The sequence below is a fragment of the Tiliqua scincoides genome, chromosome 4, assembly GCF_035046505.1.
Source record: "Tiliqua scincoides isolate rTilSci1 chromosome 4, rTilSci1.hap2, whole genome shotgun sequence".
Lineage (NCBI taxonomy): Eukaryota > Metazoa > Chordata > Lepidosauria > Squamata > Scincidae > Tiliqua > Tiliqua scincoides.
In genome coordinates this window covers 1499175-1640084 of record NC_089824.1, presented here as the reverse complement: position 1 = coordinate 1640084, position 140910 = coordinate 1499175, and the positions used below count along the sequence as shown (strand labels likewise).

Here is a 140910-nt window from a genome sequence, read left to right as displayed (position 1 = left end):
AAATCATGCAGGGGAAGGATAGAGTGGATAGAGAGATGCTCTTTGCACTCTCACATAATACCAGAACCAGGAGACATCCACTCAAATTGAGTGTTGAGAGAGTTAAGATAGACTAAAGAAAATCTTTACTCAGCGTGTGGTTGGTCTGTGGAACTCCTTGCCACAGGATGTGGTGACGGCATCTGGCCTGGACGCCTTTAAAAGGGGATTGGACAAGTTTCTGGAGGAAAAATCCATTACGGGTTACAAGCCATGATGTGTATGTGCAACCTCCTGATTTTAGAAATGGGCTGTGTCAGAATGCCAGATGCAAGGGAGGGCACCAGGATGAGGTCTCTTGTTATCTGGTGTGCTCCCTGGGGTATTTGGTGGGCTGCTGTGAGATACAGGAAGCTGAACTAGATGGGCCTATGGCCTGATCCAGTAGGGCTGTTCTTATGTTCTTAGATTTTACGCTCACAGATCTCACCACATTTAGTTTTCTCCTTGCTCCCAATATTTAAAGAACAACACAGATAACTATTGCTTAAGGACCGTATCACATTCCCTTTTCCAGCAGCCAAGTTGGAAACTGCTGTCCACTGGAAAGAAGACTCTTGTCCTCTGGTCATGACCTGGTTCTCCAGAATATGGAATTATTCATAGCCACAGCAGAAAAACTGACTCATGAGGCAAATTTGTCTCAAGGTGTTGGCAAGCCTGATTCAGTGTCTGCTGCTTGGTCACCTTTTCTGACCTGTGTCCACAAAGATCTGTTAGTGCCTCACCCTGCTAATTGTGATGTATCATTTTGGAAAGCTATATTTGAATAATTGTGCTGTTTTCTTGAATATTTATATATCAAATTTTTATACTGCCTGCAAGCAGCTCATGGTGGTGTACATCGTCCTTCTGCTCCTTTCATCCTCACACAGCCCTATGGGGTAGGTTAGGCTGAGAGAGTGACTAGCCCAAGGCCACCCAGGAAATTTCATGGCTGAGTGTGGATTTGAACCTGGCTCTTCCTGGTGTAAGTCCAACTCCCAAAGCACTGCATTAGTGCATTAACTGTAAGTAAATATTAAATAACTTCATTATGACTGACAGTACAGGTCCCCCATCTTTTCTTAAAACTTTGGTAGGTAATTATTCAGGACTAACAGACCCAAATTTTGGAATGTCAGTTTCATGGGATGATGAGCTCTTGTAACCTATTTGCAAAGCTATCTTGGAAAGCCTCCTAGTCAAATACCGCCCCCCCCCCACTCCTGAGGTTATTGCTGGGTCACCAGTTCCTGCTCTTTAGCAGCTCAGCTCCACATCTGGGGGAAAGATGACTTGGCTGCCAGTTGCAAAACAGGTGAGACCTTTTCCTGAGGGCAGAATGTGCAAGAGGGGAGGTGGCCCTTTCAGCCTAAGGTGTGTTCCCAGAGAAGTTGGAGTGGCTGACAGGTTGATATGATGCCCATTTCTGGCAGGACAAGGACTCTGTAAATCATTCCCACCCTTCTCATATTGGCTTTGGCTGTCCTTCTGCTTTTCCTCCTTGACTGTGCCCTCACAACAGATTCTTCTGCGGCTATATTTTGGGGGGTGGGGCAGGGTTCTTCCTTTGTCTGCCCATGAGAGGTTAGGGGGTGTTGTTTGCTGGGTAGAGCAGAGAGCTGGCTAGGAAGCTGGTTCCCACTTTCAACACTGACTTGCCACTGACTTGCAACACTGACTTTCACACTTGACTGTGCTGTAAAACTACCCCTGCCCCGTCCTCATCCCTGTTTCAGCTTCTCTTGTGAAGCACTTTAGCCCACTCCAATCACCCTCTCCTTGTATGTTGCCCCACCAGTCACTGGTGTGTGTGTGTGTGAGAGAGAGGAGGGGGGCGAAACACCTTGCACAGAATGTGATTGTTTCTGTACTCTCAAGCTCCAGTCTCACAGAGGATGAGAAGAGTCTGGCTGAGGATCAGAGCAAGGAGCTGCCCAGCTGCCCTGCTTCCCCATTGAACCAGCCAGTCACCCCTGAGATTGGAAGCCATGGGGCATGAAGGCAACAGCTCCCCTTCCTGGATAGGGGCTCCTGTGCCCTTCTGTCTGAGAGCAGGGCACCCCCCTGGATTCCACCTTCACCACTGCAGTCCCATGAGCAGAAAACCAAAACCCCCTCAAGAATGGCACTGGCACCCCTAGCTCCAGGCTGAGATATGTGCACAGGACGTTTGTAAACAGGACCAGCAGCAATGTTGAGGCCTGCTGGATGTAGCCTGAATTCTCTCTGCTCAGGGCAGCCCAGTGGCTACACAGCCTGATTGGACAGGTGTGCCCTGGACCCCTTGCAGAAAATGCTGGGTCTCAGTCCCGAATATTCTCTGCAATATTCCAAGAGATCCCAGGGGGAATCTTCTGGTTGGTGCCCTGAAGCAGTGGGCCCCACTTCAGGTCAGCAGCTGGGCCAGCCCTGCTTTGCCTGGCCTCTGCTTTGTGAAGAGAAGTGTGGGGGTGTGTGTGTTATGCCAGTGTAGCCCCTCCTGCTGTGCTGTCCCAGCCTCTCTGCCCCTCCCTCCCCAAGCAATCTGCACCCTGCTGGTTCTAATCTCCCAGATGGCTTGACTGACCCCTGACCTGGGGAGATATTTACACTACATACAGTAATCTGAATGGGGCCCAGCAGTCAACTGATCCTTGTGGCAGATAAGGCTCTTGGTGCTAGTGGCAGAGGAAGCCCTTATCGCCTTGGCAGGGCAGTCCAGTCCAGCCCAGCCCAGCCCAGCCCTTTCTCTCCCTGGCCCTCCTGCCTGCCATCCCCTGGCTCTGGAAACAGGCAGCAAAGTCCAGGAGCTGGGGGGGGGGGGCTCTTTCACTGATGAAAGTGGTGGGAGATGTGCAGGTGCCCCACAAACCTACTCACTTGCAACCCACCCAAAAGAGAACCAGAGTCTGACCATCCCAAGGTAGCCCTGCAGCCAGGTCATGGCACCAAGGACTCTGCTTCAGGGACAGGAGGAGGAGGAATAAGTGGGGTGTGTGGGAACAGGCAGAGGGTCTTTCTGCACCACTGGGACACTCTGACTAGTTCCTCTCACCTGGGACCCACAGAAAGGGTAAGAACATAAGAACAGCCCCACTGGATCAGGCCAAAGGCCCACCTAGTTCAGCTCCCTGTATCTCACAGCGGCCCACCAAATGCCCCAGGGGGCACACCAGATAACAAGAGACCTCATCCTGGTGTCCTCCCTTGCATCTGGCATTCTGACATAGCCCATTTCTAAAATCAGGAGGTTGCGCATACACATCATGGCTTGTAACCTGTAATGGGTTTTTCCTCCAGAAATTTGTCCAATCCCCTTTTAAAGGCATCCAGGCCAGATGCCATCACCACATCCTGTGGCAAGGAGTTCCACAGACCAACCGCACACTGAGTAAAGAAATATTTTCTTTTGTCTGTCCTAACCCTCCCAACACTCAATTTGAGTGGATGTCCCCTGGTTCTGGTGTTATGTGAGTGTAAAGAGCATCTCCCTATCCATCCCCTGCATAATTTTGTATGTCTCAATCATGTCCCCCCTCAGGCGTCTCTTTTCTAGGCTGAAGAGGCCCAAACACCGTAGCCTTTCCTTGTAAGGAATGTGCCCCAGCCCAGTAATCATCTTAGTCGCTCTCTTTTGCACCTTTTCCATTTCCACTATGTCATTTTTGAGATGTGGCGACCAGAACTGGACACAATAATCCAGGTGTGGCCTTACTATAGACTTGTACAAGGGTGTCCAAGGTAGAGCCAAGGCAGCTTGGATCCTGGGGGCTCTCCCTTGAGATGGAGGCCAGTGCCAAGACCTCCTGTGAGACTAGGCTCCAAGCTGCCTGCAACAAACAGGCAACTCAAAGGGCAGGGACCAGGACACCCCTAAGGGCAGGAAAGTTATGGTTTAGATAAGATAAGGGAAGAAAAGATAAGATGGCTTAGATAGATCCTTCTTGGTGGAAATCAGCCTTCTAGGGCTTCTAGTCCTGTGAAGCCTGGAGGTTCTGGACTGGAGAGCAGCAGGCATCTTTCATGAGGTCATGAACATAAGAACATAAGAACAGCCCCACTGGATCAGGCCATAGGCCCATCTAGTCCAGCTTCCTGTATCTCACAGCGGCCCACCAAATGCCCCAGGGAGCACACCAGGTAACAAGAGACCTGCAAGGCATTCTGGGAATTGTAGTTAAGAACATAAGAACAGCCCCACTGGATCAGGCCATAGGCCCATCTAGTCCAGCTTCCTGTATCTCACAGTGGCCCACCAAATGCCCCAGGGAGCACACCAGATAACAAGAGACCTGCAAGGCATTCTGGGAATTGTAGTTAAGAACATAAGAACAGCCCCACTGGATCAGGCAATAGACCCATCTAATCCAGCTTCCTGTATCTCACAGCGGCCCACCAAATGCCCCAGGGAGCACACCAGGTAACAAGAGACCTGCAAGGCCTCCTGGGAATTGTAGTTAAGAACATAAGAACAGCCCCACTGGATCAGGCCATAGGCCCATCTAGTCCAGCTTCCTGTATCTCACAGCGGCCCACCAAATGCCCCAGGGAGCACACCAGGTAACAAGAGACCTGCAAGGCCTCCTGGGAATTGTAGTTAAGAACATAAGAACAGCCCCACTGGATCAGACCATAGACCCACCCAGTCCAGTCTCCCGCATCCCGCAGCGGCCCACCAAATGCCCCAGGGAGCACACCAGGTAACAAGAGACCTCATTCTGGTCCCCTCCCTTGCAGCTGGCATTCTGACATAGCCCATTTCTAAAATCAGGAGGTTTTTCTAAACCTTTGCTCTGGATGTCCTGAAAGGCCCCCAGAGCAGTGATTAGAGCAAGGCCTGGGACCTGGGTTCAGGTTGGGGTATTTTGGGGAAGAATATTTACACACTCTCTATATAATGCACAAGGTTACAATAAATCCTCCTTCTGCTCCTGAATGGATAATTCAGGGGTGCTCTCCTGATGGAGCTGGAGCACCCCACAGCATGACAGAGCCTTCACTGGGCAACTTCTCTGGACATCCCACCTCCACAGCAGCAGAGCTCCCTTAGCATGGCTGACAGCCATTGGCTGTACCTCTCTCCCCCCCCCCTTCATACCTGGGACAGTTTGAGTTTCCGATCTGGAGAGGACTGGATGACCAGTGCAATCATTGCCAAATAGGTGTAGGGCGGCTTGGGGTGGCGGTTATATTTCTTCTTTGTTTTCCTGGCCCGCTTGCCAGATTCCTCGGCTGAAGACTCCTGGTCCTCAATGCCCCCATCAGTCTCCAAGGCCTCCAGATCTTCCTTGTCTTGGGGCAGAGTAGAGGCCAACAGGAGCCCTTCCTTGGACCTGACCTGCTCAGACCCAGGGTGTGAGCAGCCCACTTCGGACATGGCCAGAACCCAGGCTGATGGGCTCACACTTCTGAGCCCATCACTTGTCCCCTGGGAAGGGGAGGGGCAGGCCAGGTTCAGCAAGGGCTGAAGGAAGGAAGAGGATGGCTGGTCATTCATGCCTTTATCATGCTGATGCTGAACTGGCCCAGCTGGGGCCAGGAGGGCTGCTGGCACCAGGGTGTGGGAGGAGGGGCCAGAAAACAAGGATGGTGGGGGGGAGTTGGTGGTTGAGGAGCAAACAATTAACAACTGGCTGTTAATCTCTGGCAGGGAAGAGAAGAGCCACTCTGGGGGTGGGTGTGCCAAATGGGAGATCCTACAGGGCAGCTCCCTCCCGTTGCTCTCCAGTCTCTGAGGAAGGATAATAGGAAGACTTCCCTGGCCTGCCATGACAGGGATTGACATGGGTTTGCTGCTATGGAAGCCTTTTTTGTGGGGCCTGTTGACAGTCGCTGACCAAGATGTTTTAACTAATATTTTCAAGATGTATAATTTGGTGAAATAACAAAAGCATATTTTTCTAAGGTTTCAGAGTAAAAAATGTAGTTGGCATCATCTTTCCACCTCAGTCCTACTAGGACTAGGAAGTTCTGGGTTTGTTTGCTAGCAGAGTTCTGTACCCTGTTTTAAGAACATAAGAACAGCCCCACTGGATCAGGCCATAGGCCCATCTAGTCCAGCTTCCTGTATCTCACAGCGGCCCACCAAATGCCCCAGGGAGCACACCAGATAACAAGAGGCCTCATCCTGGTGCCCTTCCTTGCATCTGGCATTCTGACACAGCCCATTTCTAAAATCAGGAGGTTGAGCATACACATCATGGCTTGTAACCCGTAATGGATTTTTCCTCCAGAAACTTGTTCAATCCCCTTTTAAAGGCATCCAGGCCAGACACCATCACCACATCCTGTGGCAAGGAGTTCCACAGACCAACCACATGCTGAGTAAAGAAATATTTTCTTTTGTCTGTCTGTCTTAACTCTCTCAACACTTAATGTCCCCAGACAATAGTCAGACCAGCAAAAGGACTCTGGTGACAAATCACCTTCTGCCTTAGGCACAAACTCAGTACTGTCTGCCCCTCTAGCCCTGAGCAATCTGTATAGAGAAAGTCATGACAACTATATGAAGTCATGACAACTATAAGCAGCCTCTTGGATTTTACAGGTCGCCTATCTCTGCATGCAAGGGAGTGTCAGCAGGATACAGGGATCTTTTTGTCTTGTGTGCTCCCAGAGGTAACTGGTGGAGGATCATGCGATGCAGGAAGCTGGACTAATGGGCCTGATCCAGCAGGGCTCCTCTTATGTTCTTTGAAGGTTTATGGCCTCTTCTCCCATTCAGTACATGCTTATAGAGCATAAACAGACAGAACTTCAGTCTCACATGCCTTCCAGAAGGGGATGGGGACCAGGAGGGTGGGCCAGTTACTGCCTGAAAGGTCAGTTTTGAGGAGGACTGAGGAGGAAGGAAGGCAGAGAGGCAGCATCAGTCATCAGTGTGGCAGGCATTTGTTGATGCATCCTCCTGGTGTCCCCTGATGTGCTTTAAGATGAAGTAGACTGATGTGCAGACCTGGGAGGGAGTCTGTCTTGCTTCTCCATCACCGCTGCTTTTTGTCCTCCCCCCCAGTCAAATGCCCTGATCATTGGAACCTTTGCTCCTCCCCCTTGCTCTTCTTCCACCTTGGGGGACAGGAGACTGGCTATTGCTCAGCTACCCCAGGAAGAGTTCAAATTAGGTGGTGGCTAAGCCCCCCCCCCCATCCCTGCCTGAAGGATGCCTCTGCTGAGTTTTCTCTGCCTTCTCTGACAAAGGAGATTCCACAGGCTAATGCGGCTCAATCTACATGCCAAAAGCTTCAAACTCCTGTCTGGTCTGCAGGGGTCCAAGACAGAAACCATGCCCTGTGCTTGGCTGGCTGCACTGAATTCCAGGAAGGAGCATCACAGGGATGGAAATGGCACCCCTGCATTCTCCTGCCTAGGCCAGCCTCTCACTTGCATGTTGATGCATGCCAGGAAGCAGGGCTGGGGGGAAGCACACATTCAAGGCAGCCTTTCCTTCTTCTGCAAAGCATCTCCAGGATCACCCCAACCATCTCTGATTGACCCCTCCAGCTCCCCTCCTTTTCCACCTGCACCTCGCTTGATCCTATTCAAGATATGCCCCTCCTGTCTGAGACCTTTGCTCCTGCAGCTCTGTCAATGTTCAGACTGCTGGGTGGCTGGGAGGGGCATGGCCTCCTGAGGCTTTGTCCTCCCCCCTTACATAGGGCCTTGATTGACCTACAAATGGAAGTCAGGGGGGTGCAGCTTGTGGGTTTCATTAAGTGCTTGCTGCTTCTCCTTCTGTAATCTGAGGACAGAACTCGGAGTTTTTTTACCTTGTTCCTCCTCTTTCCAAAACAAAGCAGCTACGTGATCATGCATCTCTGACATCTGCAAACAGGTGGAAAGGGAGGACGGCTCAAAGAGTGGCTTCTTGAGAACAGGTGAAGCAGTGACATATTTGAATGAGGCATTAATAAATCAATCTGAGGTTGATACTGCGTGAGGAGGGATGGTAGGGAGAATGAGATGCGGGGGGGGGCAGAGCTGATGTGGACAAGAGACTGGTCAACTCAGCAGGTGCAATAGAAGGGAAGGAGGAACATAAGAACATAAGAACAGCCCCACTGGATCAGGCCAAAGGCCCATCTAGTCCAGCTTCCTGTATCTCACAGTGGCCCACCAAATGCCCTAGGGAGCACACAACCTGCGTCCTGGTGCCCTCCCCTGCCTCTGGCAATCGGAGGCAGCTTGCCTCTAAAACCAAGAGCTTGCACATACCTACTATGACTTGTAACCCGCAATGAACTTCATCTCCAGAAATTTGTCCAATCCCCTCTTAAAGGCATCCAGGCAAGATGCTATAACTATTACTTGTGGCAAAGAGTTCCACAAACTAATTACACATTGGGTAAAGAAATATTTTCTTCTGTCTGTCCTAACTCTCCCAACACTCAGCTTTCGTGGATGTCCCCTGGTTCTGGTGTTATGCGAGAGGGAAAAGAGCATCTCTCTATCCACTCTGTCCATCCCCTGCATGATTTTGTATGTCTCAACCATGTCCCCCACTCAGGCGCCTATTTTCTAGACTGAGCAGCCCAAACGCTGTAGCCTTTCCTCATAGGGAAGGTGCCCCAGCCCAGTAATCATTTTTGTTGCTCTCTCTTGCACCTTTTCCATCTCCACTATTATCCTTTTTGAGATGTGGCGACCAGAACTGGACACAATACTCCACGTGTGACCTTATCATCGATTTTACAATACTAGCCGTTTTGTTCTCAATACCCTTCCTAATGATCCCAAGCATTGAATTAGCCTTCTTTACTGCCACCGTGCATTGGGTTGACGCTTTCATCGAACTGTCCACCACCACCCCAAGATCTCTCACAGACAGCTCAGAACCCATCAGCCTATATGTGAAGTTTTGATTTTTTGCCCCAATGTGCATGACTTACACTTACTGACATCAAAACGCATCTGCCATTTTGCTGCCCATTCTGCCAGTCTGGAGAGATCCTTCTGGAGCTCTTCACAATTTCTTTTGGTCTTCACCACTCCGAAAAGTTTGGTGTCATCTGCAAACTTTGCAACCTCACTGATCACACCTGTCTCCAGGTCATTTATGAAGAGGTTGAAAAGCACCAGTCCCAGGACAGATCCTTGGGGCACACCGCTTTTCACCCCTCTCCATTATGAAAATTGCCCATTGACACCCACTCTCTGCTTCCTGGCCTCCAACCAGTTCTCAATCCACGAGAGGACCTGTCCTCCAATTCCCTGATTGTGGAGTTTTTTCAGTAGCCTTTGGTGAGGGACTGTGTCGAACGCCTTCTGAAAGTCCAGATATATAATGTCCATGGTTTCTCCCACATCCACATGCCTGTTGACCTTTTCAAAGAATTCTAAAAGGTTCGTGAGGCAAGACTTACCCTTCCAGAAGCCATGCTGACTCTCCCTCAGCAAGGCCTGTTCGCCTATGTGTTTTAAGATCTTATCTTAAAAAGAGGAGGGAGGAGAGAGAAGTGGGAGAGGCTGGCTTCAGCACTGGCATTGCAGCAGGGGGTGAGGAGTCATGTGGGAGGAGGCAGGGGGACAATACGTGGGGGGGGACAGCCCTAGCAAGAGGGCACAGATAGTGGAGTGTCACCAAGGATATCTGGAGTTGGGGAGGTCTGCAGCTCAGTCATATGCATGTCTACTCAGAAGTAAGTCTCAATGAGTTCAGTGGGACCTTCTCCTAGGAAAGTGTGCATAGGATTGTACCCATTTTGGCTGGGTAGACAGCAGGTATGAAGGAAAGGATGAGTTGATCCTGTATGGTATTGGTGCACTCCTGGTTTTCCTGTAAAGGCTGCCACTATATGAAGGCCTGAACAATGGACGCGTCTAGGACCGGAAAAGGGGCTGATGCTGCATTCCAGCTGTCTGGGCTGGACCTGGACTTGCCCACCAACTTCTTGGACTTGCACTCACATTGGATTGGGGGCCAAGATGTGAAAAAAGCAAAGTTGCTCACCGCCCTGTTTGCTGGAGAAAGAATCAAATGTTCCCGAGTGTAACTCACAGGACCACCCTGGCTTCTGGGGAAGGTGGATTTTGGCAGGTGGTGAAGCTGTTGATGGCATCCCCAGGTGCAGACTTCACACCCCAGTATGCCTGTGCTGTGGCAACACAATGCTGAGAGCCTGCATGTGGGGGATGCAGAAAGCAGACATCAAGTGTGTGATCTTGTGGGAGGTGCGCCAGCCCAGTAATCATTTTGGTTGCTCTCTTTTGCACCTTTCCCAGTTCCAGGATGCCATTTTTTAAAAGGACTTCAACTGTTGGCATGCAGAGGGGTCCCAAGCAGCTCAGCTCCACTGAAGATTCCACTCCTCTCCCCAGGAAGGCTGGGCTCCAGCTCCAGAGGCAGTCCTTGCTATTGTGGAAGGCCAGTGCAGCTGAGGGGATGACCCCTGACAGGCTTAACGTGGATGTGCCTGTATGTTTTGCAAATGCAGATATATGTGTAGCTTGCACTGAAGTGGGGACTGGGAGGGATATTGCTGTACAGCTACAAAACCTGAGGGGGCCGTCTGCTGCCCATTGTAGATCTTGGCTAATCATCCAACCTGTCCCTGCTGAGCCCAGACACCCTCAGGACATCCAGACTTCTGGCAGACAGAAGAGTGTCTGGGGTAGCAGGGTATATTTGATGAGAAAAGGAAAGAGGAGATGCTGCAGCCAAGGACTGTCACAGGATCAGGCCAGTCCAGCACTCTGAACACTCCAGAGGGCGGAAGGTGCTGTCAGTGTGAGTGACCCCCCTTTGAAGGCTCTGGGAAACATGCTGGAGAAACTGAACCAGCAGCTGGAAAGATGACTTGGCTGTGTGCAGCTGACCAGCAACTGGAGTTGGGCCTGGGAGATCTGAGTCCAGAACTTATTGTTGGGCCACCTTAGGCTGTTGACTCTCCCTCTGAAAAGGAGTCTGTGACCTGTCCAGCCAGATGAGGATGGTGTTCTGAGTAAAGGTGATCAAAGGCCTTCGCAAATTCAAGCCCCTTATGGGTCACCGGTGCTGACTTGAGTTAAGGTGGTCTGTCTCCCCCCTCACCAAGGGATCCTGGAGTGGGGGCCTCTCTCCATGGGGAGATTCACTAGGGCAGTGGTTCTCAAACTCTCTGGGAGAGTTTGAGCCGCAGTAAGTCCTTGTGGGGGCGGGGGAGGCAGCTGCGTGATCCCCAGGATCACGTCGCTAAGGGAGCAGCAGCCTTCCGGAGGTGTGGGGAGTCCTGCGTAACCGTCTGCAAGGCTCCTCGAAGCTTAGAAAGTGAAAGCGGATCGATCATGCTCTGCCTCTGCCAAACCGAAGTGGAGTGTGATTGCTCTGCTTTCACTTTCTAAGCTTCAGGGAGCCCTGCAGAGGGTTGCGTGGGGCTCCCCATACCCCCGGGAGGCTGCTGCAGGGACTGGTAAGTAAATGCCAGTCCCTGCAGCCCCCTTAGTGACGTGATCCTAGGGGTCGCATCCCTGCCTCCCCCATAAGGGGGCAGAGGCCAGGGCCCTCAGGCTGGGGCGTCACGAGGTCCTAGTTTGAGAAGCCCTGCACTAGGGAATCACACAGCGGGGTGCCCAGGCAGAGGTCTGCATCACAGCCAAACTTTATTTCAAGTCATGCCCTGGCCCGGCTGCGATGACGCCTCGCCTTTCCTTCTGAGGAGGCTGCTCGGTGGCCCTGATCAGGCACTCTCTGGTGCCTTCTCTCAGCCTGGCAAAACGGCCTCCACTGAGCAGACCGCTTTGACCTCCCTCCCGCCCAGTCTCAAGCTCCTTTCCATCAGGCCGAGGCAGCACCAAGCCGGCTGTGGAGCACATCCTGGGCACTCCTGCCAGTCGGCTTCCTCTTGTCTCTGCAGGCACTGACTGCGTCCTGTCCAGGGTCCCTGTGCCTTGCCCTTCTTGGGGACTACGTGACATCAGCTGCCTGTCTTGTGGCACAGAGTCAGCCCCCAAAGTCAAAGCCACTGAGTGACAGGCAGAGGCACCCCTGCTGCTGAGGGCTGCACTCCCTCACTCCAGTCCACGCTCCTCCTGCGGCCTGATAGCGGGCATGTCACTGGGGACAGGCTCCAGTGGCTGCTGCTTCTCTTCCGCCCCCTCCTGGAGATGGCCAGCATCCAGCGTTGCTTCCTGGCCGGCTGCGGGCTCCTAGGCCTCCTGCCTGTCACGGCTCCTCAGAGAGCTCCACTTCCTTGCCATGGCCTACGCTTGGCCCCTTTGAGGGCCTTTGGCCCCTCACACTAGTACAGTCCTCGCAGCCTGCCGATGAAGCTGGGCCGCTTCCCTGCCACCTCCCCCTCTTTTCTCCTGCCATGTTTCTGGTGGTCCTTGGGCACCGAGCTTGGCCTGGACTCTTCCTGCGGCTCCTCCTGGGCGTGGGATCTCCGGGCCTTGGAGCTGCTCTGTGGATGACCTCGCCTGGCGTCCCCATTATGCTTTGCTGCCTTGGCTCTCTTCTCTGACTCTCTCTGCCTGGCAGACTGAAACGCCCTCTCCCACTCCGCTCGCTTGGCCTCCCTCAGGGACCGTCGCTCGAAAGCCTCCACGATCCGGGGCACGCGGTTCTCTGCCTGTAACCGAACTGCGACCTCCTCTGCCGAGGGATCTGTTTCTTTCCTGCCAGCCGTTGACTTGGCTTGTCGATTCTGTCGCTCACAGAACAGGCAGGAGCACGTGGCGGGCGCTGTCCTCGAGTCATCGCAGGCAAGGATTCGTGCAGCAGGCTGTAGAGGAAAGGGAAGAAGCAGAAACCCTCAGGCACTTGTGGCTGCCACCCTCTCTGCCCCCATATGCCAGTGTTGAGACCTGAGAAGGTATTTTTTTCCCTGCTGACTGGCAAAGAGGCGCATTTCAAAGTGGCCCTTCTCTGATAGGAAATGTGGGGAGAGCAATGGGCCTCCCCTCACCACCCCCACAGAGCTTCCTTCTCCAGCAGCTTTGCAGGTGTTTCTTCTACATCCTTTCAAATGGTGGCCCCTTTTGGAACAGGCAACCATTGATTCACTGAGCCAAGGAAACTGCTTTGTGAAGTATTTTGTTGAAAAGTGGCATACAAATATTCATCAAACTGATAGTAATTATGTCAGGTGGCCAGCTGCTTGCCTGGGGTCCCAATCCCTATCCAAATTTCCAGTGCTGATGCAGCCCCAAGTTAAGGGAGCATTTGTTCCTTTACCTTGAGGGGGTCTCTGTGACTGCCCTCCCATTGCTGGATGCAGCAGGCATCCTGTTGGCAGAGCTGCATCAGTGCTGGAAAGTTGGATAGGGTTGGGGCCTGGGCCTCTGATTAGTGCAACAAAGGAAACGCAGCAGCTGAAGCTACAGAGAGAGGGAGTGCAACCCCTGCCCAGTTCCCTGGTCAAGAGGACCAGAACCTCAGTCCAGAAAGGGGTGGCCAGGGTTGGTGGCTCTGCAGGGCCCGCCAGTGCAATCAAATCCAGCTGGATCAAGGATGTTCACGTGGTTCAGACTCTGCACTCTCACAGCACTTCTCTAAGGAAGGTGGAAGGACAAACTAGTTGGTGCTTCCTGAAGAGAAATGAGCTTGTGCCGCTTATCTCAAAGTGCTGAGCCTGTTCCTGCTTCTGTCTCTTGGTGCCTGCAGCCAGCTCAGGTGTTATTTCATGGACTCCACTGTACCTTATCATGTACACAAGAAACACTCTGAAAAATATTTTGACTATTATTTGTATAATGTTTAGGAGAAAACAACCACTGGCCAAATGGATCATTTGGTAGTTTGGTAGCTGCCTGCAAAAAATAGGGAAGGATGCAGGAAGCTGTTTTTGAAAAAGAGGCTCTTCAGGGAAGGGCAGAAGGGAGTCCCTCAAGCAGCGCCTCCCAGCCTGTTTGGGACTACAGAGTGGCCACAAGGTCCCTATGCAGGCTTAGGGCCCAGCCCGGTCCAACTTTCTAGCACAGCTGCAGCTGCAATGTAGCTCACCTTCAAACAAGGGAAACAAACATTCCCTTACCTTGAGGCTTCACATATAGGCTAAAGCAGTGGTTCTCAAACTGGTGGTTCATGACCCACCAGTTCGTGTAACACTTCCCCCGGGAAGGGGAGGGAGGCAGCGACGATCCCCAGGATCAAGTTGCTAAGGAGGGCAAGGGAGGGTGCTTGTGCCTTACTTTGCATGATGCTGGGCTGCAGCAGGCTCGGATGCTCCAGATGCTTGGAACCTGCAAAAGAAGCGGGTGCAAAGCACTTCTGTTTTGCAGGAGGTGCTTTGCTCCCGCTTCTTTTGCAGGTTCCAAGCATTGGGGAGTGATGTGCAGGGCTGCCTGCACCTTCTGCAGCCCAGCATCATGCAAAGTAAGTCACAAGCACCCCCGTTGCCCCCCTTAGCAATGCGATCCTGGGGATCGCATCACTCCCCTAGCCCCTCCCACACAAGAACTTACTGAGGGCATAAAGCTCCCTCAAAGTTTGAGAAACCCTGGGCTGATGGGTTCTGAGCTGTCTGTGACAGATCAGGAGAGGGGGTGGTGGTGGACAGGTCGATGAAAGTGTTGACTCAATGTGTGGCGGCAGCGAAGAAGGCCAATTCTATGCTTGGGATCATTAGGAAGGGTATTGAGGCTGTAAAAGGTAATTCTGCTATAACTGCTCTTTCACAATGGAGAGAGGTGAAAAGCGGTGTGCCCCAAGGATCTGTCCTGGGACCGGTGCTTTTCAACCTCTTCATAAATGACCTGGAGACAGGGTTGAGCACTGAAGTGGCTAAGTTTGCAGATGACACCAAACTTTTCCGAGTGGTGAAGACCAGAAGTGATTGTGAGGAGCTCCAGAAGGATCTCTCCAGACTGGCAGAATGGGCAGCAAAATGGCAGGTGCGTTTCAATATAAGTAAGTGTAAAGTCATGCACATTGGGGCAAAAAATCAAAACTTTAGATATAGGCTGATGGGTTCTGAGCTGTCTGTGACAGAACAGGAGAGAGATCTTGGGGTGGTGATGGACAGGTCGATGAAAGTGTCGACCCAATGTGCGGCGGCAGTGAAGAAGGCCAATTCAATGCTTGGGATCATTAGGAAGGGTATTGAGAACAAAACGGCTAGTATTAAAATGCCGTTGTACAAATCTATGGTAAGGCCACACCTGGAGTATTGTGTCCAGTTCTGGTCGCCGCATCTCAAAAAAGACATAGTGGAAATGGAAAAGGTGCAAAAGAGAGCGACTAAGATGATGACGGGGCTGGGGCACCTTCCTTATGAGGAAAGGCTACGGCGTTTGGGCCTCTTCAGCCTAGAAAAGAGACGCCTGAGGGGGGACATGATTGAGACATACAAAATTATGCAGGGGATGGACAGAGTGAATAGGGAGATGCTCTTTACATTCTCACATAACACCAGAACCAGGGGACATCCACTAAAATTGAGTGTTGGGAGAGTTAGAACAGACAAAAGAAAATATTTCTTTACTCAGCGTGTGGTTGGTCTGTGGAACGCCTTGCCACAGGATGTGGTGATGGCGTCTAGCCTGGACGCCTTTAAAAGGGGATTGGACAACTTTCTGGAGGAAAAATCCATTACGGGTTACAAGCCATGATGTGTATGCGCAACCTCCTGATTTTGGAAATGGGCTATGTCAGAATGCCAATGCAAGGGAGGGCACCAGGATGTGGGTCTCTTGTTATCTGGTGTGCTCCCTGGGGCATTTGGTGGGCCGCTGTGAGATACAGGAAGCTGGACTAGATGGGCCTATGGCCTGATCCAGTGGGGCTGTTCTTATGTTCTTAACTACAATTCCCAGGAGGCCTTGCAGGTCTCTTGTTATCTGATGTGCTCCCTGGGGCATTTGGTGGGCCGCTGTGAGATACAGGAAGCTGGACTAGATGGGCCTATGGCCTGATCCAGTGGGGCTGTTCTTATGTTCTTAACTACAATTCCCAGAATGCCTTGCAGGTCTCTTGTTATCTGGTGTGCTCCCTGGGGCATTTGGTGGGCTGCTGTGAGATACAGGAAGCTGGACTAGATGGGCCTATGGCCTGATCCAGTAGGGCTGTTCTTATGTTCTTAACTACAATTCCCAGAATGCCTTGCAGGTCTCTTGTTATCTGGTGTGCTCCCTGGGGCATTTGGTGGGCTGCTGTGAGATACAGGAAGCTGGACTAGATGGGCCTATGGCCTGATCCAGTGGGGCTGTTCTTATGTTCTTAACTACAATTCCCAGAATGCCTTGCAGGTCTCTTATTATCTGGTGTGCTCCCTGGGGCATTTGGTGGGCCACTGTGAGATACAGGAAGCTGGACTAGATGGGCCTATGGCCTGATCCAGCGGGGCTGTTCTTATGTTCTTATGAGGAGGCCCCCCCGGTGACTCCCCCCCCCGGATGGCTTCAATCCAAATCCACAATCTCTTGCAAAGGGACTTAGTGGCCACCCTGGACGGTGAGCTGTTCCAGCAGTGGCCAGTCAACCAGTTTCAAGAGATCTGCAGAGGCAGAAGGACAGAGGCCAGCGTGTTTACAGCTCCATGGACAATTCCAGAGGTGAAAAACAACAGCTCTGCAGCTTGTGGGATGTACTCCTGCATGCAGGCAGGGAAATATTGAGGCAGATTACCACAAGGGCCACTTTCTAAGCTACATTTCTCTCCAGGTCACCCAGAGTGCAAAGGTACTTCTATAGTTGATGTTTGGTGTGTGGGGTGATTCAACAGGGCACTAGGAATCCAAACTTCAGCAATGCCATGCTCAAAAAGGGTTCTGTGAGGGCTTGTTGCTCTGCCCTTCGGTCCCTCCAGTGGACATAAATTGGTACTGAAATGGGTCACGAGGGAGCCGTTGGCGCCAGAAGCAAGAATGTTGCTTTAGGGTGGCCAACTCTGAGGGAAGCTATTCTTTTTTTCTTATCAGGATATCATACTGGGAATTCCTGGAGGCCCTGCTCAGATCTGCAGGATTGCTCTTGGTGGTCCCCCAGAGACTGGTGCATTGGCCAGGGCACAAGTGCGAGGACTGGCTGGCAACCCTGGCTGCTTCTGAAATCTGACAGTGGCCTGCCAGCCCTTCCACTGTCTGACAGCTGGGTTCTGCACCCCTGCGGCTGTCTTCTGGGGCTGCATTAAGAGGCGGGTCCTGCTGGATTTCATCCCAATGCTCAGCAATCAGGGCTTGTGTTGGGGGCTCACTGAGGACAGTGTTCCATGCCAGAGTTGAACTCTGGAAACTGCTTATTTCCTTTCTTGTTAGTTTATTCACTGAGTTTATCTACTTATGCATTGATTCTAGCCCAGCTCCAGGTATGTGCATGCTGTCCCCTCCCTTTTATTCTTCAAGGCAGTTTGGGCTGAGTCCAGCATGCACCAGGTCAACCAGGGAGCTTCATGCCTGAGACAAATTTGAATTCTGTTCTTCCTGCTCCTCATCCCAGACTCTGCTGGCCCCTGCTGCAGTCCCTGAAGGAAGAATAGATGTCAGTTGCCCTGAAAAAATGGAGTGCATTCACATGCCTCACCCCTGAGTAAACAGAGAGGGCACCTGCATGGTGGTCAAGACAGAGGGGGAGCATCCACATCTAGGTCAGAAAGACCTGCTTCCAGGCTCATACACAGGGCCAAGCCAAGCTATGAAATGTCCTAAGTTTTATTACAATACTGTGGGCACAATCCTAACCAGGTCTGCTCAGAAGTAAGTCTTATTTTGTTCAATGGGGCTTACTCTCAGGAAAGTGGTAAGGACTGCAGCCTGTATTTCTTAAAGGGTAGCTGTGGGGAGGGGAGTGGTTTGAGTGGTGCCCAAGCCCCCATACAAAATGCTGTTCCCTCCCCCCCAGCTTCTCAACCAGCAAAGTCCACATCACTTGGGGAATCAGTCAGGGAATTCACATATCCCCTTGCAGAGATGAGCCTCCATTGGGGTTGTGGCTCAAGCAAAGAGCACCTGCCTTGTCTGCAGGGAGTCTGCAACAGGGAGCGGGTCATGGACAAGTCCTTGCAGGAAGCCTGGAGAGCCCCTGTCTGCTCTACCTTTGATTCAGGACAGGGTAACCTTACCCCTGCCTCTCTTTCCTTGGCAAAGAGGGCCTACAGGTCCTGGGGGTCAGGCCAACATAGGGAGTGGCTGCCCTCCCTGCCTGGCCCCCAAACATGCCAGGAGGGCTCAGCTACAAGGTGCTGATTGTTTGTGTGTCTCCCACTCTTGAGCAAGTTTGTGCTCAGCCACGAAGCTACCTGAGTGACCTTGGGTCAGTCACAATCTCTCAGCCTTGCCTACCTCACAGGGTTGGTGTGAGGACAAAAAGAGGGGAGAAACTATGTATACCACCCTGAGCTCCTTGGAGGAAGGGGGGCATAAAAGTGAAAGATAAATCATCTCAAGGGTGACTCTAGCTGTTGTTGAGGCTTCAGGGGGCTCAATGGAGCAGCAATGGATTGAAGGATGAGTTCCAGGACACTCCTAAATGCTGTTGAAGACACTTTGGCTTCACTCTTGGGCAGACAGTGCAGTGCAACATGCCCAGTGCAGGGGGAGCAAAGTATGCTAGAATGTTCCTGGACTCTGTTTCCTAGAAAGGGCCCTGCCTATTCGTAGCATTCACCCCCCCCCCCACTACTTCAGTCCCTTACCCAGGACATCTCTCCCCTTATCTGTCGCTTAGAAGGGTAACCAATTCTTGCAAGGACTATCTGGGGGTACTCCCTATTGCTGATGATAGTCTACAGCCTGGGGCTTGCTATATGAGGAGGCTGCGACCCTTCCTGCTTTCTCTTCCCACCTGGTCATTGGCATTCTCTCCTCTGTGGGTCTTCCTTCCGCGTGTGGCCTCAGGAGGGGGTTCTGGACTCCCATCCCTATTCCAGGAACCCTTTTCTGTCGGATCCAGTGACCTGCGAGCGCCTTTGTGCTTCTGCGGCCTTGACCGGTCTGGAGGCTGTTCCACTGGGGTCTCCTCCAGCCACTGCTGCACTTTTGAAAGCTGGTCTGGCCTGTGGGATGAAGACCCAGTCCTCCTCTTCCTGCACGTGGTGCTCACACAGTCTCTGGCGCCTTCTTGCAGTGGAACCCAACAGCAGTTCCTGTAAACGGCCTCTTTGCCTGCGGGCAGGACCTGGTTGAATGCTTGGCAGGCCCTGCAGCTTTGTATGTGAGTGATCTGGCACTGGGGCAGGATCCTGGTTGAGTTGGTCACTGGGGTGGAGAGCCTGCTCTCTTCCTGTGTGTGTGGTGGGTCTTCTGGTGCCTCACCTTTGCCAGTGAGATGGTGCTCGAGTGTCATCGGGCATTGGCTGTAGCATGTGCCAGGGTTGAAATGGTCTCGAGAACCACCGCTGTGCCCCATTACATCACCTCTGGCTTGGGTGGTCTGGCTGTGATCCTGCCCCCTGCTGGTTTTGCCGGTTCCTGTGTGCTCTTTTTCAGCCCTTCTCTGGGACTTTTTGCGGTTGCTGGGCTCTTCTTGCAGGGATTCCATGTTCTCGTAGCAGTCAGACAACTGGGCAGCATCACCAGCCCACGTTCTGAGCTTCTCTGAGAAGAAGGTGTCCAGGGTTTCAGCAGCATTGCAGTGGAACACGGACGACCTCTCAATGCCAAGGCTGGGTGACGAGCGTACCTGTGAACACAACGGAGGCCGGTGCCCTCCAGGATCCTTGCCAGGTTTCCAGGCTGAATCTTTACAGCGCCTCTGGCGATCAGCGTAATCCTTCTTGGTGCTGGGGCTTGATTTTCTCAGAGTGCAGTCTCGGATGGATTTAGAGAGATCTAGAAAACAACAGACAGGCTCAGCAAAATAAAAGGCTCTTATGCATCAACTTCTCCTAGGGTTTGACGTGGGTGTCATGTCACCCATGAGGTGACAGCACCGATTTGGAACTGTTAAAGGTGAGAACCATCCCCTGGCATGGTGCATGGTCATGAATGGGTGGCCAATGAAGGTTGAACAGTGCCAAGATATTTATTCATAAGAATATAAGAAGAGCCCCACTGGATCAGGTCAAAGGCCTATCTAGTCCAGCTCCCTGTATTACACAGAGGCCCACCAGATACCTCAGGGAACACACAGGAGAACAAGAGACCTGCAACCTGTTGCCACTCCCTTGCATCTGGCCCTACTTCAAAAATCAGGAGGTTGCACATACCCATCATAGCTTGTAACCTATGATGGACTTTTCCACCAAAAATCTGTCCAGTCCCCTTTTAAAGGAATCTAGGCCAGGTGCCATTACCACATCCTAAGGCAAGGATTAATTACCCTCTGTTGTCTGTTGTCTGTTCTGACTCTCCTGACACTCAATTTTAGTGGATGTCCCTTAGTTCTGGTGTTGTGTGAGAGGGAAACATTCCTCATTCCATCCAGCCAGGTCCAGGCAGTTATATGTTTGACAAACTGACATTTCTAGATGCTGTCCAAATGCAGCCCCAGGGAAAGGGTGGAAAAGTAGTCCAGTCTGGGGGCACTAGTGCATGAATGGCTGCAGCCAGACCTCTTTTCACCAGGAAAAGGTGCAGCCAGCAATACCAGCCCAAGCTGGAAACAGACATTCTTCATCACCATTGCTACCCCAGCAGCTGTGGAGTCTTCAGACATGTGCTCCTCTCCCCCATGATGTGTAAACTATGCTGTAACTGGGCAGATGCATTCATTTCATATGAACATAAGAACAGCCCCACTGGATCAGGCCATAGGCCCATCTAGTCCAGCTTCCCGTATCTCACAGCGGCCCACCCAATGCCCCAGGGAGCACATAAGACAGCAAGAGACCTGCATCCTGGTGCCCTCCCTTGCATCTGGCATTCTGACATAGCCCATTTCTAAAATCAGGAGGTTGCGCATACACATCATGGCTTGTAACCCATAATGAATTCTTCCTCCAGAAACATGCCCCCCCTTTTAAAGGCATCCAGGTCAGATGCTGTCACCACATCCTGTGGCAAGGAGTTCCACAGACCAACCACACGCTGAGTAAAGAAATATTTTCTTTTGTCTGTCCTAACCCTCCCAACACTCAATTTTAGTGGATGTCCCCTGGTTCTGGTGTTATGTGAGAGTGTAAAGAGCATCTCTCTATCCACTTTATCCTTCCCATGCATAATTTTGTATGTCTCAATCATGTCCCCCCTCAGGCACCTCTTTTCTAGGCTGAAGAGGCCCAAACGCCGTAGCCTTTCCTCATAAGGAAGGTGCCCCAGCCCAGTAATCATCTTAGTCGCTCTCTTTTGCACCTTTTCCATTTCCACTACGTCCTTTTTGAGATGTGGCGACCAAAACTGGACACAATATTCCAGGTGTGGCCTTACCATCGATTTGTACAATGGCATTATAATATTAGCCATTTTGTTCTCAATACCTTTTCTAAAGATCCCAAGCATAAAATTGGCCTTCTTCACTGCTGCCGCATATTGGGTCGACACTTTCATCGACCTGTCCACCACTACCCCAAGATCTCTCTCCTGATCTGTCGCAGACAGCTCAGAACCCATTAGCCTATTTGTGAAGTTTTGATTTTTTGCCCCAATGTGCATGACTTTACACTTACTGACACTGAAGCGCATCTGCCATTTTGCTGCCCGTTCTGCCAGTCTGGAGAGATCCTTCTGGAGCTCCTCACAATCACTTCTGGTCTTCACCACTCGGAAAAGTTTGGTGTCGTCTGCAAACTTTGCCACCTCACTGCTCACCCCTGTCTCCAGGTCATTTATGAAAAGGTTGAAAAGCACAGGTCCCAGGACAGATCCTTGGGGCACACCGCTTTTCACTTCTCTCTATTGTGAAAATTGCCCATTGACACCCACTCTCCGTTTCCTGGTCTTCAACCAGGTCTCAATCCAGGAGAGGACCTGTCCTCTAATTCCCTGACTGTGGAGTTTTTTCAGTAGCCTATGGAGAGGGACCATGTCGAGCGCCTACTGAAAGTCCAGATATATAATGTCCATGGGTTCTCCCACATCCACATGCCTGTTGACTTTTTCAGAGAATTCTAAAAGGTTTGTGAGGCAAGACTTACCCTTACAGAAGCCAGGCTGATTCTCCCTCAGCAAGGCTTGTTCGTCTGTGTGTCTTGAGATTCTATCTTTGATGAGGCATTCCACCATCTTACCCGGTATAGATGTTAGGCTGACCAGCCTATAGTTTCCCAGGTCCCCCCTCTTTCCCTTTTTAAAGATCGGTGTGACATTTGCTATCCTCTAATCCAGGGGTGTCCAAAGGTTTAGGCCACATCATCTCTCTGACATTGTGTTGGGGGCCAGGGAAAAAAATAATTAATTTACATTTAAAATTTGAATAAATTTACATAAGTTTACATAAATGAATATATTAAAGATGAACTTTTATGAATAAATGAAGGTCTTGCAATAACTCAAGGCCTTTAAAAGTCCTTGCACAAAGCAAGACCAGCCTTTGCTGCTGCTACTGCATCACAGACATGAAACAGCAAGCAGTGGAGGGAGCCCTCATCCCACACAACTCACGTGAGAGGCCAAACAGTTGCCCTCATGCTGAGAGCAGTTGCATCAGGCCAGTATGGGCTCCAACAAATCACCGGAGGGCCAGAGGCTCATTGGAGACTGAGGGCTCCCTGAGGGCCACATTGAGAGGCCTCGAGGGCCGCAAGTGGCCCTGGGCACCCCTCTGCTCTAATCCTCTGGCACCGTGGCCGTTTTGAGGGACAAGTTGCATATTTTAGTCAAGAGATCAGCAACTTCATTCTTCAATTCCTTAATAACTCTTGGGTGGATGCCATCTGGGCCCGGTGACTTATTGATCTTTAATTTATCAATGAGGTCTGAAACATCTTCTCTTTCAACCTCTATCTGACTTAATTCCTTGGTCAGGAGGGGCCGTTCGGGCAACGGTATCTGCCCGAGGTCTTCTGCCGTGAAGACAGATGCAAAGAACTCATTTAATTTCTCTGCCATCTCTATGTCTCCTTTTATCTCCCCTTTCCCTCCCTCACCATCCAGAGGGCCAACCGCTTCTCTGTCAGGTTTCCTGCTTCAAACATATTTGAAGAAGCTTTTATTACTCCCCTTAATGCTGCTGGCCATGCGTTCCTCATAGTCTCTCTTGGCCTCCCGTATCACCTTCTTACATTTCTTTTGCCACAGTTTATGTTCCTTTTTTTTCTCTTCATTAGGGCAAGACTTCCATTTATGGAAGGAAGCTTCCTTGCACTTTATGGCCTTTCTAACTTGGCTGGTTAGCCATGTGGGCACCCTCCTGGAATTAGTGGAGCCCTTCTTCCTTTGCGGTATATACTTCCGCTGGGCCTCTATTACTGTTGTTTTAAGCAGCCTCCATGCACTCTGTAGAGACTGGACTCTTTTTACCTTCCCTTTCAACCTCCTTCCAACCAGCCTCCTCATTTGAGGGAAGTCCGCTCGTTGGAAGTCAAGGGTTTTTGTGAGAGATTTGCTCGGTATTCTTTCCCCGACGTGCATGTCGAAACGGATCACAACATGATCACTGTTCCCCAACGGCTCCATAACATTGATATCTCTAACCAGGTCCTGAGTACTGCACAATATTAAATCCAGAGTCACCTGTCCTCCGGTGGGCTCCATGACTAGCTGCTCTAAGGCACAGTCATTTAACATGTCAAGGAATCTGGTCTCCTTATCGTGACCAGAACACAAATTGACCCAGTCAATATGAGGATAATTGAAGTCCCCCATGATTACAACCTTGTCCCTCCTTGTCACCCCCCTGATCTGTTTCCTCATTTCAAGGTCCCCTTCTGGTTTCTGGTCTGGAGGACGATAGTACGCCCCCAGTATTACATCGCTCCTCAGGCCTGGTAATTTAACCCACAGAGATTCTACGGTGGAGTCGGACCCACCTTTAATCTCTACTTTGCTGGATTCTATCCCTTCCTTAACGTAAATGGCCACCCCACCTCCAACACGTCCCTCCCTGTCCCTCCTGTAGAGTTTATATCCCGGGATTGTGGTATCCCACTGATTCTTTGCATTCCACCAGGTTTCCATTATGCCCACTATGAAAATGTTTTCCCTTGTCACCAGACATTCCAGTTCTCCCATCTTTGCTCAGAGACTTCAGGCATTTACATAAAAGCATTTGTACATGGGATGCCCCAGGATGGGCTGCTTATTAGCTCCTTATCCCTGAATCCTCTCATTGTGCCAAACCATCTATCACATCCCATCACGCTACCATTCCCAGTTTCTTCTCCTACTCTGCCTTTGTCTTGTTGTTCTCTAACCTCCCCATCCTCATCCCATAGGGATGAGGAGTCCCAAACCGGATGCCCCTTGACTCTTGTCGGTTTTCCCCCAGGGATCAGTTTGAAAGCTGCTCTACGACCTTTTTAATGTTATGCGCCAGCAGTCTGGTTCCATTCTGGTTCAAGTGAAGCCCGTCCCTCTTGTACAGGCCCCGCTTGTCCCAAAACGTTCCCCAGTGCCTTTTTTCTTATCTGAATGCACCCTTAAGGACCCTATCTGGGAGCTGTCATTCAAAATGCAGGAAAAGTCAGCAGTTGGGGGCAAGTATTTTCTCCCTTTCCCCCAGCTTTTCAGTCCAAATGTACTTGTGTAGAGTCTCAGCCGCACCCTTTTCTATGCCTACCAGAAATGATGGAGGCCGTCGAAATCTCACGCTGCGCCCCCTGAAATCCCCGCTCAAGACCATTGTTAATGTAGTCGGGGTCGGTCTCCCAGTCATCGTTGTCAGCAGTGTCATGAGGAAAGAGCCGGGTGCTGTGCTCTCCTCTGTTCCTGCAAGTGTTTGGAGACCTCCTGCTCCAGATGTGGGCAGACTGGGCCATGTTGGAGGATCAAGGAGGCTGGATGCTGGGGCTGCTTAGAGAGCTGGAGCTAAAGAACATTGCCTGGATCCCAGGCAGGGGCTGTGGAGTCTGGCCACTGTGATGTCAGTGCAGTGTCATGCATGGTTCTCTGCTTCCTCTTCCTCCACACAACCTCCTGCCCACCCTGGTGCACATCAGAAAGAGCTGTTTGGATCACCATCTGTTTTGCAGTCCTGCCAACTCCACGGATTTCACAAGAGGGTGGGGGAGGAACAAGAAGCCTTGAAATAGGGGAGAGGAAAATGCACCCTGAGTATAGGAGAAGCATTTTTTAAACAAAGAGAAGAAGCAATATTTTGCAGAGTGAAGCAAGTGGTCTTTGGAGGAACACATGAATCGCTGCCCAGCTGCATTAGCCACAGGGCTGCCTGACCCAGCATCCTGTTTGCAGCAACTGGCAATCAGAGGTAGACTTGCCTCAAGGTCCATTTGCTTAGGTCCATTTGACCATCACAGTGCTTAAATATCTCCTCTGCTGGGCTTCAGGGAAATAGAAATGTCTATTTTAACAGAAGGGGGAATATTCTGTCTACTCTCTTGGGTGGCTAAAGAAGCTTCACTAACTTGAGATACTTGACAGTTGCGCTGTTGTTAAAAACCAAAGTGCTGCAATGATCACCCACAGCAGCCGTTGGATCATTGCAGGCAGACTCCAAAGAACAGGACATTTGCGGACACTCAGGAATGTGCCAAGTGGCAAGGAGGGATGCCACAGCAGCCCTTGCCTTCTCTTTGCTTCCAGGAACGAAGGACAGCATTTTGGGAGCCACAGGCAAAAAAATTATTTACCATTTACCATTTTAGGAGGAGGTACCAGGGACCTCTCCACATGCCTTCTGAGAATGTGACTGTTTGAGGTGTTGCAGTGGCTGAGAGATGTGGTGAGCTCCTCCCTGTTTCCCTCAGTCCTTCCGTCTGCAAAATATACATATATATATTTTATACTTTACCCACTTTACAGGGTTGTTGGAATGACATCAAAATAATACCTGCAAAATCCTTTGCACACTCAGAAAGCAGAAAACAAAGTTGAGTGCTGTTTGTAGGAAAACGCCTAATTTGAATTAGACCAGGGCTGTCCATCTAGGGCAGTCATTTTCAGCCACTGTGCTGTGGCACACTGGTGTACCATGGGTGGTCTGCAGGTGTGCCACGGGAGTTTGGGGGAGGATCATTTGTTAGTAGGGCCACTGGGGCATGCGAGCCTCTGCTGTCAGTGTGGTGTGCCTTCTCAATTGTCAAAAAAATATAGGTGTGCCTTGACAATTTTAGTGCCTTGTCAGTGTGCCATAAGACGAAAAAGATTGAAAGTTGCTGATCTAGGCCCACACTCTGACCTAAGCAGCAGCCAGCTGAGGGCCAATCCTATCTAACTTTCCAGCTCTGATATAGTCACAATGCAGTTCCGTAGTAAAGGAACACATGTTCCCAGTGCTTTTTTTGTAAATAAAAAGGTGCAGGAACTCACAACTTGTTAATCTTTTATTTATTTATTTATTTATTTATTTATTTATTTATTTATTTATTTATTTATTTTCAAACCATTTTTTATTGGACAAATAAAAATTTTTTTATGTGTTTCTCCCTTAAAGATGAACTTACTTCTGAGTAGACATGCATAGGATTGGGCTGTCAATCTCCACATCCCCTTCCTCCTAGCTATTTTTTCTACACATGGGGAAAAGTACTGTACAGGTGCACTTGTAGCGTGTAGTGTGGCACTACTTCGAGGAGAGGAAGCAGTGAATGGATTCCAAAAAATGGCTTACATGAGTTCCATGTAGTAAAATTACTCTAAGCAACTGTGGGAGTAAGAACAAAAAAGGAATTCTTACACAAGAGGGGTCCTTAGGTGCACATAGAAACAGCTACATTTGCAAACAAGCGATTAAATATGGTTTAATTCAGGTATCAGAATAGTCTGTCTTTGGGAAGGCGCTTGGCATGCAATTGTATGTTCTCTGCTGCCCTGAGCAGCTGCTGTGCATTGCTGGAGAGGAGCTGCAAACGCTGGCTGGTGGAAGGCATGCTTGTGGGGGAAGGATGAGGAGGATCTCTGGCAAGGCTGGACAGCACGTTGTACAGACGTAGAATCCCTTTTCACCTGCCCTTAGCATGTGAAAACCGGTGCAGATATATATCTCTGCCAGGATTAAGAGCCCAATCCTAGGTATGTCTACTCTGAAGTAAGGCTTGTTCTAGTCAATGGAGCTTACTCCCAGGAAAGTGCCTAGGATTGCAGCCTAAGAGCCCAATCCTATGCATGTCTACTCAGAAGTCCACTTTAGTGAATGGGGCTTACTGTGGATAGGATGGCAGTCTCAGGGCCCAATCCTGTGCCTGTCTACTCAGAAGTCAGTCCCATTAGAGGCAGTGGGGCTTCCTCCCAGGAAAGTGTGGAGAGGACTGCAGCCTCAGAGCCCCTCCTCTGCCTGTCTACTCAGAAGTCAGTCCCACTAGAGGCAGTGGGGCTTCCTCCCAGGAAAGTGTGGAGAGGACTGCAGCCTCAGAGCCCTTCCTCTGCCTGTCTACTCAGGCTGCAAGACTATGACACTTTCCTGGGAGTAAGCCCCACTGAACACAATGGAACTTACTTCTGAGTAGACATGCTTGGGCTCTCAGGCTGCAAGGCTATGCACCCTTTCCCAGGAGCAAGCCCAATTGAGCATAATGAGACTTACTTCTGAGTAGACACACCTAGGCTCGTGCTGCAGATTGGCACGGGGCTGCACCAGCCAGCTTCCTTCCCCAACTCCTCCGCCAAGCCAGTACCTGGGCGTTCCGTGGGTGCCGCAGCCCGTCTCCCTGGCTGGCTGGCTGTCTGTCCTCCTCCTTAGTGTTGGCGCGTGTCCCCCACTGGCTTGGAAGCTGCGCTGGGAAGCAGAGCGCGGGGGGAGCGGAGGGGAGGCAGGCTGGGCTCAGGCAAGAGCTTGGAGATGGGGACAGGAGGGGGTCGTTGTGCGGTCAGGCAGGGGCCAGGTGCCCGCCCACCCTGCACCCACCAGCACCCACCCAGCGAATGCCTCTATTTTGCTCCCCCCTCCTGGAATGCCTCCAAAGGGGAGGGGCCCCTGCAAAAAGGTGCCGGAACTCTGTCCCCCCGCGTTCCATTAGAAAAAAAGCCCTGCATGTTCCCATACTTCATTTATATATATGAAGTATATATATATCCCGCCTTCCTGTCCCAGTAAATGGCACTCAAGGCCGCCTATAAAAGCAATAATATAAAAACATAAAATATATAAATATGTATAAAAACAAAACATTTAAAAAGCGCAATAAAACTTGGAAGCCAAAACTAAAATAAAAAAAATAAAATCCACTATTAATGGTGGCTGCACTCCCACCCGCCAACTCCCTCGAGATATCAAACACATTACCATTCGGCAGGGTTGACCCACAAACCACACAACCTGGACCACACACTCCACTTGGCATTCAGTCACTCTCACTGCACTATTAAACTTTAAGAAGTTCCCAGTGGCTTCTGCTCCACTACAGGATGCAGCGCACACCCCACTGCAGCGACTGCACTGACACTGGAAAATTGGAAAGGTTTGGGCCCTGACTGCCCAGAGCAGATCCATCCCCAGTGGCAGGTGCTGAGCATCTGCTGAGCAGAGCTCCTACTGCCCTTGAACATGTGCCTGTTGCCTATTGCCAGGGCTGCAAGACGTCTTGTTATCTGGAATACTACAAACCTGCAGACCACAATGACCTCTGCTTATTTCAAAAGAGTCCAGAATGACGCATATTCCTGATTTCTAAACAAGTTCGGACATTATTTAACTAAAGTGAACTCACAGCTCCCTTTCTGAAATGTCCTTTTAATTTTGCCTGTTTCCTCACCACAAGGAGGTGCCTCTGGTCATTTACCCATCTTGGATGTGAAATATGATCAACGCTTTAAGTAGATATTAACTGTCCACTCACATTTCTGCATTTTTTTGTAAGATTGTGAACCCTTTTGGGTCAGGGAGCCATTTTATTATTTGATTTTTATTTTTCTGTACACCACTTTGTGAACTTTTTTTGTGATTGAAAAGCGGTATATATAGATTCTTTACAATAGTGAAGGATATCTGTTACCCATCCACTGCCCAATTTAGTTTTCATGGCTAAACAGCTTTGATAGACCCCAGCCAGGAGAGTCAACTGGGAGCTGGGCAGTGGAGAGGGAAATACCCCCAGATGAGGAGGGCAAGAAGTGAGAAAGCTCTGGCTCAGTGCAAGCTGGAAAGGTGAAACGGGCAGACCCCTATCTGTTGAAACCGGGCAAGGCCCCCAGGGAGGTGTATGAAGAGGAAGGGGTGGTGATCTTGGGGTGATCTTGGGGTGGTGGTGGACAGGTCGATGAAAGTGTCGACCCAATGTGCGGCAGCAGTGAAGAAGGCCAATTCTATGCTTGGGATCATTAGGAAGGGTATTGAGAACAAAACGGTTAGTATTATAATGCCGTTGTACAAATCTATGGTAAGGCCACACCTGGAGTATTGTGTCCAGTTCTGGTCGCCGCATCTCAAAAAAGACATAGTGGAAATGGAAAAGGTGCAAAAGAGAGCGACTAAGATGATTACGGGGCTGGGGCACCTTCCTTATGAGGAAAGGCTACGGCGTTTGGGCCTCTTCAGCCTAGAAAAGAGACGCTTGAGGGGGGACATGATTGAGACATACAAAATTATGCAGGGGATGGACAGAGTGGATAGGGAGATGCTCTTTACACTCTCACATAATACCAGAACCAGGGGACATCCACTAAAATTGAGTGTTGGGCGGGTTAGGACAGACAAAAGAAAATATTTCTTTACTCAGCGCGTGGTCGGTCTGTGGAACTCCTTGCCACAGGATGTGGTGCTGGCGTCTAGCCTAGACGCCTTTAAAAGGGGATTGGACGAGTTTCTGGAGGAAAAATCCATTATGGGGTACAAGCCATGATGTGTATGCGCAACCTCCTGATTTAGAAATGGGTTATGTCAGAATGCCAGATGTAGGGGAGAGCACCAGGATGAGGTCTCTTGTTATCTGGTGTGCTCCCTGGGGCATTTGGTGGGCCACTGTGAGATACAGGAAGCTGGACTAGATGGGCCTATGGCCTGATCCAGTGGGGCTGTTCTTATGTTCTTATGTTCTTAAGGGGTACTTGCAATCAGGCCAGTCTTCTGAGCTGCTGGAGTGGGGGCTGCAGACGAATGGGTGCTTAGGGTGACCAGGGTTTCAAAGCCAGAACTGGAACTCGGAGCACAGGGTGAGCATCTTCAAGCACCAAGAAGGAGAGCAGGCTGTGGAGCATACGGAGGACCCTCCTTGGGCCAGCCAAGACCTCCCGATGCCTGAGGCAGCATACCACATGCTGCCCCCCTTACCTGATGGTGTGCCAGCCTCTGCTCTTCGCGCTCTCCAGTGTTCCAGCTCAGCACTCTTTTATTTCCTCTTCCCCTCTTTTTCCAAGGAGAAAGAGGCTCAGAGGAACAAGCAGACAGACAGAGGTGTCTGCATCCCACTAATCTGCTGCCTGAAGTGACTGCTTCAGTTGGCCTCATGGATGGGCCTGCCCGGTCCTGGCTCTGGGAGGACTGGTGTTTGAAGGGAGGCAGCTCTGCCTGTGCGGGGCAGCAGATGCACCACTGGGAGACTCTTAAAAACATCAGAAGAGCCTGGCTGGATCAGGCCCAAGGCCCACCTAGTCACAGCGGCCCACCAGATGCCCCTGGGAGCACACAAGACAACCAGAGGCCTGCATCCTGGTGCCCTCCCTGCATCTGGCACTGACGTAAATTGCCAGGCGTGGTCCGGGACTCTCCTCGGTCGTGCCAGGACGCTGGCTAAAGTCCTGCCTGGCACCCCTGGCTTACTGGCTGCAGTGCCGGCCCTCCTTGACCTCGCTGCCTTGCAGGAGTCTGTAGCCCAAGCTCTGCAGGTCTGCTCAGAAGTCGGTCTCGCGGAGCCTGGTGGGGCTCACTCCCAGGTCAGCCTGCATAACTGAGCCTGTCTCCAGCGCCGGGCACTGCCCAGAGCAGGCTCCGCTGAGCTGCGGTGCCAGAGCGGCTCGGAAGGGCTGGCAAGCAGAACCAGAGCACTGGGCTGGCTGGGTGTTTGCCCCACAGAGCCCGGGGCACGGCCCGGCACAGCTGCAGCCCTCTGCCCTGCAGCCTGCGGGCTCAGAGCCCCGTCCTCTGCATGCCTACTCTGAAGTAAGCCGCTCGAGTCAGTGGGGCTTCCTCCCAGGAGAGTGTGGCGACGGCTGTCGCCTCAGGCACTCTGCACATGCTCGGAGCACTCTCCCTTCCGAGCCTGCCAGCTTTGTGCCTCGACCCGGTGGCGCAGCTGGAGGGGGCGGGCAAGCGGCGCCTCCCTTCGGAGCCATTCCCGGCGGGGGGCCAAACCGAGCCGTCCGAAGGGAGGCGCCGCTCGTCCGCCCTCCCCCCAGCTACGCCACCTCCTCGACCGCAGTGACAGCCCGGCTCTGCCCGCAGCCTCCTGCCCCGGCAGCCCCACTTCCTGCCTGGGCCGGAAGTGTGGCCGTTGCCGTGGCGACAGCTCGGGCCGACTGGGAAAGCAGGCCCGAGAGGCTGTTCGACTGCGGGGAAGGAGTGAGTGGGGTCTGGGTCACGTGCCACGCCCGCGCCCCCTGGAGGGCTGGGGGTGGTGGGCTGCCTCGGGCGTGGGGCTCGGAGGCTCCCCGGCTGGGGCTCGGGGAGGCTGCGGGGGAGCCGTGAGGGCGCAGTCAGAGCGCCGGGGGGGGGGGCCGGCCAGGGAAGAGCGCCCGTGATCGGGGGGCGGCGAGGGAAGGGTTAAGTCTTCGTGGTACTGCGAGGGGAGGAGCGGTGGCGTAGCTGGAGGGGGGCAAAGCACTGAGTGCTGCAGGGAGCCCCCTCCCCTCTCCGCCACTCTGGGTGGTGGACGGCCTCTGTTTTGCACCCACCACCCAGAATGGCTCCCAAGGGGAGGGGAAGGGGCGTGGGGAGGCTCCCTGCAAAACCTCGTGCTCTGCCCCCCCCGCTACACCACTGGCCTGGGGGAACCCCAGCGGAGAGGACCCCAGGCGGGGACGGGGCACGTGCGCGCTGGAGGCTTCTGCAGTCCTTGGTGGTGGGAGAAAGGCTCTCCTCTCTATCTCACATCGCCAGTTTGGTGTCGCCCAGTGGAGTCGGTGGGCAGGAGATTCAGGACAGGAGGAAGTCCCCCTTCAGAGTCTGCCGTGACTGTGAGCCTGTAGCAGCTGCCGCTGCGAATGGGCGCGACCAGCTCCTGGAGGAGGAGAGGGTTGTCAGGGGCTGCTGATCAGGAGGGCCTGCCATATGGAGCCTCCAGGTCCAGAGGTAGGTTACCTCTGAGCACCAGTTGCTCTGGACTCTGGAAATGGGATGCTGACTAGGTGGAGCTGCCCTGGTCGCATCTTGCAGGGCTGCTTTTATGCTGCTGTTCTGGTAATAAGCGGTTTGGAGCAGGGAGTGGCAGAGATCAAGGCCAGCCTCACTGCACAAGCAAACCCTGACTGTGGAAGCAAAATGTACTTTCAAGGCCCAAGGAAGTATCGGCATGCTGGCGATGCGTCTCTTGTCACGCCTGGAGCAATTGCTTGGGAAGAGAACGTCATGATGATGCTCAAAGTTTTCCTTGCTTGATGGGGTCCAGTGAGGTGGTAAATAAGGCATGGCCATATTGCGTGAACTGCGAGGAGGAGGTTGCCAGGTTTATAGGAGGGGACTGAGGGGCATAGTATGGGGCTCCTCTAGCTACATACTGACTGTAGCCACTGATGCATTTGTTGGGCACAGGAGCATCTGGAGCGCCCCCTTGCAGAACAACCCTTGCTTGTGGCATCACTGTGTTGATATGACACTGGAGGAGAATATACAGAAAAGGTGTTGCTTCTTGCCATGGGCAAAAGTGAGCAGTAGTGCCTTACAACTTCTGCAGAAGTAGAGGTTGAAAGTAACTGGGTGATGGTTTGTTGGTGATGGAATGTGCATGTTCTTGGCTCTGTACAGAATTTGTGCTTAACGCACAGAGTAACTCCAAAGCAAGTGTACTGTTTGGACCAGCAGAAATAGACATGATCACCTTTGCTATTTTGGATCCCTGAAAAATAAAATCACATTTTATCGTTTATATTCATATCTTCACTTGAGATGAGCTCCCCAAACTGTTGACAATAATTAAAACTCCATTGGGGTTTGCTCTGTTTTTATTGTTTTTTAACATTATTATTATTCCAAACTACATGAACACAGTTGTTAACTGGTTTTGAGCAATTGATACAAGTCTCAAGTGAGACCCAAGTATCCACTAGGTATTGGTGCAGTATGTAATGTTCCTAAAAGCGCTGTTTTTTGCAGTTCTGATGGTGTTATTTCAGTAAGCTGCAGTGGTTTAAAGTAATTCAGAAAACTTTCCAAGGTTGTTCCAAGTGCCCCTATGACAATGGGGACCACTTTGGTATGTTTTATCTATGGTCATGTGATTTCAATGACCAGGTCTTGGTATTTTGTCATTTTTTTCTAGTTCTTTTTATTGACTCTGGCATCTTCAGGAATTGCAGTGTCAACTAGCCAGTTGTTTTGATTTTCTCTTACTGTTATATCAGGTGTATTATGTTTGAGGTGTTGGTCCTCAACACAATAATAATAATAATAATAATAATAATCACGCAAACAGACTACAAGCAAAGGCATGATAAGATAGCAACAATGATACACTGGAACATCTGTAAAAAATACAAACTACCAAACTACCTGCAGTCAGAAACTGGTGGGACCAAAAAATTGAAAAAGTCACTGAAAATGATAATGCCAAAGTATTATGGGATTTCTGACTACAGATAGACAAAAAGCTATCACACAATACACCAGACATAACTGTAGTCAAGAAGAAAAACAACGTTATAATCATTGATATAGCAATACTAGGAGATAGCAAAGTGGAAGAAAAAGAGCTGGAAAAAAATAACAAAAAAAAAAGATTTACAAGTAGAAATTGAGGCTGTGGCAGAAGAAGACCAAAGTGATCCCAGTGCTGATTGGCGCCCTCGGTGCTATTTCAAAACACCTAGAAGGACACCTGAACACCCTTCTTGCAGCCACAGAAATTGCTACCCACCAACTACAAACAGCAACTTTACTGGGAACTGTTTACATTTTGTGACAATATTTATAACAGCAAAATAGGACAAAAACCAGGCATCTCAGGTCCTTGGGAAGGACTCAATGTCTGAATACAACAAACCAGTCAATACATCTACCTGAATGTGCGAAAATCACTTAATAATAATAATAATAATAATAGTTTTAATGTTGTGAACCACCTTGATTGCCCTTACTGGGAGACAGGTGGGATAAAAATTATTTAAATACATAAAATAATCTACCACAAACATGCTGCGTTAAGAATACATGGGAGTGCATCTGGGAGTCTCTGCTATGCCCTCCATCACAGCTTGGCACAGAGAGAAAGTGGCTGTATCTGGGTCTCATTCCAGCAAAAGAACAAGGAGTTCTCAACTGGTTGCATCTGTGAAACCAGTTTGCTAGGTGACTATTTGGTGTGCTGATTTCTGCAGTGGACTCTGGGATCTCTGTGTCTGACAGCATGTCTGGTTATCGCATGAACTCCTGATGTAGCCCCCTTTCAAAGAAGCTCCCTCTAAATATCTTTCCTGCCTTCTTTCTTGCCTGTTTCCTGATGTCCCTGGAACAGGCTGGAACAGTCCCTGGAACAGGCTGGAACAGTCCCTGGAACAGGCTGGCAAGGTGCTTCTGCTTCAGGTGTTTTCAGACCCCTTCCCTAGATCATTTGCAGTGAATATGCAAAGGCATAAGGGAACAACGACAGCCACTCTTTATAGCCTTCATAGATCTCACAAAGGCTTTCGACCTGGTCAGCAGAGACGGCCTCTTCAAGATTCTCTCCAAGATCGGATGTCCACCCAGGCTCCTCAGCATCATCAGATCCTTCCACAAGGACATGAAGGGCACTGTTGTCTTCGATGGCTCCACATCAGACCCTTTTGACATCCGAAGCGGAGTGAAGCAGGGCTGTGTTCTTGCACCAACCTTGTTTGGGATTTTCTTCGCTGTCCTGCTGAAGCAGGCCTTTGGAACTGCAACAGAAGGCATCTATCTCCGGACCAGATCAGACGGAAAGCTCTTCAACCTCTCCAGACTGAGAGCAAAATCCAAAGTCCAGCTGAAATGTCTGCGTGACTTCCTCTTTGCCGACGATGCAGCTGTCACTACCCACTCTGCCAAAGATCTCCAGCAGCTCATGGATCGTTTTAGCAAGGCCTGCCAAGATTTTGGACTGACAATCAGCCTGAAGAAAACACAGGTCATGGTTCAGGATGTGGACTCACCTCCCTGCATTACAATCTCTGAGCATGAACTGGAGGTTGTCCATGACTTTGTGTACCTTGGCTCAACGATCTCCGACACTCATTCTCTCGATGCCGAGCTAAACAGGCGCATTGGTAAAGCAGCTACCACGTTTTCCAGACTCACAAAGAGAGTCTGGTCCAACAAGAAGCTGACGGAACATACCAAGATCCAGGTCTACAGAGCTTGCGTCCTGAGTACACTTCTGTACTGCAGCGAGTCATGGACTCTTCGCCCACAACAGGAGAGGAAACTGAGCGCTTTCCACATGCGCTGCCTCCGACGCATCCTCGGCATCACCTGGCAGGACAAAGTTCCAAACAACACAGTCCTGGAACGTGCTGGAATCCCTAGCATGTATTCACTGCTGAAACAGAGACGCCTGCGTTGGCTCGGTCATGTCGTGAGAATGGATGATGGCCGGATCCCAAAGGATCTCCTCTATGGAGAACTCGTGCAAGGAAAGCGCCCTACAGGTAGACCACAGCTGCGATACAAGGACATCTGCAAGAGGGATCTGAAGGCCTTAGGGATGGACCTCAACAAGTGGGAAACCCTGGCCTCTGAGCGGCCCGCTTGGAGGCAGGCTGTGCAGCATGGCCTTTCCCAGTTTGAAGAGACACTTTGCCAACAGTCTGAGGCTAAGAGGCAAAGAAGGAAGGCCCATAGCCAGGGAGACAGACCAGGGACAGACTGCACTTGCTCCCGGTGTGGAAGGGATTGTCACTCCCGGATTGGCCTTTTCAGCCACACTAGACGCTGTGCCAGAACCACCTTTCAGAGCGCGATACCATAGTCTTTCGAGACTGAAGGTTGCCAATACATACAAGTAAGCTGATGAAAGGGTGGTTCTCTGGTGTGGGTTGTATGGCTGGTGTGTGTGTGTGTGTGTGTGTGTGTGTGTGTGTGTGTGTGTGTGTGTGTGTTTCTTGACCTAGACCAACCTCTATACTTCAGATGTCTGGTGAAACAAAGATTAATTAGCTACATGCAACCTGTCCCTTAGAAATGGAGGTGGTTTATCCCATTCAGATACAGACATTCACAGGATTGAATGTGTATATGTGTGTGGGGAGGGAGAGTTGGGTATAAATCTTTTAAATAAATACATTCTATGGAATGTGTATAGATTAACATTGTCTTTCCCACTCAAGATTCCCTGTTTGTTTCTGTATTTTGCTAACAATATGGTTCAGGCCTATTTCTGTTCAGAATCTGGAATAGCAACAAAGTCTTTTGGTTTCACTGGGGAATAGAGCTGGACCTCACCTGCTGTTCTCACCCACTTGCTGTTTTCACCTAGTAGGGTTTTGGGGAAACTACTAGTCTAACAGGATTATTGCTGTGCTAAATTCTACAGTGATTTGCAGAAGTAATTTATGGCTTTGCATTTGTTCTGCTTTTTAAAATGGACTTTCTGCCTGTCCAACTGTTCACTAAACTTACTGGTGAGGAGCATGTGAATAAAGATTCCCCCTAGTATATCCCCCTAGTAGAATAAAGACTCCCTAATAGTAGAATTTGAGATCACTGAATGAAGTTGACAATAGATTTGGGACAGGTAAAGGAGTCCTTGTTTACCCAATGTGTAATTGATTGATAGAATACAAAGTCTCAAAGTGTGAAGATGGCTGCTATTTTGCACATCTTTTCTAGAGGATGAGACCCATTCATGAAGGATCACTCTGGCAGCACGTCTTAGAAATGACAGCTAAATGAAACAGCCCTGTTCAGAGGCACTGTAGTTTTGAATACCAATTATCTGGGAACAAATAACAAGGGAAGGGGGGGGGGAACTATTGCCTTCAGGCCCTACTTCACAGGGGCATCTGGCTGGCCACTGTTGGAAACAGGATACCTGTCTAAATGACTCTTTGGGGGATTCATCATCTCCAGTGCCTGAAACAGCCATTGTTAGTCATCTCCTTCTGGTCCCAGAGGCTGGTCTGCGAGTCCATGATGCAGCAATTTTGCTGCAGTTAAACAGGTCTTGGCCTGGTCTGTACCTAGATGGAGTCTATCATGTATGCTGCCTTGAGTTCCACTGTGCACAATCAATGTAAGAAGCAAATTTCCCAGCAGACCATTACCCCTTCCTGCTGGCCTCTTGTGGAATCCATGCTGTGGCCTGTGGTTCCAGCAGTTTGAATATTTGTTCTTGGAATTTGCAGCCACTAAACCCATAGATTGGGTTTAGTGGCTGCAGCATAGAAGGGAGATTCTGTTTATAGTGAGTGGGATAGCAGAAAATGGGGAGAGTTATGCCCCATTCTTGGTTCAAGAACCTCTGATCAGCCCAGAGAACTCAGACTCATGCGCTTGAACCTTTCTGCCACTGCTAACCTAGCCAAGTGGTAGGCCCTTAATTATAAACATAAGGGATTTGAGTCTTCATATGCCTTCTTAAATTATATATACTTTTTCTTCACAATGTCTTGCTGAGGTCTGAGATGCCTTTTATGTTTTGGGTGATGCACTAGTGATCATGCTGTTATATCCCTGCATAAATGGCTGTGTCAGCCTTTTTTCCAGCCACTGACTGGGGGTGCAAGCAGCCCTTCCCTCTCAGTAAATGGCCTCCTTCTACGTAACCAAGCTTGCCATCAATTTCTGGGTGTTGCGTTGCGTGGCTTCCTGCTCTGCTTCTCTGATGGTTTTCCATCCGGTCAGCAGCTTGTCTGCTCCAGCCTAGTTTTTGGTTGAGTGCCTCTGGTTGCCAGGTACGTTTGACATTCCAGGTTTTGGGGTTGTTTCTCTAGCTTGCTCTTCTTGCCTGGGAACTGGCTATTGGTGATCAGGACAATGATGCTGAGTAACTCCATGAGATTCAAAAGACTGCATCTTCTTTCATTATCCCTGTATGATGAACTATTGGAGCAGGTTTGATTAGGTTTTCCTGCTGGAGCAAGTAAAATTTTGGTGGAACGTGTTCTTGTGTCTCATACCAGCAGTTCTTGGTCCTGTAGAATGAAAGGTAGAAAGCAAGGTGGGTTGTTGACCTGGGTCCTGCTGCATGTTGTTGTGTATGCTTTTGGGGTACAGACCTTTTTGACTGAGCACCTTTGTCTCCTCTCTGAAAGACTAAGATGATTACGGGGCTGGGGCACCTTCCTTATGAGGAAAGGCTACGGCGTTTGGGCCTCTTCAGCCTAGAAAAGAGACGCTTGAGGGGGGACATGATTGAGACATACAAAATTATGCAGGGGATGGACAGAGTGGATAGGGAGATGCTCTTTACACTCTCACATAATACCAGAACCAGGGGACATCCACTAAAATTGAGTGTTGGGCGGGTTAGGACAGACAAAAGAAAATATTTCTTTACTCAGCGCGTGGTCGGTCTGTGGAACTCCTTGCCACAGGATGTGGTGCTGGCGTCTAGCCTAGACGCCTTTAAAAGGAGATTGGACGAGTTTCTGGAGGAAAAATCCATTATGGGGTACAAGCCATGATGTGTATGCGCAACCTCCTGATTTTAGGAATGGGTTAAGTCAGAATGCCAGATGTAGGGGAGAGCACCAGGATGAGGTCTCTTGTTATCTGGTGTGCTCCCTGGGGCATTTGGTGGGCCGCTGTGAGATACAGGAAGCTGGACTGGATGGGCCTATGGCCTGATCCAGTGGGGCTGTTCTTATGTTCTTATGTTCTGTGTAACTTTCTTTGTCTGTCAAAATAAGTTGGTCCAGCAAATAAAACAAAATAGCAGCCCACCCTGTCTATTTTGGATCTCTTATTTTTTCAGGCTAAAAGTAGGGCTTCAGCAATAGTGAAATCTCACGAAACTCTCCATCTGGTGGTCCTTTCCACTAGCTGTGGAGGAATCCTGTCATCTTGCAAAGTGTACTGAAAGATGGAAGCTGCTTCCGTTGTACCTTGCCAAAATGAGAGGTGAGACCCTACCTTGATCTCATGCAAGCATCAAGATACTCTCATTTGCCTTTCCCGCCTAATTTGAACTCTTCTTACCAGGTTGTGCTTGCAAACCCTCAATCAGCTGGATATTGGTGGCCCCAGAGAGGCTTTCTGTTGCCAGGAGCCCTTTCCACAACTAGGAAGTGGTTTGCAGGGTGTTGAAGCCACTTTTCATTTTCCGAGTTTAAAGTGTTGTGTCCTCAAACTGGAAGCGGTTCCATCAAATATCTGAGTCAGGCTCTTCATTAGTCTCTGAGCGATACTTGTACAAACACCTCTTTTCCAGACAATTTGCTCAGCAGGACTTGCAATCTGGAAGCATTTTCTAATGTCCAGCAGCCTGTTATGACTGGAGTCTCTTGCCTTCCTCAGGGAAGTGCCTCTTTTATAGATACTTCCAAGTTTGTGATCTGGCTCCCCCTTCACACCCAGTCATCTTTTCTCCAAGGCAGTTGAGCAGTCCCAGCTTCTCCAACATTGTGTAAAAATCTGTTTAATATAATATCGGTGTTTGCATCCTGTGGCGTGTCTTGACTCCAAGAGAACAGGAGTAGGCTTCCTTCATTCTCCATGATCACTTAAATTTGCCCATTCCCAAGGGCAATAATACTGTGTCCAAGGAAGGCAGGAGGACAAAGATCCTCATATGCTGCAGCCTCTTGCAGTGTGGACTCTCTGCCAGAGGGCTTGGGCAGCAGATCAAAATTACATGGTCCATCAGTAGCCGGGGTTAAGCAGGGCCCCTCATCTGTGCCCGTGAGCTGTGCTTATGTGACAGCTGACTGGAGCAGTCTTGGCACCCTTTCCTAGAAAGGGACAATTCCAGGTATGCCAGCAGGAGACGCCTGCTCCTTCTGTGTTGTGCGGCTCCCTGCTGTGGAGCAGAAATATTATTGCTGTTGAAAATGAAACGTGTTTGCCTGCCTATGGCTCTTCGGCTCTTGTTCATTCCAGTAGGAGCCCGTCAGAGGTGAGGTTTTGTATATGAGGCCTATTTGAGGCATATGCAAAACCTTTGTATATGAACCATAGAAAAGTTGCTCCTTTGCCCCACTTCACCGCATTGTGGGGGGGGGGGGGAAGGAGTGACTTTTCTATGGTTTGGTGCACCAGCTGCGTCCGTACTTGGATCGTGCAGACCTGGCCATGGTGATCCATGCTACGGTGACATCAAGGTTAGACTATTGTAACGCGCTTTATGTGGGGCTGCCCCTGAAGACGGTTCGGAAACTGCAATTAGTGCAGAATGCGGCGGCCCGTGTGGTCACTGGAGCTAGGCAGTTTGACTCTGGCAGCCCACTTCTCCGGGGGCTACGTTGGCTGCCCATTCGTTTCCGGGCCCAATTCAAGGTGCTGGTTTTGACCTTTAAAGCCCTATACTGCTCTGGGCCAGGCTATCTTAGAGATCACCTACTCCCGTACAATCCGACTCGTCCTCTCAGGTCATCAGAGAAGGCCTTTTTACAAGTGCTGCCACCTAAGGAGGTACGTGGGGCGCGGCAAGAAATAGGGCCTTCTCAGTAGTGGCACCAATGTTGTGGAACTCCCTTCCCCTTGACCTGAGAATGGCTCCCTCTCTGGAGACTTTTTGGCGAGGCCTGAAGACCTTGTTGTTTAATCAAGCCTTCTGACTTCATGGCCTTTTTAACATCTTTTATACATCTTTTAGTTGCTTTTTACAGGCTTGATTCCTCTAAGTACTGCTGTTTTATGCTCTTTTATTCTGACTTTTATCTGACTACTGTTTTTATGGGTTCTGCTAATGTGTTTTTTAATGTGTTTTTATCTGTGTGAAATTATGTTTTAATCTGTTTTATATGTTGTTAGCCGCCCTGGGTCCCTTTGGGGAGAAGGGTGGGATAGAAATAAAGTTTTATTATTATTTATTATTATTTGATCACAGGTTTCACCAGAACATATTAGCAGTCCGGGCATTGGGCTGCAGATTTGTGGTAGACAAAGTGCTTGACACACAGAAGGTCCTGGGTGCAGTCCCTGGTGTCTGCAGGGTTTTAGAGAGGGCTCTGCACCAGCCCTAACTGGAGAGTCTCTGCTCATTGGTGTAGACAATACAAAGTTGAATGGGCCTGACTCTGTAGACAGCCTTGTTCACACAGGCTGTTGGACATTAGAAAATGTGAACAAGTAAACAGCTAATATTATAATCCCCTTGTACAAATCGATGGTAAGGCCACACCTGGAGTATTTTGTCCAGTTCTGGTCACAACATCTGAAAAAGGACATTGTGGAAATGGAAGAGGTGCAAAAGAGAGCGACTAAGATGATTATGGGGCTGGGGCACCTTCCTTACGAGGAAAGGCTACGGCGTTTGGGCCTCTTCAGCCTAGAAAAGAGGCGCCTGAGGGGGGACATGATTGAGACATACAAAATTATGCAGGGGATGGACAGAGTGGATAGAGAGATGCTCTTTACACTCTCACATAACACCAGAAACAGGGAACATCCACTAAAATTGAGTGTTGGGAGAGCTAGAACAGGCAAAAGAAAATATTTCTTTACTCAGCGTGTGGTTGGTCTGTGGAACTCTTTGCCACAGGATGTGGTGATGGCGTATGGCCTGGACACCTTTAAAAGGGGATTGGACAAGTTTCTGGAGGAAAAACCCATTACAGGTTACAAGCCATGATGTGTATGCGCATCCTCCTGATTTTAGAAATGGGCTATGTCAGAATGCCAATGCAAGGGAAGGCACCAGAATGAGGTCTCTTAAGAACATAAGAACAGCCCCACTGGATCAGGCCATAGGCCCATCTAGTCCAGCTTCCTGTATCTCACAGTGGCCCACCAAATGCCCCAGGGAGCACACCAGATAACAAGAGACCTCATCCTGGTGCCCTCCCCTACATCTGGCATTCTGACTTAACCCATTTCTAAAATCAGGAGGTTGCGCATACACATCATGGCTTGTACCCCATGTTATCTTAACCTCTTGTTATCTGGTGTGCTCCCTGGGGCATTTGGTGGGCCGCTGTGAGATACAGGAAGCTGGACTAGATGGGCCTGTGACCTGATCCAGCAGGGCCATTCTTATGCTCCTACCTGGTCACCATAGGAGACCAGGAATTGCATCTAGGTGACTGGTACCAGGCTGCTCCCTTCTTGAACTTCAGTGTTGTGCCTCTGTGGGCTGCAGCTGCATCAGCAGTACCTGGAATTCTGATGATATTGCTGGTGAGCAGCTGCTGCTGCTGGTTTCAATTTTATTTTCTCAAGAATTTGCTGGGAAATGACACTACCTTGTGATATGATGTCATATTTTGGTGCATTTTTGAATTAAGAAAAAGGTGACTGGCAGGAGTGGCCACTTGAAATATTATTAGTACTACAAGCACTGTGGCTCCCCACAGGCATGGTGTAAGAAATCTAATGTCCCATGGCTACCATAAGTTGCAGTCTCATGGCTACCATGAAAGTTGCCATGAGAGGGGTGTGCTTCACTTGAGGTCTGAGTTTTTCTGCCCCCAGGGAAAGAGGGGTCAAAACATAAAGCAGAACCAGGGGACATCCACTAAAATTGAGTGTTGGGAGAGTTAGGACAGACAAAAGAAAATATTTCTTTACTCAGCGTGTGGTCAGTCTATGGAACTCCTTGCCACAGGATGTGGTGATGGCATTTGGCCTGGATGCCACTAAAAGGTGATTGGACAAATTTCTGGAGGAAAAAATCCATCACGGGTTACAAGCCATGATGTGCATGTACTACCTCCTTGTTTTATAAATGGGCAATGTCAGAATGCTTGATGCAGGGGAGGGCACCAGGATGCAGGTTGTCTTGTGTGCTTCCTGGGGCATTTGGTGGGCCACTGAGATACAGGAAGCTGGACCAGATGGTCTTACGGCCTGATCCATCGGAGCTTTTCTTACGTGCTTATGGATTGCTGGCCCAAGAACCAGGATCCCAACCAGGCCTACAAGATCAGCAGTGGGGAAAGGATTGCTTCACCCTTCTTCTTCCTCATCAACCAGTCACCTGACTCCTTCCCTGGGCTTGCCCCAGTTTTGGTGGAGCAGACATAGAGCAGCCCCCAGGTGGCCTGTCCCGAGACCTCTTATCACCTGAGTGCATTATTAAGCCACGGACCCTTCTGTTTGCTCCCCACCCTTAGCTGCACCTGGTTCAGCTTTCGGGTTAAAGGGCCAGCATCACTCCAGAGTTGAGAGGCTGTCATCCTGTGAGAAGCAGTCAACCCTTTGCCTTGATGGCCCAGGAGACTGTGAGAAGACCAGCTGAACAGCCATGCATTCATTGGCTGTAGGGTTCCAGGCACTGCTCCTCTGCCAGGGTTGTGATGGGCAGCTGGAGTCCCTGAGACAGTGGGGCAAGTCTGGAAGAAGACAGCTACCAATAGATAGCTGCCCTCCCCCCTTGAAACAAGGTGAGTCCAACGTGGAGGTGAAAGCCTCCAATCAGTAGCTTTGGTCCTGGCGCTTTGTGATCTTGTGCTATGTGCCCTTGTATTCTTGTTTTGATCCTGTCTAGCAAGTGAAAATTTTGCCAGGTTACCAGAATTTTCCCCTATCCAAAATTTTCCTGTCCAGTAGGTGAACTTTTGCCAGGCAACTAAAAATGAACAAACAATTGCTTGTTCAACAGTTTGTCTGTAAGGAGGCTTTGCAGAGGGACGTGAATGGTCCAGAGAGCAAGTCTTCCTCCTTTGGTTTATGGCAATCAGCTTGAGGTGGATGCCAGCTGTGTTTGGTTTTGTTAGACCTAGTAAAACAGTTCTCTGCTCAGGTAATTGCTGCTGATGTGTAAATTATTGCACAGAGGAGGATGTTCTGACAAACCGCTCTGGAGGGTGCCAGAAGAGAGCGTGACCTCCTCAGGAGGGGAACAAATTCATTGGGGGGCAACTCAGTCAGTACTTGTGGGACAAAGGTGCTTGTGCTGTGAAATTGGCTGTTTGATCAAGATGAGATCGCTGGCAAGAGCTTCTGTTTTAGCATCCTGTCAGAAGAGTGCTGAGGATAGAGCTGAAGTAGGTCTTCCCCCACCCTGGTGATGTGTCTCCTTCTGTATAACCATGATTGTCTCATAGGCAATCGCCACCTTTACTTTCCCCTTCTAAGAGAGTGAACGGACATATGTTAGTGGGACAGTAGTATGCTTGTTATTGTATGTTTTAGAACAGAAGTGCAGTATTTTGGTAAGTTTCTCAGTAAAATTCTTTACCTTCCCTGTTCTGTGAAGCTTAGGGAGTTTCTACGTACCTTGCCCTAGGCAGGCAGGTCCATGCTCTGGCATCGAGTACTATTGGACGGGAAGGACTTTGTCTAAGTGGGGGAGGATATAATTGTCTTACTTGTACTGGTCTTGTTTGTACAACCAGAAAGGTTCCTGCGCTTTACAAACCCAACCAGCCTTGTATGGCTAAGAAAAGTCTGTAGTCTAGTTTAAGGCAAGACCAAAGGTCATCACTAGCATGAAGAGGAAGAGGAAAAGCTTGAACAATCCCATGGCCAATTAGATGATCCGCTCCTGTGGCTGTGAACTAGAATCTCAAGCAGAAGAACACACAAAATGGCAGGAGGATAAGAACTTCCCTCTCACCTTGGTGTATCCAACTAGTTCATGCTGATACCTTACCATGTGGAGAGGATTGTTTTTAGAAAAGTAACTTGCTGTCCTACAGTTCCTGTACATCAAATGGTGCATTGTGATCTGGATCCCAGTTGCTGAAATTCAGAGCTCTGTGTGTGGTCCACAGGAAGCACCAATAAATTGTGCTGCCAGAACAGGGGCATTCTGCGAGCTCCCTAGTTTGTGCTGGTGCGCCCATATGTGTTTGCTGAATTTCACTTCTGCTAGTTATGGGGGGCACCCTTCCCTCAACCACTGGAAGTCCACAGCTCTGCCTCCACCAGTGCTGAAGATTTAGCCTCTGTTTCCCAAATGGTTGTGAACCTATCTTTTCAAGTTCGGGGCTGGAGGCTTTGTATTGTTAAAGCCCAGACAAGAGAAGTGAAAGCGGAGACTACTCCAGGTGTTGCAAGGTCCGCAGCAAACTTAAAACTAACTCAAAGTGAGCTTTAAAAGCAGAGTTGAAAACAAACTCAAAAGAAACTGAAAATGAACTTGGTAGGCAAGAATGATGATAATCTGCAAGCTTTATTCGTTGCTAGCAACGGGCCTCTCCTTTGTTCAAAGTGATGACAACAGTGAGGGCTGTGTGGTGACTCTCATTGCCCTCCAGAGAATAGCAATGTTTCAATATGAATCCTTGGTTTATATAGGATTCTGGCTTCTTTGTTTGAAAAATCTCACTGCCATTGGCTAATGGTGGGTGACATCAGAAATGGGGCTTGTCTCGTGATTGGCTACAAGTTTCAGACATCTGATTGGTTAGTCTCAGGTTACAGCATGGTTTCCAATGACCAGTAGATGGCACCGTTTACCCATTTATTACAGACTATTTTGAATTCTTCTCAATTAATATAACCCTTCTATAGACTGAATCTTTGATTCCCTATAATCCTCAGTATGTATATTAACTTAATCTGATACCAGACAATCCAAATTCTTATTAAAAACAAGGATTTTCAAGAGATTTCTCTTTGTTAAGTCCTGCTTTCTCTGTTAACTTAGAATTCAGGCAGAGTGTTTCTGGAATGTTTTTGTTAGTTTGGGCTTCTAGTGATACTCTCCAGATGCTCTTACTTATTGGTTCTTGTCAACTAAGATTGACTATTCTCTCATTAAAATGCTCTTGCTTCTGGTGCCAACAGAAAGAGATATAAATTTTTTAGTTTACTCCCTTATTCTCTGTATGTTGTTCCTTATCTAGTTGACAGGCATGATATAGAGAGTTGGAATTACTTTTGCTTAGATAAAGGTCTTATCTGTAAACTGTAACTTCTTTAGAGTCTCCCTGTCAAACTCCAGGCTGGCATCTGCATTTTCAGGGTTAATTTGAGGCATATCTGAGACCTAAGTCTTTTCAATTTTGCTTTCCCCTATTCTAAGCTTTAATCTAACTAATTTTAACAACTAGAATCCACTCTCTCATTTATATTGTTAATTGTATTCTCTAACCATTAAAGCAGTGAAGAATATCAACATACATGCTGACTTTCATGATTCATTTGGCAATTCTATAAACCTTGGGTGTGAGGCTTTAGCAGCTTCCAGGTATCTCTTTCTGCTAATTTACAACCCTATTAGGCATTTAAGAGTACACAGTAGCCTGTTGGTAACACAAATCTGTAACATTTCTCAAGCACCATGACGTAGCTTCTTGGCAGAATGCATACACAAAACTTTTCTGACATGAAACTTTCCTGATAGCTTTCCCAGTGCATATTTTGGTTCTTAAAGAAAGCTTATTTAATTATCCAGAAATCCTTTCTTTCTCTATGTGTTTTTCCTACAAGCCATTCAGGCTCTGGGGGTTGCATTCCTGACTTCAAAGTGAAGCTATGGCATAGTCCCATTCATCATTCTAATTAGGCTTGACAGCTACTAATTCTAGCCTTCTCTTATCTGATGTTGTGACAATTAAGTAGTAAAACATCTTAGATTTATGGCTTTTGCCTCAGCTAGCTCCCTTAAACTTTTCCAGAGAAGGGGTGAAATAAAGTTCATATGGTTTCCTTTATTTCTTAATCCATATAAGCCTAACTAATCTAACATGGAGCTTTGGTGTATTCTGATTCTAGAAGAAACCTAAATGTATATTATTTATAAGCCTTTTCATGCTATAGGTTCTAAAAGAATCAAAGGAACTTCTTTATATGCAGGCTGGGGCCATGGGTTTCCCACTGTCAGCCTGCAACAGAGACAGAGAAACGAAATGGACCCAAGCCTTTATTTTCTTTTATTAAACTGCTAAGCATGTGAACATGGAATATTTTGGTTCAGCATAATGGCTACATACACATACATAATGACTTGTCGCTTCCAGGGCCACTTTCAGGACCCGCTTGGTGTGATCATGTGTGGCACTGGCCACTGTGGGTTTATTTCTGTGGGCTCATCTGCAGGATCGGTCGAGGGGTTTTGATTCTTTGTCTTTTGGACCAGATGACCTTCAGGTCCTCCCTGGGCCAGGGTAGTACTAATTAGGATGCTACCCAGGCCTGTGTGGTTGCCTTCTAGTGTGGAATCTAATTTGCTCTTGCTCTTGCTCACTTCCAAAGTTCCCTTCAGTAGCCTGACTCCAAATAAAAGTTCTTAAGAGAGACTTTTATTAAGTTAAATGAGATTTGCTTCTGCTTGGCATCAGTAGATGGGGTGAGGCAAATGTGGATGTTCATTCATTCATTCATGTCTTTGCCCTACTTGCATGTCAAGTGGGATGGGGTGGCTTCTTTCCCTTGCCCCACCTTACCTCAGAGTGCTGTTACTGTGAGCCTTGTTCTCCTGGTCTGGCTGGGGAGAAAAGAGCTTGGAGCTGTGGGATGCAGAGCAGTGGGATACGGAGCCATGGGATATGGAGGAGCGAAGGGAGCAGTGTTTTCACTCCTGCCTACCATTTCATGTAAGGAAGAGGCCCACTCTATTGTGTCGAGAGGCCATTCTGGGCCTGATCAGTGGTGTACCACAGTCTGTATGCGGAACGCTTTTCAAATAGAGCAGGAGACTGTCTGCACTCTTCCCTCTTGTGAGGGATCAGGTTTGCCACAGACATGGGCACCTAATTCCATTTTGTGGACCAGAGGCTCCCTGAGCAATTCCTCTGCTGCCCTTCTGGTTTGGGGCTTCTCACTGTGCTGCACCCCCTTTTCTTGGAGAAGCTTTGGTGTCTACTCAGCTCACATTTTGTCTGCGCTGTTGGGGTGGCACTTGTGTATGAGAAGCCATATACCTGCAGGTGAAAGCTGTCGGTTTGGGTTCATGCAGTGTGTCTCTGGAGCACAAGTTACAGTTTGGTATGAGTTTTGTGTTCTTGGCTGAGCCACTAGAAGATTCAAATGTGCAAAGACGGAAAGGCAAAGTATTAGATTGGAGATTTCACTGGAACTTGCAGAAGTTGCTCGCTCCCTGTCAGTAGCAGTTGTCTACATTAGGGTTGTATTGTCAGAAATTGCAAAGGATTTTGCCCTTTGTAAGTGCTAAATAAATAAGTCATGCTCTGGGAGCAGGCATGTTAGTCTGCTGCTGCAAAAGGAGCTGCCCTGTGGGGACTGAAGAGCTGTGCAAAGTGCAAGGCTGGGAGCTTTTTCTCTCCCCCCCCCACCCCCACCTGATGTCAAAAGTAACAGACCTTGGACACTGAGGGTGTGTTGTGCTCCCCAGGTAAGCAGCTAATCTGCCCAGCAGTGAGTTGCTTTTGTTCCTCCAGGGGGTGGTTTGAGGGCAGAGGAAGGGAGTGGGTTGAGCTCTTCTGAAATAGGGGCTGGGTTGGGGAGACCTGGGGAAGAGAGCTGGCCTCTGCTTTGCTGGCAGTCAGTCCTGGTGGGTATTTTTGTGTTGGTGCTCTTGGGAGAGAATTGGTTCCTCCGGTTTAGGAATGCAAGAGGATTTGTTGGAATGGGGAAAGAGGGGGCGAAGAGAGCGGAGCTTTCAGTTGCCACTGCCAAAGCTGCAAGTAATTTCCTTAAACTTTGATTGTAGGCTAATCCTGGATTAAGGTGGGGCAGAGCTGGGGGTGGAGGGAAGGGTGAGGTTCTTGCACAGAGCCTTCTCATGCACTCCCTGCCACCTCCTGATTGGCTCCCTTGTTCCTCTTCTGTTGCAGGAATCCCAGAGGTGTGCTTGCTGCAGGCAGCTGGAATCTCAGGCAGGCTCCCCAGTGGCACCGTGACTGGGGCTGCCTGGAGGGAGGAGTCTCCAGCCAGCAGGCTCACCCCAGTCAGCTTGTTCTGCTGCTCTTTGGAGTCATGACAGAAGGGAAGTGCAAGCAGACCTTGTCCTTGCGGAAGACTTTGCCACGGCAGGGAAGTTGCCAAAGGTGAAGTGGAGAGGAGTCCAGCCTCCGCTACCCCCTGCTGTTTTCCCAGCACTCTGTGTCTTCTTTGGGACAGTTGCAGGACTGCCACAGGGGAAGAACTCCTCCTTCTAGGATTTCATTCCAAACCAGTTGCTAGATCGGAACCATCTGGAACCTAATTTGGGCGGTGGATTTTGTGGCTGGTCACAGAAACAGCTATGGAACAGCCATGAGGCGTCTCCCGGGGGGGCCCAGCCATGGACCTCTTTCACAGATGCTCTGTTGCTCCTTGTCCTGGTGAGAGGGCTGTTCAGCAGTGGCTGCTGGGAATGGATCAGCAGCACAAGAAGACTGGCTCTCATCCGCTGCCAGACTGGAGGGTTTGCTTTGCTTGCAGGCCACAGGCTGAGTGTTAGTTGGGTAATGAGATTTAGATCCCAATCTGTATTTTCATCCGCAGCCCATCTGGAGGCCCATCAGCTGCTCTCTGAACTGGAGACACACGCAAGCCATTGGACCTTCATCTTGTGAAGCCAGACTGAAGATTAAGATGGCTAGTAGGGAGTGAGAGAGTTCAATTTACGCTTCAGCTTCATTCTCAGCAGGAAACAGTCTTGGATGGGCTTGAAGAATTAACTGTGGCATGGAGGATGGATCTTGAGACAGGACTGGCCAGACCCCCTAAATTCCAGGCTTCCTCTCTTCCCTTCATTGAAGAGGTGGCATAATTGTCTCCTGAGTGTCTCTAATACCTCTTGGGTGTGGTTTGCAAGAGCCTTGTTCCAGCTTGTGGCAGGCCAGCTCCTTCTCCCAGCTCCTACCTGAACCTGGGCTGGAGACGGGAGGCAGTGGTGGGGGTAATTCGGCATATAGCTGTGTTTTTTTTTTTTTCCTTGTTTAACATGAATAGGTGCAGGCTGGTCTGAGGCTCCTGATTCTGTTGTTTAAGGATCAGCTTGTTGCTCCACTTGAGAGCTATGGAGGATTCTGCTCCTTCATCAGAGGAAGATTGCAGCCTCAAAGCAGCCATGATGCAGGGTTAAGAAATCCTTGCTTTTTGGGCAAATACTTCGGAAGAGGTGCTAGTGATGAACACTGTGAGGCTGGACTATTCATGCTGGACTATTCATGCATGCCCAGCCTGCTTCCCATGCTTCTGGGATCTGCTGACAGTGCAACATAGGTGAGCACCTGGTAGTGCCTAACCATGGCTGACCACCCGGAGCTATTGGCTGAAATGTCTGCAGTGGGCAGGATGGGCACACAGGAGCGGCTGAAGCATGCCCAGAAGCGCCGCACACAGCAACTGAAGAAGTGGGCGCAGTTTGAGAAGGAGGTGCAGAGCAAGAAGGTCAAAGCGGAGAAGAAGAAAAAGGGGAGCAGCAAGGAGAAGCGTGTGGCATTTCCAGCCAACATCCGCCTGTTGGAGGCCGCCTGCCGTAATGATGTGGAAGAAGGTAGGAGGTGACTGGAGGACGTTGTTGTTGTTGTTGTTGAGGGTTGCAAGGGGCTGCATCATGGTGTGCAGCCACTTCCTTGGCTGCATAATCTCCCTGGCCCCACCACCTAGAACTGGGGTGGCCAACCTGCAGCACACCCTGTGCCACTTTTTATGTACAGAATTTTGAATGTACCACTCTACATGCCTCTGGCAGCATCCCTGCTGGTTGTGGCTCAGCTGGGATGACCTACGCTGTCAAGAGGGGGCAGACACCAAGTTGGTCTGCAAAGTTGGAGGCTTTGCCCAGGTCGCTGAGTGGGGGTGGGGAATCAGCTGAGCTACACATGCTCCACCAGCAGGTAGGCCCTATAGCAGTGGTTCTCAAACATTTTAGCACCAGGACCCACTTTTTAGAATTACAATCTGTTGGGACCCACCAGAAGTGATGTCATGGCCACCAGTGACATCATCAGGCAGGAAAATTTTTAACAGTCCCATATGACAAAATCAAATCAAGTAAGTAAATTAAAAGTTCACAATACGTATAATTTATTTAAAATAAAAAACCCTCCAAACCCTCCCAAGCAGTTGCTGATCCATTTAAAAAAATCCCCAAATATCCCAAAGGCTGAAATCCTATCCACACTTACCCATTGACTATAATTGTTAAAGGCATATAAACAGTAGCTGTTAAAAGTACAGATCTGTAACACTTCCCTGAATGCAGTTACATACCATGATAGCATCAAGACTTATATACTGAAAATAATATAAATTGATATGAATGGAGATCCACCTGAAATTCACTCATAACCCACCTGGTGGGTCCTGACCCACAGTTTGAGAAACACTGGGCTGTGTGTTATGGCTCATCTGCATTGAAACAGGTGAAACACAAGTAACCTAATTTCCAAAAATGTCAGTAGGACGTAATCATGATTAATTGGATACAATCCAATTAGGTGGTGTAACTTTTGATGCGTTATGCCTGCCCCTGCATACCTTTTCAGGGGACTGAGCTCTTCAGACATCCCAGCTAGAGGCTTACAGCACAATCCTAACTGGCGCTGGAACAGGGAGGCCAGCAGGCCTGCCCCGTATCCAGTGCAGGTTTCGGGCGACAAGCGGCTCAGCTTAGGGCAAGGGGAAACGCTGCCCCTTACCCCAGGGAGAGCCACTGCAGCCCCAATGAGTTGACTCTGATCTGTGCCACCTCAAAAGGTGGCGCAGATCCGAGCAGCCCAGAGTTGGCCTGGGCACAGGGTCAGGATCCAGCATAATTGCTGGGTTCTGGCCCCACCCCCTGCTCTTCCACCACCTACCCGCAGGCGCACCCACCACCAGTCTCCCCCCCGCCCTGAAACACCTCCTCTCAGCCCTCTTCACACCCTTCCCAGACCCCCACGCCAGCTGAGCTTTGTTTCCATAAGAGTTAAACTTGCCGTAAGATCTTCTCCTCTCACCCCCACCTGGACCTTCTGCCTCTTGCAGAAGCAAGAAATTGCAGGCAAAGCAGCAGGCAATCCGTTGCTGCAGAGAGTGCCTCATGCTCCAGCTTGTAGTGTGGAGGCTCTGTCTGTCTCCGTCTTTCCCTTTTAGCAGCTCTTCCTTGGCATCCTCTGGGAAGGCAGGCTTGCTGGGGACTCAGCAGCCACTTACCCTAAGCCTCTGCCTGTCTCTTTTTCTCTGAACTGGCTAATGGCAAAATGTGCCATTTTGAATGAAAAGATGCATAAGCTAAAAACAGGATTAATTTTAAACAGCTGGCTCTGCTTAGAGCCGTCTGTGGCTTTTAGTGAAAGAATGAAGATGGGAATTCTGGGTGGCTTTAGGGAAAGCTGCCGGTTTTGCAGTCCTGAGGAGCAGGGCTGCCTGCCTGCTGGGCAAAGCCGGGCTGGCTCAGATTGCCGAACTGGGTCCTGAACGGTTGGAGCTCCTGACTGAATGCTGGCCAGATCTTTGTCCCCAGGTCCAGCCGGTGCCCATCAGTTCCCAACCTCTACTGAAAAGGGACTTGGGGGACTCGCAACTGAAGGACCTCTCAGCTGTATCCCGCTCCTTTGTGGGTAACTTCTTTTTCTGCCCAGGGAGCCTGAGCAACTGCCCTTTTCCTTCTGCTACTTTCTGACACAGACCTGAGAACAAACTGCCTGTGACATAGGAGATCTGTGGTGGGATCCCCCAATGCCTTTTTCCTAAAAGCAGAGTGTGTGTGTGTGGGGGGGGGGGAGGGAGAACATGATTTGGATTGGAGCTACTATGCATGATGGAGAGGGTGTAACCCTTTCTCTTGTGCTGACTGAGAACAAAACAGCTAATATTATAATGCTGTTGTACAAATCTATGGTAAGGCCGCACCTGGAGTATTGCGTCCAGTTCTGGTCGCCACATCTCCAAAAGGACGTAGTGGAAATGGAAAAGGTGCAAAAGAGAGCAACTAAGATGATTACAGGGCTGGGACACCTTCCTTATGAGGAAAGGCTACGGCATTTGGGCCTCTTCAGCCTAGAAAAGAGACGCCTGAGGGGGGACATGATTGAGACATACAAAATTATGCAGGGGATGGACAGAGTGGATAGGGAGATGCTCTTTACACTCTCACATAACACCAGAACCAGGGGACATCTGCTAAAATTGAATGTTGGGAGAGTTAGAACATACAAAAGAAAATATTTCTTTACTCAGCGTGTGGTCGGTCTGTGGAACCCCTTGCCACATGATGTGATGGCGTCTGGCCTGGATGCCTTTAAAAGGGGATTGGACAAGTTTCTGGAGGAAAAATCCATTATGGGTTACAAGCCATGATGTGTATGTGCAACCTCCTGATTTTAGAAATGGGCTATGCCAGATGCAGGGGAGGGCACCAGGATGCAGGTCTCTTGTTACCTGGTGTGCTCCCTGGGGCATTTGGTGGGCTGCTGTGAGATACAGGAAGCTGGACTCAGTGGGCCTATGGCCTGATCCAGTGGGGCTGTTCTTATGTTCTTACGCGTATGTTTAATGGGTGCCTGTATGTTTCTTCTGTTCATAACGGAAGCTGGGTGTGTGTGTTTGTGGTCTGCAGGGAAGAAAGGGTCAACACCTTTCCCCATCAGCAACATGGCCACCATTAAGATCTCCTCTCCCCTTGCCCCTCATTTGCAACTCTGTATGCCACGGTGCATGCTCCACTACCTTTCAGCAAGCAGGATGAGCCTCAAAATCCTACCTTGTGTGCTGGCCGGGGGGGGGGGGAGGAGGATGAGGATCATTCCTACAGTTGTACAGCGCTTTAGAGGTGCCAAAAGCACCTCAGCAGTGGAACTGCAGGGATGGCCCCTCTAGCGCCAAGGTTGAGGGTGGGGCTGGGCTTATTTTGGGAAGTGGCAGCTTGTTGTTTGCTCTTCTGAGGGTCCCTGAGGGGCTTTAACTGTGGAGATGACCCACACCCCTCCTCTAGCTCCAAACTGAATCTTTTTTTCCATGCTGCACTACCAGCACAATTTTAGCAGGGATCTCTCCCCTGCCACCAAGATCCAATGATGAGGCCCCTGCCTGCCCCAGCTGCAGTTAAGAAATGGAATTGGGGAAATCTAATGCTGGGTTTCTCGCATCACGTGGTGTTTGTCTGGAAGTGTGGCTGCTTCCATTGCTGCTATTGGACAGAAACCCTTGAAATCCTTTAAAGTGAAGCAGTGTAATGTTCCAGTAAAATAAAATGCTGGCTCATTTCAGACATTTATAACCCATCTTTCAACTTGCACCTGCAGGGGCTTCCAACATGGAATTGCATAAATCATGATAAAAAATACAATATTGTACAAATAAACAGTGAAAGGTTCTGCATCATCCCTAAAAGGACAGGGGCTGTTTGTGAGGAACAGTGGGGAGTTCATGGGGCTGCATCCCTTTCTTGGGAGTCTCAAGCAGGGGTGCCCAAACCCCGGCCCTGGGGCCACTTGTGGCCCTTGCAGACTCCCAATCTGGCCCGCTGGGAGCCCCCAGTCTCCAATGAGCTCTGGCCTTCTGGAGACTGGCTGGAACCTGCACTGGCCCAACGCAACTACTCTCAGAGTGACAGCCAACTGTCTGACCTCTTGTGTGAGTCGTGGGATGAGGGCTCCCTCCCCTGCTTGCTGTTTCACGTCTGTGATGCAGCAGTGGCAGCAAAGGAAAGGCTGACCTTGCTTGTGCAAGGCCTTTTATAGGCCATGAGCTATTGCAAGACCTTCATTCATTCATATAAGTTCCATCTCTAATATATTCATTTGTGTAAATTTATTCAAATTTGAAATGTAAATTAACTCTTTTTTCCCTGGCCCCTGACACAGTGTCAGAGAGATGATGTGGCCCTCCTGCCAAAAAGTTTGGACATCCCTGGTCTAGAGGGCTGAGGCTGTTCTGCAAAGGCCCCTTTACAGAACAGTTATGGCACTCCTTGGAAGAGGCAAGGGCAGTTTGAAGTTTGACTGAAGGGCTGGTTCTGTCATCTCTAGAGAGAGGTATAGAAAAACAGGATGACAAGAGCTAGTTCCAGCTTTTCAGAGTGTTCACGTGAGTGCCTTCAGGAGGTAACCTTCAGTTGCATTAGTCAATTGTGCATCTTCTCCACTGCTAGCCCTGTTGTTCATACTTGATAGAAATCCACGATCCTGTTTACAGTTTCATTTGGGACATGTTACAGATTCTGTTTAACGAGCTGGTGTAACACCATGGCCAAGAGATTGATACACTGTTTAATCAGGATTATTCTGGTTGGAATCTTGCCTTTGCCATGAACTTACTGGGTGGCCTTAGGCAAGCCACTCCCTTTCCATCTTCCTGGCTGCAATGGGAGGAGAATAATCTCTGATCTTACAGGGTTGTTGTAAGAACAGCATCAAGATAAAACTTGTGAAGTGCTTTGTGCACTTGGAAAGTGCTATTCAAATTGCTGTTGTTATTAGTATTGTTATTGATTCCATCTGGCAAAGTTCAAATGATTACAGAGCCTAGTTGTGGACATGAAAGCTGTTGGAAGTGGCTGTTGGTGAAAAGGGAAGCAGTCCAACAGTAACAACTTTAAAACTGGGTTTATTCAGGCATGCTTCTGGACTGAAGCCATTTTTGCAAGGCTGAAATACCAGAATCAAAGTGGACCTCCTTAGCTTGCATATTCATCAGTGGGAGAAAGGGTTTGTGGAGTTGGACTTCATCCACAAAGACCTGGGTTCAAATTCCCACGCACCTATGAAGCTTACTGGTTGACACTGGGTCATTCACCATCTCTCAGCCTAATCTACTTCTCAGGGTTGTTGCATGCATGGGAGAAACCATTCATGCGATCTTGAGAGAGGGTGCAGTCTTTGGGCATGGTCCATTGAAAAGTTCTCTTGCTCAAGCTCCATTGAAACAAGTGGGGGCTGTGCAGTACTTTGCTGTGGGCAGTTTGTAAGCTCTTTTTAAGCTCTTCTAAAACATACCTGATTGGCATGCAGTTACACTGCTGGGTTGAAATTCTCCTGAACGATTAACCTGGGATGTGGTGATGGAGTTGGTGATCTTGGTCAGAGGCAGGGGAACAACCTGACCCCCTTTTCTGCGGTGTATTTACAATGAAAGGCTATGCTTGGTCTTGGCAATCTGTGTAGTTCCTTTGCAGACGTTGCTCTTGCTGCATTGGCACTTCTCAGCAGCTGGCTATGGTCAGGTGGCTGAGCTTAAGGCTCTGGGAATGTGTGGAATGCTGAGGTGGCCCCTGGGGCTTGCCAGGTGCAGGGTCAAGCCTGGTGCTGTTTGTATGAGGTAAACTTATGTTAACACACAAATGAGCATTTCAGTTCTTTGCTTTGGAAGGGCTCTCAAAAGCACTGTCTCTTGCTGTGTCCTGTGTTTCCCTTGGTCTGATGGGCCAAAAGATGGTTTCTCTTGGAATGTGAGGGACATGTGCAGAGCCTCCTGACTCTGAGCCCTGCGCTTTGTTTTGCAAGAGATGGTGGAGAAAATAAGCTTGGCAGCTGGGCTGATGGAGGGATGGAGGATTGGTCTGCAGGTACTTGTCTTTGGAGTATTTCAGCTCTCAACTCATGGCGCATTCTGCAGCACAAAACATCACCTGCAGAACAACAGTTGATCCATCTTGTCCCTAACTGGAGTGCGGTTTGTCCTAGTCCATCCCTGGTGTGTTGGCTCATTTTGGTGCCTCAGGCAGAAAACCCCAATGGCAGTCCCTATCCTCCATCCCTGGACTATGCAGCGTTTAAAAGGCCTGGCTTCTGATGCGGTGTTGTAGCATAGTTTGTATGGCCCCACCCTCTTTGAAAAGAGGTCTGCTGGTTGACATCCTGTTTGTTGTGCAGACACCATGTTACCCTAAACACACTCACCAATTTCATTCTGATATCTCAAGTCTTTCAAGGCATGTATCACTTTGTCTGGTGTTCTGTTTGTCTTGTTTTTCCCTGCAAACGTGTGCGGGAATCAAACTGAGATACTGTATGCTCTTTGAACTTGAATGTTGTCTTGAAAGGGCATATGCACTTTAATTCTGGTACCTGTATTTCAGCCTTGCAAAAGAGAGATCTCCTGGTGTTCAATTTTTGCATTTCCCCCCACTCACCCACCCCCGCATTGGTAAACAGTTGGAGAGAGTCACACTAGTATTCCTCTTTAAATTGTGGAATAATGCCCAGAACATGTGTCTCAAATTTAAATCTGCTGTCTCCTTGTTCAGTGGAATTCTCATGTTACATACTGGCAAGTGGAATGCTGAGCCACTTGTTAAACCAGAAGCCACACTTTGCTTGACTATTTACTGTTCTCTATTGATTACTCTTAATCTGATGCTTGAGGCAATCCACTTTCCTTGTTGGATGGAAGAGCAAGCCCTGTGCCTCTTCAAACCTGTCTCTGTCATTACCAAAAAGCTAGTGTAGATTTTTCCCCTGGGGGCTGGGGATAAGAATAGGCCCTCAGTTTGGCTGTAGTTGTCGTAAGAGGCGACTGAACAGCCACCGGGTAGATGGGGCTCGTCAGCCTGGGAAGGCAGCTCATCTGAGAGAAGGAAAACTCTGATCCCAAACCTCCACTGCCTTGTGGCTACATCCAGCTATGGAAAAGGCTTCAGGAGTCAACCTCGAGGCAAAATCCGGAGCCGGAGTCCCTGAGGCAGTTCATGGCTGAACACAGTCACGTTCTGGCAACTCCTGCGACGCAGCTGGAACCAACCGTATTGGCCTCTGCCTTTCCATTGGACCATTTCAGCGACGTGGAGAGGGGGGATTTGCTGCATGGGTAACAGCCTATCCTCCATACCTACTTTACCCAGGCTTCGCGCACTGGAGAGGACACTCTGTTCCAGAACCACCATTCAGAGCGTGACACCATAGTCTTCCGAGACTGAAGGATGCCCACAACAAGTGTAGATTTGCATCATTTTCACCTTGAGTGATGTCTGGCCATTCCCCTGTTAGCTGAACTACATGAAAAGCAGTCCAGAAGCCACTCAATGTTTGGTTCCCATGCTAGGTGTGATGGCACTTGCACCACCCCTAGATTGGCTTTCTCATAATTGTAGACATTTGGGGGAAACCTGTGCTGACGGGAGTCTATCTCTGCCTGCTGCTGTTTGTATTGACCAGGGTTTCCTTCTGTTGGTCCTGATGGGTGGAGATAACTGAAGCTGAACACTTCTGCCTTCCCTAAGTGAGGAGGTGCCTATGCTGGGGTCATTGGATAGCTTGGAGTATCTTGATTGTGTTATCCATAATAATAACTTCTGGAAGTGTAGCTGTGTTAATCTGTTGCAGCAAAACCAAGAAAGAGTTCTATGACATCTTGAAGATGCTGATTTATTTCCAGCTTATTTGGACCATAGTCCACTTATGTCCCATTAAATTAGTTGGTCTTTAAGGAACCCCAGAGTCCCTTAAAGACCCCAGACGTCTGTGTGAGTTCACAGTATGAACTAAGTATGAACCATTTAGCACAGTAATGGTCTCTAGCATCCATCAGTGGTGCTGTCAGATCCAGAAAAACAGGAGCATGGTGAAAAATGCAGCCATTACACGTTAATGATGGATAGTTGGGGAAAAAAGTTCAAACATCGGGATATCCCTAGCAATTAGGTGCCTGAGGCATGTGTGGTGTGGGTGTGCTGCGTGAAGTTTACAGTGTACACATGGAGCCAGGGTAGGAACAAGCTGTGCTAACATAGCTGTAATAACAGTCCTTGAAATGCTGCAGCATCCACACTGGGTGGGAGGGGGCAGGGTGGCTGCAGGCTTAACTTTTCCACGTAGCTAGGGACTCTTTTGTAGTCCTGGAGTAAGCGGGACTCACTCAGAGGGCCCCAGAATCGGAAAGAGACACCCCTGAAAGCTGTGTGTGTGTGTTGGCTTGCTAGATGCTTAGCATTGGGGCTTTGACCTGTCCTGTGCCCTCAGGCTTTTCCTGAATAGCTACAGTGGGGCAAACTATGTAGCCTTAACTGAGGGCAGCCGGAAGGAGAGAACAGTCTCCAGGCAGAGGAATTCTCCCCCCCCCCAATCCAAGAAAACATGACTTGTGGGTGTGTTGCAGGCAATAAAGAAATCTAATCCTAGGGAGAAATGTGAAGACATACAAGAAGAGTATTATTAGCTGAAGATTATTTAAAAGCATATATATTCTGTCTCTAAAGTAAAATGCTGATGGTGGCTTACATCAGAATTTAAAATATTAAAATTAAAACCAAGCAAGGAACAGCAGATAATTAGATCACTGTCAGTGCAATCCTATATGTGTCTACTCAGAAGCAGACCCCACTGAATTTAATGGGACTTACTCCCAATGAGTATCAGATTGCAGCCTGACAAGAGCAGGACAGAGGAAGCTGGCAGAGCAAAGTCCTCCACCTACCCAACCAAAATCCTGTCGTGAGCAGTTGGTGGAGTGTCATCAGGGAGGAAGCTAGCAGCATATTCTGGATCAGGGAGTTCGATACCCCAAGCATAACAACAGAGAACGCTTTCCCCACATTCCTGCCAGCCATGTTGCACATCATGGAAGGACATTTAAAGAGCCTCCCTGGCTGAATCTGCAGGTTCACAAGGGAGGAAACAGTCTCTTTAGGTCCTAAGCTATGCGGCAATCTAAAGGTAAGCACCAGCACTTTGAATGGGGCTCGGAAACAGACAAGAAGCCAATGAAATGGGAAAAGAGGAGTCATGCTCTCCAGAACAGTCACCACCGAGTGGAGGATCAAGTCTTGCCACTGATTGTGCTTTGTTGCCATCAGAATGCAATGGGAGGGTCATCAGTGCTTGTTCACGAGCATTCTAACTGCAGCCTTCACATTGCTTAGCTTTCTATCCTACCTTTGACCCACAAACCCTCAAGGGTAACTTGTAATTGAAGAATAAATACATATAAAATTACTATTATGGTAACAGTCATTTTAATGTGTTGTCATAAGACAGCATCTTCAGCATATTTAAATACCGGTTCTAAGTTCAACATGAGAGGGAAGGTTTTCTTTCAGCAGGTCGTCAGGCTGATTTCACAAAGACTGCAAACTTCCTGGTTTGATTGTGCCAGAAATCCCCCAATGTGTTGTATTACACCAAGGAAGTATTCCCTTTCGTGTTCTATGAATCTGGTCAATGCCTGGGTGGGCAGCCACCTGGGAACCCTCGGGAAGGCTCTTGAGCAGAAAAATAGTGAATAAAGAAACTGACCTGATGCTGCCCAGTCTCTCCTTTAATTACTTTCTGAATGTTGGCCCCTGTTCTCATTGGTGCTTCAAGGCCACTCTTGCCCCCCCCCCACTTCTCAATCTTGAGCATCCACTGAATGCCCTTGAGTATTATTCAGCCTGAGAGTCAGTCAGTATTGACTGGATCCCTTTGGTGCTTAAGCACTGCCGGTTGCCATGTGCCATTGACACAGGTGTTTTCCCAAGGCGGTGGCACTTGTCTTCTCCTCTGTCAAGACTTTGAGACATGCAAAATTATGCACGGGAAGGACAGAGTGGATATTATTATTATTATTATTATTATTATTATTATTATTATTATTATTATTATTATTATTATTATCCTGCCTTTCTCCCCGGAGGGTCTCAAGGCGGCTATAACAAAGGTTAAAACAAGTTAAAAAACATAATTTAAAAACAGATAAATCAGATAAACAGATAAAAGCATATTAACAACAGATAAAACAGATAAAAGCATATTAAGAACATATAAAAACAGTAGTCAGATAAAAGGTAGTTAGGTAAAGGAGCATAGAGCAGCAAATCATAAAAGGATCAACCCTGTAACCAGGTTTTAAAAAAGATATTAACAGATGTTAAAGAGGCCATGAGGTCAGAAGGCTTGTCTAAACAGAAGGGTCTTCAGGCCTCGCCGGAAAGTTTCAAGAGAGGGAGCAGTTCTTAAGTCAAGGGGAAGGGAATTCCATAGCGTTGGTGCCACTACTGAGAAAGCCCTATTTCTTGCCACCACCCCACATACCTCCTTAGGCGGCAGCACTTGTAAAAAGGCCTTCTCTCGTAACCTAAGTGGACGAGCCGGATTGCATGGGAGTAGGCGATCTCTAAGATACTCTGGCCCAGAGCAGTATAAGAACATAAGAACAGCCCCACAGGATCAGGCCATAGGCCCATCTAGTCCAGCTTCCTGTATCTCACAGCGGCCCACCAAATGCCCCAGGGAGCACACCAGATAACAAGAGACCTCATCCTGGTGCCCTCCCTTGCATCTGGCATTCTGACATAACCCATAAAGTATAGGACTTTAAAGGTCAAAACCAGCCACATGTGGTGAGGCCCACCTTCTGAAACTGGCCTATACAGACAGAAACAACCAGCAGGGCTGCTTATAAAAAAGATAAAAGCAGGCCTAGCCTAACACTGGATGTCTCACAGGCCACTCCTCTGCTGGAAAGAGACTGTGCTGCCCTAAGGATTTATGTTGCTCCTCTCTCCCCTGCCTTTAAACAGAAGGGGAGGAATAATCCAACTGCTGTTTCAGTCCGCCAAACAGGAAAGGAACTTCGGTCCTCTGGGCACAATCCCCGTGTTAAGAGTCACGGGCCAAGAGCCCTTTGGCTTGCGCCAAAGGCTCCTGCCTCTGGCAAACCAGAGGCTTTAGCAGGTTAACTGCAGAGGGAAAGAGCCAATCATCAGTCTCAAGTGTCCAGCACAGGTGTAAGTAATAAGCTCCTTCCTCCACCCTCCTGGCAGCTGACCACTAGCTGGATAGAGACACACTCTTTTCCCTCTCACAACACATGAGAACCAGGGGACATCCACTAAAATTGAGTGTTGGGAGGGTTAGGACAGACAAAAGAAAATATTTCTTTACTCAGCGTGTAGTTAGTCTGTGGGACTTCTTGCCACAGGATGTGGTGATGGCATCTGGTCTAGATGGCTTTAACAGAGGTTTGGACAAATTTCTAGAGGAAAAATCCATCGCAGGTTATAAGCCACGATGTGTATGTGCAACCTCCTGATTTTAGAAATGGGTTATGTCAGAATGCCAGATGCAAGGGAGGGCACCAGGATGAGGTCTCTTGTTATCTGGTGTGCTCCCTGGGGCATTTGGTGGGCCGCTGTGAGATACAGGAAGCTGGACTAAATGGGCCTATGGCCTGATCCAGTGCGGCTGTTCCTATGTTCTTATGTGTTTCTGTCAGGAGAGAGTGGCTTCTGGAGTGAGAGTTTGTAGACTTGAGGCTGGAAAAATATAGCCCTCCTCCCCGTAGTTCTTGGATTGTATCCAACTTCTCTGCAGCAGGCAAAGGTTTGTGGTTTGATTTTAGGCCTCTGTCTAGGAGTCCTTTTGTGCCCCTGAATCCTCATGCTATGTGGAAACATTACTTTCCTTCTGTAGTTTTAGCCTGATGCACAAATTGTCTCATTGGGATATGGTGGATACTTTGTGTTCTTCCTGGTTTGTTCACAGTCTCTGTTGAGGAAAACAAATCTTTTGCCATCTTATATTTCTTTCAGTAGATAAAGTTATCATCTAAAGGAGGGGTGTCCAAACTTTTTGGCAGGAGGGCCACATCATCTCTTTTACACTGTGTTGGAGGCCGGGGAAAAAAAGAATTAATTTACATTTAAAATTTGAATAAATTTATATAAATGGCTATATTAGAGACGGAACGTATATGAATGAATATATGAATTATATGAATATAAAAGACCTTGCATAAAGCAAGGCCGACCTTTCCTTTGTTGCTGCTGCTGCATCACAAATGAGAAACGTCCCTCGTTCCACAGCTCACGCAAGAGGTCTAACAGTCGCTCTCACACTGAGAGCAGTTACATCAGGCCAGCACGGGCTCCAGCAAGTCCCCAGAAGGTCAGAGGCTCATTGGAGACTGGGGGCTCCCTGTGGGCTGGATTGGGAGTCCCTGAGGACCGCAAATGGCCCCCGGGCCGGGGTTTGGGCGCCCTTGCTCTAAAGCATTTAAGATCTTATTTGATCTGCAACCCCCTCTGAGGCAGGTTATTCTGATTTCAGTTTTACAGAAAATTTGTGGCTTATTTGCCTTTGAAGTCAGGTCTCCATGGTCCAGAACACTGCTGCCAATATAATAAAAGCTGGAGAAAATGGTTCCTGCAGCTGTAGTTGCTACAGTACTTCTGCTTGAATTTTGAAGACCAGCAATGTGGTCACTTCTGCATACTTCCTTTGTAAAAGGTCACAAACAGTTTGCATTTTGGAGAATAGTTGCATGACATTTGCTGGGATGCTTGGAGCTCCTGAATGCCTGTGCCGTGATCCATGAAGTGGAAGGCACCCTTCCTCGCATTCAGGGAAGTCCCCCTAGGGTCACAGCCTTGGAGCAGGCAGCACACAGGTTGGTTTGTGGAACTTCCGTTGATTTGCAAACCAGCAGTAGGGTTAATGTGACCTTGCACTGGGAATTGCCACACAACACATTCCCACGTGTCCACCAGACTCTGCCCAAGCAAGGAATTGACTGACGTGCAAGTTACTCTGAAATGATTGCAAGATGAGATGTGTGAACACCCCCCCCTTCTTTCAGCTTGCTTATATCAAGGTGATTTGGGTTGTGTGTGCATAGACAGTTTCTTTCCCCGAAGAAAGGAAGCTTTCTCGTTTGAAAATCTTCTACTGTCAAGATGCACTTGTGGCTTCTGTTGTAGATTATTAGAAGAGCTCTTAGGGACCTTTCTGGTTCTGAGAGAGGCTGTCAGTCTCCCCATTGCCTTTCATCCTGTATAGACTGGAGCAGTGACATAGTTAGGGCTTGATCTTGAAGGACAACCAGTTTCATGCACTGCTTGGCTAATTGGGTGGTTGGGAGGAATCTTCCGTGTCAAAGGGGAAGATGGGTTTACATCTGAGGGGCTGTGTTAAGGGTCTTCTCCTGAAGGGGGATACAGCGGTGAGGTTTTTGCTTGTTGTGGCATGAGCAGTGTGAGCATAATACCTAATGGTCCACTTTGGAGATTCATCTGCTTTTTTGTTCTAGTGCTTTTGTTCTTTGAATTGTAGTGCTTGTCCTACCATTGCAGAGTTGAGGTCACGCACCACAAATGATGTTCCAGCCTGCAGGGCACCAAAGGCAAAATCATTCATCTTGCCTGCAGGGCACCAAAGGCAAAATCATTCATCTTTCCATAGTGCTCCAAGATGAGCAAGAAAAAGGCACGAGTTGGCCTGCCTTGCCGGCACTGCTGGCATGGAATCGAAGTGCAACAGAGCTCAAGGCATGCTGCTGCTGCTGGCTCTCATCAGGCAATCTATAGTAGAATGTCTCTACTTCCTGATGAATTATTTTGACTTGTTTTTAGAATCCACTCCTTATACCGTGTAGGATTTCTATGAAAAGTTCGAAAACTCTGCACATTCTCCAGTGTTGATAAACTGGAATTTTTAGAATTATGTTTAACCATTTTTTTCTTTGAACAAACGGGGCAAGCAGTAGCAAAAACGTTTCATGAACCAATTCGGCAATGGAGGGAAGGAATGGGCAAGAAGGCAAAAGAGTGGGGTGGGGAAAGGAGGAAGGAGGATTAATGTTCATGACAGTAGTTGAGGTTCACCTGACTTGTGGCATGGTGTGACTATGAGTTCTCAGGGCAGAGAGGTCTTCCTGTGCTGTTCCACTAGTATGGTCGGCGTCCTGATGTAGCCAGATTTTAGATGCCATTGGTTCATAGATGGAGAGTGTGGCTAAGTCCGCAGTCCATGAGATGGTGGAGGAGGACGCTTTGTCCTTTCTTTTTGGAAAACGAGATGCTTGGCAGCCAACACTGTGTGGGGAGTCCAGAACTCCTGTCCTGGAGTGATGTCCCATTAAACTGGGTGCTCCAGGAGCAAGATTGGTGTGGATGGGGTGAGGGGGAAACTTGAGCACCAGGTTGATACAAATTTGTGCTCTGGGCACTGAGCTCTGGGCACCCAAACTGTGCAGCAGGATGCCCATGGGATGTCTGCAGCTCTAGCATCAAATCAGTTCTGAACATTCAGTTTTTTAAAACTTTGGTTGAGTTTTCTTTGAGGGTGGGCAAGGGTTGTAGTAGCTGGTGTGGACTGGCCAGAAGGGTGCAGATACAGGCCTGAGTTGTTCTTTGGTTTCTGAGTTTTTGTTACCAATTACTCCTTGCCTATTTCAAAGCTTTGCTCCTCAGCTGTGAAAACGAAAACTTACTTTTTTGAAAAACGCTCTGTGATTTCTGGGGCTGCTGGAACCTGTGCCTTTCCTTGTATTCCATTCTCGCATAGTCAATTTGTGGACCAGCTGAATAAACCGGGGCTTGGCTCGTGGTTCTCAAGGCACTTTATAATCTCTTTTCTGTTGTCTGTGCAGCTGAGTGGTCACCTGGGTTATCCGTTTGCCTCTAGTGCTGGAACGTTATCTTTAGCTATACATGCTTGCCCTCTGTTCCCCTGCCTATAAGAAGGTGCACATGTGTGCACACCCAGAGAGAAGCAGGTTCCATCCCCCTCCAGTGGGCTGCCCACTCCTTTTGCTCACAAAATCCTGGTGAACTGCCCGAGTTTTGTTCTAGGTACAGCTGCCAGAGCAGGAGGGTGCTTGGCTGTGTGTGTGTGTGTGTGTGTGTGTGTGTGTGTGTGTGTGTGTGTGTGTGTGTGTGGGTGGTGGTGGTGGTGGTGTTTGCTCAGTTTCCTGGTATTAAATCCTTGGCTTTTTTCCTGTCAGTTGCTGACATCCATTTTCAAAGCCTCTCCTTCCCCTGTCTTCACTTCAGGCTGAGACTCCAGTTCCAGCCAGGGCAACAGATCTAGGAGGGAGGTGGCTGCCCCCCCCCCCCCAATTTCTCCAGTTTTTTTAATTAAAACTTTTTATATTCTGCCCTTTAGCAATATTGAGGTCTCCCCCTAAGGTGGCTAACAATTAGTAAAATCATAAAGCAGATAAAATCACAGCATAAAACAATGAAAGCAAAAGAACAGCAGCCAATCTCAGCAGCCAATCTTACCAGCCAAAATTAATAGTGAAAACTGTTAGGAAAGAGCAGTGTTTAGAAGGGGAGGTGAGAATTCCAAAGAGGAGCTTGTACTGGGTTTGTTTTTTTAAAGGAACCCTGTCCCTTATGCCTTGCAGCAGGTGCATGTAAGGCAGGCCAGAGATTGGGGTTTGAGATCACAGTGTTGATCACAGGCCTCGGGTAGGTTCACATGAGCTGGAGAGGTCCCAGGCTGTGCCAGTGGCTTTCTTTGCATTGGCTGTAAGCAGCCAGGACTTTCAGGGTCAAGGGGTCTTGAACCTTGTGCTGGTTAAAAGGTGACTGGGCCTCCTGGAGATTTTGACATATTGCCCAGTGCAGTCCATCTGAGCAACTTGTTTGTTGGATGTGCTCTGGCCCCAGAAGTGTCTCTGGTCACTCCTGCTCTGGGTAAAGTGTTGGAAAGAACACCAAAGGAGGAAGAAGAGCATTAAGGGTGTACAAAATGCCATGTGTGCAGAGTCAGCTATGGGGCTCCTGATGCTACCAGCGAATGACTATCTAACTAGAAACTTGGCAGATGACCTCTGGATTGTCACATCCATGTGCCATGACCACACTGTATTGGCATATGGGGGGGGGCAGAGGGAGTTGCCAGCTTGCAACTGCTCAGAATATGGGTGCATCTGTAACAACACTTGGAGGTATGAATGATGAGTGAGGGAATTTGGGAGAGAGCAGATAGGAGATGGTGGCCGTGGTCTTCCTCTGAGAGTTTGCCCTTCCTTAGGAGTGGGCCCAGATGTTTTGTTATGCAACTGGATGCTGAGGGAGGAGAGATGGAGTTAATCACAGTCCTTTAGAACTTTATGATCAAACACTCTTTTCGGGTGGCAGGAAATGGCCACTGGCCTTTGCAGGGCACCCAGTTGCTCTTGGAGAGAACCCCATAACAACCGAGGACCATTCCTGCCACTTTCCATCTAGGAAATCAGTCCAGTCATTTCAGTCCGGGGAGTGGGATGTGCTTTGTTCCTGTGAAGCGTGATCACTGTGCCTGCCCGCTGATTAACCTTGGTGGGAGAAGTGTTTGCACGCTGCTTGCTGCACATCCTGTTTCTGCCACCAAGCAGTGCAGAAGATTGGCATGCCTGCCGTGACCTGGATTCTGAGTGCGCAGTTGGGGTCCAGCAGGTCGTGAGCCAGAACTTCTTCTGATATACTTGGCCACCAGAAACTCCTCTGCTGTGCGTTGGGAACATGTCAAGTTGCCATTGTTTTATGCTTGTTTTTAACCAACTTGGAGTCTTAAAAACCCTCTTTTTCCTTTCTTTTGCATTTTTAAAAATTTACATCAAGTTCTCTGCTTAAGTACAGGTCAGCTTCTTGGAGTCTTTGTGCGGGATAGGAGCAGGCCTGCACCAAAGGATGTCCTGCAACTGGCTGAAAGTGCCAACACAAAGCGCGTATCTTAAGGAGCCAGTGTCATTCCAAAGACTCACCTGTGGGCAAAAGTACACATCTTAGGTGTCCACTGGGTCAGAGAAATCTGGAATACAGAAGGGTGCTATCATAAGAACAGTACTTTGGTCTTACAGTCATGTTATTCATGATTATAAGGTGTGCAGCACAATCCTGCACATTGCACGTTTGCATCTCCTCGAGAGTTGGCAAGGCCAGCGCACAGAGGTGCACCGGCCTGCAGAGGCAGGCAAAAGCATTCATGCCGATGGAGGGAGAGAGCCTTCCGACGCAAGGCTCTGGGGTGGGTGGGGAGGAGGCGGGAGGGAGGCGTTCCTGGGTGGGGGCAGGTGGGAAGTGGGAGGTGGGGCAGGGATCCGGCAGTTATGCCGAATCCCAATCCCCGTTCCTGGGGAGTTTGAAGCGGCTTCAAGCTGCCCCGCTCTCCTTGGACTTGTGCCACCTCAGGAGGTAGCGCAAGTCTGAAGAGACCCATGGGGGCCAGGGCTCCTTACCCAGGGGTAAGGGGAAAGTTTCCCCTTGCCTCTGGCTGAGCTGATTCTGGCCCCTATCCTGCGCTGGATACACGCAAGCCTCTTGGCAGGATAGGATTGCACCGTTGTATGTCAGGGTCAGGTCCCTTGTGGGAGGTTATGCGGCTCCCAGAATCTTGACCTCAGAAAGTACAGATGTGAAACCCCAGTGTGTCCCCAAAGAACCCCTAGAGTCCATGTGGATGGCAAGGTCCTGCCTTTACAGCGGCACAGACCAAACCATCTTGGTGGGAACGGGTGTACCTGTCCACCCCTTGGTGCTTTTTCAGGACTCCTCGTTTTTCCTTCCATCATTGCACTCTCCCAGTGCTCTTGACTCCTGCACCTGTGCTGTTTTTAGGGTACAGGGCTCTATAATGTATGCATGAATGTGGAGATGCAGATAGGCAGTTCTGCTTGCGTCTGATGTGTATATGAAGAGTATTTCTTTTTCTTGTAGATTAAATAATAATAATATAATAATAATACTACAGGTATTTCTATACCGCCTTTCTTGGTACTCAGATTTCTCCTTAGGCTTTATTCAAGGTGGTTTACATAGGCAGGCAAGTTAAATCCCCGTAGGGATTTTAACAATTTGAAAGCAGGTTTCTATCTTTCAAGAAACCACAACATTCAGATGTTTCTTTCTTGATCTGGTCACACATTAAAAAGGGTTAACCCTGAATTGAAAAACAAAAAACAAAAATCGGAGTATCAGCACCTCACCAACTTCCCCTCCCCCCCATTGTAGGTTACATTGCTGCAGTTTCAGTAGCTTGTGCTAGTCAGATAGCAACCTGTCACAAAGAGCTCCTCTCAATCTTGTGGTTATTTGGTCCCTCTTTCCCTACTCGGCTGACCTCTTGGCTGTCCACTTTCTTTTTCCTTTGCACTATCCCTGTATTCTTGGTGCCTCCTGTGCTGGTGCCTCTGAAGCTGGTCTGCTTCAGTGACCATATGGAATGCAGAGCATGATTACTCCTTGTCTAAAAAGTGTGCGTATTGTGATTTTTTTCTTCAACAGTTCACCAGTTTCTTCAGAGTGGCCTCAACCCGAATTTGTACAATGAAGATGGCCTCACTGCACTGCATCAGGTGAGTCCAATACCTGGTTTCCAAATTCTCCACTGGCTTCCCATCACCCCAGGTATGTGTGCCCAGCACCATCCCAGTGCAACTCACTCTTTTTTTTCTGAAGTTACCCATCAATAGCACCCTGTTTGTTGGGCCCTGGTAGCAATCCCTAGACATTGCAGTGCCTAGGAGTTAGCATCTTCTCTTGCCCCATTGTGCTTCTTAAGAGCATAAGAACAGCCCCACTGGATCAGGCCATAGGCCCATCTAGTCCAGCTTCCTGTATCTCACAGTGGCCCACCAAATGCCCCAGGGGGCACACCAGATGCATCCTGGTGCCCTCCCCTGCATCTGGCATTCTTAGACTCTGCCAACTCCTCAAGCTTTCTGCTACCCCAGAGGTGAGGCATTCTCACATGAAATTGGCATAGCTGGTAGAAGGGCTCATCACTGAGGGCTGGGCTTCTTGCTTTTTCCTTGAAGCTGCTGCCTGTGGATCTTGTCAGACATTTTGCAGAGGCCAGGCCAGCCTGCAGAACCACTGACATTGCAGTGTGGTCCAGTGAGCAGCCACCTGCCTTGTAGCACAGCCTGAGTGAGAGCAGGAAGCCTTCTAGAGTATAGAAGAGCTGACTTCTGGCAGAGTTCTTGCTTTCTGGGGTGCGTTAGGGTTACTGTGATATGTTGTACTTTGGCCTGCCTTTGAAAAGCACCTGGAAATGGCAAGTGGTGAAGAATGCAGAGGCCAGATGACTAACGTGGACAGAATATGGCAGGCCTCTTCCTCCAGCAGTGAAAGAGCTCCATTTGCTGCCTAGGTGCTCCTGAGCTCCGTTCAAAGTACTGGTTTTGGCCTTTGAAATCCTCTCTGGGGCCCAAGAACCACCTTTCCCAGTTCTCCAGCTGAGCTCTTCAATTTTCAGTGTACCTCTGGCTGCTCAAAGGAAGGCCTTTTGGGACTCTCTTCCTCGACCTGTTTGTCTGGTGCCTCTGCTGTTGTCATTCCTCCTCTTCTTGTGCCTTGACCGACTTTTAATGGGATTTGAAAGCCTGGGGGTTGACATTTTAGCCGCTATATTTGCTTTCATTTTTAACTGGACTTTTTACTGGCTAGCTCATCTATTCTGCCTTACTGAATGTTGGTGTTATATCGTAAACCACCTAGAGACTGTTCTAGTGGAGGATGAAGTATACATTCTCTCCATTACTTTACAGGGAATGATGGCCCCAGCACTGAAGCAGGGAGCTCTGCCCACTCACCTGGAATGCTGGGGGTTTTTCCTGGCTGTCGCATCCAGGACAAACAGCCTGAGTTGGTTCTAGCTGCTGGTAGATGCCAAACTGTACAGGAAGGGAGAGAGAAGGAGAAGCATTGCTTGTTGTGCCAGTCTGTCAGTGTTTGCCTACACAAGCTTTGGAACGGAGCAGAGCTCTTCATTTAAACTCTTCATTGTGACAGAAGAGTTCTGTATCATTGAGAAACTTGCATGTTTCTGCACCAATGAAAGGGATTGTCTGGGGGAGCACCTGAAGCCCTTTGATGCATCTTGAAGTTCAGTAATCTCAAGAATATGAAATATGCTTGAAAAAAATCCCTAGACATTCAGTAATCCAAGGACAGGGCAATGTGGACGGTGCAGCCTTCCCTGAGTCACCTCCCCACTGATCCTTCAGTGTGAGGTGCTTAAGCCCTTGGGGCTCCAGGGCCAGCCCCTCCTGCTTCTTTCTTCAGCCAGGTATTACAGAGTCCTATGCGGCTGACACAGGCTACCCTCTCCTTTCTGGCATCAATTCTGCTGCGGCTTCCCCACTCCTTGCTGCTCCTCCCCCCTTCAGTTTGTGGAATGCATCATCAACCTCCATGCCAAATGGTTGGAATATTTCTTTCTGCTGATCCCCGGCATGCTGTGAGTGCTTGTTAAAAAACGGGCCCTGCTGAGCCTTTAATCCCAGCCCCCTTTCCTTTGTGTAGTGAAGAAGAGGGTGGTAGAGCTGTGACAAGTCCATGCCTCTTCCTCAGGCTTCCTCTTCCACTCTCTCTAGCCCCAGCAATGGACTCTCTGTCAGGGATTTACACTGTGGCTTTTGGAAGCTCCCATTGTGTATGTGGAATGAGAAGGAGGGAGGGTGAATCTGACTGCATTTCCGCCTGTCTTCGCTTGGCTCCAGGGTAGATAGGGAGCAAAAACTTCAGTCAATCTTGGCTTGCACCATCTCCGTGTAGCATCTGGTGGTGGCTGGAGACCCTCAGAAGAGCCCTGCTGGGTCAGGTCAAAGGCCTGCCTTGTCCAACATCCTGCTTCCTGCAGGGGCCACCCAGGTGCCTCCAGGAAACCCACGGAAAGGACTTGAGGGCTGCATTCCTTTCCTGCTGTTGTACTCCCAGAAATTGGTATTCAGGAGTACACAACCTCTGCAGTTCTCAGGTTGCCATTTCCCCCTACCCTGGTCTCATCTGGTGTTTGATTGCCAACCTCCTGGCAATTCCTAGGTTTTTAATGTAAGCACATGAATTGGATGTGAGTTCTGCGTTTTGATGATCCTTGCTGCTACTTGATGCTCATTTATGGTGTTCTTCCCATGTTTGAACTTCAGAAGCAAGCAGATGATCCCTTGTTTGAACTCGTTAGACTTCTTCGTCTGGGCCGAAGAGGGAGAAACAACACAAAATTACATGGTTCCATGCAGGCTGTGCACACGACTGACTTTCAGATTCTAGACTGCCCTGTGACTGAGTCTCAGAGAGGCAGCATTTTAATATATTAAGTGAAATCAGTTTAAAACTTGGGAGCCTGGAGGTGGCTTCCATTCCTGGGTTGCCTAATCCAGGCTACCAAGATTTAAAGTTCTTGCACTACCTCAGGTAGGCTTAGACTGTGGCAATTCTTTTGTGGGCAGAAGTATTCAGTATGTGAGGGGTGGCTACTGAGAAGCCTTTGTGTCTGAAATTGAGGTGGGGTGAGAAGGGAGTGATGGCTGAAGGGTTTGAACTGAGAAGTTCCATTGGGGAGAGGCAGAGATGATCCCTTACTCAGTGAAGCCCCTCAGATTCCTCCCCATTCTACCCATTGCTTCAAGTTCAAATTAAGCTCTTGTGTCCCTGGACCTGAGCTTCTGGAGGGTCACTGAGATACAGGGAGCTGGACTAGACGGGCCCTGGGCCTGATCCAGCAGGGCTCTTCTTGTGAGCAGGCAACCCTCAGCCTTCTTCTCTTGAGCCTTTTTTGGGATTCTCTGACTCCTCTTGTGTCCATGTTTCTTCCATCCTGTCTTTCTCCTAGTGTTGTATCGATGACTACGGGGACATTGTTGAGCTGCTGCTGGAAGCTGGCGCTGATGTCAATGCCTGTGACAGTGAGCTCTGGACTCCTTTGCATGCTGCTGCTACCTGTGGACACCTGCATTTAGTGAAGCTCCTCATCGAAAAGTAAGGGAGAAATTGTGTGGGCAGGAGCCTCTGCGCCATGTTCAGAGGCTGCTGGGTGCTGGGCCTGCTGAGAGAGAGAGAGGCAAGATGCCATGGGGAAGCAGGACCCCATTGCAGCTACTGTCCCCTTGGTGAGTGAGAGGAGCAGAAAGGGAGAAACGGAATCTGCAAGGCTCTCGGAAGCACGCTCCTCTCTGAGTCCTTTGCTGGTTGCTGCTGGATGCTGGAATCCTGGAGAGCTGGACCCCTGGGCTGATCCCACAAGGCAGCTCATGTGTGGGATAGCACTTGTTCAGCATCACCACCTTCAAGGATGCAACCTATGTGAGCTTTTGGGCTCTGTGCCAAGAAAAGCTAGCAAGTCCTGTTGAAAGCAGGAAAGAAGAGAGAGATGTAACTGGGCTGAGGTGTCCTAGATGCCTCTTCCGGGGCGGCCAAGTGCCACTATGGCTTCTCACTATGGCTCTGTATGCACACAAGCCACGCAATTTTATCCCTCATGTGAGAGTAAAGCACAGGTTTTTTGTTTTGCCTCGTGATCACACTTGCTGGCAGGGGGTTATTGCTAGGTGTCCAAGGCTGGTCAGCAGTTGTGAAACATGGGACCATAGGCTGATAGGAGACTGTATGCTTTTTCTTGCAGAAGGTTTGAGTTCTGGCATGCCGGCTAAATATCTCAGTGACGGGGCTAGGTAGACTGGGGTTAGATGGACCAATTTGGACCTGTCATGGGGAATGTAGGGAAGAGGCATTGCTTTGTGCTTTTCGTGCAGAGGGACTCTGGCTCAGGGCCCTGGTTCTCTAAAGCAGAAGGATGGGCACAGACTGCCCTCCCTGGGAAGACTCAGGGTAAGGCAGCTTGGTTGCTTCAGTGCCAGCCAGTAGCCGCCCAGACCCCTTGATGTCCCCTACAGGATTCACTTTCTTGTCTTACTGCTCTTGCAACCAGTACATTGTATTCTGTGCCTGGATTTCTCGGCTTTTTGGTGGTTAAAGGAAGTTCAGAAGATGAATCTTTCCCCAGCTGCACCTGTGGAATGTCTCCCTGAGCCCAAGAGTCACAAGAACCTGCCTCTGAGCTGTCACAAGGACATCCTTGCCCTTGTGGGACTTCAGCCTTCCCTTCTGTCTCCAGGGAGGCAAGTTGCAGGGGCTGTGTTGGGAGTCAGCTAGGTTGGGTCCTGGTCAACAGCCCACACTCGTCAGAGGGCCCTTCCATCCAACCTCTGAACCAGCCACCTGGTGCCAGCACTGGCGAGGTGGTCCTCTCCCCAGCATCCTTAGTGGGCTCTTCACCTCGCCCCGAATTGAGGTCATGTTTCTGGGCTCTGTTGTAATTGCTTTGAATTCAGCTTGTAGGTTTATAAATATTTAATGGTGGCATATTGTTAACGGAGGAACTCTATCGCTGTCACTGTTGGCTGCCTGCAGGGATCTTCTGGAAGTAGGACTTCAGCCCTGTTGCTGACCATGCTTTTGGTAATGGTAACTCAGAATCAGCCAGCAAAAATCTGTCACAGTCTGATCTGGTAGGGAACAGCCTGAACCCTGTGGTAGCGTTTCCAAGCTGCTGTGTCCATGGATCCTGGGCCATGCCTGGCCATCCAGGATGCCACCTGGCCACCTAAAGGGCACCACTTTCTGGTTTCCATGGCAGAGCGACGATGGGAGGCTGGCAGTGGATGGTAGAGGTCCTTTCTATCTGTGATGAGGAACTGGAACATGGATTCACTGTCTCAACATACAGCTCCTTGGAGCGATTTACTGAGATGGAGGGGAGGGGAGGAAAGGAAGGAAGTGGCCCTTTACAAGCATGTCGCCCACTTATGGAGCTTGAGACCAGGGAGTGTGGTGGTGGCTGCTGGCCTGAAGAGCTTGAAGAAGAATTACAGAGCAATCCTAACTTGTGCTGGGACAGGCAGGCTGGTGGACCTGTGCTGTATCCAGCGCACGTTTGGGGCTGGCTGAGGCTTGGCCCAAGGCAATGGGGAAAAATCGCCTTACCCTGGGGAGAGCCACAGTGACCCCAACAGGTCTACTTGGATCTGCGCCACCTGAACAGGTGGCACAGATCCGAGCAACCCAAGACAGGAGCTTCTTTCCTCTCTATTTTGAATGCAGTGAGAGAGGGAACGGACCTGGTGTTTCTTCTTGGAAGGGAGCTCTGTTGATCCAACTTCCTTGGGGCATCTGGCTGCCTCTTAGCAAGGAGCAGAATTTGGAGCCTGGTGGGCCACAGGCCTAATTCACAAGAGCAGTTCTGCATGGTGGGTGTCTGTTGGTTCAAGGTGATTCTAAAGGGAGCAGACTGCCAACCTCGGAGAAAGCCCAGCTGGGCTAAACTCAGAGAAAGTTTCATCAGCCTGGATGAAGACAAGGTCTCCCTTGGAAGCCGCAACAGGCCACTTGCCTCCTGGGCCCACCTTCTCCCAAAGTCATGGTGATCTGAAAGAGGCCAAAGGTTCTGCTTCTCAGCACAGCAATCCTGGCCATGAGTTCGTAGAGCAGATCAGCCATGCGATCTCCATATTGCATTTGGAGAACAGGTCATGAGGATGGCCTGAGTGATGCCTCAGGCACCCAGTGAGTTCCTGAGCAGGGCTTTGAAGGAAGAGCTTCTAGCTTGGGGTTGGACTCTCAGTCAGAATGGTGCAGGAGGTGTCTAGCGTAGGGGCTTCCAAACTCCAGCCCGCAGGCTGGATCCAGTGTCCCAAGATTACCTGTCGGGGCTCGGCAGTGGTAAACACTTGCCAAGCCATGCTGCAGTCTTAACTTTTCACAGTCGATCTTCGCAGAAACTTGAGCCGGGCACCCGCTTCCTCCGGGAAATCAGGGCGCAGAGCCTGCTGGGGCAACGGGCCACAAGAAGCAGGTGCCCAGCATGAGTTGCTGTGAGAAGTGGAGGCTGTGGCATGGAATGGAAAAACTTTGCCACTCCTGGACTGCACCTGGACAACAACAACAACAACAACAGTATTTATATACCGCTTTTCAACAAAAAGTTCACAAAGCGGTTTACAGAGAAAATCAAATATCTAATGGCTCCCTGTCCCAAAAGGGCTCACAATCTAAAAAGATGCAACACCAGCAGATAGCCACTAGAAAAGACACTGCTGGGGTGAGGTGGGCCAGTTGCTCTCCCCCTGCTAAATAAAAGAGGAGCACCCACTTGAAAAAGTGCCTCTTAACCAGTTAGCAGGACAAGTAAACTTGGGACTCAGCAGATTGCGGTTTGGAGACTGCTAGTCTAGAGCCTGACTGGAAGAAGTGTCATGATGCTGTTTCCAGTGCCAGCCTTGATGAAACTGGCCTCGCTCTGTGAGCAATGGTGTCTTGTCATCTCTGCTTCTTCATGTTGTGCTTTGCATCTAGACCCCTTCCTGAAGGCTGTTGGGCCAGCCAAGTGAGAGAGGCGAGGTGCCGTGGGGGAGCAAAATCCTGTCGCAGCCTCTGTCCCCTTGCTGACTGAGAGGAGGAGGGGAGAAACTGAATCTGCAAGGCTCTCGGAAGAGCATGTTTTCCGAGAGCCACTGATCACTCCTGAACAAAAATAACTCCTTGTATCTGTTACACTTGATGCCAAGCAGGGAGAGTCAGATGCTGGAAGCAGGGGAGAGAAGGTCCCCAGCCTCCTCACTGCCTTTTTTCCTTCTCCAGAGGTGCCAACCTGCTTGCTGTCAACTCAGATGGGAACATGCCATATGACCTCTGTGAGGACGACGCAACGTTGGACTACATTGAAACCGCCATGGCTGACCAAGGTGGGTCTGGTGCCTAAGGGTCCAGTCTTCTGATCTGGATTGGGAGTGTTGGTTGCCTCTGCCCTGGTCCTCTTGGATTGGCAGTGTGCGTCTGGCGTTGTGGACCTTAGTACTAAGTAGATTTAGCGGAGTAGATTCAGGAGGCCTGTTGCTCTGCCTCCCAGCTCTCCCCACAAGCCTCTGGCTGCTTTCTGCTAACCTGGTAGCATTTGCAGGGTTGAAAGTGACCGCATCCCCACCCAGCCCATGATTGCCCTTTGCTTGGTGCTTCCTCTCTTTCCCTTTGCTTGGTGCTTCCTCTCTTTCTCCTACAAGAACATCTAAGCTCATCCCAGCAGAGGTTATGCCTCTGCTTTATGGTTCAGGGAATAAGAATCCAAGGAGAGCCTCATTGACGGATCAGGCCAGAAGGCTCACCTTGCTTCCTGCAGAGGCCAGCTGGATGCCTCCCTGGAAGCCCAATGCCCCTGTAAACATTGCTCTCCAGCAAGTGCCACGTTCTGGCTCAGAACGTATATACGAAAGAGGAAACGGCTTAGACACCATTGGAGTAAACTCATGAACGAGTTTTGACTGTGCATTCTTCTGGGAGCAGGAAAGCGTTCCGCTGAATGAAGCATCAGGCTGAAACCAGTATGGGCCTGCTGTCACACACTTGCTCTGTGTTTTGTAGTTTATTACAACCGTTTTTGCCCCAGCAACAGTTTTGGAACTAGAAAGCCTTTAAGTTGTTTTTGGTCCTATACAATGCCTCAGCTCATCTTCCTGGTGTTTTCCTAAGGACTTCGAAGAACCCTACAGCAGGAAGGGGCCAGTGGTGGTTCTGCCTGAACTCCTGCCTTGCATTGCAGAATTTTCTCCACACTTATTAGAAAAAAAATTGTGCTCTCCCCTTCTCCTTAGGGGTCCAGGGTGGTTTCCAATGTATAAAAATGAAAGCAGTAATAAGCATAGAAGCCCAGGGAGCTGCCTCCTGCTGAGTCAGACCAACAGTCCAGCCGGCTCACTATTGTCAACCCTGATTGGCAGCAGCTCTCTGGGATTTGAGGCAGGAACGTTTGTCTGCCCTGCCTGGGGATGGGGCCAAGAATGGAACTGGAGTCCTTTTGCATGCAAAGCAGGTGCTGCTCTACTGCACTTTGTTGGCAAATAAAACTGCAAAAAACACAAGCTGTGGCACAAAAGTCCTGTTAAGCAGTGAAGGCCTGCGGGACAAACCCAGGCCTTCAGCCAGGACAGAGACTGGAAGCCACCATAGAGTGCCTCCTAAAGCAACCCTCTGCCTTCTCAGGAGAGGTGGACGCTTCAGCCACCCTCAGCAGTTCTGCCCTGGCTTGTGTTGCTTCCGCACTGGAAAGGAATTGCTTCTCAGGCTCTGAGCCATTTTTCCTTTTTGCTGTATAACAGCCCAGTCCTGCACTCCTGGCACCTAGGGGTGCAGCTATGCAGAAAATGGCTGCCGCTGCGTCCTGCACACTGCAGGCAGCGCCAGTGGCTCCTCGGGAGAAGGGACTTTCATCCTCTTCACCCAGGTAAGTCAAGTAGCCCCACAATGGGGCTACTCAATTTTACATTGACCCAAGGGTCAGCGTAGAATTTTGAGCCTCTGTTTTGGGCCACTGGCAAAGCTCCACCGGTCCAGCCTCCCTCCCTCCCTGCTCCCTCCCCCGGCACACCCCATTCCCGCTCTTTCTCCGCATCCCCCTACGCCAGAACACCTCCCCTATGCCTCCACTTACCTCTCCACTGCCTGGCGGTCAACACAGCGGCCAGGTGGTGGAGCTCCGGTGCTCCACCAGCGCTAGCCCAGTGCCGGCCAGTGCTGGGCTAGCACTGGCAGAGCACCAGCGCTATGGCCTTCAAATGTGCCTTATGGCATGTTTGCGACAGTGCGTGCCGGCAGTAAGCTGGCACGCACTGTATAGGATTGGGCCCTGAATCACCTGAGGACATTTGGCTGGTGTGTTTGTAAAGTATAACTTGCATGAACCATTATCTTCTGGCCCTGACCCTTGCACCCATTAGCCTGGGACACAGTGCCACAGGACTTCTGCCACACAAATCCTGTTGAAGTGAGAGTGGCACAAGTGCACAGTGCCCCTTAAGGGGCTTGGCAACATGCCTGCCTCCTTCTGACTCATAGCACAACGAACTCTGGGTCCAGCTGCTTGTTCCTTCCCTTCCTGAGCTCATCATGCAGCCCCCTTGGATGCCTTCGCTCTCTTCCCTTGATTAGCCAAGAATGAATGGCTGCAAATCTGCAGCTTGTGCTCATTCCATCTGCTATTACCGGGCAACTTCCATGCCATGTTCAGTACAGAGCTGGTGCACATCTCCTGCTTCCTGCTGTGTTGGAACTACAGAAGCTGCGAATCCAGCCCCTTCTTTCCTGTTGTTTTTCTCAAGTAGCTGCTCTAGACTAGACTGCTGTGTCAGCCCTCCCAATTCCCAGCCTAAGCAAATGGACAGAAGTACCATTGCCTCTTAGTGAGCCAAGGAGCCCTTTCGTCCACACAGGCTGTTGGAGGGCGAGTATGTCTCTCTTTCAGGCAGGCCTGATGCGATGGCTGCTCTGCAAGAGAGGTCTGCTGAATTTTTTCATGTTGTCTTCATCGTTGCACACGTGATTTATGTCAGTCCTGCACTCTCTTTCTCTGATGATCCTGTGGATTTATTAGGGGACGAGGCACATCTCTGGGCAAGAGATGGTTCTCAAACATTGGCTGTGCGCAGAAGAGGCAGCTGTGCCTTCCAAGGCCTTTACAGAGGGGAGGAAAAGGCCGCTTCTGCAGCTGGGGGATTTGGCAGCTGCTTTGGGAGTGACCAGTGAGGGAGCGCGTGACTCAGTCAAGGAGGTGGTACTGGATGGCTTGTAGCACTACAGTGACACTGGTTTTGGTTGCCCACAAAAGGCACTTGTGGTCTGTTGCATGGTGCTGCTGCTGCCACAGCTGGAATGCATGCCCTCCTCCCAACCTGCAGGTGTAACTCAGGAGACAATTGAGGAATCCCGCTCAGCCGTCGAACATGCGATGCTGAGCGACATCCGTCGGCTGGTGAAGGAAGGTGTTGACCTGAACACTCCGTTGGACCACAGTGCCACCCTGGTGAGAGGGGCGCTCAGAGCCCCATTATGGGAGGGAGCAGGGCAGTCTGAACACACTTGGACTGGAATGACCTCTCTCACCCTCCCTCTTGCTTTTTGAAATGGGGTAGTGTCATTTGTAGGGCTGCAGGTGAGCTGACATTTATCTAGTCCATCCCAGTCCACAGCTCCCAAACAACTGGCTCTCTCCTCCCTTGACTCCCCGTCTGCCTGGGCCAGTCTCTGCTTTGAGAGTGCTGCTGCCAACTTTCAGAGGGAGGTCCTGTTGGAGCCGAGTGTGTGTCCTTAAGGGTCAGGCAAGCAGTTTGCTGCCTAAGCAACTAAACGTTCTGCTTAGTTGAGTGAGGGACTGTCGTTCCTTGGGAGAAGCTCTAGCCCAGAGGTTGAGCCTGTAGTTTGCTTGTAAAAGGTCTGGGTAGGCTCAGTCCCTGACAGCATCTCCAGGGAGGCCTAAGAATGCTCTCCTTCCAACCTGCAGGTGTAACTCGGGAGACAATTGAGGAATCCCGCCTCAGGCAGGGGCCTGAAGCCCTGGAGGGATATTGGTGTGGGTAATCCTGAGCCAGACAGAGTGCTGGGCCAACTCCATACGAGGCAACTGTGTAGCAGTGCCAGACAGTGGCGCATGGTGCAACACCCCCCTGACCGGTGGTGCCTGTGATGCTCAGCCTGGTTCAGCTGTCCCTTGACAGAAACCACCCACAGTTGAGCAGAGTTTGGGCAATGGGCATGCTGTTCCCAGAGAACACTGTCTTGTCCGTTTTCCCCTGCCCCCCATCTCACCCTGCTCTCTGCCCACAGCTGCACATTGCCTCAGCCAACGGCTACCTGGAGGCTGCTGAGTTGCTGCTGGAGCACAAGGCCAGCATGAGTGCCACAGACAATGATGGGTGGCAACCGCTGCATGCTGCCGCTTGCTGGGGTCAGGTGAGTGCTTCAGGCTGGCAGGACAGGTGCCAGCAGCAGAGAGAGAGGCCGGCTGAATTGGTGGGGGAGCACCTGTTTTCAGTGGGATGCTGACCCCTGGTGGCAAGCCAGCTTGGGCACACCTTTCTTGGAATGTATTGAAATGGTAATCTGATTAGAGCTAAGATGGCACTTGCACCCCCTGCTGAATTCTGTTGGGAGATGAGCCAAAGAGGCAAAGGGCAGATGGCAGTAACGCCAGCAGTCGGCCGGCCACCCTGTTCCCAGCCATGCCTGCTTCAGATAGAGGAATCCCGGTCACGGATTCTGTGCACTCTCTCTGGATGTCAGGAAGGAGGCTCTGGAGCAGTTCCAAGCTAGGAAGAGGGTGGTTGGTGCTGGAATCTGAAAGGCCAGTCCTATAAGGAAAGGGACCTGGTAAGAGTGAAGACACTGGGAAGCTCATCCTAAGGAAAAGAAAATTATGGTTGGCTGGGGAGAGACCGTAGAGCAAATGCGAAGAATGTCAGGAAGAAGAAGGCCTTCTAGCCCATCGAGTGAGGTTGTAAAGTGCCAGGAGAAGCTTCCGGTTAAAGGGAACTTGATGGTGCTGACCACATTTCAGCCGTGGAATAAGCAGAAGTGGCTTATCCTTCACTGGAGTAAGGCAGCCACCTTGGGCAGTGGAGTGATCTACCCAGAGCTGGCATCCTGTTTTTCTTGGCTCAAAGCTGGGATTGTCAGGTTGTAGCATTTCCTTTATGGCCACATGGGATGCACATGGCTTAGCACTGCATTGGTCCCTAAATCCTCATTTTGCAGTAGAGAGCAGTCAGATCAAAGTTCAACATCCCAGTTCCACCAGTGGCAGTCTGGAGCTGTCAAGCAGTTGCCTTCTCCCAGTGTCATGTCTGCCCACCCCCAGCAGCTGGTATTTAGTAGCCTGGCAGCTGGTTTTCAGAGGTACCCTGAAGCCTCTGAGCACTGTGGTTCTGTTCAGCTGCCAGGGCCAAGAGATGGACCCCACCCTTTTAAGCTACCTGAATCAGTAACCATCTCTGCAGCTTGTGATGGTGAGTTCTGTACACTTAACAAGGTATGGATAGATCTGTATTTCTTTGTTCCGCTAAAACCTCTTCCCTGCTGCTGACAGATTCATCTGGTGGAGCTGCTGGTGGCACACGGAGCAGACCTTAATGGGAAGTCAGTGTTGGACGAGACCCCACTTGGTGAGCAGGAGTGGGGGGCAAAGTAAATAGAGGCCAGTAGAACTGTGGTGGCGACATTGGCTACCTGAGTTGCCAGTTGTGTTTCATGGGCTCTGGTGCACATCCTTCTTGTCAGTAGCATGTGGCCTTCAGGGGCCAAAGACCAAAGCACTGCTGCTCCTTTCTGGGGTGATGGTGTCTCTTTGCTGCCACCTCTGGAGGGTATAGAGTCAGCTCCTGGTGTTGCCCTGCCCTGAGTTGTCTTGGCTGCACCACAGTCAACAATTAACATGGACCTCTGTGGAAAGCAGCCAGTATAGGGATTGTGGCTGGCTAGAGTACCATGTGCCCAGTGATAGAATCTGGTATCTAGTGTGGAATTTGGCACCAGTTATCTGCTTTATTTTTTCCAAAAATCAGGTCTCTCAACCATATGGCTGTGGAGTAAAACATGACAGAGTATAGCAGAATGTGGTAAAATCTCAGAAGACATACCAGGCCTGCCTGCCTGACCTCTTTCCACCTTCCCACTCCTTACTAGAAAAGAGCGATTGGGGAGGAGTCACCCTGGTGGCTCAAGGGCTGCTGGGTGATGGTGATGGTGCTCTCTCATGTGTTTCCCTTTCTCACAAGATGTGTGTGCAGATGAAGAAGTGCGTGCAAAACTCCTGGAGCTGAAGCACAAGCACGATGCCATCATGAAGTCGCATGACAAGCACAGGTCGCTGCTCCAGCGCCGCACTTCCAGTGCTGGCAGCCGAGGGTATGGACCAGGGTAGCTGGGGGCAGGTGGAGGGTTGAACCAGCATTGCCGAACGGCTAGAGCAGGGATGACTAAGGAAGGATTGGTTGGCCCTGATTGGGGCCAGGCGGGAGGGGCTGTTTACTTCAAGAGCGCTCGGGAGAGAGGGGGTCCGTCACAGTGCGCCGGGCTGAAGCCTGAGCTGAGCCCGACCAAGCCACTTGCTCTCCTTTGCCTCCAGGAAAGTGGTGCGGCGGGTGAGTGTGACAGAACGCACCAACCTCTATCGCAAAGAGCATGAGAAGGAGGCCATTGTCTGGCAGCAGGTGGGACAGCGCGAGAGTGAGGGAGAGGTGGAGGATGAGGACCGGCAGACAGACACTGAGCTCCAGCTGCGTGTCTTGGTGAGTTGGTCCTAGCCCCGAGACCCCGCGTGCAAATCGTGCCCATTTTCCCTCCTGCCCGTCTGGCCAGAAATCACTGTTCATTAGTGGCCACCAGGTGCTCGCGGGCCCTTCTGTACTAAGTGCCTTTTCCTGTTGCAAACGGAATAATTTTTTTAAAACTCTCAACCCTACTGATTAAATTTGGCTCCTGGCAAATGAGCTCTAAAGTTGTTGCTGTTGGTCAATCTGGTGGTCAGGTTCACTGAAAAGGCTTGTTGTCTTCTTTAAAATCAAACTACAAAGAAAGTTTGTTCGAGCATCTCGCTCAAGCCCTGATGTGTGGAAAGGAAGCCCAGGTGGGCAAGTTGAACACGAAAAGAGCCCTGCTGGATCAGACCGGGGACCCACCAAGTCCAACTTCCTGTGTCTCACAGAGGCCTCATGGAGCACTCAAGATAGCAAAATATCTGTATTCTGCTGTCACCCCCTTGCATTCAGAGATGAGCTACCTTTAAAACTCAGAGGTTGCATTCAGTCATCATCACTACATCCAGTGGAAAGGAGTTCCACAGATCATTTATGCATCGGGTAAGGAAATATTTCCTTTTGACTCTTCTAATTCTTCCCCCAGACAATTTCCATGGATGTCCCTGGGTTCTGGTATTGTGCAAGAGGGAAAAGGACTTTCCCCTATCCACTCTCTCGATCTACTGAATCATTTCATATGTCTCAATCATCTCCCCCTTCAGGTGCCTTTTTTGTAGACTGGCCCAAACACTGTGGCCTTTCCCAGTAAGAGAGGTGCCCCAGCCCACTCATCATTTTTACTGCTCTTTTCTGCTCCTTTTCCAATTCCCCTGTATCCTTTTTGAGATGTGGCAACCAGAACTGGACACAGTACTCCAGAAGTGGCCTCACCTTCGATTTGTACAATGGCACAATATTGATGTTTTTATTCTTAATCCCTTTTTTAATTATACCAAGCATGGAATTGGCCTTTTTCATGGCCACTGCACATTGGGTTGGCACTTTCATTGAGCTGTCGACCCGCACCCCAGGGCTTCTCTCCTGATCCGTCACAAACAGCTCAGTGTACATATGGAGTTTTGATTTCTTGCACCAGTGTGTCCTGCATTCTGCATGTTGCCCAGGCTTTTGCTATGCCAAGTGGCAACTCAGGGCCCAATCCTATCCAGTTTTCCAGTGCCAGTGCAGTCGTGCCAGCGGGGTGTGCGCAGCATCCTATGGTGGGGAGGTAGTCACAGAGGCCTCCTTAAGGTATGGGAACATTTCTTCTCTTACTTTGGGGCTGCATTGTGGTTGCACCTGTGCTGGAAAGTTGGGCAGGATTGGACCCTCAGCCTAGAAAAAAGGCACCTGAGGGGGGACATGATTAAGACATATAAAATTATGCAAGGGTGGATAGAGGGATGTTCTTTTATTTATTTTACTTACAGGTTTTTTATCCCACCTTCTCCCACACCAAAGGGGACTCAAGGTGGCTTTTCCCTCTCACGCAACACCAGAACCAGGGGACGTTCACTAAAATTGAGTGTTGGGAGAGTTAGGACAGACAAAAGAAAATATTTCTTTACTCAGCGTGTGGTTGGTCTGTGGAACTCTTTGCCACAGGATGTGGTGATGGCGACTGGCCTGGTTGCCTTTAAAAGGGGATTGGAAAGTTTCTGGAGGAAAAATCCATTACAGGGTACAAGCCATGATGTGTATGCGCAACCTCCTGATTTTAGAAATGGGCTATGTCAGAATGCCAGATGCAAGGGAGGGCACCAGGATGCAGGTCTCTTGTTGTCTGGTGTGCTCCCTGGGGCATTTGGTGGGCTGCTGTGAGGTACAGGAAGCTGGACTAGATGGGCCTGTGGCCTGATCCAGTGGGGCTGTTTTTCTGACTTCACAGCTGGAGTGTCCCCTGAACCTCTGTGGGGCTGGAGTACTGAAAGGTGTGGGTTTCTGGCAGGCCACAGAAGTGTGGCACTTGCCGCCTGCCCATGCACAGATAGGTGCGGGGTGTGTGTGTGTCGTGCCTGCCTTCATCCTTTTCTTCTGTGTCCAAGCAGGAGTCTGACCCTGAGGTGGAGGCAGAGGGACCAGGGGCGGAGCTGTCCCAGCGTAACGGCTCGGCCCACTCCAAGCACCTGTACTCCAAGCGCCTGGATCGCAGTATCCCCTGCCAGCTGGCCACACAGGACGAGCTCGCCACCAGCCTTGGCAAGGAGAAGGCGCGTCACACGCTCGCAGACCTGAAGCGCCAGCGAGCAGCTGCCAAGCTGCAGCGGCACCACGCAGAGGACTTGGTGCTTGGCCCAGGTGACCTTCCGTTCTCTGACTCTGAGCAGAACTCTGTCTTTTTCACGGTGGCCAGTGGGGATCCCCCCCTTCTCAGGCTGACTGCTCCCGCTGAAGAGGTACCAGCAGAGAAGAAGCGCTGCTGCAAGGTGATGTGAGCATGGAGGAGCCTCCTCTTCGGGGCTGATCTCTTTTGGCACAAGCAGCGCACCTCCCATGGGCCCCTGCAGTGGCCTCAACCAGCTGCTCTTCAAGGGCCTGTCGACAGAGGGGACCCTCCTCAGACCGGATGCGAAGCACGAGCTCACTGCAGTGTCCCTTGTTTCCGGCACGGAAGTCTGGCCTGCTAAACCACCGTTCCCAGCACTCCATTTTCTAGGTGATGCCTTCTAGGACGTGGCCGTCTCCCAAGGTCGGATCTCTGTCTTTGGAGAAGATGACTGTCCAGCAGCCTCACGGCTCCCAAGAGGGCTGTTCCTGTCGCTGTTCTGCTGCTCTGGCAGGCCTCAGTGATCTCAGGGAAGGACAAGGCGACACTGCTGTGTTTGGGTTGTACTGTTGCCTGGCAAAGTGCCTGAGGGCATGAGTGAAGGCCAGTGCCCCTGCCCGCTGGGGTCTCAGGGCTGCTGTGCCTCGGCAGAGGGAAGGGGCAGGTCTCTGCTGTTCCGTGGACCTTTAGCAGGCAGGCTTCTTGGTGGAGGTGGGTGTGTGCGCAGCCTCAGCTTGCCTCCTGTGCCCCCCCACACTGTGCTGTGTCCGCCCCCCCCGGAAGTGCTTTCTGTAGCTCCGCTAGGAGTGAAAAGTGGAGGTTCGAGAAGGCCAGGAGAATCTCCAAGCGGCACGCTTGACATCAGTTGGAGGCTCTGGCTTGTTTGGCGCTGAGAGAGCCTTCTCCTGAGCTTCTGAGCAGCCCCTCCCCAAAGAGGCCAGCTGCTCCGCCTCCTTACAGAATGGGGGCTCCTTGTGTAGAAATGGTGCAGAGAAGGGCATGCTGGGGAGCAGAGTCGGGAAAAGGAAGCCTTTCTTGGGAAAGGAGCCTTTCCTTGGGCTCGAGTGCCCCCAGTGCACTCTGGGTGTCTTTCAGAGTGTGGTGGCTGCCAGCTGTTCTGTGTTGGCCTGAAAGCAGCTGAAGAGGGAGACTGTTCCCCTTGAAGTGGTCTGTGAATGGGCCAAACCAATGCAGCACCTCGAAGCCTTTCTCCTCCTCCCCTTGGCACAAAGCCACACTGTGATGATGGGTCAGGAGAAAGGTGTGGGTGGAAGTCCTGGCACCTCTCCCACCACACCCCTGACAAGAGTGGCCTCAGAGGGGCAGTATGAGGACTGTTGATGGCTGCCCGCAACGCATGGTGGCACTTGTGGTGGGAAAGAAGCCCCTTCCGTCCTCACTGGGAGTGATCTGGGCCTCTGTGCTTGTGGTGTCGCCTTGGACTTTGACGCTGGGGGTTCGAATGCTCTGGTGTGTCTGGGCTGAGGCTGGGTGACCTCTGGAGCTGCTCAGACAGACCACCTGGCCTCCATGTGGGGGGGGGGGGCTGCTGCTCCTTCAGTTCTCGGGCCCCAATCCCCCCATCTGGTCTGGAGGGGACCAGCTCCCAGTGCCTTGCCCAACCCAGACATTTCTCTCTCTGTGGCCTTTCGTGCCCTGAGTTTTCTATTCTTTTTGCATAATCATTTTCTTGAAATGCTGACAGTACTTTTTCTAACTACTTGTTTGTATTTTTTAATCTTGACTGTTCTTGTCATTGATGAAGCAATAAATGAGTTGTCTTAAGCATCCTCACCAGCCTGCAGTCGTGGAAGATCAGCAGGAGGGGTGGGTGCTTGGAATCCACCCCCTCCACTGACAAAGTGATGTGTTCTCTGTCTCCTCTCCTCCCCCCTCATGTCCCCAGCAGGTGGTAGGAATCCTGGGAGGCTCCCGGTACTGCTGCTTCCCCCTTTGGGGGGGGGGGGGGGCTTGCTCTCTCCATCTCTTCTGCTCATTTGGCACAGTAAAAAACCAGGCTGACTTGCCACTGGCGCTTCTGCTCTCGTCCCTGTAGCCTGCTCTTTGGGTACAAAGAGCCCCACAGCCCTTTGAACCCCCTCCCTCTTTGGAGATTGTCAGCACCTGCCCTAGAGGTGGGCAAAGGTGGCAAGGCCAGGCCAGGGCCTGCTGAGCCTGTGGCCCGAGCAGGACCTCCTCTGATGCTCTGAGGAGCAAGCGGGGTCCCTCCAGCTGTGGCTCCCCAGGAGTCTTTCTGACTGCCCCGTGTCTGCAGTCTAGGGATGGCCGAGAACAGCAGCACCCTCCTTCCCTCCAGTGGGCCAGGAGCTGTCCTCAGGCCTCCTATCCGCCACTCTTCTGCTGCCCCAGACATCTTTCCATACACACTGGGACTAGTTGGCCTTGTGCCTTCTAGGAAATGTGCTGTGGCCTGTCAGAGGTCTGTGATGAACTGCTGGAGCTGGGCTTGCTGAGAGCGGACCAGAGTTGAGGCTTGTTTGGCTCACACAAGAGTTGCCTGCAGGATCAGGCCCAAGGTCCATCTGATCCAACATGACCCTCTCTGGCAGCTGGAACTGCCTGGCGTTCTGCTCCGGACCTGCAGTCACAGCCCAGGACTAGAGTTGGAGTGATCCTTCACGAAGCCCAAAGCGGCCCAACAGCAGCTTTGGCAGAAGAGATGCATCGCCTGTTTTTATTCGTTCAGTGGCCAAAGGTCTCAGCAGCCCCTGGCTCTTCCTCCCCCCCCTTCCTTTCTATGCCAGTGGCCTGGAATTGCCAGTGTGACACTGTTTGCTTTCTGACCCCAAGAATGTGAACAAAGTGCGGTGGGGTTTGTCCAGGAGGAGCCTCTACCTTTAGAATAAATTCTGCCACTTTAGCAGGCAGAGGAGAGAGGCAAAGCCCACAGGCCAGGCTGGTCCCAGGTTTGTTCTGCCCCTTTTCAGGAAGCCTCTGTGGCTGGACTCTTGCCGGAGCTAAGTGCTCATGTGCTTCCCCTCTCCAGGCAAACACACTGGATCAGAAGGCCTTGGCTTTGTTCCCCAGGGACCTCCACCCTCAGGCTAGCACTTGTACCTGGCAAGAGGCTCCCTCCTCCCCATGGGCTTCCTCCAGGTGATTGGCTCATTGCAGCTGGTCACTTGCCTTCTGGGTGCAGGCCTTGATCCAGGACAGTTGCCTTTCCTTTCATTTGTTGCCCTGGCCAGAGATGGCCCTGCCCGGGAGGGGGGGGGGGCTGGCTGGCTCCCTTGCCTCATGAAATGAAGGGCAAGGGCGGGGAAGAGAACCCTGACTGTCAGAAGGTCTTCTGAACACTAGCCCCACTGTGATGAATAGAAACATCTGAAAGTGAATGAAGAGAAGGGTGGTGCTGCTGTTCATTGCAGGGGACTTTTGTGCAGGAGAACTGCTGGGTGCACTGGCCCCTGTAGTAATTTGGTGGGCTGGAGGTGCTACCTGGATCCTCCCCCCAAATGCCTTCCTGGCTGGGTGTGGAATCCTCCTCCACAGGTGTGGATGCTCTTCTTCCAAACATGCTGTTTGGTGGGTGGGATTTGGGAGGAGGACAGCTGCTGGTGATCCTTTCCAACCATTAGAAGTGTTCCTTCTCAGCTTTGCCTGTATGTGGTTTTGTCCCTGAGGCTCTCAGCTGCTGAATTGGCACCTGTCTTCTTTCTTCCTCTCTTGTTCTGTTCTGTGGGATCTTGACAGGGGTGGGGGGAAGGGGGTAAAGAGAAAATGTGTCCTTTTGGGCTGCCTGTGGCTTTTCTGGGCGGAGGCGATAGGTATTTATTTGATTAATTTATATCCTGTGCATCAGTATAAATCTGAAAGCTCTTCAACCTCTCCAGACTGAGAGCAAAGTCCAAAGTCCAGCTGAAATGTCTGCGTGACTTCCTCTTTGTAGAGGAAGACGATGCAGCTGTCGATTTTTGCAGAAGATGCATCTTTGCAGATGATGCAGCTGTCACCATCCACACTGCCAAAGATCTTCAGCAGCTCATGGATCGTTTTAGCAAGGCCTGCCCAAGACTTTGGATTGACAATAAGCCTGAAGAAAACCCAGGTCATGGTTCAGGATGTGGACTCACCTCCCTGCATTACAATCTCTGCACATGAACTGGAGGTTCTCCATGACTTTGTGTACCTTGGCTCAACAATCTCCGAAACTCTTTCTCTCGATACTGAGCTAAACAAACGCATCGGTAAAGCAGCTACCATGTTTTCCAGACTCACAAAGAGAGTCTGGTCCAACAAGAAGCTGACGGAACATACCAAGATCCAAGTCTACAGAGCTTGCGTCCTGAGTACACTTCTTTACTGCAGCAAGTCATGGACTCTTAGCTCACAACAGGAGAGGAAACTGAACACTTTCCACATGCGCTGCCTCTGACGCATCCTCGGCATCACCTGGCAGGACAAAGTTCCAAACAACACAGTCCTGGAATGAGCTGGAATCCCCTGCATGTATGCACTGCTGAAACAGAGATGCCTGCGTTGGCTCTGTCATGTCGTGAGAATGGGTGATGGCCGGATCCCAAAGGATCTCCTCTATGGAGAACTTGTGCAGGGAAAGTGCCCTACGGGTAGACCACAGCTCTGATACAAGGACATCTGCAAGAGGGATCTGAAGGCCTTAGGAATGGACCTCAACAGGTGGGAAACCCTGGCTTCTGAGCGGTCCACTTGGAGGCAGGCTGTGCAGCACGGCCTTTCCCAGTTTGAAGAGACACTTGGCCAACAGTCTGAGGCAAAGAGGCAAAGAAGGAAGGCCCATAGCCAGGGAGACAGACCAGGGACAGACTGCACTTGCTCCCAGTGTGGAAGGGATTGTCACTCCCGGATTGGCCTTTTCAGCCACACTAGACGCTGTGCCAGAACCACCATTCAGAGCACGATACCAGAGTCTTCCGAGACTGAAGGTTGCCAACAGTATAAATATTTGTACTGTGGCACAGAAACAAAACACAGTGGTATCAAAACTGGAGCTGAACATAAACCAACAGAAGAATAATGGAGAGAAAACAGCAAATGATGTTTGCCTTAAAATGAGTGCCGCTGAATTCTACAGGAGAAGGCCTTTGCTTGATGCCCGAAGGATCTCCAAGTAGGTACCCGTGGAACCTCCCTCGAGCAGTGGAAAAGGCCCTGTCTCTGGCATGTGCCTTGCTTCCCAGGGGAGGGAGGAGGTGGAGAAGAGTGCTGATGAAGACTTCCGCACCTCAGCAGGCTCAAGTGGTCCTTGGCCGTTCACAGACTCATATGGGTTTGGTTGGGCACAGGCTGTTGGTGCTGAGGCCGGGGAGCGCAGGCAAGGCAGCCAGGGAGTGAAGAGCTCAGCCTCCTGGGCAGTACTGTAGCTTGTGGCCTTTGACGGCCGAGAGCGTGAGCTGATCTGAACTTCTCCACTAGCATGAGATGACTTGGCCGCCCCTTGCCTCCTGTCTGCAAGACAGTGAAAACAGCCCTTCTTGCAGGGTGACTGGAGGAGTGCCCAAGCGAGTGTCCTCATGAAGTGCTATGAGCTCTTTGGAAAGGCCAAGGGCTGTCCTTCTTTGCTGGACGAATTGCCCTAGATTAATTGCAACCACCTGGCTCCGTAGTCACCCTTGAGGGGCACACACAGTAACACTGCCAACAAACATGCGGTCACAACTTGGCCAGGCTGTGCTCCTTGTCACAGCCATCAGTGTGCAATTCCTTAAATGTGGCAGGAAGATATTATTTCTGCCAGCTGGCCGTGTACACCTGTGCTTTGTTTTGATTAAATAAAGAGAACTAAATTGTATTGCAAAATGAAGAATATCCCAGCATCCCGTCAGGTGCCTCAGAATGCACTCCCTGGCACCCGGGAGGGCATTCAGAGGGGGATACCTTGAAAACCCAGGAAAAAAGAGCTCATACAATTATCCTTATTTATTTCCCTATTTAATAATTTCTGTTCCACCATTCCATGTCAAAATAAGCACAAATTGGTTGACAATGAATAGCTAATTAGAAGCAGAAACAAAAAATATGCAGAAACAGCAGTATGAAGCAATTCCTTGTTCCACTGGTGGAAAAACAGGCCATGGGCCACCTGGCATGGATTCCACAGGTCAAAACTGGCTGCTCAGAGGCCCTGCCTCTGGGGTTGGTCAGGTGCACCTGAGGGCCCAGTCCTATCTGACTTTTCAGTGCTGATGTACCTGTGCCGGCGCGGTGTGCGCTGCATGCTGTGGTGGAGGGATAGCCATGGAGGCCTTCTCAAGATAGGGGAACATTTGTTCCCTTAACTTGGGGCTGCGTTGTGGCGGCATCAGAGACCAGGCTGTGAGCACGGCTGTTGAGGCTATTCTAAGGGCTTGGGCAGGTTCACAGAGGAGCAAACAGTCCTTGGGTCAGACTGTTCAGGGCTTTAAAGGCCAATATTAACACTGAGCCCAGAAGCAAAAAGGCAGGCACACATATGTTTGAGCAAATTTAGGATTTTTTTGGGGTGCTGAATCCTAAAATGGCACTGGTTTTGCCTGATTGGCTCCAGTTTGGGGGATACGGCCCAACTACTTTGTTTACCTCATGAGGAAGCTGCTTGAACCAGCATATAAGGTGGCTATGCTGTACCCCTAAAACTAGAGCCAATCAGGCAAAACCAGTGCCATTTTAGGATTCAGCACCCCAAATATATCCAAGATAAGTCTACCTTTCACAACGAAATGCATGTAGGTCTGTGTAATAGAAGCAGGACAGGATCTGCCGCACTCTGGTCTTGTTGCACCCTCCACTTGGTTCCCAGAGTCAGCTGCATGCGGAATCCTTTGCAGTAGCTGAGCCTGGCTGAGAGGAGGGTGCATGTCCCTGGACCATGTCCCCCGAGTCCAGACAGGGCTGCATCCGGTACACTCCCCAAAGGTGTTTCTGGTCACAAGTGCAAAAAAAAAAAAAAAAATTGGAGCAAGATGGGAAGGAAGAAACAGGATGGGAAGCCTGAGGTGGGTGCTCGCAGCCAAAGAGGTGGAGGTCACATTGCACGTGTACCTGACATGCCTCGACTTCAACCTTCCTCCTGGGCTCTCAGATAATCTCAGCGCTTCCAAATATGCCTGGAAACCGGTGTGCAGCGTCCAGCTGTGCGCTCTCTTTCTCTGAGGAATCTGTCTGGTTTTCTCCCTCTTCTTGTTCTATCAGATTCTTCTTTCTTAGGGAGTTTTCAGTACGCAGGGCTTTCCTTACTGTTTGCTCCCTGGGCTCAGAGCTGGATTTCAACTCAGGCCTCTCTACTTGTGAATAATCCCTTTACTCATCCACTTTGTTGCTTTTCCTGATCCTTAAAAACATTTTTATGTCTTTGCAAATGGTTTCACATGTGCTCACTTGCAAGTGGCCAAATCCTTCCCTTGCCATACTGTAGCCAGGCAGGAACAACACGAAGGCACGCACTGCATGCTGTGGGGAAGTGGGGAGAGAGACCTGGAGGCAAACTGAAGGTAAGTAAAAAACCTGTTTTGCTTATCTCTGCATGATATGGGCTTTCTTGGACCTGTGTAAGTACAAGGAAAGGAGCCGCGTAGCCTGGAAAATGGAAGATAGGATCTGACGTGCATGTTTGCTGCCAAGAGCCAACCCCTCCAGCTTGCTCCTCACCCCATGATGTCCCCTGATCTGCCCAGAAACTCTCCCTGCTGTCCCCCTCCCCACCCGTGAAATGCCCCCTGCCACCCTACCAGCCCTGATGGGGTTTGGTAGCTGCAGCAGCGTAAGGCTTTGCAGCAGAGGCTCAGGCTGGCCTGGTGATGCTGTGCTCCATGCGCCGTCACAGGGCCTTTTACAACACTGTCCTGCTGTTGTAAATTGGAGGGTGAGTTTGGGCCACTGATAGTCACCAACCTGATGGACAACCTTTTTCCCCATTTTCTGTTTTTCCTGGGTCTCATTTTTGAACAAAGAGAATTCTTAATATCTGTTTTAAATGGTTGGGCTTCTTCTCTTTTGCTTCCACGCCCCGTCCCTATTTTATTATTTTTAATCTCATGTTTCCCTTACACTTTATTTCTGTCTTTTGATTAGCAGCCCGTTTCCCAGTCAGGTTCACTTTTTGTTCATAGGAAGAGTTGTCAGTTGGGAAGGGCTGCAGTGTGGAGTGGAGTCCCTGCACTGCAGACAGGAAGGGCTCAGTGGTGGGGCACTTTGCTTCAGGTGGGGCAAAGAAAAGGTTCCTCCTTGAAACCCTGGAGAGCCACTGTTGCCGAAACTGAACGTTTGACTCAAGCGAAGGTAGCATGTTCCTCATTATAGTCTTAATTGCCTCCTAGTTGATAACGAACTCTTCAGTACACATAGTGAATTGTGAACAAATTTTGCATTTCCCTGTGTTTCAGGTGCCATCCCCCTAGTGGAGACCAGAACAGAGACTTCCATTTTCCAGTATAACTTAAGGACAGCCAGTTTAATGGACACTAAATTTACGGTTTTGAACCTCGTAGGCTTCCTTCTCTGTCTGAATTGCACAACACCTTTTGTCAGGTTGTTTTTCATGCTCATCATGCACAGCCATTCCGAGGTCATCCTCCAACTTCTTTTGCAGCGTTGTGAAGGAATGCTGGGTACACCTGTCTTTTCACATGAGAGCCTGGTTGCTGGATCAGTCCGGAGTGGGCACATCTAGTCCAGCATCCTGATTTCCTCAGTCAGGGCCAGCCAGGTGCTTCCTGGAAGATCATGGGGGGGGGGGGGAATGAAGGCACCTCCCCTCCCTCACTGCTGCCCCTTGACTTCCAGAGTCCAGAAGTCCAGCAGAACAAAGAGCCTTTGAAGATCTCTCCTCTGCCATGAATACATCAAATGCCCTTTTAGTAAACAGAAGCTTGTCTCACATGCTGCTTTGATGCTCTGGGTACTTGACCCTGGGTCGTCGCTGCTGCTGGTGGCCCCAGCTCCCACTACATGCCTTGCCAGATAGGTTCAGTTCTCATCATCCTTGACGTCAATCAGGTATCTTTGGAGGCCAAGCCCCTCGCTCAACTAGATGGCTCAGATAGGCTCCTTCTCAAACCCAGACTGCTGAGTAAGCCTGGCAGGCCTCCCTGGGTGACCTCACTTATCAGCAGGGTGAGGGATGCTCACACTTGTGCAACCAGCCCTTCAGTCCAGCAGGCAGTGAGGTAGGCAGGCAGGTAGAAATGCCTCAGGAGTTCCCAAGTGCAGCAAGCAATCAGGGTGTTTACCTGACTGGGAAACCAGTCAGGCTTGTCTAGCATTAAGCTGTGTGCAGGTCAGGCCCTCCTGGCTTTGCTTTCCTCCCATAGGGCCAGGCCTGGCTTCCTTTGTGATCGCTTGGTTGTGATCACTGCATTTATTTATTTTTAGAATTTGTATCCCACCTTTCTATCCCAGTAAAGGGCAATCAAGGCGGCTCACAAATAAAATCATATTAAAAACATAAAATATATAAATATGTATAAAAATAAGACATAAGAACATAAGAACATAAGAACAGCCCCACTGGATTAGGCCATAGGCCCATCTAGTCCAGCTTCCTGTATCTCACAGCGGCCCACCAAATGCCCCAGGGAGCACACCAGATAACAAGAGACCTCATCCTGGTGCTCTCCCCTACATCTGGCATTCTGACTTAACCCATTCCTAAAATCAGGAGGTTGCGCATACACATCATGGCTTGTACCCCATAATGGATTTTTCCTCCAGAAACTCGTCCAATCCCCTTTTAAAGGCGTCTAGGCTAGACGCCAGCACCACATCCTGTGGCAAGGAGTTCCACAGACCGACCACACGCTGAGTAAAGAAATATTTTCTTTTGTCTGTCCTAACCCGCCCAACACTCAATTTTAGTGGATGTCCCCTGGTTCTGGTATTATGTGAGAGTGTAAAGAGCATCTCCCTATCCACTCTGTCCATCCCCTGCATAATTTTGTATGTCTCAATCATGTCCCCCCTCAAGCGTCTCTTTTCTAGGCTGAAGAGGCCCAAACGCCGTAGCCTTTCCTCATAAGGAAGGTGCCCCAGCCCCGTAATCATCTTAGTCGCTCTCTTTTGCACCTTTTCCATTTCCACTATGTCTTTTTTGAGATGCGGCGACCAGAACTGGACACAATACTCCAGGTGTGGCCTTACCATCGATTTGTACAACGGCATTATAATACTAACCGTTTTGTTCTCAATACCCTTCCTAATGATCCCAAGCATAGAATTGGCCTTCTTCACTGCCACCGCACATTGGGTCGACACTTTCATCGACCTGTCCACCACCACCCCAAGATCTCTCTCCTGATCTGTCACAGACAGCTCAGAACCCATCAGCCTATATCTAAAGTTTTGATTTTTTGCCCCAATGTGCATGACTTTACACTTACTGACATTACACTTACTGACATTTCAAGACATTTGAAAACAATAAAACACAATAAAACAGATCCCAAAATTAAAATACGTTTCAAAACAAACAAAAAATGCTATTCCCCCTAGTGCAGCATAAAAAGGCTTCCCTAAATAAAAAGGTCTTAAGCCCCAGCCGAAAGGACTCTAATCAGGGCAAGGAAGTTCCACAGATGGGGAGACACCACCAAGAAGGCCCTCTTTCTTGCTGCTATCCCCCTCACCTCCACTGGTGGTGGCACAGTTTGAAGGTTCCCCTTCTGATGACCTGAGAGGACAGGTCGGATTTTATGGAAGGAGGCAGTCCCTCAAATACCCTGGACCCGAGCTGTATAGGGCTTCAAAAGTCAAAACTAGAATGGGAAACTACAGGCAGTGGAGAAGCCATGAGTGGGGCAGGGTCAGGAGGAGTTTTCTTCTGCTTCCTGGAGATGGGGAAAGCTTGATCGCTGTGGTTGTTTTTTGCCCCAGCCTGCATCACACAACACCCTTACATTTGCTGCCTTGCTGCCATTCACCCAGCCTGGAGACAGCCTTTCAGACCTCTGCAGTTTGGCTGGGTTTCCACCATTATAAATCTTTTGGTGCCACCTGCAAATGTGGCTACACCCGTGCCCTCCATGGTGGAAATTATCCATTTCCTCCTCCTCTCAACTTCCTTTTAATTTCTACAGTTATGAATCCATAAGAAGCCCCATATCTTATTTCAGGGCTACCGCGTTTATTCAAGAGCCCATCCTTGGTGAGGACTTTGTCAAAAACTGTTTGGAAGTCCAAGTGTATAATGTCTCGCCCACAAGCCGGCTGACAAAGACTTTGGAAAGGTGGATGAGGCAGGGCTGAAAGTGTGTTGATGGAAAGATGGATTTGAGCCAGCCACGGGCCTGTCTACCAGGCAGCAGTGCCTTCTCCATAGAAGTAACAGTGGCCGCACACATAGCAATCACGTTTGCGTATCTCTGCCGTCAGCCATCTGTTACAATGTGCATGTTGAGAGGGCCTGCATTCAGACAGAAATGTACCGGCAGGATTTCTCCAGAATGGGAACTCAGACCTCTATGAACATGTCAGTGGTGGAAATGACTCCTGTGGCGCTGGCCTCTCAGAGCAGCTGGGCCAGCCAGGAGTTCAAGGTCTTCTGTCATCTAGACCGGTGCAGTCACTTGGGCAGGAGGAGCTCCTTCCCCAAGTGGACTAGGCAGAGGTGCATTTACACTCAGCTGCCTGCACTGGAAACCTCCCCATGGTCATTACAGTTGCACCCTAAACAGAGGCACACACACCTCCTTTCCCGGACACAAGCAAATTAAAAGTTAATGCAAGTTAAAATGCCAGCCTCACTAAAAAGCAGGCTGTATGTAGATGGATTCTTTATTATGTATTTTTCACATTTTTTCTATCACCCTTCTGCCAAAGAGCTCAGGGTGGAGTATAGGATTCCTCCCTTCCTTTAGTCCAGGAGTCTCCAAACCCCGGCCCAGGGGCCAGATACGGCCCACAGCAAGCCTCTTTCTGGCCCTTTGCCAACCTCTTGTCCCCTGGAAGCCTCTGGCCCACTCAACTGAACATGACCAGAACTGTGCTTTGATTGTGCCTGGAGGGTGTTCTGAGGGCCAGAGAGGTTGAATGAATGAGCCCATTCATTCATTTACTCGCTCATCTAAGGTCCATCTCTAATTTATTTATTTAAATTTTATGTTTAATTTTTTTAAAATTTAAACATAAAACGTTTAAACGCCAGATATTTGATGCGGCCCTCTGACCAAGAAGTTTGGAGACCCCTGCTTTAGTCCTACAAAAACCCTGTGAGGTTTGAGAGACAGAATGACTGGGATGAAGCCCTCCTCTCCTTTACAGTTGCTTTCTCTCTTGAGGAGACCAGATACTACTGTGATGGATCTCACCACAAGTCACTGTCGTTGGAGGACACACAGGAAATCTGAAGGAGGGGGAGTAAGTGCCTCTTTCTCCACCTCTCCTTGGAAGGTTGGAGAGAAGTGTCTGCCATGTGAGAGGCATGCCTTGACCAGCTGCTGACATCTGAGCCGGCCTGAAGGACGTGTCCTCCTTCCAAGCCATACGTCTTGTCCAGAATTCCTTGCTCCTGCCTGTGATTTGCTGATAATTCTGAGAGGCTTGTGGGCCCGAGAGGGGGAGAAAGACCCCAGGAGGGGCGTTGACATGGCTGGGAGCCCATCTCCTGAGCAGGCCAGGAGGACTCAGGCAGCCCCCCTTGCCACAGGTGCACGCTGACTGTTGCTTGGGTTACATGCCAGCCCCCCACTTCCCCAAGAGGTGCAGGTAGGAAGTGAAGGGCTGGGGAGGGCGGGAACTGTTCAAAGAAAAAGCCCCATATCCCAGTACATGGGAAACAAAAAGTTTAATGTTGGAGAGGGGTGAGAATGGGGAGGGGGGAAGCAGCCCCCCCTTCCATTCACTGTGGAGTATTTAAGTTTCCAGGTAGCTTTTTGCCCAAAGTACTTTTCTTCTGTGCCTGTCTGATTCTCTCAGGACAGATGCATTTTTGGAAGTAATTTTGAACCCAAAGGATGCACTAGTTTGTTACTGATGCTTCGCCATCAGGCTGACATCTTCCCATTCTTGGTTGCCCCTCCGTTTCTGCTTCCTGTAATCAAAAAAGGGAAATCAGTTCTTTCTGTCTGGACGGCTTCAGCAGTTTCACGCTCAGAGCTTAAGAATATTGACTGGAGCCGGTTCAAGCCCAGAGAATTTGGCTTTGTGTAGGGTGTTGTGTAGGGTGTGTGTGTTTTGGATGACCCTTGAGGTCCTTTCCAGCCAACCACAGTGTCTCCTCAGCTCTAACACCCACCTTGCAACAGTGGTGATAGCTTGGCAAACCAAAGAGGGCCTGTCGGGCCTACAGGGTTGGTATAGCAGGCTGCCTGCCACTATAGCACAGCTGAGCTCAAATTTTGCAGCTGCCGTGAATAGATAAAGCGGCCGTAGGCCAGCTACTTGTCTCTCAGGCTCAGCCGTCTGTCTGCAGTAATTATATTAGCCTACCTTACAGGGGTGTTATAAAATACTTTGTACACCAAGATCTCCACTATATATATTTGCAGGTGCTGGGGGGAGGGGAGAGTCATGCAGTATCCACACAGTCGGCAGTCACCGGTTTGCACCTCATGACCCAGTTCTGACTGCTGCAGCAACCAAAGGAACCCGGCAATCCAGAGAGGCAACATTTTGAGTCAGGAGGCGAAACCGGTTGCAAGGAAGACAAGATAACATTGAAGTTAACCAGTAACCAGATGAGTAGCTGGCCCGCATCAGAGTGCTGCTTCGGCCGGGACAGCAGCTGTGTGAAACCAGGACAGACTCTCACAACATATGAGGGGCAGTGGTTGCCCTGGAGAGGAAGTGGGAGGCCAGCAGAAGTGTGCAGGCGCACCCCCACTCCTGGGGCTTCTCTGTGCCTTGCCGCATGTGTGTCAGGTGCCTCTCAGCACTAGCTTCTCCCAAGTCTCTGGGTCCAATTGGAGGGGCTGGTCATTCCCATCAAAGCCTAATCCAGTTTGGGACCCAAAGTGTGGAGAAACGCCTTCTGCCATGTGAATCTACCCAGTGTTCAGGGAGGCCTGCGCCATGTGGCGTTAGCAAGTGGATCTCTGCTGGTGTGGCCATGCCAGATACAAGGGATGGCACCAGGATGCGGGCCTCTTGTTGTCTTGTGTGGTCCCTGAGGCATCTGGTGGGCCGCTGTGAGATACAGGAAGCTGCACTAGATGGGCCTGAGCCAGCGGGGCTCTTCTTATGACGCAGTGTTCTTTGTGACAGCCCCCTGGATGTGGAATCTCTGCCTCAGGGGAATCAGGAGGCCTCCACTTGCTCTGCTTCAAAAAGACAAGAAGCAGCTGATCTGTCCAGATTTGAGGCTGGGAAGCTGAGCTGCTTCTGGGCCTGTTTTGGGGGAGTTTTGGTCAGGCTCTGCGTCTTTTTGAAGGCTTGATTCTTTTATAGTGAATTGCTTTTCTGCATTGATGCTCCTGTAAGCTGCCTTAGGACTCTCCAGTGAAAAGCAAGACATAACAAAACAAACAAAAAGCCCGGTTTCTACAATTTGCGGGGCCCTAGACAACCACAGTGGACTGAGCACCTTGTGGGCATTGGGTTATGTGGGGCTGGTGACAAGAGTTGTGTTCCACCAAACTTGGCCTGCATGCTGGGTAGGTCTTCCTCTGGGGTAGATTGTAATGTCTCCTGTGGGGCTTTCCCACCCTCTGGAAGACTGTCCATGAGTTACAGGGGTGTCGGGCGTGAGGGGTGTCACTCATAAGCATGTGCATGGATGCGCTCCTTTTGTCATTACTCCCGCACATGTGTGGGTCTGATTCTGACATTAGAATCAAGGCTGAAGTGCACAGGCTTCTCCTCTAAGGAGCTGGGGTGGAGAGAGTTGGGGTCTCTGTGGCATCAGGGCCTCTGTGCGGCTCCAGAGAGTTGAGACCCTCTCACTGGCGTGTTGGGCAAACAGGCTGGAGTGACTTGGCTGCCTGGGGCTGGTCCCTGGAGGCAGCTGCTCCTGCAAAGGTCAGGCCTGCCTGTCAGGCCACATGCAAAGGGAGGCGCCACCCGTTCTGTCCTGCCTCAGCCCTCCCTGGGCCTCTGCCTGCCTGATTAGCCGGAGGAGGAGACTCACCCAGTTTTTCCAGGGAGCCCTGCCTGCCCTGCCGGAGAGAGAGGAAAGCCCAGCAGCAGGTGAAGGCAGTTCACCTGGTGAGAGGGCCAGTCTCCGCAGCACCCCCTGCAGCCTGGCACAGGTAGGGCAGGCCTGGGCAAGGGGTGGCAGGGGCAGGATCTGAGGTGGGATGATTTGGGGGTGAGCCCCATCATTGCTCAGGACAGTTGACTGGCAACCTAGTTTCTTGCTCAAAATTGCTTGTTGCTGTACACCAGCAGGCTCACATGCGGAGACATTCACTGGCCCCTGCTCCAGAAGGGGGCTGCCTCTGCCTGCTTTTGCTCTAGGGGTCCTCACTAGCAACCCTCCTTTCCTCTCCCGAAGGGGGTCTGTGCCAGGCTGGAGAGCTTGTTTGTGGGGTCTGGAGATAAGGCCTTCTTGAGTTCCGGGGGTTGGAGCAATTTGTGTTCCATGGGGTCATGTGACACTGTGTGTGTGTGTGCATGCACGGGAGGGGCTGGCCTGGGGGTTCCCTGCAGTTAGGAAGTGGAGGTCTGTATAGCTGGGAAGTGCTTGTTCTTTAAGGAGTCCGGACCGTGCCCCAACAGAGCTGGGGGGGACAAGACGTTTGGCTACCTGTTATGGGAGGGTGGCGCCCAGCGTCCTCTGCAACGTGGGGAAGGAGGTGCCCCTCCTGCGCTACTCTGCAGCTTCCTTGGCACCCTGAAAAAGACTGCTTCCCTGGACGCCTGTACAGTTGGGGTGGCCTTGAGACTGGGGAGGGCAACTAGGAATCTTCTTGAGAGTTTTGTGGAACTTTCTCTGGGTGCTCAGAGAGGGGGTGCCTCTAATGACACTCCTTCCTTTGGTGCCCTTGGGCTGCTTTTGCCCAAGGGCTGAGGAGAGCACTATGCAGGGCAATAGTCTTTGCCCACCCCTTAGGCAAGGCTGCTCCTTAACACATCTTGGGGCTTGGCAAACCTCTGAGAGAGAGAGAGAGAGAGAGAGAGAGAAGGGGCTTCACCTTCCCCCTTCCCTGTGGAGCGGTTACATTTTCTCCCCCATCTTGTTCTCACAAGTGGGTGCATGTTTTGCTGATGGGACCCTCCCTGGCTTCGGTTTTCCTGCATCGCATGTTCCGGTGGTCTGGTGTTGATCTTTGGGGAGAAGGGTCCCTTTGGGGAGAAGGGCGGGGTATAAATAAAGTTTATTATTATTATCATCTCAGGCCCCCCTTCTCCACCTGCCACTTGGCCTTGTGCTCTTAGAGCACTGGTTCCCAACCTGTAGGGGCTTCCAGGCCACTGAGGTAAAAATTGAAATTGTTGTGGACCACACTACCCCCCTGCACACGAAAAAATACAATTAAATTTGTAATAATTAGAGAATATTTATTAGAGAAAGACTGATTATTTATAGAAAAGATTTCTGGGTTGCTGCTTTTGTTGCCAGCTGTGACTACAAATGGTCTGTTCTCTGCTCTCGCTGGTGGTCCATGAGGAAGCACCTCCCAAGCAAGTGCCCCCCCATGCACTACCAGAGATGGCAGGAAATGGACTGTCCACAGCCATAGCTGTCACTTCATTGACATTGAGTCTGTTCTTCACCCTCTCTGGTGGTCTGTGGGGAGAGCTCACGAAGCGAGATGCTTGAAGTGATCAAAGGTAATCTTTTTATTCTGATATCTTGTGGCCCAGGAACTACAGGTTGGGAACCAGTGCCTTAGAGAGAGGGGCTGGCGATGATATTTCCTAAATGTGAGGTGCAGCTCTTCTTGTCTCTCTTTCATCCCACGATCGGTAAGTGCGGCCTACGTGTGTGTCTTGTGCCTAGTGAGGCTGATCAACACAAGTCTGTGTAATCCCCCCCCCTGAGGTCCACCATAGGGCCACACAGATGCCTGGCTCCAGGGGTGGGCTTAAACCGGGTGCAGGACTTTCTACTCAACAGTAGCTGCTTGGTGGGGGGGGGGCATCCCAGTTGGGATTCACATGGGCAGGGAAGAGGAGGTTGGTACTTTTCCAGCCCCAAATGGTCTCCCTCAAGTGTAAATTTATTCACCAATTATTCATCTTTTATACCACTTTTCTCCCAGCTGGACCCCAAAGCAACTTACAAAAGCATATGAAATAACATAAAACAGTTCATAACAATTAAACCAAAATCAACAAAGAACATAAAAACAATTCACAACATTAAATCAACTAAAGACAACTTTGAAACAGTTAAAACCAGCATGATAAGAGAGTGAAGTAGACAATGACAGCAATAAAACCTGTCCATAAAAGCAGCAGAGGATTCCAGCACTAAAATGACCATCATCAAATAAGAAGGCCAATCTGAAGGGAACAGATTTTAGGGTTTCTCTTTCAGAGGGAGTGCGGCCCCATTCAGAGCAGGACAATAGCCCAATGCCCACAACTTGGAGTTCCTTATCAGGATCCTCTGTCTTGTCCAGATTTAATTGCAGATGAGTTGACCCTCATCAGAGTCCACCACCTCCAGGCTGCACTCCAGGCCCTCAATAGTCACCTTGGTAACTGGCTGAAAGGAGAGAGAGAGAGAGCTGGGTGTCATCCACATGCTGATGGCACCCACTCCAAATCCCTGGATGATCTCTCCAGGCAGTTTCATGTAGATATTAAATAGCATGGGGGACAGAACTGAACCCTGTGGCACCAAACACCTCAAGGGGCAGGGTGTCAAACAGGCACACCCCCCCCCCCAGCATCACCATTTGGGACTATCCGCCAAGTATGAGTATGAGTGGAACCACTGCAGAACAATGCCTCCAGCTTGACCAGTTGGCCCAAGAAGGACACCATGGTTGATGGTGTTGGAAGCCACTGAGAGGTCCAGCAGGGATGCACCCCCCTGTCCAGTCCCCAGCGTAGGTCATTCACCAACAAGGCCATCTCCATCCCAAAGCCTGGCCTGCAACTGCGGCCTCTACGACACCTGGAAACCTGACCGACAAGGCTGGGGGAGGCCTGCTCCTCCCACCTCATTCAACCAGGTCTGCACCACACATGCCAGGTTGGCACCCTTGCCCAAGATTAAATGCTAGATGATGCAGGTTTTATTATTCCCCAACTTGGCATCCTGGAGCAGCAGCTTCAGACTCAGGGAGTCATTGCCAAGAAGACCACCAGTCATGGGAGGGTTGGAAAGAGGGACAGACAGTCTCTCTGTGACGGATGCTCCTTCCCCCAGTGCCCCGGAACAGCCTGCCCAGCCCCTCCTTGCTTGTGAAGTGGCGATGACAAGACTGTGACTGTCCCTGAACAGGAAGGTCCCCAACCACAAAGAAAAAAGAGGCAACATATGTTTGTGTGCACCTCCAGCCTGGCAAAGACTTCTGGAGAACCCAAAGGCTTAGTGGCACTTTACAGGGGGAGGGATTCACCCCCCTTGCCGCAATCCACTGCTGAGGCAGCCTGCATCATCTCACCTCAAGGCTGCACATGTCAGGGAAAGTGATCACATGTTCTGGAATCCTGTGTAGGGGAGGATGACAGTGCTCAGTGGCTCAGAGGGGGGCATGAGGGTGAAAATGCCAGGAAGAAACCATTGTTAACAATTCAGCAATGAGAGGGAAGGGGAGCCGAAATAAAGGCTGAGGACCTGAGGGGCTGGAGACCAGCTTTCTAGATCTCCTCTTCCCAGGGAGGAGGGGCATGTGGCAAGGCAGCCCACAAGGACGACTGTCCAGCCCACACTGGCAAAGCAGCTGTGACTGTTCCCAGAGGGAGAAGTAGGGGAAGACAGGCAGAGGGAGTGCCAGCTGGGCATAGCAGTCCTGGATTGCAGCTGAAAGGGAGCTGTCTTCACACAGCACCAGTGGGCCCAAGACATGCAGGCAGTGGCAGAAGGCAGGTGGAGGCTCAGGGTCAAGGCCCTGAGGGGCTGAGGGGCTTTCCTCTTCTTCCCAGAGGATTCTTTGGCTCTTTTCTTAAGGAATCTCCTTTTGTGACCTGATGACCCTTGACGGGTTATCAGCTGGGGGCTTCTTCTGTTCCAGCACCTGGCTGAGGCTCACCTGCTCACTTGCTCAGGGGGGCAGCTGCTCCATCTGCATGGCTGCTGGATTGTCTTGGCCATGGAGTTGGGCAGACCCTGGCTTGGAGACCTGCCTGATAAGAGGCCCTCAGGACTACACAGGGACTATAAGGCCCTGACTGCCAGTGATAATCCCCAGAGCAGGTACACAGGAGCCACAAAAGGAAATTAGGAATCTCCCGCAAAGAGCGCAGCAGCAGGCCTATCAGAGCCCGTGTGGTGACACCACCCTCTCCAGTGGCTCCTGCAGGCTGATAAGCCAGCCTGGGTGTGCTGCCCTCTGCTAAGTTCCACTGGCTGCACACCGCCCTTAACCCCTGCAGTGCACAATGGGTCTCCCTCCCAAGGCACCAGATCAGTCAGGCAACTGGAAAATCCCCAGGTGAGTCCTTGACAGGCAAGGTAATAATGTGACTGTGGAGGAGTGGAATGGTCACAGTTGCTCTGTGTGTGTGTGTGTGTGTGTGTGTGTGTGTGTGTGTGTGTGTTCAGGTATTTGTCATAGTTTTCCCTGGGAACCTTTTTTGGGCATCTGGACTCAGTCCTGAAACTCTGAACATGCGCAGAGTGCCTTGCTCTGGCACAGAGCCCTTACACAACTGTGCTTAAGGGGAAAGCATTCTAGCACAGCTCCTGTTCAGTTCGAGGCACTTTCCCAAGAAAACTCCGGTGGCTTGTGCCCCAAGGATTGGTTTGGTTTGGTTTGCCTCCTACTCTGCCTCCTTTGGAGGTGCTCTGAATCCAGAGTCTTGAAGGTGTGGGAGCAAAACCATTTTCATGTGAGGTCAGTTGAAATGGAGGACACACTCAGAGGAGATGCCAAAGTGCACCCACGGGGCATGCAGTCGAGGGTCCCAGGTTCAATCTAGAACCCTCTGGATGGTGAGGGAGGGAAAGGGGAGATAAAAGGAGACTTAGAGATGGCAGAGAAATTAAATGAGTTCTTTGCATCTGTCTTCACGGCAGAAGACCTCGGGCAGATACCGCTGCCCGAACGGCCCCTCCTAACCGAGGAGTTAAGTCAGATAGAGGTTAAAAGACAAGATGTTTCAGACCTCATTGATAAATTAAAGATCAATAAGTCACCGGGCCCTGATGGCATACACCCAAGGGTTATTAAGGAATTGAAGAATGAAGTTGCTGATCTCTTGACTAAGGTATGCAACTTGTCCCTCAAAACGGCCACGGTACCAGAAGATTGGAGGATAGCAAATGTCACGCCTATTTTTAAAAAGGGAAAGAGGGGGGACCCGGGAAACTATAGGCCGGTCAGCCTAACATCCATACCGGGTAAGATGGTGGAATGCCTCATCAAAGATAGGATCTCAAAACACATAGACGAACAGGCCTTGCTGAGGGAGAGTCAGCATGGCTTCTGTAAGGGTAAGTCTTGCCTCACAAACCTTATAGAATTCTTTGAAAAGGTCAACAGGCATGTGGATTTGGGAGAACCCATGGACATTATATATCTGGACTTTCAGAAGGCGTTTGACACGGTCCCTCACCAAAGGCTACTGAAAAAACTCCACAGTCAGGGAATTAGAGGACAGGTCCTCTCGTGGATTGAGAACTGGTTGGAGGCCAGGAAGCAGAGAGTGGGTGTCAATGGGCAATTTTCACAATGGAGAGAGGTGAAAAGCGGTGTGCCCCAAGGATCTGTCCTGGGACCGGTGCTTTTCAACCTCTTCATAAATGACCTGGAGACAGGGTTGAGCAGTGAAGTGGCTAAGTTTGCAGACGACACCAAACTTTTCCGAGTGGTAAAGACCAGAAGTGATTGTGAGGAGCTCCAGAAGGATCTCTCCAGACTGGCAGAATGGGCAGCAAAATGGCAGATGCGCTTCAATGTCGGTAAGTGTAAAGTCATGCACATTGGGGCAAAAAATCAAAACTTTAGATATAGACTGATGGGTTCTGAGCTGTCTGTGACAGATCAGGAGAGAGATCTTGGGGTGGTGGTGGACAGGTCGATGAAAGTGTCGACCCAATGTGCGGCAGCAGTGAAGAAGGCCAATTCTATGCTTGGGATCATTAGGAAGGGTATTGAGAACAAAACGGTTAGTATTATAATGCCGTTGTACAAATCGATGGTAAGGCCACACCTGGAGTATTGTGTCCAGTTCTGGTCGCCGCATCTCAAAAAAGACATAGTGGAAATGGAAAAGGTGCAAAAGAGAGCAACTAAGATGATTACGGGGCTGGGGCACCTTCCTTATGAGGAAAGGCTACGGCGTTTGGGCCTCTTCAGCCTAGAAAAGAGACGCTTGAGGGGGGACATGATTGAGACATACAAAATTATGCAGGGGATGGACAGAGTGGATAGGGAGATGCTCTTTACACTCTCACATAATACCAGAACCAGGGGACATCCACTAAAATTGAGTGTTGGGCGGGTTAGGACAGACAAAAGAAAATATTTCTTTACTCAGCGCGTGGTCGGTCTGTGGAACTCCTTGCCACAGGATGTGGTGCTGGCGTCTAGCCTAGACGCCTTTAAAAGGGGATTGGACGAGTTTCTGGAGGAAAAATCCATTATGGGGTACAAGCCATGATGTGTATGCGCAACCTCCTGATTTTAGGAATGGGTTAAGTATGCCAGATGTAGGGGAGAGCACCAGGATGAGGTCTCTTGTTATCTGGTGTGCTCCCTGGGGCATTTGGTGGGCCGCTGTGAGATACAGGAAGCTGGACTAGATGGGCCTATGGCCTGATCCAGTGGGGCTGTTCTTATGTTCTTATGTTAGAACCCCTTCTGTGCCTGAAAGTCAGAAGCAGCACTGCCGGGCAGTATGGCCAGCACTGAACCAGTGGATCCAGGGTCTGACTCCATGTAAGGCAGTTTCCTGTGTGTGGGAAATTGGAGAGCCACCAGCAGGCACCCCACCCCATCCAGACCCTTGGAGACCCAGCCAATGAGCTTGGTCCAGATGTGCTTCCCATAGTGGGTGCCTGGCTTTGGGGCACGCTCAGACCTGGAGAAGCCCCACTGCCTGCTTTCGGAGAGGCTGCTGTTCATGGACCAGGCGTGCAGGTGCCCCCTGGGAGACCTCTAGGCAGAGTGGAGGCTGTTACTCTGGGCGGCAGTCAGAGTGGTGGCATCGCTGATGCAATGCCTGCTTAGAGTGACGTGCCCGGTGACGTGACGAGTGACGTGTGACAGTGCCACAGAGGATGTTGAGGCATGACGTCAGCCCTGCACCATCCAACCAGAGTCTCTGCAGTGCTGTCAACAGTCTCAGGGCATGTGGGCAGCACTTCACCAGCGAAAGCTTTCCTGGTGACTGTGTCTGTTGGGGGCAAAAGCGGCATCTCTGGAAGTCCTGCTTGTCGCACCAGCTGCTCAAGGCACAGCAGCCCCACTGGGAAAAATGGGCAGCAACGGTAGTTTCTGCACTGCTTCTGCCTTCAATCACCCGCAATGTGCTGGGCGCTGTATGTTATTGAACTTCCAGCTGGAATCCTTTTTGTCTCCACTGGCATTTACAGAAGAAGACCTGAGGGCTGGAGTTTGAGGCAGAATTGGGGCGAGTGTCAGCACAGGAGAAGCAGGCGGGATGAGATGCCAACCCCACTGGAGCAGTCCTGGGGGGCCATGCTGCAGAACCCAAGAGTGGGAGGGACCCCCGGTGAGTGAGCATCTCCCTTCCCCCTCCATCCAGGCAAAGCACCTTGCAGTTGGGAGGGGAGAGGAGGTGGCTGCTGGCCAGTGAAGATGACCAGAGGCCTGGAGTTTGAACGCAGGATGTCTCTCCCCAGTGTGCTTAGAAAGCGGATTCCTCCGAAGGAAGGAAAGGGGCAAAGTGCAGCGGCTGAAGCTTTTGCTGCCTCAGCATCAGGACCCTGAGGGACTTTTGCCTGCTGACCCTCCTCAGCTGCCCCATTCCTCTGCCAAGAGGTCCCAAGCCCCAGCTGAGATTGATCTTGCTCCACCTGCCTTTGGAGTCATTGCCCAGAGTCCCAGTATGTGCACTGGTGCCCAGAACCCAGAAGGCTGCAGTGGGCCCTGGGCGCCTTGGTCCCTGGAAACCCGGAAATGCTGCAAGCCTGAGGTAGATGGACCAAGACAGCTTCATGTGCGTGTGTGTGTGTGTGTGTGTGTACAACCTGCACTGTGAACTAGAGGTCTTTGCACTGGGCAACCAAGTCTCTGCCACCTAAACAGGCACTTCCTGATTTTCTGTTTTGCTGCCTTAGACATGTTTACTCAGAAGGAAATGCCTGAAACCTGAGCAGCTGCTTAAGCAAAGGCAAGCCCCCCCCCCCACCTTTGCCCCTTTGTCTTATCATTGTTTGTTTGGTGCAGGAGGGCTGGCACCAGCGTCTCTGTGCCCGGTCCTGCTGGCTGTGCCCTTGCAGCAAACATGCCCTTGGTGAGCACTGGCAGTTTCCATGTGGACTGAATGTGGGCAGAACTTCACCATTCAATGCCAGCAGAGAGAGAAGGGGAGGGTCTGAGCTGGGGTGGGGGCACTGGAAGGCTGGACAAAATGTGAGCAGCCAAGGCCAGTGCAAGGACCGCCAGGGCCAGTGTCATCCAGGATCAAACTTAGAGGGATCTGCCAGGAAGCAATTCATAGTTTTAAGAGACAGCAGTTCAGCTGAACACAAGCCCAGGAAGACAGGCAGTCCCTGGGCCTCTTGTGGCTCCCTGGAAGGCGTTCAGCAGAGGAGATGTCAAGCAGGCCCAGGAAGACCTGCTCTGGCAGAAAATCCTCCTTCACACACACCACCACTTGGTGTTTGCTGAGCTGCGGCCGCTCCGCCTGTCAGGACTCCGGAGAGTCAGAAGCCGGTTGGACCAGTGGAGAGGGAGGAGCATGGGCTGCAGCACTGCCCTCTGTGATGCACTGCAGGGGCTTGAGGAAGGGAGTGCCCACCCGGCCTGTGAGCTGAAGGCCGCCAGCATCAGGCTGCTGCTCCAGGTCCTGGAACTGGCCTGTGCAACAACGGAGGCTGCAACAGAGCAGTTCAGCTCAGAGCTGACAGTTGTGGCTGGTCTGGCAGGGGCAGTGGTGTAGCCAGAGGGGGGTAGTAAGTAGGTACTGCAATGTGCCATGTAAGCAGCCCCTCCCACTCACTGTTGGAGCCATTCTGGGCAGCGATGGCAACGCCCCCCCCCTACTATGGTACTGGGCAGGGAGGTTGCCTTGGGAGCTTGTGGAGCTAGCCTGACCTTGGAGCAGCCACAGCCTGACCTGTCCAGCTGAAAACTCTCCCAGAGGCGACTTTTTGCTTGGCTGCATTTGTGGGGAGGACGGGGGGTGGCGTTTCATCCCCCTCCTAGAGGTGTATCTCTCAGTTATGGGGAGCCACTGAAGGAGTATAGTGGAAGACTTGGGCATCATCCTATTTATCAACATTGTGGCTGCATATTTATCTGCACCCTTCTTTAACATGGTACGTAAGTAGCAGGTCCACTGAGTCAGCCTCTGCCCCAAGAGAATGGAAGTCTCCGGCTGCCTGGTCTGCCATTTGCAGTGGCCCCAGAATCCTCCAAACATTCCATGTTGGAAAGTTCCACCTTGTTCCTCACAAGGCAAAGAACTCCTTCCTCCTGCTGCGCACAAAGTCAAGCGCTAGAGGAAGATGTGGCCTCCTGCCAGTAAAACAGAATGAGGGTGCTACAGGGGGCCCACCCGAGCATGAAGACTAGGTGAGGGACCATCCACCCATGGCCAAGACCGCCTTGGCGAGGCTTGGCTGGAAATTCCCAGGAGGCTGGATTGTGCCATGTCCACAGCCAAAGGGGGCCTGGTGCGCACTTGTCAGATCTGGCCTGGGCTCTTGCAGAGGGCAGCCAAAGTAAGTCGCTCTTAGTTGTGGCATCAAATAAGGCGTCAGGACCTCCGTTTCTCCCAGTGAACCACAGCAGAGCATGTCTCAGTATATAGCTGATGGCTGTACGCTGGTGGCTGGCCATTCACGCTGCAGAACCTTTGGCACCTGAGTTTGTTCTGAATCAATTTTTCTCCCACTGAAACTCCACAGTATAGACATGCTGATGTGGAATCCTGACAGGAAGCCCTGGGCCTTTTCACGCCCAAAACTAGAAAGAGCCAGTGAACCTCACACTGTTGGTGTCACAGTCAAACTTCAGTGTAGGATGTTTCTCACGAGAAAGGAGGACTCTTTAGAAAAGTCCCTGATGCTGGGCAAAAGGAGAAGGGGACGGCAGAGGATGAGATGCTTAGATAGTGTCACAGAGGCAGTGAACATGAATTTGGATACACTCTGGAAGTTAGTGGTAGACGGGGGGGGGCGCTGGCATCCTGTGGTCCAGGGGGTCACAAAGAGTCGGACACGACAATGACTCAACAACAACAACAACGGAAAGGATGTAAAATGAGGGGGATCACTGCAGCCTCTACAGTCACACTACGCGGTGCACCTCCAAGTATCACTTGAAGCCCTACACCTGGTGCTGCAGTTTCCAGTGGAACTAGTGGAGCCCCCAGTCCAATCCTGTACCTGCAGCACTGCTGAGGCAGTGGTGCAAACCAGACCAGATGTCCCTTCAGAGTGGCGAGGTGCTCTGTGAGCGAGGCCCATTCCTCCTCCCCTGCAGTGTCACAAGGCTGATCACACAGCACAGTTGTTTGAGGTGGCAACTTCTGCAGGGTCAGCCCTGCCTGCTCATTCTTGCCTGAGGGATTGAAATGCTACCGTCCTCGCAAGGCTGTTGTCCCTGACACTGTGCCTCAGTGGACTCTCCTGGATGCTCCATCCCTTATCTACACTGCAGGGGAGAGGCCTCGCTTTGCTCCTGCTCAGGACCTGGCTTCCCAGAGGCGGCTGGTGGGGCACTGTGGGAAACAGGATGCTGGGCTAGGTGGACCAGATCCCTTGGGCCAGGTCCAGCAGGGCTTGTCTTGCATTCTTGTGGTGGTGGAATTTAGGGCTGCTCCAGCAAACCCAAGTTTGGCCTTTACTCCAAAGAACCTGTGGCACCTGATGCTTCCTTGTCATCAGCCCAGACAAACAACGGAGATATGCACCCAGACCCACATATGCATAAATGTGTCCCACAGCAGCCTGCCTCCCGGTGTTCGGAGCCTGCAGGTGCCAGGAGGCTGTCCCAGCTCTCCTGCTCCCCTTTTCATTGTCTGGATTTGCTCAGGCCCAGGGCAGGTGGCTGTGGGATGACCCACGTATGAGGCACATTCATGAGCCAGCTTGCTTGCAGGGGGATTTGCCTGTTGCTCCATTATTCCCAATCATGGCCCGCCATAGCATGTCCTGGGCTCTTCCTTGGGCAGCTTAGGAACTCAAGGGCAGAAGAGCAGCACAGCTGGATCAGGCCTGAAGGGGCCTGTCGTAAATAAAGGGGGGTTTGGGGTGCTCAGGGTTCTTGGTTTTCGAACCCCAAAGCCCTCAAGGCCCCTCTGCTCAGTAGTACTGCCACCACCCTGTACGTGCCAGCGCCTCAGTCCAGGGATACTGAGACCCTCTAGGCTTAACTCTATCCCTTGCAGGCACTGAGTGCTTTCTCCAATTAAAGCCTCAGTCCTCAAGTTACTAGACCTCAATGAGCACTTGGCAGCTTGCTGAACAGCTAGGCAGGATTCTGAACCTTTGTCCCCAACGGACAAGGAAACAACTTGGTAAAAGAGATTTTAGTTTATTAAGTACATAAGGCAGCAAATGCTAGAGGCATAAACATCTAGGATAGCTAGCTGGCTATCTCTATTAATCCCTATCTCTTGCTTGGGTCAGTTACTCTTGTAGATCTCTTAGCTCCAGGGCTACCTATGGGGCCAGGTGCCCATGGTGGACAATGGAGTTCACAGGTGTGCAGGATGTTGCACCCAAAAAAACTCTGTTCAAGAAGGGACCCCCCCCCCGGGCACTCATTATTATACTTCTTATGCTAATAGTATAAGTACCCCTGGGGGTACCCCTGGGGGCTGGGGGCCAAGAATAGGCCCTCAGTTTGGCTGTACTTGTCGTAAGAGGCGACTAAACAGCCACCGGGTAGATGGGACTCGTCAGCCTAGGAAGGCAGCTCATCTAAGAGAAGGAAACTCTGATCCCAAACCTCCACTGCCTTGTGGCTACATCCAGTTCTGGAAAAGGCTTCAGGAGTCAACCTCGAGGCAAAATCAGGAGCCGGAGTCCCTTAGGCAGTTCATGGCTGAACACAGTCACGTTCTGGCAACTCCTGCGACGCCGCTGGAACCAACCGTATTGGCTTCTGCCTTTCCATTGGACCATTCCAGCGACGTGGAGAGGGGGGATTTGCTGCATGGGTAACAGCCTATCCTCCATACCTTCTTTACCCAGGCTTCGCGCACTGGAGAGGACACTCCAACTTCGCCATACGGCGTCGGCACAACACGGGAAGCAGCAGTTTACCGGTTATAAGTCTTTGCTCGATTGGCGTAGAGCATGACGCCAGGGGCTGCTTCCGACGGTGGGAGAGATCATTGCATCTCATTGGGCAGCTACCGCCCGCCTTAAGCTGGGCAGTCCCCAGCCAGTAAGGTGTTGCCTCGCCACGGTCCGTTAACCTCATGGGGTGCGTGGGGTTTAGGGTGAAAACCGACAAGCGGATCGACAACTCTGCACCATGCAACAGAAAACAGAAAACTACTGCCCTAAAGCTGGGCACCTGGAACGTTAGGACAATGACACCTGGCTTCTCTGATGACCTGCAAGAAATAGACGACGCACGCAAAACAGCTGTCATCGACATGGAGCTGAGCAGACTGCAGATGGACATCGTCGCCTTTCAAGAGACTAGGCTGCCAGATTCCGGATCTGTCAAGGAGAGAAATTTCTCATTTTTCTGGCAGGGAAAACCACCAAACGAAACCAGGGAACATGGCGTTGGCTTTGCGGTCAGAAATACCCTGCTGAAATCCATCATCCCACCTACTGTGGGAAGTGAAAGAATTTTGTCCCTGCAGCTCCAGTCATCAGCAGGACCTATCACTCTCATCAGTGCTTATGCACCGACTCTGTCGTCTCCAGCAGAAGCCAAAGACAAATTCTATGATGACCTGGCCACCACTGTCAAGAAAATCCCTGTAAAAGAGCCATTGTTCATCCTCGGCGATTTCAATGCTAGAGTTGGTGCTGATAACAGTTCATGGCCCACTTGCTTAGGTCAGTTTGGCACTGGGAGGATGAACGAAAATGGCCAACGCCTGCTAGAGTTTTGCTGTCATCACGGTCTCTGTGTCAGCAACACATTCTTCAACACAAAGCCCCAACATAGAGTCTCTTGGAGACATCCAAGATCAAAGCACTGGCACCAGCTCGACCTGATCCTCACCAGACGCTCCAGCCTTCCCAGCATCAAGATCACACGCAGTTATCATGGTGCTGCCTGCGACACTGACCACTCCCTGGTGTGCAGCAGAGTGAAACTGCAAACAAAGCGACTGTATCACACGAAAAAGGAAGGAAGACCTCGCATTGATACCAGCAAGACCCGGGATCAGAGAAAAGTGGAGGAATTTGCACAAGCGCTTGAGGAATCTCTTCCAGGCCCGGCCGACGCAAACGCATCCAACAGATGGGAACATTTCAAGAATACCGTTTACAACACTGCCTTGTCCATATTCGGCAAGAAGACCAACAAGGAGGCAGACTGGTTTGAAGCCCACTCTGAGGAGTTGACACCAGTCATTGAGGAAAAGAGGAGAGCTCAAGCAGCATACAAGGTCTGTCCCAGTGAGCGCAACCTGCAGGTCCTCCGAACTGCTCGCAGCAAAGTCCAACAGACTGCCAGGAGATGTGCTAACGACTACTGGCTCCAGCTCTGTTCCGAGATACAGATAGCAGCTGACACGGGCAACATCAAGGGGATGTATGATGGTATCAAGCAGGCCCTAGGTCCAACACAGAAGAAAATTGCCCCTCTGAAGTCTGCCACAGGCGAGGTCATCCAGGATCGGGCGCAGCAGATGGAACGCTGGGTGCAGCACTACTCTGAGCTATATTCCAGAGAAAATGTAGTCACCGAAGAAGCACTGAACAACATTGAGTGCCTGCCTGTGCTGGAAGAGCTTGACAGTGAACCAACCCTAGAAGAACTTCACGTGGCCCTGGACTCCCTTGCCTTTGGCAAGGCACCTGGAAAAGACAGCATCCCTGCTGAAGTCCTAAAATGCTGCAAAGAGATCATCGTCACTGAGCTGCATGAAATCCTCTGTCTCTGCTGGAGAGAAGGTGGAGTACCTCAAGACATGAGGGATGCAAACATCATCACGCTGTACAAGAACAAAGGTGACAGGGGTGACTGCAACAACTACCGCGGCATCTCTCTCCTTAGCGTTGTAGGAAAGCTGTTTGCCCGAGTTGTACTAAAGAGGCTCCAGGTACTTGCAGAGAGCGTCTATCCAGAATCGCAGTGTGGATTCCGAGCCAACAGGTCCACCACTGATATGGTATTCTCCCTTAGACAACTGCAGGAGAAATGCAGGGAACAACGACAGCCACTCTTTATAGCCTTCATAGATCTCACAAAGGCTTTCGACCTGGTCAGCAGAGACGGCCTCTTCAAGATTCTCCCCAAGATTGGATGTCCACCCAGGCTCCTCAGCATCATCAGATCCTTCCACAAGGACATGAAGGGCACTGTTGTCTTCGATGGCTCCACATCAGACCCTTTTGACATCCGAAGCGGAGTGAAGCAGGGCTGTGTTCTTGCACCAACCTTGTTTGGGATTTTCTTCGCTGTCCTGCTGAAGCAGGCCTTTGGAACTGCAACAGAAGGCATCTATCTCCGGACCAGATCAGACGGAAAGCTCTTCAACCTCTCCAGACTGAGAGCAAAATCCAAAGTCCAGCTGAAATGTCTGCGTGACTTCCTCTTTGCCGACGATGCAGCTGTCACTACCCACTCTGCCAAAGATCTCCAGCAGCTCATGGATCGTTTTAGCAAGGCCTGCCAAGATTTTGGACTGACAATCAGCCTGAAGAAAACACAGGTCATGGTTCAGGATGTGGACTCACCTCCCTGCATTACAATCTCTGAGCATGAACTGGAGGTTGTCCATGACTTTGTGTACCTTGGCTCAACGATCTCTGACACTCATTCTCTCGATGCCGAGCTAAACAGGCGCATCGGTAAAGCAGCTACCACGTTTTCCAGACTCACAAAGAGAGTCTGGTCCAACAAGAAGCTGACGGAACATACCAAGATCCAGGTCTACAGAGCTTGCGTCCTGAGTACACTTCTGTACTGCAGCGAGTCATGGACTCTTCGCCCACAACAGGAGAGGAAACTGAGCGCTTTCCACATGCGCTGCCTCCGACGCATCCTCGGCATCACCTGGCAGGACAAAGTTCCAAACAACACAGTCCTGGAACGTGCTGGAATCCCTAGCATGTATTCACTGCTGAAACAGAGACGCCTGCGTTGGCTTGGTCATGTCGTGAGAATGGATGATGGCCGGATCCCAAAGGATCTCCTCTATGGAGAACTCGTGCAAGGAAAGCGCCCTACAGGTAGACCACAGCTGCGATACAAGGACATCTGCAAGAGGGATCTGAAGGCCTTAGGGATGGACCTCAACAAGTGGGAAACCCTGGCCTCTGAGCGGCCCGCTTGGAGGCAGGCTGTGCAGCATGGCCTTTCCCAGTTTGAAGAGACACTTTGCCAACAGTCTGAGGCTAAGAGGCAAAGAAGGAAGGCCCATAGCCAGGGAGACAGACCAGGGACAGACTGCACTTGCTCCCGGTGTGGAAGGGATTGTCACTCCCGGATTGGCCTTTTCAGCCACACTAGACGCTGTGCCAGAACCACCTTTCAGAGCGCGATACCATAGTCTTTCGAGACTGAAGGTTGCCAATACAAAATGCTAATAGTACTGAGGTGACTTCATACTTATTAGCTGTCCAGTCAGAACCCTTGAGGACAGAACCTTCTCGAAGTGGGCCTGGTTGCTAACCCCTCCTAGTTCTTACCCCTCCCAACTGGAGATCCACAGCTGCACTTCACCAGCTTGACAGGGCGCCGTTCTGTCTGCGAAGGTGCTAAACATTCCAATGGGTTGTAATTCTTGTTGTCTGTCCTTTCTGGCCAGCAGAGGAGAGACAATAATCCTTTTGTTTATTTACTCACATTCCTGCAGCTGGGAACTGCTAGCAACTTCTCAGTTACACCGTCTTAGTTTGGTTCAGGCTTCAACTGCCAACCTAGGCCTAACATGCACTTATTCATGACAGGGCCCACTGACAAGCCCACTGGGGACCCAGGCCCCCAGCTCCCTCCCATCAGTGACGGCTCTCCTACGGGCAGACGCAGATGACCTTGGGGACGGAGTCATGCTTTGGGCAGAATTGTGTGGCCTGGTGACTACCATGCCTCTGGGTGCAGAGCCTAGGACTCCTCTTCATCCAGCACAGTCCACTCTCATGGACGCCGATTCTCCAGGAGGCCAGCTAGACCCTGCTGCCAGCAAACAGAATAAGTTTCCAACTTTCCAAACAGAATAACTTTCCAAACAGAATAAGTTGGGGGGCATCTAGATTGGGCGTATGCCAAGGGGGACTTAAGCCCTTGTTCCCAGTGTGGTGTCAGTCTGGAGACCCTGCCCCACAGCTACCATCTGACAGGGCAAAAAAGCTCCAGGCAGGAGTAAGGAGTGACTTGCTGTGGCTCTGGGATTGTGACCTCCGCAGTTAGTGAGATCTGGCTCCTGTCATGCCAGAAAGAGTTTGCCAGGCTCTGTGCAGAAGGGAGAAATGCTGCAGACCCTGCCCAGGGGGCTTGCAGGTCTGCTGGGGGCCTGGGGGTGGGAGCCCACTGCCACCAGCATCACTGGCTGCTGGGACCGCTTCCAGGGCCCTGGACGTGCATGCAAGGGAATGCCTCCCGGCCACCCTGAGAATTCCTGCCCGGGTCCCCTGCTTGGGCAGCCTGCCTGAGTGCGGTGAAAGGCTCGGTGGGGAGGCCGGTCTTTGGCCTTTGTGGCCTTTGTCTCCACCAGTGCGTTGGCAGGACCTTTTCAGCGGCTCCTCACAGTGTGCCTCTTTCTTCTGTGCTGAAATCTCCTCCCTCCTGCCTGCACTGAAAGGAGCAGCTCCTTCCCCTCCCTGTCAGTGTGGGAACCAGCAGCCTCCTCCTCCTCAAGGAGTAGGTGCCCTTCTCCTGTGGGGTAAGGCAGGCAGCCAAGCCAGGGGCCTGGCCAAAAAGGGGGAGGGAGGGAGGGGAGGAAAGGGGAGAGGAGGGAGGGCCAGGAGCCTCCCCCCCAGCCTTTTCAAGTCACTCCCAGCCTTCCACACTTTGCACCAGCTTGGGAATGCACAGACCTTTGCCACCTGCCCGGCTCCAGTCCCAGCCTGCTTGGTTGCTCCTGGCAGGACTTTGGCCCTGGGAGCAGGAACAATCGGAGCCAGCACCCCCATGAAGGCAGTGCCAGGGGTGGGCCTGCCCGCATGCTTGTGGGCTGCAGCCTCCCTGCTGCCAGGCTGGTGGGACGCCCACCACGGATGCCGCCCTCCCTTCGCCCCCTGCTCAGGTCTGCTCCCCTCTTACTCTGCAGGGCACTGCAGCAGCAGGTGAGGCCGCCAGGGATGGCAGAGAACGGGCTGGCCCGGCCGGACCGGGTGCTGACCCTGGAGTCCATGAACCCCTGTGTCAAGAAGGTGGAATATGCCGTGCGGGGGCCCATCGTCGCCCGGGCCGTCCAGCTGGAGAAGGAGCTGCAGCAGGTAAGAGACCGCTGGGGAGTTCTGTGGGGCCACCAGCTGGTCCCACCATTTCGGAACTGCCTTTCAGCCAAGGTGAGTTTCAGGTGGACGGACAGACTTGCATTTTTCAGTGAAAACAGCAGAAAACAGTCATTTTAAAAGTCCATCAAAGCAACAGTATTTGAACACTGCTATTAACACTGCTATTGAAGCGGAAGTGTTTTTGTGTGCTTTGGGATGGCGCTGGGATTTTAAGCTCTTACTGTGTGTAAGACCTGATCTGAGTGGTTCAAACACCGTGCAGAACAAACGCCCCCCACGTGAAATCCCAGACATCTCCAAGTGAGTTTCAGAAGCAGAATGCCTTGGAAAGGGCAGCTGACCAGTGCAGACAGACGATCAACCCGCCGCAAGCCCATTGTGGTGTTTGGATTGGGTCACAGGGCAGGATCAGGGCCTGCTATTTACAACTGGGATTCATTGATCTGATGAGTCCTTTACGGGGCGTTTTTCTCCAGATGAGGCCCCTCTGTGCTTTGCTGTTAGGATTGCTCAGGGCTGGGCACCTCTCCCTTCTTGCCCCTGCGGCAGTCAGGAAAGGCAGGTCTTCCCAGGGAAAGCACTGAAAGAGCAGTGCAGACTTCTGCACCTGTGTTAGGCAAAGAGGCTCTCTTGCCTGCGCCTGCTCCAGGCACCAGAGCCCAGCCTGGCTTTCCCAGACTGGTGGGTGGCTTGCCCGTGGCCTTTGGCCCACCTCCTTCCTGGCACATTTTGTCTTGTGTTTATTGAGGCATTTGCCTCCCACCTCCCAAAAGGCCCTCCAGGCAGCTCAGAGCAGCCCCTCTTCCTCCCACTCCTCCTTGCACAAAGGGGAGCCTTCACCTTTCTAAAGCAGCACAGGGAATGGTGGCCTTCTTTCTCTCCTCCTCCTCCTGTGGTGGTGGTGGTGGTGGTGGTGGGGCAGTGGGGTGCACAGCACCTACAGGGTTGGTTGATTAGGGGCTGAAATGGAAGCTCATCCACCAGGGCAGTGATAGGGAACCCCCAGCTTCAAGGCTGTGGACCTCTGGATAATTGATATTGGGGGCAGGGGAGTCAAACTATGGGCTATTGCCTCCAAACCCTGCTTCGGGTCCCCTGACCAGTTGTGTGGGGACCCGGTGGCTGGAGCTGAGAGAGCCCCCTTCGAGCTGATCTGGGGGTCTGAGTCCTTCAGGCTAATCTGGGGGTCTAACTCCACCGGACCCCTCCACTTTTTCCCTGGCTGGGGTCCAGCTGGCCCAGACACACTCACGTCCCACTTGCTGTGACTGTGCCGGCCGCATCCTTTAAGGCACCGCCCAGTCCCTTGTCCCACTGCCATGGCAACCTGCATGGTGTGTGACTCTGAATGGGGACGCTTGGCTCAGGCTCCTGGCTCAGCCCCTCATGACTGAGGCACCACCGGGGAAAGGGAGGGGTGCAGCTCCTGGGTGCCAAGAGAGGCTCTTTTCCCAAGGAAAGCAGTCACTCAGTGGAGGGGAAGAGGCTTTGGCAGACTCCTGCAGTGTCGTGGTTGGAAGGCTCTTTGGAGGTCATCAAGTCCAACCCTCTGCTCAGTGCAGGTGACGGCTGCAGCATCCCTGGCAGGTGGTCCTCCAGCCTCCCGGAAGGGGGAGCCCCCAACTGCATGAGGCAAGCTCTTCCAGTGCCTGACAGCTCCTGCAAGGAGAAAGCCTCTCCTCCTGAGCAGCTGAAATGCACTTCCCTGCAGCTTTGATGACAGCTGCACATGCAGAAGCTGCAGGCTCCGCTGGACCCCTCTGACGAAGTGGATCAGGTGGCCAGATGTTGGGTCCTGCACTGCCACCCCCCACTTCTTGATAGACACTAGCAGTGGAGCTGGTCCAGCCCTGTGGGCATGGGTGGGGGGCAAGACCTCCCTTTGCCTGGGATCCAGGTCCACGTGGACAAGGCAACAATTCCAAAGAGCCTCCTGGGAGGCTACCGCTCTGACTCTTGGAAGAAGTGGAACAAGTAGGCCTGGCAGGGGGAATCCCTGCCCTGAGGCAGCAGCTAGCTCTGCCCCCCCCCTGAGGGCAGCAGATGTCCCTGTGGTGGGTGTGGAGTGGCCTGCTATGTGGCGCATCACGCCTCACTCCCCACAGTTGCAAAGGTAACAGGAGGGAGGAGGGTTGTCAGCTTCCTGTTCAGTCTGACAGTACTCCTGAGCACTTAAGACAGGCAGACAGGCAGAAATTCAACAGGCAGAGCTTTCCCCATCACTGTATCATCATGGCAAAAAAGCTACATCTGCTGAATTTCTGTCTAGTGTGACCAGATCCCTCCCAGGAGAAAAAGGAAGACAGGGCAGCTTTGTGGGGAAACTGGGAGGTGAGGGGCAAACTGCAGAAGGCCAGAGTTGGTGGGATCAGAGGAGTGCTGTTACCAAAAGGGCTGTTTTGTTTTAGGGGAATTATTACAGTGCCCTTATTGGAACCTCAGGATCGCAGGCTGGATAACAAGACGGCGTAATGCAGAGAAATCCCTTTTTAGCTAAAAGAGGAGACTGGGAGAAAGATAACTTTTAATAAAAGATTATAGCTTTATTTCAAAAGCACAAAGGTAAACATAATGCACATGGAAAAATGGTCCGTATATGTTCCTTGGTCCTAGTACTTGAATCCAGTGTACCTAGCTTTCATGGTGGTTGCATGTAAAAAGTATTTGGTGCATCCGAGGGAATTAGAAAAAGGGAAAAGTTGCAGGGAAGGATTTTAGGGGTCCCTGGTCTGCCAAACCCAGTTGCTGATGGGGAGAGAAGGGGAGAAAAAAAGGGGGGGAGAAGTGAAAGAGTTCCAGGTGCAAGATAGTTACCTGTCCTGAAGAGCAGTTGGGGGGGTTCCTGTGAAGGAGACCCTCTGCCTTGGAGAGAGAGCCAGAGAGAGAGAATGTGTGGAAAAAGCCCTCTCTTAAAAAGGGGTTTTCAGACCAGAGCTGAGCTGGGCTTGTTTACTTCCACCCAGCAAGGTGTTTGGAGTCAGGATGTCCCTTATCAGCAAAATTAATGGCTGGCTTCCTAGCTGGGGGAACTTACACAATACAGTAACCCAGGAAGGCAGTTCAAATTTGCATAGAGAACTTAAGCAGTGATTGAGTTAAAACAATACAATGAATAGGAGACATTTAAACAATGAGTTACTATGCCAGACTTCTTCCTCCCAGAGAGGTGGATGTTGTAACCATGAGCTTGTGACTTGGCCAGGGTTTTTTGGAAAAGTGTGCTGGGAGAAGGGTGGCCTGCATGACGTAACCAGATATAAAGTCACAACTAAGGGAAAAGGGGATTTTCACGTAGCAGTGCAGAAGCCTCAGGGGTCCACCCATCAGAGGGCCCACGGGGCAGACCTTGGAATCTGGTGGCAGTGTCCACTGCACTATTGGGGGTTTGGCAGAAAGGTGGCAGCTTGAGCAGGCTTTGCCTTGGCCTCCCCACCTGCTGGGCAGGAGGGCCTTGGTGGGAGCTGACCAGGTACAGCGGAGTGCTGAAGATCACAGGCAGAGCTCCACCGGGGCAGCAGAGCAAGGCCCATCTGGTCCAACATCTTGTTGCGACCGCAGTCCTGGAGATGCGCAGAGCATCTTCCTGTCCGTGCTGTGATGATTCTGATTTGGCTTCTCCTTGGGGGATAAAAGCTTCCTCTGTTGAGGTGCCTGAGCTGCTGAAGGATTGGGGGTACTAGGGAATCCCTCCCACTTCCCTGCCAGGCCAGGTGTTTGTGAGCAGGGCTGGGGGAGTGGGTAAGTCTGTGCACTTGCCAAGGCAGCCCCTGTCCAACTCTTCTCTTTCCAGGGGGTGAAGAAGCCCTTCACAGAGGTGATCAGAGGCAATATCGGTGATGCCCAGGCCATGGGGCAGAAACCCATCACCTTCTTCCGCCAGGTACAATTGTGTGTGGGGGGTCAAGGATGGGCAGGGCACAAGAGTTCAGCCTGGGGCAAGGTGGGGTGAGAATTAGGGAGGTGAGAGCTGTCGCTGGCAGCCATGAAAGGCCAGGAAAAGGAGTCAGGCTGCCTTTCCATGCCCTGCCTGCAACACTTTCTTCCTAGAGGCGGGGCAGGAACCACCATGACTCTGCATCCAGGGGCATGACCAGGCTGTCCCCCACCCTGCCAAATCCAAAAAAGGGCCTAGGGGTTCTTCCACTCCCAGCCCCAAAGGCAGCGAACACAGTGTTTGTGCTCAAAGGCAACAAGAGCACAGGGAGAGACAAAGGAGGAACAAGGACCTTCTGTGCTGCTGGGCCTAATGCAAGCCAGGACCTGGCAGAGCTCAGCCCTGCAGCACGTTTTCCGTGCCTGGACTCAGCCCTGGCTGGAACCTGCAAAACAAGGGGGACTCTGTGCATGTGCTGAGTCCTGGGCAACCCTTGCCTCCCCAACACCTGAATCCCCACCCAGTTTTGCTGCTCCCACGAGTGCAGGTGCCACCTCCAGCCGTTTTGGGGGGGGCACAGCTTTAGGCAAGGGAAGCAAAGTGAACCAAAGGGGGCGTGGAGCTGGGCTGGGCTCCAGATGGTCTCTCCCTGCCCACTTGGTGCTTTTGTAAGCAGCTGGGTGGGCAGGGGGCATGACCTGGTGTCATGGCAGGGACTCCCCCTTCCTCTAGAGACTGCTGGGGGCTGCTGTTGCTGCACTCCTGACCTGTTCTCAGAAAACCAGAAAGGCCTGGAGTGCTGACCAGAGTGGCTCTGTTGGCCGTAGGCGGGGGGGGGGGGAGTCACCACCCTCCGACTTGCCACTTGACGTTAAGTCCATAGAAAGGCCGGCCCTGTGCAGAGTGTGTTTGCCTACCCACACCTGATGTGAGCACACCTGGGTTGGGGGCAGGGCTGTGGCCAACTGAGGGACACTGAGGTTTGACCTTCTCCCTGGCAGGTCAGTGCCCTCTGCATGTACCCTGAACTCCTGGGTGACCCCAACTTCCCTGAGGATGCAAAGCAGAAAGCTCAGAGGCTGCTGGCAGCGTGTGGAGGGCGGAGCATCGGTGAGAACCCCCCTTCCTTTTTTGGGATGAAGTCCCCGCCTGCCTCCAATTGCCTGGGTCCTGTGGACTGAGGCTCTACGCTCCAGTGCCTCTCTTGGCTTAGTGGAACTCCCTTGAGAGGATTGCAGAGGCAGACGCTGGCAGGCCCCGTGAGGCCCCTGGGATGCAGGGCTGGGGGTATATGTCTCGCACACCCCAAGTGGCTGCTTGGTGCATGGCCTTGCAAAGCTGGATGGGGGCAGACCCCCCTTTGCTGCAAAGAGTCCTGGGCATGCATCACCTCCTGTCTCGTTGGCACTGCCAGCGGCTGTGGATGGAGAGCTGGATTTTGTCCCACTTCTGCCGGCCACCCAGGGGCTCTTGGCCTCGCTCCTCCGTCTGCCAAAGGGGCATACGGGCCATTCTCCCACTGAGTGGTCCAACGCACGCAGGGAAGACCATGCGAGGCAGTGCGCCCTGTGGAGGCTGAGGTGCTGGTGGCGGTGGGCAGGGCAGTGCGATTGTGGTGGTGCCCGGGGTGCCGCCAGCCTTGACTCGGAGCAGAGCCACCCTGTGAGGAAGTCTCTTCTCCTGCCCCATCTCCAGGTGCCTACAGTGCCAGCCCCGGCATCGAGCTCATCCGGCAGGACGTGGCCCGCTTCATCGAACATCGGGACGGGGGCATCCCATGCAACCCGGACAACGTCTTCCTTTCCACAGGCGCCAGCGATGCCATCGTGGTACAGGGGCCGGAGTCCAAGTGTGGGGGCGGCACAGGGAGGGGGAGCCCAGTGTGGGGGGAGGTGCCTTGGTTCAGGCAAAATGCACTGCAAGTTCCAGATGGCCAGCAACAGGCAACAGGTTTCAGGTGACTTTGGGGCGAGATCCAGCAGCAGGGCTTAATTTGGGGCCCTTCTGCACCACCCCCATCAGCCCCAGACCAGACCCTGATGGAGGGCATGTCCTGAACCCCATATGGGAGCATGGCAACTGCCTCTGGGCAAAAGGACTGGAGGATGCGGCATTTCAGTGCCGCCTGGCTGGCCAGCTCAGGGCATCTGCGAGCTTCACAAAGCCCCTTTTGTGACTGCTCTTGGCACCGCAGGCCTCTTTGCAGAAGTGGGGCGCCTGCAGTCAGGCTGTGGGAACTGTCTGTGCACACGGAGGAGGGCTGGCCGCTGGACTAGCACCTCCCAGAAGAACGTCCTTGGCCTCTGGCCTCCTGTGCTGGGCTTTGTGTTGCTTGCTTACACAAGCAAGCAAGTGTTTTCTTACACAAGTGTGCAAAAGCAGGACCCCCTCCCACTACCTGGAGTGCCCTAGTCTGTCACACTGCCTCTGTGTGCATCAGCTGCAGCCCAGGCAAGACACGGGGTGTTCTGGGGAGGCCGGGAGCCATTTTGTTGAGGCGGCGACTGAGGAGGCATGGCACCTGGGCCTCTCCTGCCCCCCCCGAGGAACGCTCTTGTCATAGCTGCTACGTAGCTACAGATTAGTCTGTGGAACTCCTTGCCACATTAGCTAATTAGTCTGTGGAACTCCTTGCCACATTAGCTAATTAGTCTGTGGAACTCCTTGCCACAGAATGAGCTGATGGCATCTGGCCTACATGCCTTCAAAAGGGGATTGGACAAATTTCTGGGAGAAAAGTCCTTCATGGGTTACAAGCCATGATGTGTATGTGCAACCTCCTGATTTTAGAAATGGGCTACATCAGAATGCCAAATGCAAAGGAGGGCACCAGGATGCAGGTCTCTTGTTATCTGGTGTGCTCCCTGGGGCATTTGGTGGGCGGCTGTGAGATACAGGAAGCTGGACTAGATGGGCCTTTGGCCTGATCCAGTGGGGCTGTTCTTATGTTCTTAAACTACAATTCCCAGGAAGCCTTGCAGGTCTCTTTTTATCTGGTGTGCTCCCTGGGGCATTTGGTGGGCGGCTGTGAGATACAGGAAGCTGGACTAGATGGGCCTTTGGCCTGATCCAGTGGGGCTGTTCTTATGTTCTTAAACTACAATTCCCAGGAGGCCTTGCAGGTCTTCTTGTTATCTGGTGTGCTCCCTGGGGCATTTGGTGGGCCGCTGTGAGATACAGGAAGCTGGACTAGACGGGCCTTTGGCCTGATCCAGTGGGGCTGTTCTTATGTTCTTAAACTACAATTCCCAGGAGGCCTTGCAGGCCTCTTGTTATCAGGTGTGCTCCCTGGGGCATTTGGTGGGCCGCTGTGAGATACAGGAAGCTGGACTAGATGGGCCTAAGGCCTGATCCAGTGGGGCTGTTCTTATGTTCTTAAACTACAATTCCCAGGAGGCCTTGCAGGTCTCTTGTTATCTGGTGTGCTCCCTGGGGCATTTGGTGGGCCGCTGTGAGATACAGGAAGCTGGACTAGACGGGCCTTTGGCCTGATTCAGTGGGGCTGTTCTTATGTTCTTAACTACAATTCCCAGGAGGCCTTGCAGGCCTCTTGTTATCAGGTGTGCTCCCTGGGGCATTTGGTGGGCAGCTGTGAGATACAGGAAGCTGGACTAGATGGGCCTAAGGCCTGATCCAGTGGGGCTGTTCTTATGTTCTTAAACTACAATTCCCAGGAGGCCTTGCAGGTCTCTTGTTATCTGGTGTGCTCCCTGGGGCATTTGATGGGCCGCTGTGAGATACAGGAAGCTGGACTAGATGGGCCTAGGTCCTGATCCAGTGGGGCTGTTCTTATGTTCTTATCCTGAAAGGGAGTCTTCTTCTGAGGCAATGGCTCTGGCTTCAGGTAGGAGTGCCTCCCAGGAGTTCATCAGGCGTTGTTGTGTTTGCAGGAATGATTCCAAATACTTGATTATAAAGGTTTTGAAGTCTCTCACTTGGCTGAATTATCTGTATTCTATCAAACATTATAGCCGAATAACCAGAAAAGGAAAACACAACTGCCTTATGTAACAAAAAGTGGCTTGTTTTTTTTACTCAAAACTGATGTGATGCTTTGTGGCCTCCAGAACGCCTTACAAGGCCTTCTGAGGGCCTGGAGGTCACACATGCCTACCCTGGCTCTCAGATCACCTCTGGAGGCAGACTTCGGGGGGTGGCCCTCAGATTGGCGTGACGGACCATACCCACTGCTTCAAGGGCAGAAGGGCAACTCTGCTCCTCTTCAGGAGATGGGAACGGGGGTGACTGTCACTCTCTGTGTCAGGCCGAAGTCAACCACCCCATGATTTTTGGCCTGATCCAGCCAGACTTTTGTCTATCCACTTCTGTCCTGCAAAATCCATGCCCTACTGTGGGCCTGTGGAGTTGGGGGGGGGGCTAGATGATCCCACCCCATCAACTTCACACTCTTCTCTGGTCTGCCCTCTAGACTGTTCTGAAGCTGCTGGTGTCAGGGGAGGGGCGCTCCCGCACCGGAGTGATGCTCCCCATCCCCCAGTACCCCCTCTATTCAGCAGCCCTGGCAGAGCTTAATGCAGTGCAGATCAACTATTACCTGGATGAGGAGAACTGCTGGGCCCTGGATGTGGGGGAGCTGAAGAGAACCCTGCGCCAGGCCCGTGATCACTGTCAGCCGCGCGCCCTCTGCATCATCAACCCGGGCAACCCGACTGGTAGGTGTCCAAATGGGTCTCCCTCCTGGCATCAGCGGAAGAGACACCCAGAGTGTCACTAAGGACCACCCACAGCCTCCAAGGGTGGGCTGGCTGGTGGGCAACCTGGGCATGGAGTCCTAAGCTTGTCCTTCTGGGACCTGATGCCTTGCCTCACCCCTAGGCCCCGGTGGAGGAAGGAAACATCCAGGAGGCGCCCCCTCTGTGCTCCGCGCCCGCCTGCCCTGCCGCCTGCCTCTTCCTCTTCCAGGAGGACTGACTTCACAGCAAGATGGCCTGGGTCTTGCTGGCCTGATCCCGGCACTCTGCACTTGTGAAGTGCCTTGATTACAATCCAGAGGTGGTTAGACTGCAATGACGCCCCCTGTCAGCGCCAGTGACTGTGTCCTCAGAAGCTGCTCCACAGCTCTCTGATCCGGCGCAAGGCACAGCACTGGCCTCCTCCTGGACGATCAGGTTCACAAGCACAGAGCAGGGCCCCCCCCCCAGGAGCGCTGATGCTCCTGTCTCTTGAGTGGAGGGACTGCAGAGCACTCCAGCTCACTGAGAGTCCTCCCCAGAGGCAGGCTGGCACAGTGGGCGCCTTCTCTGCCAAGATGCGTGTGAGCCAGTGAAACAGTGTGTGAGGGCAGCCTTCAGCTGGGAGCAACCGGTTCCTCCTGGGATCCTGAGGCCCACTGGCCAGAGCCAGAGCGGGTGAAGCCAGTTACTTCCACCTGCACCTGCAAGTGCAGTTCCTGTCTGTGTTCAGACAGGTTACTAAGTGGTCTGACAGCCTCTTTTAGGTGGGTGGGGGGAGGAAGCCTTTTGCTGCTGATGGCAAACAATTGGGGGTCAGAAACCTTGGCTGATCAGTGCAAATCGCCCAGAGATCTCCTGTGGAGCCCAGTTTTCCTTTTGCTCATCTCTGACTTAATAGATGTGAATCTCACCTGTATTTCTTACCCAAGTGGAGCTGTGGACAAATTTGGTAGCACCCCAACAATTTAGGTTGTTGAGCGCCGGGGAGTAGATTTGGCCCATTGTCCACCCCCCAACCCCAGAAACCCTGGTACACAACAGGGCCTGGCCCAGAGACTGAGGCTGGAAGTGATGATCCACGGGGCAGTATTTGGACTGGCACCAAAGATGCGCCTCTGGCTGGTTCTAGGGCCACAGCTGGTTCCCAGAGGGATGCTCAGTTATGCCAGCAAAAGTCAGGCAGGTGCTGTGAGGTTCTGACATGGTGACTGGAAGCTTCAGCCCTTCCTAGCTCATGGGCTGGGTCCCGATCCAAAGTGCGCATCTGCCCTTGCCTCCTTCCCATAGGTAAGGTTAAGGAAACGAAAGCTTCAGGAGCCTTCTGGGCCCTTCAATGCTACTTCTGGGCTCCGGCCCCCAGTTCAGGGTTGCTGTCCAGGGCAGCTGCACCTCAGTGCCACAGTGGGGAGGGCTCTCCAGGACTCCTCAGCAGCGCTTCCAGTGGACTCCTCTTGGCCTCTCTCTCTCCCCAGGACAGGTCCAGAGCCGTCGGTGCATTGAAGAGGTCATCCACTTTGCCTGGGAGGAGCGTCTCTTCCTCCTTGCTGACGAGGTGAGGCGCCAGGAACCCCCCCACACAATTCTGTTTGTTTGGTCACCCAAAAGCCTCTTCTGGACAATGGCACCTACAAGCCTGCTGGGAGATGGAGCACACCCCTGCTCTCAGAGTCATGGTGCCTTTCAGGTCTAGTGTAGTCCAGGCTGTCCCAGCTCTCCCGAGACTTGGTTTTGCTTGGCACCTTTTCTGATGCCCACCTGCCAATCTGTGGTGCTTCTTTTCCCCTCTCAGGTGTATCAAGACAATATTTATGCCGAGGGCTCCCAGTTCCACTCCTTCAAGAAGGTCCTCTTTGAGATGGGGCCCAAGTACTCAGAGAGCGTGGAGCTGGCCTCCTTCCACTCCATCTCCAAGGGCTACATGGGCGAGTGAGTACAATGGTCCTCTTCCTCTGACCCAGAAGGAGGCAGATTCAAGCTTCTGCTCATCTCTGATTCCTCAGCCTCCATTTTGGACTCCTCTGGATGGAGGTGAACTGGATGTGCTGAGGTTTAGATGACTGCGAGGTGTTGTATGTGGGCCTGCCTTTGAAGATTGCCCAGAAACTGCTGCTAGTCCACAATTTGGCTGCTAGGCTGCCAACCACCAGGAGCACATCGTGCCACTTCTAAAACAACTTTACTCCCTGCTCGTCCTCCTGGTGCTGCCCTCGCAGTTCTGTACAGCTTGGGACCCAGGTACCTGAATGGCCACCTGCTCCCTCCCACAGGTTCCTGGGATTGCTTCTGCATCAGGACAGGGGAGAGCACCAGGAAGGGGAGAGCACCAGGATGAGGTCTCTTGTTATCTGGTGTGCTCCCTGGGGCATTTGGTGGGCCGCTGTGAGATACAGGAAGCTGGACTAGATGGGCCTAAGGCCTGATCCAGTGGGGCTGTTCTTATGTTCTTAACTACAATTCCCAGGAAGCCTTGCAGGTCTCTTGTTATCTGGTGTGCTCCCTGGGGCATTTGGTGGGCCGCTGTGAGATACAGGAAGCTGGACTAGATGGGCCTATGGCCTGATCCAGTGGGGCTGTTCTTATGTTCTTATGTTCTTATCAGAACTGGGTGGGGGATGACCAGAGGGGGAACCTTTTCATCTGTGGCATCCCAGCTTTGGAATGCTCTCCCTAGGAAGGCTTGCCTGCTCCCATTCTGCTCTCCTTTTGGTTGGCAACCTTCAGTCTCGAAAGACTCTGGTATAAGCCTACAGCACCTGGTATTCCAAGGCAGTCTCCCATCCAAGTACTAACCAGGCCTGACCCTGCTTAGCTTCCGAGATCAGACAAGATCAGGCACATGCAGGGTAACAGTTGCTGCAATTTTAGTGCCAGGCAAAGACCTCTTCATTTCCCCAGCCAAGCCTTTGAAAAGCTGACAGAATTGGTGTTTACTTGGCTGTTGGGAATTGTGTGATTTTTCTGTCCCGCTGCCTTCCTTGTCTTATTGTGTGACATGATACTATTTTTAAAAAACTGTTTGATCCTATTCATTAGTTTCTTGAAACTGGCAATGCTGGAGGGCAGAGCAGACATTTTTTAAACAACTATGGCAATGAAGCCCAGAGACCTTTCAGCCTGTGCGTTCATGCTCAGGGCCATTTGTCCAGTGCTCTTTTCTGTGTGCCGCCAGGTGTGGCTTCCGAGCCGGCTACATGGAAGTGATTAACATGGAGCCCGCCGTGCAGCAGCAGCTCACCAAGCTTGTCTCTGTACGGCTTTGCCCACCGGTGACCGGACAGATCCTCCTGGACATGGTGGTGAACCGACCTCAGCCAGGAGATCCTTCCTACCAGCAGTTCTGCCAGGTTAGCACCTCCGCAACTCGCTGTGCACACAAGGCTGGTCCTCCCTTACAAGCAGGGTGAAGGAGGTGCTGAGCGCCCTCTGTCTGCCTGCGAGGCTGCCCTGCCCCACTGCTACTCCCTCTTCTCACTCCCTCTCCTGGAGAAGCGGTGGGGGACTTCTGTGGCCTTAGAGAAGTGGAGTTGTGAGCTCTGCTCCAGGTCCACTTATGCACTGGCCAAACCATGTGCACGGGGAGGAGAGAGGGCATGTCGAATGAAGTGGGAGGGGGTGTTTCTCTGCCACTGCAGATGAAGCAGCGATTTGGCAAAGCTCGGAGTGCCCATTTTTTTGCTCTGAGAAGTGACTGCTCTGAGCGTTGCTGAGTCGCTGCTTCCTGATCTCCTGAGTGCCTGCAGAGCGAACAGGAAGCGGCAACTGGGCCACACTCAGAGCGGCTGCTTCTTCAGTTGGCTGGGCCTTGCATGGCACCACTTCTAACCTGCTACCTGGGGCGGGCTGCCTTGCTTCCACATGCTATGCTACTGGCTCTAGGGCTGGCTCAGGGTGTGCCACACAATCCACTTGATGGCAGGCTTGTTTTTAAGCTCAAAATCAACCACAACTCATGACCACTTTTGGGGTGTTGTCACAGGCAATGGTGTAGCTAATGATTGTGTAGCCTGGTGCCAAGCCCCAGAAGTGACATCACCCCCAGGCTTTTTAAAAGTGAAAATTGGGAGGTACCCACCTCCCCCCCCCCCCAGCAGCTCACCACCCACTTGCTTCACATATAGGCTGATGGGTTCTGAGCTGTCGGTGACAGATCAGGAGAGAGATCTTGGGGTGGTGGTGGACAGGTCGATGAAAGTGTCGATCCAATGTGCGGCGGCAGTGAAGAAGGCCAATTCTATGCTTGGGATCATTAGGAAGGGTATTGAGAACAAAACGGCTAATATTATAATGCCGTTGTACAAATCTATGGTAAAGCCACACCTGGAGTATTGTGTCCAGTTCTGGTCGCCGCATCTCAAAAAAGACATAGTGGAAATGGAAAAGGTGCAAAAGAGAGCGACTAAGATGATTACTGGGCTGGGGCACCTTCCTTATGAGGAAAGGCTACGGCATTTGGGCCTCTTCAGCCTAGAAAAGAGACGCCTGAGGGGGGACATGATTGAGACATACAAAATTATGCAGGGGATGGACAGAGTGGATAGGGAGATGCTCTTTACACTCTCACATAATACCAGAACCAGGGGACATCCACTAAAATTGAGTGTTGGGCGGGTTAGGACAGACAAAAGAAAATATTTCTTTACTCAGTGTGTGGTCAGTCTGTGGAACTCCTTGCTGCAGGATGTGGTGACAGCATGTGGCCTGGATGCTTTTAAAAGGGGATTGTACAAGTTTCTGGAGGAAAAATCCATTATGGGTTACAAGCCATGATGTGTATGTGCAACCTCCTGATTTTAGAAATGGGCTATGCCAGATGCAAGGGAGGGCACCAGCATAAGGTCTCTTGTTATCTGGTGTGCTCCCTGGGGCATTTGGTGGGCTGCTGTGAGATACAGGAAGCTGGACTAGCCTATGGCCTGATCCAGTGGGGCTGTTCTTATGTTCTTATGCTGCCTCCCCCCAGTCAGTGGCATAGATAAGGCATCTGTCTGCTATCTGGGGTCAAAGACTATTTTGTAGCCCCCCAAATGACAAAATCAAATTTCATTATGTAAATAAAAAAAAATTATTGGTTCCATGTTGTATCATAATAACATCTCTTTGGCACTCAGAACAATCAGTCTCATAGGTCAGTTTGGAGTTAAGAAAATTCCCTTTTTGTTCCACAAGGCAGTTGTGTTTTCATTTATGGTTATTTGGCCACAACTTTTGGTAGAATACAGATATTCCAGTGCAGTTTGTTTCATTGCATTCTGCATTAAATTACCTTTCCATTGATATATTGTATTGGCAACCTTCAGTCTCGAAAGACTCTGGTATCGCACTCTGAAAGGTGGTTCTGGCACAGTGTCTAGTGTGGCTGAAAAAGCCAATTCGGGAGTGACAATCCCTTCCACACCGGGAGCAAGTGCAGTCTGTCCCTGGTCTGTCTCCCTGGCTATGGGCCTTCCTTCTTTGCCTCTTAGCCTCAGACTGTTGGCCAAGTGTCTCTTCAAACTGGGAGAGGCCATGCTGCACAGCCTGCCTCCAAGCGGGCCGCTCAGAGGCCAGAGGCCAGAGGCTCAGAGGCCATTGATATATAACATGATGGTATTATTCATACATACCAAGATTTTCACAATTTTGGTCACTAGTGTCAAGTTGTTGCCCCCCTAAAGCTTGATGCCCGGTGCAATGGCTACCCCCTGCACCCCCTTAGCTATGCCATTGGTCACAGGTGCTGTTTCTCTGAATGCTCCATATGGCTGCGGTGGGAGCCTGCTCTGCCCAGGCTGAGCTGGTCCTGTGAATGGCTGCCACCTGTTGGAATTGGCCCAGCTTGCTTGCTGGCACATCACCCCTGGCAGCGGTGCCTGCGGTTGCCAGAGGCTCAGAGGGTTGTGGGAATGGGCTCCAAGTGGCATCCCGGCTTGTTAAATGCTCATTGAGCTGCTCGAGTTGTGCTGGTGGTGAAGCACTTGCACAGCTGTCCTACAACAAGCAGCACTCTGGCCAGATGAGGTCCACCCCCCCCCGAGCTGGTCCCGTTCAGGGCTGTCCAGAGCCCTCCTTCCCAACACCGCTTTTCTCTCCCGCCACACGATGACCCCCAGTCTCTTCTTGCAGGAGAAAGAGGTGGTGCTGAGCACCCTGGCCAAGAAGGCTCGGCTCACGCAGGAGGCTTTCAGGCAGTCCCCTGGGATCCACTGCAACCCTGTGCAGGGGGCCATGTACGCTTTCCCCCGGATTCAGCTGCCGCCTCGGGCTGTACAAGAGGCAAAGGTGAGCCAAGCCTCCAAAGTCCTTTCTCAGCTCAGACACCCGGGGCAGAGTGGAGGGGCCAGAGCACCTGCTGCGTGTGCAGAAGACCCCTGCCTCAATCACTGGCCCCTCTAGCAAGCAGGTCAGGCAGCAGGTGCTGACCACCACCTCCCTGCTCAGGGGGCCCAGGGTCTGTCCCCACTGCCCACCGCCCTCACCTGTGATCCTTCTCTGAGGGGTCTCAGCAGCCCAGCGGCCTTGCTTGCCCAGCCCCATGCGATGGGTTCGGAAATGGAGGGGAGCCTGGAGTGACAGAGGAAGGGCAGAGGAGAGAAGGGTGGTGGGCTAGAGAGGCAGACAAAACTCCCACCCCCTGATTTCTTCTTCCTTTTTGAATGTAGGGAGGGGTGATGGGGGTGGGTGCCAGGTTCTGAGTGGTGACAGTGGGGCAGGTGTGCTTTGTCGCAATGCCTCAGGCACAGGGAGGTCTTGGGCTGGCCCTGTCCACTGAGTTGGGGTTGCAGGTTAGCAGTGGCTGGTCTGTGTTCCCCAGGGCATTGGTGGGCACCTTTCCTCTACCTCCCACTGAACCCCACTGACCCCACAGACACTTCTGAACCCCAGTGACCTTCTGTCCCCTGCCCCAGGCACAAGGCCAGGCTCCAGACATGTTTTTCTGCCTCAAGCTGCTGGAGGAGACGGGTATTTGTGTGGTTCCTGGGAGTGGCTTCGGACAGAAAGAAGGCACCTTTCACTTCAGGTAAGGATCATCCTCGCCCTTGGGGATATTGACCCCAATAATATAATATAATAATATAATATACAGTATTTATATACCGCCTTTCTTGGTCTTTATTCAAGACTTTATTCAAGGCGGTTTACACAGGCAGGCTTATTAAATCCACGCAGGGATTTTTACAAATTGAAAGAAGGTTCTCTCTTTCAAGAACCACCACATTCAAGATGTTACACTCCGATCTGGTTTAACATTCTGGCCTCCATCCTCCCACGCTCCGAGCAGATGGAACAGCTCAGCTGCAGCTTGCCGGCTGCTTCAAGGTCGCACGGTGCCGGTGGCCTCGAACTGGCGACCTTGTGGATGTTAATCTTCAGGCAAATGGAGGCTCTGCCCTCTAGACCAGACCTCCTGCCCGAGGTTCTTGAGTGGCCCAGTGAGCCTTGCCTCTGCCTGTCTAATTTCCTTCCCCTCCCCCCAGTAGCTCCTTGGAGGACACCTTCATCAGCCTTTTGCACACGTGCAGAAAAATGGAGCTCCTCTTGCTCAGTGGGCTGCAGCATCATGCCCGGGGGGGGGGGGGGGGAGAAGGGAAGCCACAGCTTGTCCTTATTCTTAAGTCACTGAAAAGGCAGTTGAGCAACCCCCCCCCCCAACAAATTGAGACACTGCTCCTTCAGCAGGCAGGGGAGGGGATAGGTCCTCTGGCACTGCCCCCTGTTTGTCTGCCTCCCCACTGGTCCTCTCTTCTCTTCTCCCCAGAATGACCATCTTGCCCCCCTTGGAGAAGCTGGAGATCCTGCTGCAGAAGTTGAGCCAGTTCCATGCCAAGTTCACCCAGGAATACTCCTAACTCCAGCTCCAGGCAGTGGCAGAAGCCAGGCTGGTGTTGTGGGGAGGGGGCTGCCTCCTGCCTCACCACAGGAGGTGCCTGCCATGTCATCCCCTGGCACTGGGACCTTCTGCAGGCTCCCCGCCCCCACTCAGCAGGCACTGGGTAGAAGATCTCTTGCCTGGAACACAGAGTGATGCCATCCAATGGCCTGACTGTTTGAGAGATCATTTCTGCCCTGCTGACTCACTCCAGAGCCGCCTCAAGTGGGCCGTCCTCACAGTCAAAACTCATGGAACTGGAGCCTGGGTACCCAGTCCTATGATGCTGTGCTGACACCCAGGGGTGGGGGTGGGGAGAAGGGCGTGGCTGCCTGGCTTCTCCCCAGTCCCCCCACTTTGCCAACTGTGCCTTGCTCGCCTAGATTCCAGCAAAGCCCCCAGCCTCTGAGCTGGCACCTGGGTGCCCTGCTTCTCGTTAGGGGCATTGTGGGAGAGGAGGGGTGGGGGAGAGTGTGCCTAGCTGTGGGTAGGGGAGCGTGGGCTTCTGTAGTGCCTCGAGTGAGATTAGCAGCAGTGGCAGCAGGGAGGCCTCATCGCTGCCCCTGCCCTCAGGTCTTCTCCTAACATGGGCAGGGTGCCTTGTGGTGGGTACGCCTGATGCCAAGTGCTTCCTGGATTTGTCTGTGTGGAGGGACAGACAAGCGAGCAGCAATAAACACACACCTGATGAACACGTCAGAGGAGGAAAATGCGTCATGGTTGCTTCACAGACCCGGCACGCAGGCTGGTCCCACGGCCCACGAGAGGGGAGGGTTAGGGGTACCTTGTACACTGGCCCAGAGTCAAAAAGGGGTTCCAGGAGCCAAAGGAGGGGGGCTGGAAATGTTTTGGGATCTCAGAAAATGTCTGCATATATTGTGTGAAGACTGACATTCATATTTTTTGTAAGCCCATATAGTCTTCTATATCGTAACTGAGGCAGGCTGTGCAGCATGGCCTTTCCCAGTTTGAAGAGACACTTGGCCAACAGTCTGAGGCAGGGAGGCAAAGAAGGAAGGCCCACAGCCAGGGAGACAGACCAGGGACAGACTGCACTTGCTCCCGGTGTGGAAGGGATTGTCACTCCCGAATCGGCCTTTTCAGCCACACTATACGCTGTTCCAGAACCACCATTCAGAGCGCGATACCAGAGTCTTTCGAGGTTGCCAACACACAGACGTTATGGAGAAGGAAAGGGGCTAGCAAGAAACTTTGTACTCCTTGATAAAATTCTTCTCAAGGGACCTGGTTGGACTCTGTATGATGATGCTGTGTGCACATTAGAAGGGTGGTGGATGTGGGGCAACACAGCAGGAGGAGACCCAGGTGGCGCAGCACATTCCCTGTTTGCCCTGTCAGAATAAGCCACTCAGCTGACTTTTGGCCTAGTGGTGGTTGACGGGAGGCACCTGTCGTACACTTGGTCTCACACTCCCAGGGTTTTGGGTGCTCAGAGTTGTTGGTTCTGAACCCTAGAGCCCTCAAAGATCCCTGTTCGGTAGTACTGCCACCACCCTGTAAGAGCCAGTGCCTCAGTCCAGGGACACCGAGACCCTCTAGGCTTAACTATATCCCTTGTAGGCACTGAGCACTTTCTTTACTTAAAGTCTCGGTCCTCAAATTACTAGTCCACAATGAGGATTTTTGGTAGCTTGCTGAACGGCTAGGCAGGATTCTGAACCTTTGTCCCCAACAGACAATGAACCAACATGGTAAAAGGATTTTTACTTTATTAAGTACATAGGGTTACAAAAAGTTACAAAAGGCAGCAAATGCTAGAGGCATAAAAACTTCTAGGAAACATATCAGCATAAAATAATAAAGCTAACTGGCAAACTATTATTCTCTGACTCTCACCTGGGTCAGCTTCTTTTGTAGATCCTCAGGTCAGTTACCTAAAAGGCCACATGGTCTTGGTGGGGCAGAATGTGCACCCACCACCTATCTCACCAAGAGACAAGGAACAAAGACAAAAGACCCTGTCCTCTCAGCTCTTCCCTCCCCCCTGGAGATCTACAGCTGCATTCCATTCTTGATGGGTGTCTTTCTGGCTGCCTAGGTGCTACATAATCACCTTCCATTGAGTTGTAAATTCTTAGCAGCTAGGAAATGCAAGCCACTTCTGTGTTACTGTTTTAGCTTGGTTCAGGCTTTACATGTTACTAGGCCTAAACTGTACATATTCATGACAGCACCCATCTTACCTTGGGGCTCCACGTGCTCTGGGAAGGAGTTGGGTAGAGGTACCCATTCATTGAGACTCTTGGAGCCAAACAGATTCCAGCACTCTTTGGGAAGGACCTGAGCTTGAAGCTGGTGACCCAGCTTAAGGGTTGAACCTCAAGGTGGCTTGGTGGTTTCCCCTGTCATTCCCCACATTTCTCCCCTGCTTTGGCAGCAGCAGAGGTTGCCTTGGGGTTTTTGGAGCAGGTCAGAGCAAGATTGTCAATTCCTGGAGACCAGGAGAAGATGCACTACAAACTTCAGCTGGTTCCCTCAGCGAGATGAGGAGGCATGGGAAAAATTACTGTGTTCATCATTCTCTTTCTGATATGATATGGGGCATTGCAGAGACCACCACCCCCACTTTGGGAGAGCAGCAGCGCTCACCTTCCCCAGCTCAGGCTCTCCGTTCCCCAAGTGAACATTTTGGGTCCACAGCTGGCAGGCTGCTTTCCTCTGGAGGAGGCTGAACACTGATGGAATCTTTGTTGTTTCAATGATGAATATCACCTGTTGGTTGAATGATGTAGCCCTCATGCTGGTGTCCTGGGGATGTGAGGGAGTGCAGAGGCACTGCCTCCTGGTTCCATTCCCTGCCCCCTTCCTCTCTCTCCCCCTTCTACTTTGCCAGGTAAACTTGGTTCTGTGTCACATTCTGGCACACGGTGTCACTCACTGTCCCAATGTTTGGAAAAGTGAACCACCCGTTGATCCCAATCAAACGAGGACCAGAACATGGAACATAAGAAAAGCCCTGCTAATGAAACAAGCCCCAGTTTGGGAGAGGAGGTTCTGGAACACTCAAGTGCCCTCAGCTGGGCAGTGTCACTCTCCTGAAACCAATTGGAAACTGATAACGGAAGATCACCCTGAGACCCAGAAGCCCAGTATTGCAGTCTGAAAAGACGGGTCATTTCTTTGGATTGAGGGTGATGACGTCTTTCATTTTTCACCCTTGCTGTTGTATCAACCCCTTTATAAATCTTAGACCATTTATTCTGAATTTCTCCTCTTTTAACTACTTGGTTCAATTTTTGGTGAGTGAGCCATGTCTATCCAGTCGAATTCCTTGCAACCATATATGTTCTAAGACACATATGAAGTGCACCATATATGTCCTGGGGCATCCATGGTAACATCTGTTAGGTGGTAGTCATGGATCAGGCCAAAGGCCCATCTAGTCCAGCTTCCTGTATCTGACATTGGCCCACCAGGTGCCTCAGGGAGCACAGAAGCAGGGCTCTGGAGTCAGGGAAGGTGCAGCAGATTCCTGGGTCACTTCCTCTGCTTTCCAGGTCCTTCCAGGCTCCTTTGGGATGAGGCATCCCAGTGGCTGAGCTGCCTGGTTTGCAGAAACCAGGGCCAGGCTGTCTCCAGGCTCCGTGGGACCTCTGCCCAGAATTGGGCAGGGCTCAGGACCAAAGTTGTCGGCAGCTGGCAAAGGACCTGCTTCTGATTCCTGAAACCATCTTTGTGCTTGGTGGTGGGGGGACAGGCAGCAGCAGACCAGCAGTTTGCCAGAGGCCCCCTGAAACCTGAGGATGTTCCTGATCAGGCTGTGGGGGGGGGGGCTTAAAGCTGGCTTTGCCACCCCTGCTGCGGAAGAACTGAAACAACACTCTGCCGAATGGTCTTCCCTCTGGTGTGATGCCCCTGGAGATAGTGACATTTGCCAGCCCCCTTGCCAGCCCCTGGGCCACCAGCCCCCTTGGCCCCTCTGGCTCAGGGCTGCCAGCACAGGTGGGCTCTCTGAGGTTTCTGGGAGGCCGAGTGCCCTGCTCCCCCTTGCAATGTCAACCTGGTAGTGGCCCCACCAGTGCTGACGGGGCAAACTCATCATAGCAGCCCCCCCTGGGCCAGGGCAGGGATGGAGCCGAGGCCATCCCCAGCCAGCCCGGTGGGCTGCGCCCCTTGCCCAGTGCCAGCCTGGTGAACAGGAGTGTCGGCCCGCTTCGCAGAGCCGCCGGGGAGAAGACAGTGCCATTCCCTTGCTGTGGGGAGGGCGCGTGTGTGCCTCGGTGTGCTCTGGGGGCCAGAAGGGGCTCCTGAATGCCCCCCCCATCTGACCAGGGCATCACCCTCATCCCCGACTGCCTCCGGAGCAGCCACATGGAAGAACCGCTGCGGTCCCAGCTGTCCTCTAGAGGGCAGCAGAGGGGCTTGTGGGCTTGCCAGCACTGCCGGCTCCGGTCTGGCTCTGCAGGTCAGGCAGGCAGCTGAGAACCCGGAGACCGTGTCACTCCCCAGCCTTTGTCTTGATATAGATTTTAGGGGTTAACCTAACTTCTCTCAGAGGAGGAACATTAGGAAAAACATGACTAGTGTTTTTCTGTTAAAAACAAGGTAGAAAATGTCAAGATGACCTGCAGAGAGAGAAAATCATGTGTGTCATTGCTTTCCCAAAAAGAACATTTCAGGGTCTTGTGAAATCAAAGTGCAAGCCAGAACTTCTCCATACATGGATAACGGACTTCCCAGTTAGGGCTAGAACCATGCACCAGCATGCCAAATAAGGAGAGGAAAATGACGTGTATATCACATGGGTCAGGGAGACAGACCAGGGACAGACTGCACTTGCTCCCGGTGTGGAAGGGATTGTCACTCCTGGATTGGCCTTTTCAGCCACACTAGACGCTGTGCCAGAACTACCTTTCAGAGTGCGATACCATAGTCTTTCGAGACTGAAGGTTGCCAATAATCACATGGGTCACTTGTTTTTTATAGAGTACAAGTACAGAAGTTTTGAGTGTAGTTCGGGGAAGAAATCAAAGATCCACCATGAGGTAACTTAAAACCTGTATCCATCCTAATCTATTCTTAATCTGTAAATAGCATGTAAATAAATTTTTCTATATGCTATAAAGAAGTCTATGTCTGCCTAGCAATTTGACCCAGAGACCAAGTCCCAGAAATCTCTCTAACGGTTGGCTGACCCAGATGGGACTCTGGTTGTTCTCTGCTAAGCAGTTAGGGAAAAAAACCAAGCAACTTAAATTAAAAAAGACATGGGATACAGGTTCTCCCTGTACATGATGATTTCTCCCCTGATTGCACATGATGTCTAATGGTGTGAGTGGTGCAAGCAGGTAAGTGTTGTCTAAGTGTCTGTCTGTATGGTCGACCAGAGGTTGCTGCAGTGGAGCTGCAGTGGAGTTGTTGCAGTGGAGCTGCAGTGGAGTTGCTGCATGAGGGTGTGGACCTCAAGGTAAGTACAGGGTTCAGAAGTACAGTAATGTACAAGGTACCTACCACAAGGAAGAACAGGATACAATAGGAGCAGTTGTCCTTGTCTGGTACCTTAAGTAAACCTTGTTGGGTAAATAAGGGCCCTCGAAGAAAATTGTGTGTATCCCCGGTGATTTTACTGTCTGGGTAAGACAGGTTCCAGTTCTGAGTGGCCAGAACTTCGGTGAAACAGGTAAAAAACATTGTCTGGACCCTTGTGTGTGGTAGACATACCTGTGAGAAAGTTAGTAAGCAATCTTTAATTAGTGCTCACTGTCCTTTTAGAGACAAAGAAAGAGTTTAAATTTATAAATATTAGAGTGACTCAAGCAGTTTTTGTAGTTAAAAATTCGCTTTAGCAGCGTAGCAACTTGGCAGTTCTCCTAAAAATAGTCAGTGAATCTGCTTCCTGTCTAAGGCTGTGTTCTTTTAAGCTGAAGTGAGTTAATAGTTATAACAGAGCTGTGTGCTTGTGTGCTGGTTAAAAAGAATATGGCGCAATGTAAGAATTTAGGAGGAGCGAATACGAGGAAAGTTAAGAAAAAATTAAAAAGGACAATGTGCCCATTGTTGATCTAACAATGAGGTCTAACCTGAAGTGGTAAGGCTGACGTGGCATCTGAAGAGAAGAGAGGTAAGATTGTATTGTGAGTGTGCTTTCAGTGTTGGAAACCTCAGAATGGAGGGAAGTCTAAAGTAAGTATGAAATGTTTAATTCTTTTGCATGTACATTAGAGCTGTAAATTATAAGCATGTGTAATGTAAAATATGCTATTTATAGGTGTATATAAAGTAAGTAATGTGTTAGAGTGTTTGAAGTCCATAGACATGTGTGAAGTGTAAGAATGAGAGTGATAAGTAAATATAATACATGCTGTAGTATTATAAAGTGCTGTTTGTCAAAGTTCTTCCCTCACAGGAATTGCTAATTGTTATGCAAACGTTAGTAAGCATCACTTCCAAAGTAACTGTGAACTTAAGTAATGAACTCATTATGATTTTGACTTTATGCTGCCTGTTTATTTCATGTTTTTTTGTTTCATGTTGTTTATCACATGTGCCTTATCTCCTATTGTCTAAATAGGGTATGTAAACTTCTCTAATTTTTCTAGTTGCAATTAGTGCTTCTAGTTAACTTCTAAGTAAAGTCAGCTAAGTTAACGGCAGTAATTTTTTTTAACAGTGAGTGGAGTTACTCCAGTTTTCAGCCTGGCCAGGCGAGGGAAATCTAAGTTTCCCTAGTTATACATGTTTTTTGGACTTTAGAAAGTCCTGAGTTTTTTCAGTTTAAATGTTAAAAGAAAGAAATTTCTGCTTGTGCTTTTAGTAAAAGTTAAGCTAAAATTGTCTGTCTAGGTGTTTACCAGTTGTTTGGCAATTTCCTAGCCTGGTTGCGTAAGCTCCCTGTTGCAGCTATTTTTAACTGTGATCTGCTCGGTTCGAGTAAGAAGTTTTTCTTTCTGCGCAGTCAGTGTTTAATCTTAAATGTGTGCCAGTGTGTGTGTCATAAGTAATGCTGTCCAGCCATAACTTTGTACTAGAAAAAAAATTTAAAAGGATTTTACTTGCAAGTAAAATAATGCTTGAAATGATTGTTTTAAAAGCTGCACCTCAAGTTACTAGTCCACAAAAAGGATTTTAGT

General features: G+C 51.0%; 3 protein-coding genes and 1 pseudogene across 4 annotated transcripts in view; 2 read left to right on the top strand and 2 right to left on the bottom strand.

The window, feature by feature from the left end:
* The window catches only part of FOXH1 (forkhead box H1), an 11828-nt gene extending 6448 nt beyond the window's left edge, over positions 1–5380 (bottom strand). The window contains exon 1 of the mRNA XM_066623085.1: positions 5102–5380. Within this exon, the coding sequence (XP_066479182.1) occupies positions 5102–5380 (279 nt within the window). The remainder of the gene's footprint in view (positions 1–5101) is intronic.
* Positions 5381–31266: 25886 nt separating this feature from the next.
* Positions 31267–86408, top strand: PPP1R16A (protein phosphatase 1 regulatory subunit 16A). Of its 2 annotated transcripts, none has more exons than XM_066624013.1 (11): positions 31267–31336; positions 48727–50375; positions 68769–68839; positions 72100–72245; positions 75903–76006; positions 78989–79113; positions 79914–80039; positions 81172–81247; positions 81860–81989; positions 82210–82372; positions 84430–86408. In XM_066624013.1, exons 2-11 carry the CDS (start codon positions 50126–50128, stop codon positions 84814–84816), a joined length of 1578 nt encoding a protein of 525 aa, XP_066480110.1. In that variant the 5' UTR covers positions 31267–31336; positions 48727–50125; the 3' UTR covers positions 84817–86408. The 2 variants fall into 2 exon arrangements, with proteins under 2 accessions (XP_066480110.1, XP_066480111.1); XM_066624014.1 differs by lacking the exon at positions 31267–31336 and adding an exon at positions 48263–48284.
* A 17617-nt stretch (positions 86409–104025) lies between these two features.
* On the top strand, positions 104026–135624 carry GPT (glutamic--pyruvic transaminase). Its single transcript, XM_066626260.1, has 12 exons — positions 104026–104104; positions 117216–117384; positions 121196–121285; positions 122281–122389; positions 122975–123108; positions 125709–125952; positions 127446–127525; positions 127763–127899; positions 129143–129317; positions 132076–132231; positions 132858–132970; positions 133709–135624. Exons 1-12 carry the CDS (start codon positions 104052–104054, stop codon positions 133797–133799), a joined length of 1551 nt encoding a protein of 516 aa, XP_066482357.1. The 5' UTR covers positions 104026–104051; the 3' UTR covers positions 133800–135624.
* LOC136650134 (5S ribosomal RNA) lies at positions 128715–128834 on the bottom strand (annotated as a pseudogene).
* Positions 135625–140910: the final 5286 nt, after the last annotated feature.

Coding starts and splice junctions, on each gene's coding strand:
- PPP1R16A (XM_066624013.1), top strand. CDS start 50,126: ATGGCTGACCACCCGGAGCTATTGGCTGAAATGTCTGCAGTGGGCAGG. Junction 50,376..68,768: donor CCGTAATGATGTGGAAGAAG/GTAGGAGGTGAC, acceptor TTTCTTCAACAG/TTCACCAGTTTCTTCAGAGT. Junction 80,040..81,171: donor CTGCCGCTTGCTGGGGTCAG/GTGAGTGCTTCA, acceptor TGCTGCTGACAG/ATTCATCTGGTGGAGCTGCT.
- GPT (XM_066626260.1), top strand. CDS start 104,052: ATGGGTCTCCCTCCCAAGGCACCAGATCAGTCAGGCAACTGGAAAATC. Junction 123,109..125,708: donor GCGCCAGCGATGCCATCGTG/GTACAGGGGCCG, acceptor TCTGCCCTCTAG/ACTGTTCTGAAGCTGCTGGT. Junction 125,953..127,445: donor CAACCCGGGCAACCCGACTG/GTAGGTGTCCAA, acceptor CTCTCTCCCCAG/GACAGGTCCAGAGCCGTCGG.